General features: G+C 45.4%; 2 protein-coding genes across 4 annotated transcripts; one reads left to right on the top strand and one right to left on the bottom strand.

Annotated features, from left to right (window-relative positions):
* Nucleotides 1-31,322: 31,322 nt before the first annotated feature.
* LOC126538796 (uncharacterized) lies at nt 31,323-82,559 on the bottom strand. 3 transcript variants are annotated; one of them, XM_055074992.1, is made up of 12 exons: nt 82,440-82,559; nt 79,175-79,393; nt 73,922-74,154; nt 73,488-73,677; nt 65,141-65,248; nt 63,914-64,132; nt 56,059-56,291; nt 47,328-47,517; nt 44,310-44,426; nt 33,340-33,558; nt 31,958-32,190; nt 31,323-31,549 (listed from the first exon to the last, which is right to left on the bottom strand). In XM_055074992.1, exons 1-12 carry the CDS (start codon nt 82,498-82,500, stop codon nt 31,355-31,357), a joined length of 2,217 nt encoding a protein of 738 aa, XP_054930967.1. In that variant the 5' UTR covers nt 82,501-82,559; the 3' UTR covers nt 31,323-31,354. The 3 variants fall into 3 exon arrangements, with proteins under 3 accessions (XP_054930967.1, XP_054930968.1, XP_054930969.1); XM_055074993.1 differs by lacking the exon at nt 44,310-44,426; XM_055074994.1 differs by lacking the exon at nt 63,914-64,132.
* A 5,705-nt stretch (nt 82,560-88,264) lies between these two features.
* Nucleotides 88,265-115,119, top strand: LOC126538798 (pseudouridine-5'-phosphatase-like). The gene is made up of 4 exons (XM_055074995.2): nt 88,265-88,348; nt 93,314-93,532; nt 101,835-102,067; nt 114,644-115,119. The coding sequence occupies exons 1-4, from the start codon at nt 88,288-88,290 to the stop codon at nt 114,836-114,838; spliced, it is 708 nt and encodes a 235-aa protein (XP_054930970.1). The 5' UTR covers nt 88,265-88,287; the 3' UTR covers nt 114,839-115,119.
* The last annotated feature ends 29,060 nt before the right edge of the window (nt 115,120-144,179 follow it).

The following is a 144,179-nucleotide window of genomic DNA, read 5'->3' as shown; positions in this document are numbered from 1 at the left end:
TTCCTGCCTTGGTGCCGTACCTCCCACTTCCACTGCTGCGTCTGACATCAGCCAGGTTAAGCGTTCATTCATTAGCTCTATCCTATATCGTTATCTTCCAGTTATAAAGCTGCCTATTTATTTGCGAGCAATAGCCTAAATTCATCTGCTCTGACCTCGACTACGGCTAGGTTGCGTGGTATTCTATTGAATAGCCTTGCTCTTTCTCACTTTAAATTGAGAGCCGTCTCAAACGAAACTAATCATTGATCACTAATATTAACCCTTGCCTAACACTTCTACTTCCTGCATTCCTATATCTGCATTCGTTTGGTACAAAGTATTATTACGATATCATAGAGCGATGCTCAAGAGACGAGGCGCCGCGAGAACGACGAAGAAGTTGGTCGGTGCCCTTGGCACGAACGACTGTCAGCCTTTCTGCCTGGCTCGAGTTTAAATAGCGTGTAAATAGCATCTTTCGTCTGTGTCTTTCCACACGTAACATTTCTGGTGGAGGTCAGCGATCCCCGTCCTCACCACGGAACTCCGAAGTGGTCGGCACACCGAGCTTGTCACCATGCCTCCCGGTGACGAGCCCGCCTCTGCAACGGCTTCGGCTTGTCGGAATGCTCCAATCGTCACGGTTGCCCCACATCGTGACCCAGGTGTGTTCTCTGACCTGGGGGGACAGGATGTCGACGACTGGATCAAGCTCTATGAACACACCAGTGCTAATAACAGGTGGTACCCAACGATTATGCTCGCCAATGTCATCTTTTATCTCGGCGGCACCCCCAGCGTGTGGCACCAAACGCATGATGACGAATATATATCAGTTTTTCTTTCCCTGTTAAAGCTTCTCAAGGTACATTTCCTATTATTGCCCTTCAGAAGGAAAGTGTTCAATAGAAGCATTGAATGCTGGTTGAGTGGGTACTCTGTGTTATCGAAGAAAACCGATGAACAATGGACCAGAAAGCAACACGACACTGCTCATGGGTAGTGTTTGCATCACGTCCCATGTTTATCGTTGCGCTCATCGTCAAAAGGTATTCATTGTTCGGAGCCGATTTTATACCTGCTGTACAGACAACGATGGTGCTGACCTATTTTAGGATGGAGAAAAGAGTGAAAAATGGGCTACACTATCTGCATCGAAGATCAACACTTCCATCAGTAGCATTCAGAATTACTACGGGCCAGCGATAGAACCTACAACAAGCGTATTTTGCTGTCAATGCAAAGTAAATATATGGAAGAGGTAATAGATGATTCCCTAGTTTGAATGTGAAATAGTCTTACGTGTGTCCTACACTTTGTGGACCTTTGATGTGGATTGGCTCATGTGATTCGCATATAAAATGCCGTATTAGCCTGCGCAGGGGCCGTCCTCAAATCGCGGAAGTTCTAAGAGCTCGGGCTTGAAGTTCATCAACGTATTCATGCAAGTGGTTGCCTGGCGCTTGCTGTCTTCATCTATGCGTGGATCAGATACCTTGACGACCCGTATGCCGGCACCGAGGGCAGCTGTGGCGCCTGTGGTGGAGTCCTCGAGCACGAGGACGTACCTGCTCGTCCAATGCGTGCTTGTAAATGATACGTGTCATGTTCTTCAATATTATTAAAACACTGCATGTTTATGCAGTGCGAATGCTTCAGAAGAAGACAACTGGATAACCCAAATGTGGCCAAAACACTTTAAATTCACTCTTTCAAATTGTACAAAGTGTATTTTATAAATAACAAAATATTTGTTCTGCAGTAATTGTATTCTTACTTAAAGGACGAGAAAAGACTACAGCACGCAAATGAAGGAGGACAGGGCACCTTGACCGCGTGCAGCCTATTAGATCCCCGCTTTAGGTAGAATTGTACTGGCTAGCTCAACTAGCTTTGATTCATCAGAATTGTTGTATAGGTGCATATCTGATGCAACGTTCTTGTAAACACACATAAAACGTTGAGAATAAAGGGGAAGCGGAACATAGCTACATTGAAACAGATGAATATTAGGTCACAGTAAACGGAAGATAGTGCGATGCACTTCGAAAGCAGCAACAGTACTAATGTTAACGTTCGCAAGAGTTATTCTGCGCCTAAATCTAAAGAGGTTGCTTGGCTTTAAGGTTAACCAAACGTCGGTGGGCTGATTGGAATGGTGTCATTGCAAAGCCACGTTTAAGACATGCAGGGCAACAAGCTCTCTGCTTCTTATGAAGCCAGAAAAGCGCGGAATGAAACTATTTATTAGAATAGACATTGATAGAAAACAGTATAGAAGGAATGTGTGGCAGGAGTCTACAAATTCCTATTCGTTAAAACTTTTGACACGAAATGAAGGGAGATATCAAGAATGTGGTCCACCAAGTACACGGTAATTGCAAATATGAGTAGAAAACTCGCTGTTATAAAAAAGAAAGTTGATGGCCGTTTACCATAAAAATGGTATGTGCCACGAGAAAGGAGAAAAAAGCCAGCAGAGTTTTACAAATACGACAAGCAAAAAGATGGAATAAACTTTTTGAATTTTTCATGCAAACAGAAAGGAAGGGCGGCGCAATAATTATTTAAGCGTAAGCTGGTGCCCTGGGGAAAAGTCTCTCCTAATCAGTGCTTCTGGAGGGTGGATAACCGAAAAATAAAATATTGCGATATCTGAGCATAGATGCACAAGTTTCGCCATGTTTCAGCGCGTCTTATTGCACAAATAGCATGTATGCTGTGAACCTGTGAGAAAACCATGTTTTGACGATGCGCAATAAGGGGAACACACATGTTGTTCCGAATATAATAATACCACAAAAGGAAAGGAAAATCACGAAGCTATTCTCTCGCTACGAGTGTATCATATCCGGTGAGCACTACGTCATAAATTATACTTCCCAAATGATTATTCACAAGTTCTTCATATGCGTTACTATCGCTGGTTGCGAGAAATGTCAGTTGGTACTCCACATTGGGCTGTTGTGAGAGTAGCTAAGCGAATCCAGGAGCAAACTGCTAGTGACCTCGGTTCCCAGTGATTGAGTTATCATATAGTAAGCTGAAACAGGCTTTTCTTTCTCTTAACCTTTGAAGCCTGGAATTTCGCATTCTCGCATCAGCACAAATACAAGAGCAGATATGGCACTAATGTCGTTGATACACATGAAGTACTTCATGTACGAAAAAAAAAACAATTGGTTGCAAGGAAAATCAAGAACACCTCCCTTTTCCCGGTAGTCAGAATATTAGGCATGGAGTGAAGTTGTTACGACTTCAGTGAAGTAAAGTGGTTCCCAGAGGTGCGATCTCACCGGGCATGAGTTTGGCGGTGGGGAGAGTTTCCTCGCATATTGGTTCCATCGCTTCCATTAAGCCGTCTGGAGTGATCGGGAGACCGAGGTACTCGACGGTCCTGCGCGCCGTGTCAGTGTTAGGCGTGCCCAGCACCCACTGTTTAAGCTCCGACGTCAACTGCTTGCCATATTGGGAGGCCACTCTCTCCGCAGCTCCGGTGTACAGCCTTTCGGTGTCTTTGACGGAGAAAAGAGAGCTCGTGAAACAAATAGCAGCGGGTAACAGAAGCAGAGCACTATGGCAGTGCTCAGCTAAACTGCACAAGGCTCAAAATGTAGCAATAATTTCATATCTGGTAACACATGGCATGTGGGTAGCTTCTGCAGACCAAGACTTAATGAACGTGTACCCGTGTGCACAGCCATGTAGGCACCACAACACGTGTTCTTCGTTCAAGTTACGAGAAATTCCTTACGCCTGCTTCTTCATGAGAATGGGAAGGACAATCGGGCTTGATGTTTGAGGAGCTGCCAAAAGTGAAGCCGGAGAAAACATAGGCGACAATATTTTATCGATAAGAAAAGGTGAGGGCTGTAATTTACTGAAGCTTTGTTGAGGAATCCCCCCAAAAGGCACGACTGCTAGTGGCTGCCTTTGGCGTTTTGGCAAACGGCTCATTCATGTAATATAAGAAGTCCGTACATGATGGCGGTGTGAACGCTCCACTACCCAGAACAAAGGCCTTAAGCCACCACCGTCAGACTACAATATTTAAAGGCGATAGCAATATAGACGAAATTCAAATGCAGGCATTGCAGTCTAATGCAGCTCCTCTAAGCGTTAGCTGTCACTATAGAAGAACGCGAAAGAACTGGCACTTTACGGAGGCGCCAGTCATTTGAAAGAGTACGTTTGGCATGATAAAATCATCCGTGCCTAGGTAGCTCAAAATGGTTGCAGCACTGGGCTGCTCTGAAGGAAGATGGAGATTCTACCCAGCTACCGGTCACCAAATTGTTTACAGCATTAGAGGCAGAGTTGACCCATTTATTCGAAGTATGACGCTGAAAACTCACGATATGTGGAGTGTACCCCATCGTGTCACAGTAAGTACGTTATCGCACGTTTTATGGGTTGCGATGCATAAGAACGTCACTTTGATGGCCGAGACTGTGCAAGGTTGCTTCTCACACACGTATTTGCAGGTTTCAAGCTGCCGCAATTATCACAATCCGGGTATGCTATCGCATACATGAAGAGTTCGCGGTGCTCAATTGCAGCTTAGTTTTGTTTTAAAGCGAAGCCATGTGACTGAACCCTCCCGAAAATTGCCAACTCTATATGCGGCTGCCAGACTGTCGTTCCTGATAGCTCACATATATAGGACAACACTCATACGGCCAATGACACTTGCTGATTTCCCGGGCAGGGACGTAACCGTTATGCCGCAAAACAATTTGTAAAAGACGGACGAAGATTGAACATTTACTTCCGGTTTCACAATAGCTTTCCATCGCATAGATACGAAATATGTGTCGTATCTGCACGGTTATTGTTTTCTTTTTAGTTATGTATCGATTTAGAATTGTCAGCATCTCGCATGAATTACTGCGGAAAAAAAATTGAAAAAAAGGGCGCTAACACCACCCGCGAGGTTACACCGGGATGTATGTGTCACGGAGATGTATGTGTCACTGGGTATTACTCGTAACTGGGCCACCAGGCCTTATGTGTGACGGGGTTGTATTCGCAAACGGTCTGTGTGTGTTATTAAGGTTGCACGCGTCGCCGGGCTATCACTGGGCATAGAACAAATCGCGCGCAGCACTTCACAGACGACACACTAGCAGGCATGCACACTACGACATTTTTTTTTTTTTTAAACACACCACGCTTTTCGGGCTATCGTTCGAAATTGTGTGCCTCGCAGGGTGGTCCGCAGCTTTGGTTAGCCTCCCCCAGGCGTCGATACATCCCGCACTCTACCAGGCGCCGGGTAGGGGTAGCGCCTGTGCCCATTTAGTTACCGGTGGGTTTCCGGCAGTGGGTTTCGAACCACCCACCTGCCGCAGCCGTAGCGGACGCCTTATGCACTAGGCCACGGCTGCGGTGTAGGCGCTCGCTAGTAAAGCCTTTCTTCAGTGAATGTTATCTCGTTTCACCGTTGCGTTTGTTTTATTTTTCTGCGTAGAAAATTGTTTGGTTTCGATGTATGAAATGAGTGGTAGCGTAGCGCAGGCGCGTTGAGATACAAAGTCGGTGATGAATGCTGCGCACAGCATCACCTAACTTGTCAATGTAGCAAAGGGTGATAACACTCGGGTAGTTGTCAAAACCTAAGGCGTCGCACACGATCCTCACACTGGTGATGGTTTTGTGCGCTTGCGTTCATTGTCTGTTATTGCGGCTGCTGGTTTTGGTCTATATCGAAGCACTCGCCGCAGACAGTACGCAATAGCGTGTCTACGCTAGGCCAGCTTCACTCTGATATGCATTGTGAACTGACAGGTGCGTTCACAGATAAAAAAGAAAGCAGGAAATGTTTCTCTCAGTAGGCGTTAGTGGAATACTTCTTAGTTGCGCTGTTATTGGCACCTGTGCGACATTTTCATTAGGCTCGTTTTCAGTGAAAGCAAACATGTTCTAAAAACATGTTTTGTTTTGCTAACTGCGAACATGAAGGACCAACGCACACCTCTGCCAATGCGCTGAATGAATCTTGCGTGGAACGCTCAGTTACGATGTCAATAATAGAGTAAGGAATGACGGAATGGAAGATTTCGACATGCCAAAAAAAAAAAAGAAACGCTCACAGCGGCGGTTCTTACTCATGGCGCTGCGACTAATGCCATTGCTTGCGCGATGCAATAACCAATGCGCCACTGTGTAATTTTTATTCACTCATGGGAGTAAAGAAATCTGGACGAAGGAAAACACTAGAAAAAGGCTACACAAAAACTCCTCTGGAAGTTCTTTGAGTCTGTGTAGGGTGCGCTTATTCCGAGCCGAAAGTTATTTATCAAGGGGTACCGCAGGGCTCAATACTACGACCCTTGTTGTTTCGCATTTACGTGAACGACTTGCACAATGTTGTTGTCCTTTGTAATGCTATTTTGTATACTGATGACACCACTATTCCCACCTCTAATAACGTTTTAACAACCTTACTCGTGAAACTGAGCAATGAACTAGAGTGACAGTAGTTGAATGGTGCCAGTTAAATAATCTCAATTTAAACCCTTTCAAAGCTCAGTTCATGTTACTTAAAACAAATCAAAGGATCGTGCCTTCTATCCCCGAAGTTACTCTCTACAGTCACAATATTCCTGCAGCGGACTGTGTGTTGTTCCTCGGAATAAAATTAGATTCTGACTTGCAATTTGCTAATCATATTGTGTTTGTTAAGTCAGTCAGTCAGTCAAGAACTTTATTGAAGTCCCGAGGAGTTTCAATCCGTTGGAGATCCCACGCGGGGAACTCCTCCGGCAGAAACCGTAGGCGACGCCCAAGTCGGGACGGCAACGTGGTGACGCTCCGCCAGTTCTTGGGCCCTCTGGACGGCCTTGAGTTTGAGTTTGAGGTCCGGGCTTTTGAGGGCTCCTTCCCATTCGGGCTCACTGGAGAGAGGGCCCTTTGGCAACGCGGTACATTGCCATAGCATGTGCGAGAGTGAGCAATAATGTTCTGGGCAGTCTGGGCAATGCCGGGATTTCTGAGTTATAGTGACTTAGTAGGCCTCGTGACGGATACGAGTCCGTTTGTAGCATTCGGAACGCGGCCGCCTGCGCGCGTTCGAGTTTGGCGTGTGGGAGCGGGAATTTGGTTCTGCCTTTCCGATAGTGGGAGGTGATTTCGTGGTAAGTGAGCAGCGGGTCATTAAACTGAATGTCGAGCCCCTTGGAGGCCGTGGGACCGTCGCGGCGGGCAAGTTCTCGCGCACGGTCGTGGGCCGTTTCATTGAGGTTAGCTTTTTGCCGGTGAATGTCTTTCCCCGTGTGAGCGGGGAACCAGGAGAGGCACCGTTTGCTCTGTTTTGAGCTTGCTAGTAGTACACGCGCTGCTTCTGTAGATACGTTACCGCATTCGTAGGCCCGAATTGCGGCACGCGAGTACGTGAAGACATAAGTAAATGTGGGGTCTGCCATGGCGATGGCTACGGCTATTTGTTCTGCTTTAGCGCTGGTGCTCGTTTTAACCGATGCGGATGATCGTAGCGTTCCGTTGCCGTCCACGACCGCTATGAGGAAAGTGGTTGCGCTGCCGTACTGGGCCGCGTCCACAAATGCGGTGGCTTCACGATCCGCGTCGATGCGGTCGAGGATCACGCGGACGCGGGCCCGGCGCCTACCACGTTGTGTTGTGGGTGGACGTTTCTGGGAAACGGTGAGACTTTGTATTTGTCTCTAATTTTGCTCGGTAGGGTAACCGCGGGCTCGAGATAGAGAGAGGAGGAGACATTGGCTTCATTTAGGATTAGCCTACCGGCGTTGGACGAGGATAGGCGGAGTATTTGCGCCATAGTCTGAGCCTCGATCACTTCGTCGATATTGTTGTGCATGCCTAGCTGGTCAACCTTTGCTGTACTTGCTCTGTGTGGAATTCCCAAGACCTGTTTGATGCTCTTGCGCATGAGTGTGTTTAGCTTCGTCTTTTCTATTTTCGTCCAGTTGTGGGCAGAGGCGACGTAAATAATGTGACTCATAAGGAACGCGTGGTATACGCGAAGAAGGTTATCTTCGCAGAGACCCTTCCTGTGCCCCGAGACTCTGTGTATGAGTCTGATCATGTTTTCGGTTTTGGCGGTAAAGTGTTTGATCGTGTGTCCGTGGCATCCGGTGGATTCGATTAGGAGCCCAAGAATGCGTATGTGGTTGACTCGCGGAATCTGTTGTCCGTCTCTTGTGTGTAGTGCGAGTGGAAGTTCGTCTAGAGGTGTTAGGTAGCGGACTCCTTGGCAAGACTTGCGAAATAGTAATAGTTCCGGTTTCTTTGAGGATAGTTTCATTCCTGTGTTTAATAGGTACTCTTCCGTTCATCTAGGGCAGACTATAATGCCTGCTCCATGTCTCCCAAGGAGCCTCCCGGGCTCCAGATGGTAATGTCATCTGCGTATAGAGCGCAGTTTACGTTTGGGATGTCTTGTAGTTTGTCTGCGAGTCCCTTCATCACTATATTAAATAGTAATGGAGAGATGACTGAGCCTTGTGGTGTTCCGACGGAGCCCAGCGTGTACGGGTCCGACTTAAGTTGCGAGACTCGCAGTCGGGCTTCTCTGTCTTTTAGGAAGGAGCGTACGTACTCCTGAAATCTTTGGCCGAGGCCGAGGCTTGCCACAGACTCCAGTAGGAAGCGGTGCGAGACTGTATCGAATGCTTTCGTGAGATCGAGGGCGAGGATGCCTCGAACGCCTTTTGTTTTAACGTCGAAGATCTGTCTCTTTAGGAGTAACATTACGTCTTGGGTGGATATGTGGGGTCGAAACCCTATCATGTTGTGTGGGAGGAGTTCGTGTTTCTCAATGTAGCGTGACACTCGGTTTTCAATTACGTGCTCGGCTACTTTACCCACGAATGACGTAAGAGAGATGGGTCGTAAATTGTCGAGGTTAAGTGGTTTGCCGGGTTTTGGGATGAGGACCACCGTGGCAGTGCGCCATTGCGTTGGTACCTCTCCTGTTTCCCACACGTGGTTGATGTCTTCCGTGAGTAATGTAACGGCTTGCTCGTCTAAGTTACGCAACAGTCGCTTGGTTACACCGTCGGGTCCTGAAGCAGACCTGCAGTTTAGGTTGCGTAGCGCCTCTCGGACTTCTGCTTCCGTGAAGGCAGCGTCTAGTTCGGTAGTGGTTTCGCACTTTATGATCGGGTAATCGTTGGGGTGAGCGACGCCTAGCGGAAGGTACCGTTTGGCAATTTCTTCCAGGAAGGACTCTTCCGTTCCCCCTTTCCCTTTATGTGAGTGTAGAAGTCGGTCTAGCGCGTGGCTTTGATTATCCTTCGTTTGGCTGTCGTCTAACATGCGTTTCAGGAGGTTCCACTTACCTCCTGTCCGCATGCGGCCGTCGACTGCCGAACAGAGTTCGTGCCATTGGAGTCTTGTGAGCTCCGTACAGTATTCGTCTATGTCTCGGTTGAGGATCGCGATGCGTTTGCGCAGGCGTCTGTTGAGACGTTGCTTTCTCCATCGCGCAAGTATCGAAGCCTTGGCCTCGAGTAAGTGTGCGAGGTGAGGGTCAACCCTTGGGACTTCCAGTTCCGTCTGTATGGTTTTAATGGCTCTGGTTACGTCGCCCTTTATCGCAGAGAGGAGCTCCGCGAAGGAGTCATACGTATTCGTATCTTCCTTCCGTAACTTACGGAAGGTATCCCAGTCTGTGAGGGTGAAAGATCGGGGTGGGGCCATCGTGTTCGGTATTTCTGTGCATATGATGAAGTGATCGCTGCCCAGGTTATCTTGCGTGTTCGTCCATGTGTAGTTTGCAACATTTCGGAGTAACGTGAGGTCCGGCATAGTATCGCGCTGCGTCGATGTACCCAATCTGGTGGGGAACCTGTGGTCCGTCACCAGGGTGAGGGATAGGTCGTCTATTGCGCGCGAGAGGTTGTTGCCGCTAGGCTTGATTGTGGGGTAACCCCACGACATGTGGGGGGCGTTGAAGTCACCAGCGATAATGAGCGGTGAGTTTCGTGCCAATGACGTGGCTTTAGTGAGGATCGCGTGGAAGGATTGGTTGTAGTGCGCGGGGGAACTGTAGACGTTTACTACAAAAACACTTTGTTTTAAGAATCGGTTAGGTACGAGCTTGATTAGGATCGCCTCGATGCGACTGTTTTTTGGTAGGACGTCGTGAACGATGTGCGCGAATTTTCTACTAACGAGCGTGGCGATGCCTCTCCTGGCGTCCTCTCCTCTTTTTGAGGAGGTGCAGTACCCTGAGAGCGTAGGGGTTTCGCATAGGGTTTCCTGTAATAGTATTACGTGCGGCCTTTGGGGTTGAATATTGAGGTACTGTTGCAGCGAGGATTTACGTTTCGCGTAGCTAGCGCAATTTCACAGTCAAATTTCTAAAGTATCCGGTGCCGTGTTAGCCATGATGGTTTTGGGAGGAATTTATTGGCGCCGAAGGGTGCGTACTTGTGTCCATTTGTTGTGGCTGGTTAGCTTTGTTTTTAATTTTTATGGCGACTTTGTTTTCGACAACCTCGACACGATTTGCTAGGGTATGAATACTTTGTAGGTTCTCTCGCGTGAGGCGCAGAATTTCGTCTAGGGTGTCTTGCGGTACATTACACTCTTCTTCCGTCACTGGGAGGGGAGGTGGTTTGCGTTTCGCTGTGCTTACTTTTACATTTGTCTCCTGTGGTGGTGCTTGTTTGGGAGCTTTAAGGTTTTGAATCTCCTGTTTCGCGTCATTAAGCTGCGCTGTAAGCACTTGTATGGTCGCTCGGAGTCCCGCTAGTTCCTGTCGTAGGGCAGTAACTATCTCGCTTTCATGCTCGGGCAATGAAGACCGCGTTACCTGTTTGATAGATGAGGCGTCCTGTTGCTGCTGCTGGTGGTGTTTCCCTCGCACTCGGTCGGCCCACGTCAGTTCGGTGTGGCCGGATGTAGGGCGCCCCCTGGAGCGGGAGCGGGTGTTGCGTCGTCCCCTGGAGCGGGAGCGGCTGCTGCGGAGGGCGCTGCGGCGATCGGGTGTCGGCGTGACTGAGCAACAACTTGTTGTCGCTACGGGAATTCCCGAGGTAGCGCTCGAATCCCGGTGACTGGCGCCGCTCGGTCCTCGGGAGCGGTTGCGGCCGCGTTGGTTGCGTCTGCGGCGGCGTCTCTGTCGCACGATTTAAAGGACTTGAAACTTGGGTTTGCAGTCCTTGTCGGCGGTGGGGTGTGGTCCACCACACAGGGCGTAGTGAGGAGTACACTGGCGATCTTCTTGTGGTGTTTTGAGGCGACACTTACGGCACCACGTGGTGCTGGGGTTAGGACAGACATCCGCGCGGTGACCGATGTTGCCACAGTTGTAGCGAATTTCCGTGTGTCTGCGAAAGAGCGTGCATCGAACAATGCTTGCTCCACAGTAGATGTAACTTGGTACTTGCATTCCTTGGAAAAGGATTGTCACGGCTGTGGTGTTCTTGATCCTCTTCACCTCCAAGGCGTTCGGGTTGCGTTTCGTGACGATCAGTTCTCGGAGTTGGGAGTCGTTGAGCTCGAGGTCAATGCCTCGGACAACGCCTTTGCAGGTATTATCGGGTGGGGCCGGGTATACCGCCACCCGATGCGTAGTGTCTTTCATGCGAACCTGTTGCACCGTGGCGTATGCGCGTATGCACCGTGGCGTATACGTTCGCTGGGGGTGCAGATGACGAAGATATTCTGAGTAACGTTGGGGCATATGGAGTCTTAAGTAGAAAACTTACTTTGGCATAAGAGATCTCCTAAACTCACGTGCATTCTTTTCAAAACACGCATTATTGTCTTTATACTTTGCGGTCAATTATAGTCATATCACGTATGGCATTGATTCCTGGGGAAACACGCATAACTGCCACCTCTCGTCTATTCAACACACAAAGAACCTGGCTATTCACATAATCACCAACATTTCCTATTACTCAAACGCTCTCCCGCTACTGCAGGCAAACTTTATACCATCTGTATCTGTCTTGTTTAAGTGTCCTCTAAGTATGCTCTCTTTTAAGTTACTTAACAAACCAGTTTCTAACGAATTTGTGCGTTGCAAATTACTCACTAATACCAGTCACACTAGGTTTGCGTATAATTACAACTTTTATTACCTGAATGTAACACAAGCTACGGGAAAATGACATCGTCGTCATTGCGGCATGTGCTCAGAGATTTGTGAGGGCTGCGTTCTCGCCGCTTCGTTCGCGTGGAAGCGACTGGCAGCACGAAGATAAAGCCTGTTGCTGCTATGGGATATATCTGTATCTTATGCGTGATTCTGAAAAATGTATGCATTTTTCGCTTCACTTTGCTGAGTGCATGAAGCCTGCTTCATCTACTCCGCGGGCAGCACCGGCGTTGCGCTATTTCAGGGATCGGCCGAAACTTTTCGTCTTACGATACGGCTGGTTTTCTCGTTGGATAAGCATATCAATGCTACGCATTTAAAAGTAGTAAACGCAGTGAGCTAGTCACTTTAATATTATTTGAGTTTTACCAAGGGTTCCAGCAGTGCCGGCCATTCGTAAACGCGTTTGCGTTTTCAACACTATAATTCTACGCGACAGTACAGACGTGCGGGACGCTTGACGGGGTCGCAGATAACTCGGGCCATTCGAAGTCGCCGTGAACGGTGGGGACGATGTATCAATGAGTCCAAAAGTACAATAGAACGGACACTTCTTTTGAACACTTTTGTTCAATACCGATAAAACAACGTGTAGCGTGGAGAGGAGGTCAACATTTCGACGCTTCGAAATGGCTCACTCCAAGCATACTGCGTATGCGGCCCATATTATACGGCTCTTGCATATGCGGCCCGCATTTAAGCAGCACCATTTTTTGCCTAGAAGGGCCGCTCGGAAAACGGTACACATGACGCCATATCTTTATGCGGTATTTTACATCAAAGCTGACCGGATTACGAAACGGCTCAAGTATTATTCTGCTCAAGATTGTGCGTCCCAACGGGCATTTTTATGAAAAAAATAATTTATTAGACGGCGGTGACACCCAGACTTTCTTTTGCAAGCAGTTTCGTTCAGACAGCTTATTAGCATAGCAGACCCCCCCCCCCCCCCCCCTATCCCCTGTATAAGAACCCAACCTATATATACTGTGGCGAGGAAAGCATGTCGCCTTGAAGAAGAAAAGTCCACTTGTCGAAACGTTGGCTCCTGCTTAAAAGGCTCCTGCTTTCAGCATGTTCTCGTTTTGCTCATCACATAGCGTATGAGCCACATTTGAGGAGATCAACAAGTAGAAAGGGGGTTAACCGAGGGGCCACTACCGTTGCATGTGGCGACGCCTCTGCAGGGTAGCATAGATGCCACGGCCGCCGTGGTTCATGGAGCCCGTTTGCTGAGCTCGCTGCAGGTCGCTCAGAGCAGCATGCTCCCATGGTACACTGTAAAAAAAAACACACCCAGATGGGCGTTTTTTGCTTGTCCTCTAGCGCATTCCCTTTTGTACATCCTTTTGCTCCCATTGGATGGGCGTACGATAAAACTCTTATTAACGTGGGCATTATTTGGGCACACAACGGGAGTACCGCAATACGCCCACTTCACCCCCATTTGAATGGGAGGTACAATGGGAGTTTTGTGAAGGAATTAAAGGCATTTAGTTTAGGTGCGGCAAGCACGTAGCGAAATGCTTGGTGGCGCGGGTCACGCGCATACGCAGCACCAGACAGAACACCGCAGGCCATAATGTCGAACGCCGACGATCAAGGCTCAAGGGAACTCGGCCGTCCTTGAGCTGCCACCCGAGCAGGCATCGCACATGCTCGGAGCGAACGCCGGTGTCCGACACTGTGGCCTGCGGTATTCTGTCTGCTGCTGCATAGGCGCGGCGTACCATCACGAAGCATTTCGCCGCGGGCTCACCACACGTGGTCCAATCAACGGCACAGGGCCACCGCTCAATCGACAAAGTCACGCGCACACGTGGTCCAATGGCGAATGAACCCGTCACTGCACGTCTTCATTTTTTCTTTCTCTGATCACAGAGCCCCTCTTTACAAAGCTTTTATACAGACATCCTACCGAAAATGCTAGTTATCGGCAGTCCCTCCGAGGCCAGCAAACGCCTTCGAAAGCAGTTGTTACTTGCTGAAAGGAAAAATGCACGACACACACTGACAGTGAAGAAAATTTATTGGACACCAAATGTAAGAAATAGATGTTCACTTCTGGGCCCAAAATAAAGCACATTTCTGCCCCAGTAAGACAACTGTCTGGATTTTAAAAAGAACACTGTACATTGTAAGCATGCCAGCTACTAGTATTCTACATGTCCTAACACAATGAACTTAGTAAATGAAAGAAATGCTAAGAAATCTTATCTTGTTTCATACTGAAGTGTAACTACGTAGCCATATGTTTGAAATGTTACTTTGTACAGACACTCCACACTTTAGCACAGACTATATATTGAGCTTGCTTCACTAAGAGTAAAACTTCATTTGCGCCTAGTTGGTACATAATTCTGAACTTAAACTTACAGCGCAATCACCTAAGACGGACCACAAAAGGAAGATACGACACACACTGGCGCTAACTGACAACTTTTTCATTTCTTCGTTGTTAATGCATATATAAACCCTAGGCCACACAACCGCACAGGCCCACAGATTACATTACACAGATCTACCAAATTATCACATACGCAAACATAGGAAGTTAAATTCAGATGGGTGCAGGGATAAAGATGTGTCACTGATGCAATTATTGCCTTGCCTTTTTATGTGGTAGGCCTCTAAGGCAAGCCGCGCATGCTCATTCTTGCTTTTGCCAAGAATCGACGTCTCACCGAGTCGTGTCTCACAATTGTTGCAAGGGTTTATATGCGCAACAAGGTGCACTCCTCTACCTACATTCTTGTTTGCTTTTTGCACATGTTCCCTACGTGGTCCCTAAACACATGGACGTCAGACTCTAGAGTTTTGCAAGACGCGTAGCGCCACCTGCCGCAGAGAAGAGGCAGTAATTGAGTAGTGCGAAGCCCGACTCCCTTGCTAAGTTGCCTATGTAGCTAGCGACTGCGAAACAACGATTTAACTAGATTTTGGTCCGTATTGCGAGTGTTTTGCGCACTTAACACCCAGACAGAGGGCTATGAATTTCTACGCCAGTCGGACGCGCCGCTGAACTACCATAAAGCGCTTGCTGGCTCACTCTTCAGACTGATGGCGGAAACGACGGCAACCGCGATAGCTCCGCGCGCTACGAAGAAACGCCGCAATCGACGTTACTGTTGTGTTGTAAATTGCCATGAACGTGAAGGACGGAATAACAACGTTCAGTTTTACCGATTTCCATCGCGATCGTATGAAGGGGAATGGCGAGAGCGCTGGATACGGGCCGTTCAACCTGTTGGGTAATCGGATTACTTGCATTCCCCACAACACAGCGGCTCGCATGAGAAAGTGCGACAAAGTTGTTCTTCTGTAATTGTGTTGCGTAGCCCTGACGGAGGACAGTGGTAACCAAGCGAAAACTCAAGAATCTGCAGCCGCCACTTCGTTGGTAACAGAAAAAACAACGTTGCGAACCATCCTGCTTATGTGCCATCGATATCTCCACCTTTTAACAGACGTCCGCCTCCGCTTGACTCAACAAGTGGAACGGAGAGATTTGGCAGGTCAGCTTAACCAAACATTTTGGTTCGTTTATGAATTCAAAATCCTGTTCTAGAGCATCGTTGTATCGCGAGCTCATCTCTAGTTTCGGTATTGTGTATGTCCTGCGCCGATACAACAAGCACGTTTGGCAATTTGCTGAGACTGCTCGACTGCGTTTTTCAAATGTGAGCAATAAAGTTGCTGTAGGAGCACTAGATGAGTAATTGCGAAGTAACGCACGTGTGTAAACAAATGTCGCGTTTATTTACATTTATTTGTGCGCGCTTGTTGCTCGAAGCGTCTGCGAAAAGTTCAAATTAAGGTAGTGAGCGATGCTGTAGATCCTGCGAGAAAGAAAGATGCGGCGCGTAGTCACTGTAGGAAGCTTACTTTCGTTATGATCGCACGCTGTTTGCTGCCTTGGAAAACGTTTTCTCTTTGCTATCCTGGAAAAGGCTATGAAAGGATTTACTCTCTGTAAATAATTGCGAGTCAAAACATTACGATAAAATACATAAAAATATAGGAGATACTTAAGTCTTGTGTTCAGGGCATATTCAATATGAACCAATTTTGAAATGCTTAGATTTTTATGCTGATATGCCTATAGACAAACCTGATGCTCTCTGTACTTGCGAGTAGCAGCACGACGAAATAACACTTGAGACTTTATTTTATATTGTACACGTACTGCGCCCTGCTGAGCTTCCTTTCCGAAGCGTGGATGGGCAGAAGAAGCTTTCCAGTTCCTTGATTTTTAGGAAACCGTGCATCAACACAAACGAAAGAGAAGGGTCCATTGTGGCCTATGCACCTTCGCTTGCGGATAGCTCTCCTTGCACTACTCAGTTAGTGCCAAGGCTGCGATGGGGGCGCTGGTGACGAGTTTTTCCGCAGCGCCGCCTGGGCAGAGTCTGAGGTCTATAAGGTCATCTATCAACTCAAGAAAGTTGCTTGCAGGCATAGTGTTCCTTTGGCGTTTTCTGCGCCGAACAAGCTTTCAAAGCTATGCTCCCAGAGGAGGATGCCAAACTCGGCATAGTGCATCATACGTGTGGCACGCTCTCGGCGTGGTTTATGCCATTCCACTCTCATGTGGTAAGCCATAGCTTGGCTAGAGAGGGAATTGCGTCAATGAGCAACTCAGGGAACACGCGCAGAAAGTAAACAAAAATGTAGATAGAGGAGCGCATCTTGGTGCGCATATAAACTCTTGCGACAATATTGAGGCACAACTTGATGGGACGTAGATTCTTGGAAAAAGCAAGAATGACCATGCGCGGCTTGCCTTAGAGGCCTACCACATAAAAAGGCAAGGCAATAATTGCATCAGTGAGATATCTTTGTCCCTGCACCCATCTGAATTTGACTTCCTACGTTTCGGTATGTGATGATTTGGCAGATCTCTGTATTGTAATTTGAGTGCCTGCGCGGTTGTGTGGCCTAGGGTTTATATTGCATCGACGACGAAGAAATAAAGAAGTTGTTAGCACCCGTGTGTGTCGTATCTTCCTTTTGTAGTCCGTCTTAGGTGTTTGTGCTGTAAGTTTAAGTTGCTTAACTAAGCCATTACAAATTAATAGTGGCTTGTATAATGAGGCCGATCAGTGGTATTTTGCATGGTCTAGCACACAAATATGATAAATGTCTAAGTACTAAATTAGGAAATTGGGACTCATCACACAAACAACCTACATAATTTAGTGTAGTTATTGGGCTGTATTTCCAGGCAAGCTAATAAAAAACATCGTATTTTACAAACCAGAACCCACCTTCTGATTATGAGACATGCCATAGCGAGTAACCCCGGATTAATTTGGGCAACCTGGGGTTCTTTAACATGCACCTAAGTCTAAGTACACGGGTGCTTTTGCATTTCGTTCCCACTGAAATGCGGTTTTGTTTATTAGCTTTGCGAAAGTTCCAAACAGGATCCCCCCTATATTTTTACAGTGGGCGCTCTTTAAATGGAGCCTCAAGGGGCCAGGGAAATTGGTTCCATTTACCAGGCGTTCTATTTACTGAGAGACATTGCAGAGAGCCAACCAACAATCAGGATGGTGTCCTGTTTAAGCGACAGTTTCGCTTAAAAGCGATTTTGATTTATCGCGATTCCACTGTAGTCTATAATAGTGGATGAGTTGTGTTCTGCACGGACACTTTAGCATGGCTACCCCGTTTAGTTGAATATTGTGCAAGCAGCAACATTTCACTTTACCCAGTGCAATATATAAAGCCAGCAAAGTAGCATGTTGCAAATGCAACCACAAACAAGTACCTTCCCTGATCATATCCAATGGCAGCGCCTTTAGACGAAATTAGTCATGCTTTCTCACGTTGAAGTGCCTTGTAGTTTAAGTTTAAGTCGAACTCACTTGTAGATATGTGCGAACCGACCACATGTCCAACTTAGTTACCAATTGACGTTGTGAAAATCGAAAGTCGAGCCTGCTACCTTTGATATTTACCAAGCCGGACTTAATTAAGGCATGTATATTTAGGATATTGCGACGTAACAGAGAACAGGGCCTTAATTACGCCCCAGATACGTGGCGTACTGATCCCACTAAAGGGATAGGTCAAACTCAATATGAGTCCCCAGAACCGATGAAGCTGAAGAACCCGATGTGACGATAATCACCTGCAGACAATGAGGTGCATAAGAAATGCCCACAATATATTTTATTGAGGCACTTGAAGCTATGACCTTTATTGGGAGTAGAAGCCGGGAAATTTCATGGGTTAAAACATGAAATAGAAAATAACAATGCATTAGAATGAAAATGTCAAATAATGTAATGAATGTAACTTTAGCAGGCAGGCATTTTAATTCATCTACGTTAGCGTATGCTAAATTGACTGTGCATTGCTATTAAAATTTGCATTAACATTGCACTGCCGAGAAGCTGATGCGAGATGCGAGATGCGCTCTGTAACAATGTGCATATCTGTTTAGGTTGTCCTAGAAGAAGTAAACAATTTGACATGTTTTTATTAAGCTTCTTTTTTTCGTTTCTGGGCACTTTCGCGTAGGTAGCTCAATGTGTTGCACTTGTTCATTCAAAGGAAATGCATGACCAATGCTTAGATGAAGTCTCTTTATTCAAGCACAGGAGCTCAATTCTCTAAGCAATCGGACATAATTTTTTACTAATGTGTGTAATCAAGACAGCGTACCAGACTTCACAAACAAAGTGCCTAAAGCTCAAGTCACATTGATACTGATATTTTGCGTTTCGCATTGCCTAAAACTTAATAGTGGTGCCACCCTGGTCAGCTATCGCGAACAACAATGCTGACTGTGTATCGCCAGAAAACTAATAATTTTCCCACAAAAAATACACGGGCTAGTTTTTTATTGGTACCGCAACAGAACAGGGATATATGGGCGCGCCATGTACCCTAGACGCCCGTTAGCCCTATAGAGCGCTTAGGTGGTCTGGCTTCATTATTTATTGCTAACTGCTTAATGCCCCCGCAGATAAAAAACGAAACTATTTCGTTATTGCGTGTTGGAACATGGCACATATATCACGCCCTTCCCAGGAATAAAAAAACAGTTCTATAGTTTTAATTTGCTTACATGTAAAGCAGTGTGATCCTCATGGCATATAAAAAGACTATTCTAAACACGTTGCGACCGACAGTGTTTCAGGGTGTAATTTAAAAACGAAAGAATTCATTCTTTATGACACTTGCATTCTTTTGGAAAGTTTTTAACTTTCTAAGCCGGGCCTCTGCTGCACATAGAACTCTGAAGCATGATGCCGAATGCATTGCCCAACATTTTATTGTAGAGCTTTTTCTTCTTAACTACAAGCGCGTACTCGGGCGAGAATCATAGCCATGAAACATGCACTTCCATTAAGGAACCTTGATCACGTTCCGGTGTGTAGAGAATAAGTTCTGGCAAGGAACACCAGACTGAAGCAGATAAAGGGTACGTTAAGCGTGAGTTGCTCTACTTGCATAAAATGAAGTGTGTTTATGACGAATCCATGGGGAAAGTTGCGCGAGTCCTTTGAAAAAGCCGAGAGAAAGGCGCGTTGTTATCGTTACTTATCGTTAACCGCAGACCCTCCGAAACAAAACAGATGAATTTTTTAACTTGATTGACATGATTAAACCATCTGTGATTTTTGGCACTGAATCGTCGTTAAATGGTAACGACAGGGATTGGGGTGTCTTTCCTAGCAACTACGTTAGCTATAGAAACGATAGAGGCTTTCGCGTGGGCAGTGTGCTTATTCTCGTTGATCAAAACATACTATCGCAGATGTTACGCAAGTCAGATGATTATACTGAGGCTTCCCTGGAAAAATGGAAAATCGCTAGCGGTCTGTTCCTTTTACAGGCCTCATGGCAGAAAGGTACAGGCTTTAACTAAGCTAGTGGAAGAAGTAGAAGTGAGAAATTACAAATCCTTAGTGATCGGTGGTGATTTTAATTTACCCGAAATAATTGGTTGCAAAATGATAATATACCTAATGTGCCTAAGGCGTTGGCAAAGGAAATGATGAAATTATACAACCCATTTGTGCTATCGCAGTTGGTGTGCCAAGCTAAGCGTGGAAGTAATGTGTTAGACTTACTTTTTACTAATTTGCCTTGGGATACGCGACCTGTGCTCATCTTGCCAGGCATGAGTGACCATAACAGTGTTTTGTGCAAACAGAAATTGGTGTACATTAAAGTCGCTAATAACGCAGGTAGACGGATGCACAAATACCGAAAGGCACCAGTCGATGAAATTTCGTTGGCACTCGACTCGGATTTCGACGAATTTGAAACATTGTCAGAATCGCTGAACGTAGACGAATTGTGGCGTTTTCTTAAAAATAAAATTTTCGACTTGCGTGAAAAATTCGTGCAGTCATGGATAATGACGGCAACGTGGGGTACAAGTAAGCCGTGGTTCACGAGGGAAGTTCGTAGGGCACTGCGAAAAAAATTAAATTAAATAATGGGGTTTTAAGTGCCAAAACCACTTTCTGATTATGAGGCACACCGTAGTGGAGGACTTCAGAAATTCCGACCACCTGGGTCTTTAACGTGCACCTAAATCTAAGTACACGGGTGTTTTCGCACTTCGCCCCCATCGAAATGCAGCCGCCGTGGCCGGGATTCGATCCCGCATCCTTGTGCTCAGCAGCCTAACACCATAGACACTGAGAAACCACGGCGGGTTAGCATATCATCTTTCATCCGATAGTTTGCGGACGACTGCATCTTGTACCCTATTATGAAAGGTCCCGATGAATACAATGAACTACAGAAGGATTTAGACAGGGTTGCAGAGTGGTGTGTGAAATGGGGCATGAGTATAAATCTTGATAAAACTGTGCAGATGTGCTTTACGAGACAAAGGTCACCACATGTGTATACGTATAGCATTAACGGCACAAGTCGTGCATCCGCGTGTGAATATAGATATATTGGGGTTGACCCCTCAACTATGCTGGTAACGTCATGTTAACTATATAATTGCTAAGGCATGCAGAGTTCTTGCTATGCTACGTAGAAATGCGAAATCCTTTCCTTTAGAAACAAGGAACTTACTTTACAAGACTAAAATAATACCAATACTGGAATATGCTTGCACGATCTGAGACCCGTGGGCGGTGACAGACATAAGGAAACTAGAAAGAGTACAGAGCTTAGCAGCCCGTTTCGTGGTTCAATATTATACTCGGTATTATAGCGCATCCCAAACAAAAGAAACATTAGGCAGGAATACACTTCAAAATCGTAGAACAACATTCAGATTACAATCTTTGCACAATATATATCATTCTAAAAGTGGCCTCAATCGGGATAGCTACATAAAGCCACCGGAGTACACTTCTTCAGGCGCGATCACCCGCTTAAGATTAAAGAGTATGTATATAGAACGGAGCTTTTTAAGATGTCTTTTTTTCCTGAGACGGCCAGTGAGTGGAACAGGTTGCGTAGTGGTGTTGTATCGTGATCTTCAAATGATGCCTTTGCTTCAGCCATGTGAAGTGCAATCTTTCGTTCTGTACTTTCTGCTTGAGCAACGAGAACCACTTTGCGCATGTACGGTTATGCTCTGGTTATCAGCTTTTTTTTTTGTTGCGTTGGCGATTTGCCCTGAACTGCATTTTTTTTTCTCTTGGTGTATATTATTTAAACTGCTTTGATTTGTCAATGAAATATATGTGTCCCCCCCCCCCACCCGACTGTAATGCCAAACTGGCGCTGTGGGTACTGGGATAAATAAATAAATAAATAAAGAGCTCAATAAATAAATAAATAAACAGTCGTCAAACGCTTACTTGAAGAACTTTCCGTGACAAAGGTTCATTATTTTTGTTGGAGAAGAGGACGTATTTCGTCATTATCTCGCATACACATGCGCGTCCTAATCTGCCGTCCTTTACTCGCCAAACAAGTTGATGCGATTGCACCTGTTCAAGCATAAACCACGGAGAAAAACTGAAAAATCCTGTGCATTTATTCTATTGGAGTTAATACTTTGATTCTATTCCATAGTTTCGCAAACGAAAAATAAATTACTCAGGGTGACCCTTCTAAATATTGACAAGGGACTCGCTTTTCTTCCGTCTGCATTCTCGCACGCATTTAATTTGCTTTCGGAAGTAGCGGTCGCTTCATGTGTAGGCGTCGAACGGCTTCCTTACGCTGCAATAAATCGTTTGTTTGAGCGCGTCCTGCGTGCTTGGGCTTTGCTTTGTTCACGTGTTTTGGCGCGGCTTCTCAAGGCTTATGGTAGAGGTGAATGCATTGCCGGTGTTTTGCACCATTTCCCATTAACGAACGTGGCAGGAGTCAATGGATATTCACCGTGTCAGATGCCACTAATATTCCCGTCGCCTCCGCAATCCGTCGTCTGCAGAAATGTTTTAACCTTGTGCACAAATTCCAAAACGCTTTCCTTTTCGGGCCACGGCAACGCGACATGGTCGTCGTATGCTGAGGTTAAAAGCTCCGACAATTGCAAATGACACTCGCGATTACGTTTTCCGATGATTTAGAAATGCAGAGGTTCGGCGAAATAAGTAAACACAAGCGGCCTAGCAGTGTAGACCTTGGTCATGGTACGCTGAATGTTATTCAAAGGTCGTGACAAGTTGCTAATTACTTACCCTGTGAATGCTGCTTCATTAAGACCAGGCCAGGCTTTCAGTGATTATGCAACCATTAATCATCCACCCTAATATTGCAAATAAACTGACATACCACACAGTGGTTGCTCGAAATCGAGTTGGAAAATTTCAAAACGAGACTGCAAAGCATAATTCATTGCGTGGACGATTGCGGGTACTGTGCGGCCTTAACTGACATCAGGGCCTGCAGGTGGGGCCACGATTTCAAGCACATTTCTCGCTTGTCAAAATCAGCCAGCTGTTTGAGAAGTGTATCCCGTGCGTACAATGCCAGTTTCCCGTGTTCTTCCCTCGTGCTAGCTGACAATGTCAGAGACCGTGATAGACTGCACATACTTAGGCATAAGCCTAAAATTCACTGTCCCTTTTTAGGAGATGCTAACACTACGTAGAAGCTATGCGAATTTGTACCGGCTTCAAAATTGCTTTACGTCTAACAGATTATTAATGTTCCTTCGTCGTAGTAATAGCGGCATCGTCGTTTTATCACAGAGCACATGATTGATTGATTGATTCTTTATTGGTTTATCACATATACATGTGATGGGAGGCGAAGGGAAAAGCCATTCAAGGATGACACGGTGAGCCGCGTATGACACCACAATATATATATATATATATATATATTGCGCACATATGTCCAATACTTATGTAGAGCCTAACAATCGGCATGTCGTAGACTCGAGTCCAACTATCAGAGTACAAATTGCCCCCTGGCGTTGCCGTCCGTCACACAATTGTTATCAACGCTGTCGTGGTCCTTTTGCTGTTGTCACCTATGCTCGAGTTACACGCACAACTGCTCGCCTTCGAACATGTTCGTTGAAGTGCTTTGTGGAACTGCGAATACCCTGTTATAGCCAGGCACTTGTAAAATACTTCGCACAGCATAATTTCTCAAACGCCGTGGGTTGATCACATTATGACTTAGAAGAAGGTGGGGCCATGTTGTTTTGCAGGCAAAGTCTTTAATGTCTGCGTTTATGGTAGGATAAGCACATTTCTAATATTAGTTTTTCTTGTTTTTTAAAAGCGTGACATGCAAATCTTAGAATGATTGCCCACTAACATGGGAAATCCGTTCAGTGTTATGGTCGGCAGAGTTGAGAATAATTAAAGCTATAACAATAATTACGGTATATGCCGGTTTTTTCTTTGTGTTAATAAACTATGTATGACATCGCATAGCTACCATGGAAATACACCTGCGAAATTTCACCCGAGACCACTAACATGGTATCGTTCTATTTGCATTCGGCTATAGTGGAATTTGTTTGAATTTATCTTCAGTCAAATTTAAGCAGATATACACCAGTCATGGAGCCTGTAAATCTGGGGTGGTGTTCACGAGTTTGCCCGCGTGTCACAAAAAACTGTAAAGTCATTTCACAAGCAAGGAAGGAAAACGGTTATGCCACAGACCGAGAAAGCTTCAAAACCTATTCAATGGCTAGCTGCGGGTGGTGAAAAGCAATATCCTCCCTGGCGATTTGGGGGTGAGAAGTGGCTCTATAAAGCGTATGATTTATGATCGACATAAACTAGAGGTTCAATTTGCTTCCCAATTTGTTTTTATTGGTTAACATCACAGTCATGATCGTCATTGTCGTAATTATCATCATGACTATCACAATCATCATAATTGACATTAATAGCATCATCATCATCCTCGTCACTAGTATAATCACACTCAGGATCATCATCACAGTACTCACTGTGGCTCCAGTTACACATACTCCGCGGCACATACCCAGTGAAACCACCGGGCAAGTACCAGCGGTGCATACCCAGTGTCACCACATACTTGTTGGCTCCCGTTGGGCATTTACCCGCTACTATATGACGAGTAAGCCATGTGGCACAACTGGTACCTACATGTATACTTCACCACAACCTGTTGCTAGCCTCTTTCGGCCCCTCGAACGAGGCTAAGTACGGGTTAGAAGATTCAAATCACAAACATTTTGTAGCGACACGATTGTCGCCTCCAGAGCAGGAGGCGTCACCGTCCGTGCGTCACACAGACGGTGACGTGGCGGCTGTGCTTACTCTGCGTTTAGAATCGCGTTCCTCGGTTCTGGCTTCTGCTTTGGGGGCTTAGGTCAAGTATCGGGTGGTATTTTCTTTGGTCAGCTTGTATTTTCACATAACCTTTATATATGTATATATATATATATATATATATATATATATATATATATATATATATATATATATATATATATATATATATATATATATATATATTTTTTTTTTTTTTTTTTTCTGATGTGTTCTTGTGTTAGCCTTGCTTGATGTCTGTAGCATCACCTGGCTACGGGGCTTCCCCGTGGTCAGCCTCGGTAGCTCCTCAGGAGCTGCCGCTTGAGTTCTTTCTTCGCAGTGGAGCCGGCACTGTTCCTGTGGCCATGGTGCCGACCGACGGAGGCACGATCAATATGAAAAACCCAAAAGCGATTCAGGGCGAATTGCAGAAGGCCTCACCCCACTTCCGTCAAATCACAGAGGTCCGTCAGTTCGGCAGAGGTGGCATACTCTGCTGCTCGCCAGACCACACCTGTGTCAAAGTACTGCTGAATTGTTCCACATTTGCTTCCCATCCGGTGAGCTGTTTCGTACCACCACATCTCGCATACTCTAGAGGCATTGTACGAGGGGTGGACGTCACTTTAACCCCTGAGTAGATTTTAGAAATGTTCTCCGTGGCTGGCGCCATCTCCGTTTACCGGTGCAGTCGAGTGATTGACAATAAGAAAATACCAACAGAGTCAGCCATAGTTACATGTGCTGGAACGATGCGGCCAACAGAAATTAAGGTCTGGCCCCTAATTTACAAGGTAGAAGCTCCAGCTCCACGCATTCTGCAATGTAACAAGTGTTGGCGATTTGGCCACAGCGTCAGAGGCTGCAGATCTGCACCCCGCTGCCGTGCTTGTGGAGACAGCCACAGTTTTAGTGACTGTTCCTCCAAAGAAGAGAAATGTTGTCTCTGCGGTGGTGGTCATTCCGCCAACTACTCGAACTGTCCTGCAAGATCACAGGAAATGCAAATTGTAGATTGAATTGAAAGGAGACGTTGCTCACGCCGTGATGCTGTTGTTGAGGTCCAGGGCAGGTCTAAGGGATATGAAGGAGTGACAGCCCGTCCGCAAATGGTTGCAGACTCAGCCCTTTCCGATTCTATTGCGACAGCGGTCGAAAAGGCGTTGTCAAAAGTTATGGAACGACTAACATCAAACCTGTCGGAGACTCTAGCTCAAGTGTTGACATCACAAATGATTCAGCTTTTCTATCCTTTTGCGAATTCTAATGCTAGCTCGCAGATTATTACACAGACCCTAACATCAAATGCTGAACAACTAATGGATCCCTCATCAGTTATTGTAGAAGACGCAGACAATGCGGGGCCATCAACTTCAACTCAGCAGACCGACAACGGATGCTTCTCTGGATCAGTGTCGGAAAACAACCAGGATGTAAAAACGGACCTCCCGACTCTTAAACGCCCAAGATCTCCTGACGATAACTCATCAATCTCTGTCCCGCACTCAAAAACCAAAAAGTTTGTGAAAGATAGTCTTTCCAAGTCAGATTCTAATCCTAACTCTTCCACCTCTGACCCTCAATCAAAACCAACAAAGTACGGTAAAGGCAGTCTTTGGAAGAAAGATTTTTTAAAAGACTGTATTTTAGAGCAAGCGGTTTCTAAAGCAGGCATTCATTCATCATAGGTTATTTAAAGGTATTACAGTGGAACTGCCGTTCCATTATTTCTGCAGCTACTGATTTAATATATTGTTGCTCAACTTTCTCCCGACATTATTCTTTTGCAGGAAACTTGGCTCTCCAATGGCCAAGATTTTCATATAAAAAAGTATCGTTTATTTCTACTGGACCATCCATCGAGAGGCGGAGGACTTGTTTTCTTGATAGCAACTAAAATATGCCACAAAGTAAAAATTTCCTACCAGTATATGTCTACGGAGTGTGAGATACTAGCAATAGATGTAACTATTCCTGGTTGTTCCCCATTTTCCTTAGTTAATACACATTTTCCCACAGGCGTGCATGACACTCGTTTCCTCGATACCGTAGTCAACTCTTGTAGGAAAGAAATTGTGATAGCCGGAGACTTTAATTCGCACCATGTGTCTTGGGGTTTGAAGACGGACTCATGTGGAAAGCGATTATCCGACTGGGAAATTAATCAAAATTTTTATTGCTGAAACACGAAGTCAGCTACCTTTATTCAGGGTCTTTCTAAATCGGCATTGGATCTAACATTTGCCAGTTCAGGAATTTCCGTAACTTCCTGGTGTACTGTCGACTCAGCTTCAAATAGTGACCATCTACCGATTAGGTTTGACATTGTCTGCCCTGTTATTCCCCTGGAGTCTCCGACGCGTACTTTTGTGAATTACCAGAAATTTCAGAGTATCTTGAAAACGGCCCTCTATTCCCAGAAAACGCTACCCAATGACATGACAGCCATCAGGCTTCGCGCAGTAGTAAAAAGTTCCCTTAAAATGTCCCAATTTAATGTTAACACAAGCAAAACTACTACCACTCCTTGGTGGGATTCGGATTGCACGCGGGAATATAGAAGACGAAAAGCCGCGTGGAAGAAATTACTTTACAATCAGTGCCCGAGTAACTGGAGTGATTATAAATTCGCAGCTGCTGCGTTCAAGAAAACAGTATCGAATGCCAAACACAAGTATGACGAAAAACATAATGAATTCCTCTCTAAGCGCAGCAACAAAAAAGCTCTGTTCAGATTCCTTCGATACAGAAAATTCATACAAACACCACCGAATACTGAATCGATAGTACTTTTACTACGCGAGTTATCTGCTTCTTTAGAATTCATAGGAAAGGGCTTAGCGCAACGCTTAACATCACGTTTGCCGAATGGGTCACTAAGGCCTCCCATCGCTGATGACTTCGTGGAAGTCACAGTGTCAGAGCTCTCTAATGTCCTTAGATCTCTGCCTGCCTCAGCACCAGGTCCTGACGGCATTTCCAATGCCATGCTAAAAATGTTGTTTGAAATGTCTTCTGATGACATTCTTAACGCAGTTAATTCTTCTCTAAAAAATGCTTGGATTCCACCAGAATGGAGGACAGCCAAAGTTATTCCTCTGCTTAAAGAACAAGGAGCTGGCTACAACCTTGACAAAATTAGGCCTATCTCTCTTACGTCAAATATGGTAAAACTAATTGAAAGAGTTTTATATGATCGTATGATGGATCATATATCTGAAAATTTGTTACTGAGCCCAAGTCAAATAGGTTTCCGGCCCGGTCTCTCCATTTGGTGTGCGCATGTATATTTGGAAAGCCGCATCCAACTTGCTCAGCATAGAAAGGAAGTTAGCACTTTAGTGACACTTGACATAGCAAAAGCTTATGACAGCGTTGAGCACTCTCTACTGCTGGACACATTACAGTCCTACAATTTTCCGAAATATATAACGGCGTGGATTTTTTAATTTCTAAGAAACAGAAAAGTTCATTGTTTTCAAAACGGCTTTTCTTCAAGAATGTTCGATCAGACACGAGGGGTGACCCAGGGGGCTGTTCTGTCTCCTATACTATTTAGCCTGTTGACAAATTCAGTACCACTGCACCAGGATGTGAAACTGTATGTCTATGCAGATGACATTGCACTTTTCGCGACAGCTAGAGACATCCATTCCCTTCACCTGTTTTTGCAAACGTACCTCTGTACTCTACAGACGTGGCTTCGCAACCTGCACCTGTCACTAAACGTAAACAAAAGTGCAGTCCTCGTTTTTCCGCTTTCCGGGCCGTTACAGTTATCATTGGTATATGAACAGAGAACCATTCCTCAGGTAGAGTCGCTTAAATACTTGGGTATCACATATGACGGAAAACTGAACTGGTGTTCTCACATAGAAAATATCGGAACGAAGGCGACACGAGCCGTAGGTTTACTACGCAGAATCAGTAACCGACGTTCTGGTATGCGAAGTGACAAATTAATTATGATTTATCGTATGTATGTACGACCGATTCCAGAATTTGGTTGTGTTTTGTTCTCCGGAAGTGCAAAATATAAATTAAGGCCCCTTGTTCTGTTCGAAAGAGAAGCTCTTCGACTATGTTTAGGTCTTCCTAAACTCGTTGCTAATAATGTATTATACCAGGAAGCGCGCCTACCTACTCTTCACACACGATTCCGCATGCTTACGATTCAAACCTACTTAAGAGCTTATGATTCTTCGCTACGACGTGGACAATGTGCATTTATTAGTGAACGAAGTCCATTTTTTGAGACCACGTGGTCACGGTTCCATACCCCGCCAGTTGTATCTGAGCAAGCACAATTAGCACCTTTAATTGTTCGCCTTAGAGAAATAATTCCGCTCCATAGGTCTCCGGGGTCACTGAAAATTGAATTTGCAGACATTTTTCCACACAATGCGAAATTTCTGCCCACAACATATTTGAATGACCGTTTACAAGATTATTTGGCCCGTTTCAAAATAAACGTAATAGCGACCGATGCTTCTTCGTGTGAAGAGAAGGCAGATGTGGGTATCTACTCACCATCCCTCAATTGGTCTTTTTCACTTGGCCTACCAGATTACACATCAGTTTTTTATGCCGAACTTCTGGCAATAGTTCTTGCCTTGCGGAACTTACCCATTCATATTACAAGAGTTATTGTCGTCACAGATTCTCTATCTGTATGCAGGGCACTTACTGCGTCTACAAAGTCGACAACCGGAAACGCGTTTTATTCATTAGCTCCACCTCACTTAAGTTTAGTGCATGTAGTATGGGTCCCTGGCCACCGAGACATTCATATTAATGAAACAGCCGATTCCTTAGCACGAGCTTCTTTAGCAGGTCCTGTGCTATTTGTGCTGCCGGCAACTGCGCACATTACTGCAGCCAGATATCGGTAATTTTCTTTGAGCGAGGACAAAAAAGCTCTGTGATTAGCAAAATCTTCAGATTTTTTACACTTAAATTATTCTTGGAACCGGCAATGGTGTCCTAACCGGAAAATTGAAGTTTCATTTACCAGGCTGCGTGGCCGTTTTCCAACACTTAATTTTTACTTGCACAGATGTGGTCTGGCGGTATCCCCTCTATGCTACCTCTGCAATGAACCAGAAACTATAGACCATTTTTTATTATCATGCCGGCGGTTCTCTACTCATCGAAACCTATGTCTAGAAATTCTACTTCAAAATTTAGGATTACCTTTAAGTAGCACTGTTATACTCTCCCTTGGAGCAACTGTTTTGGGATATAGCCACAGGAACGTTTGCCTAGCCATTTATAATTTTCTATGTGGCTCAAAAAGAATGCCTTGTTAATAGTTTTTAGTTTCAAGAATTGATTTATTTCTACTGCACTTTAGAAAATTCAAAAAGTAAAAGCACGAATTCACAGTTTAAATCTTACTATTATTATTCATAATTTTCATTACTCAAGTTTAAGTATATCCTTTTCTTTAACATTCCTATCAACGCAAGGCTTACTATACTATTGATCGATACTTTATCTCATGTATTCATAGTTTATTTTGCATCTTGTATTATTTGTGTTCTTTTCTTTTTTCGGGTTATTTATTTATTAACCAATTTATTTTATTTTATTTATTGAATCATATTACCACCCGATTCGTGGCCTATCCCCCTCAGTGGGTTTGTGCCATTAACTGATGCTTCATCATTATCATCATCATCATCAGGCTAGCGTTCTTGACTCAGGACAACAACAACAACAACAACGACCTAAGCTATATGAGCTGCTCTCAAGATCCCGCGGCACCATGGCAGGCCAGCCTAAACGAACCGGCGCCACGGCCGCTACCTCTTCGCTCCACATCCCATACAATCATACCAGAAACAGAAAGCGAAGGTAACTAGCCAAGGAACTAATTGCCTTAAAAACACCATGAAATTACATTGTGATAGCCTACTTCGCCAGTAACACCCAACATATAAGCTCGCTTTGTATCTTTGCGGCACACAACATATGTGCGACGTATTTTTTGCATTGCCCCACGTGCAAGTACCACTATCGCACCGTGTCTCTATGAGCATCGACTTCGTACCAGGAAGAGATGGTTGCAAACTTAAAGAAAATACGCTGAAAGGAGATTACATTTTAATTATATAGGCACATACAGTTCGTGAAATTTGACTGTATGCAACTCACTGAGCAAGCATCATGTAGGCTGTTGATCGGCCACTCGCCCTCATAAGCCCTAGTCGCCTCTTCTATGCTTCAAGCAAGCAAATAAGGTGCAATGTGGCACGGCTACCACTTCGCACAAGTCCCGGCGGCCGCCGTGTCCCATTGTATGGCGCACGTTTAACTAACTTTGTTCTCTCTCTTTAGTGCCTGTTACTCTGAATTTTTTCCGGAAGACGGGGCCATTACCTGCTATGTCGCAGTTTGAACAAGACAAGTTATTTTTTATAGGTCGCACTTACCAGATCCGGGCGTTCAATAAGTTGTGTGGGTGAGGATAGATCACCGAACCTCAAAATGAAGAGGAAATGTGTTTTTATGCAACGTGCACTGAATAGACACAACTATTGCATCAGATAGGCTACAAAATATTTCTTCGACTGCGAATCTTTATTCCAGTGCTTCACTTCTTTTTCGGAGAATCGGGAAAAGAAGGGAGACCAAAGAGCTCTGGCTTGAATTCCAGTAGCGAGGTGAGGTGCACGGTGGCTTGGCGCGGGTTCTCTTCGTCGACACGAGGTGCTGAAACCATGACAACTTGCATGCCGGCGGCTAAGGCAGCTTCAACACCCATGGGAGAGTTTTCAAACACCAGCACCTGTGGCAAAGAGGTGCGAGGAATTGCAATTCCTTTTCTTATGTCATTATCATCATTATCATAATCATTCCTAGGCCATTTTTATGTCCAATTCAAGACGAAGGCCTCTCCCTGCGGACTCGAATATCAGGATATGTTAGGTTATCAAAAGGAAATGTTAGAACAGGTTGCAGCTGAGCCTGTTTAGTCAGCAAACTAAGTCTTACTACTGGTTTATATACTGCGTGTGCGGTATGAGATGTCTCTAAAACATGCATCGAAGAACATGTCTCGGAGTGAAATATTTGAAAAGGTAGCACCTGCGTAAGGGACAAACTAACATTGCCTGTTGAAAACACGAAGCACGGCACTGCGGTCGAACAAAAAGAACATATACAAGTTATCTTGATGAAATTATTCACGCGCTACCTTTTCGGGAAGTGCCTTCTTATCGAACCTGGACGCGGTAACGAGGAATATGTCTGGTTGTGGCTTGCCCCGATTTACATCCGGTTCTCCGCCCGAGCAGACCACGTGGTGAAAGAGTGTCAGAAGATCTTGATGCCGGGTCATCTTGAGGTCAAATGAAGGGCGTTTCGAGGTGGTCGTGACGGCCATGGGGATGCCGTTAGCGTGCAGGTGGCGCACGATGCGGTCAGCACCTGCATACACGCATGGTAGGGAGAACTTTGCTTGAAGGCCGTCGAGTGTTTGAGTATACTTAAAGAGTGCTACCAGTTTTGATCGAAAGAGGCGACCGCGATAGTTACAGAACGAACACAGTGGGGGCAACCCAAGGTTGGCATCACGTGACGTGCTTGTAGCGCATATTCTTGTATTGTAGCGCGAAGTGACACACACACACGCAGACTAGAAGAAGACAGTACGCGAGCTAACCGTACCGTCAACTAAATCTTTATGGAAACAGTCAAAATTAGGTGATTGCAAATACCGCAGCATACGAACATGACAAGGTCTAAAGACTATCAGTTTAATATATCGAGAGGTATGGAAGCCAAAAAGCCAAACAACCAAGGCTCTACTTGACATTGACCCACGTGCTGAGAAGATATTCAAATTCGCTTTCTTACAGAGATATTGATGCGTGGCCAGCACAAGTCTCTCCTAATCTGTGCTTGCAGAGGGCGGATTATGGAATAATAAGATATTGCGAAATGTGAGCATAGATGCACAAGTTTCGCCATGTTTCGGCGCGTTTTATTGCACAAATAGCATCTATGCTGTGAAACTGGGAGAAAACCACGTTTTGACGATGCGCAATAAGGGGAACACACATGTTGTTCGGAATATAACACTACCACAAAAGGAAAAGAAAATTACGAAGCTATACTCTCGCTACAAATAGGTCATATTCTGTGAGAACTACGTCATAAATTATGCTTCCCAAATGATTATTTTCAAGTTTTTCATATGCGTAACTACCATTGGCTGCGAGAAATGTCAGTTGTTACTCAGCATTGCGCTGTAGTAACAGTAGCTAAGCGAATCAATGAGCACACTGGTAGTGACCTCTGCTCCCAGTGATTAATTATCATATAGTCAGCTGAGACAGGCTTTTCTTCTTCGTAACCATCGAAACCTGGAATTTCGCATTCTGTCATCACCACAAACACAAGAGAACATATGGCACTAATGTGGTTGATACACATGAAGTACTTCATTAGCGAAACTAAAATTGGTTGCTAGGAAAATCAAGGACACCCCGTTTTCCCGGTAGTCAGAATATTAGGCATGGATTGATGTAGTTACGATTCAATGAAGTAAAGTGGTTCCCAGAGGTGCGATCTCACCGGGCATGAGTTCGGCGGTGGGGAGAACCTTCTGGCATATTGGTTCCATCGCTTCCATGAAGCCGTCTGGAGTGATCGGGAGACCGAGCTTCTCGACGATCCTGCGCGCCGTGTCGGTGTCTGGCGTGCCCAGCACCCACCGTTTAAGCTCCGACGTCAACTTCTTGCCATATTGGGAGGCCACTTTCTCCGCAGCTCCGGTGTACAGCTTTTCGGTGTCTTTGACAGAGAAAAGAGAGCTCGTGAAACAAATACCAGAGGGTAACAGAAGCGCAGTACGATGGGGCTGCTCAGCTAAACTGCACAAGGCTCAAAATGTAGCAGTAATTTCATATCTGGTAACGTATGGCATGTGGGCAGCTTGTGCAGATCAAGACGTAATGCACGTGTACCCGTGTGCACAGCCATGTAGGCACCACAACACGTGTTCTTCGTTCAAGTTACCAGAAAATCCTTACACCTGCTACTTTATGATAATGGGAAGGACAATGGGGCTCGATGTTTGAGGAGCTGGCAAAAGAGAAGCCGGACAAAACATTGGCGACAGTATTTTATCGATAAGGAAAGGTGAGCATTGTAATATACTGAAGCTTTATGACGAATCCACCCAAAAGGCATGACTGCTAGCGGCTGCCTTTGGCGTCTTCGCAAATGGATTATTGAGGTAATATAAGAAATCCGTACAAGATAGTGGTGTGAACGCTCAACTGCACCGAACAAATGCCTTAAGCCAGCACCATTAGACTACAATATTTAAAGGCGATAGCAATATAGACGAAATTCAAATGCAGGCATTGCAGTCTAATGCAGCTCCTCCAAGCGCTAGCTGTCACAATAGAACAACGCGAAAAAACTGGCACTTCACGGCGGTGGCAGTAGTTTGAAAGAGTGCGTTTGGCGTGATAGAATCATCCGTGCGTACGTAGGTCATAGTAGTTACAGCCCTGGGCTGCTCTGCTGGAAGATGGAGATTCCACCCTACTACCGGTCACCAATTTTTTAGAGCATTAGAAGCAGAGTTGACCCATTTATTTGAGGTATGACTCTGAAAACTCGAGATATGCGGAGTGCACGCGATTGCGTCACAGTGTGTACGTTATCTCACGTTTTAAAGGTTAAGATGTGTAGGAATGTCACTTTGATGATTGACACTGTATAAGGTTGCTGCTCGCGCACGTATTTGCAGCTTTCGAGCTGCCGCAATTATCACAATCCGGGTATGCTATCGCATACATGAAGAGTTCGCAGTGCTAAATTGCGGCTTAGTCTTGTTTTAAAGGCAAGCCATTTGACCGAACCCTCCTGAAAATGGCTACCTCTATATGTAGCTGCCAGATTGTCGTTCCTTATAGCTCACAGACAGGGGACAACACTCATACGGGCAATGACACTTGCTGATTTCCCAGGCAGGGACGTAACCGTTATGCCGCAAAAGAACTTGTTAAAGGCGGACAGAAGATAGAACATTTACTTCCCGTTTCACAATAGCTTTCCTTCACATAGATACGAAATATGCTTCGTATCTGCACGGTTTTCGTCTTGTCTTTAGTTATGTATCAATTTAGAATTGTCAACATCTCGGACAAATTAGTGCAGGAAAAAAAATTGAAAATATGGGCTAACACTACCCGCGAGGTGACACCTGGTTGTGCGTGTCACTGGGTATTACTCGTAACTGGGCCACCGGGCTTTATGTGTCACTTGGTTGTACTCGTAACGGGGCTGTGTGTGTTATTAGGTTGCATGCGTCACCGGGCTATCACTGGGTATAGAACAAATCGCGCGCAGCCCAGCGCAGACGCCACCCTAACAGCCATGCGTACCACGACTTTTTGAAACACACCACGCTTTTGGAGCTACCGTTCAAAATTGTGTGCCTCGCAGGGTAGTCCGCATCTTCGGTTAGCCTCCCCCAGGCGTCGATACATCCCGCACGCTACCGGACGCCGGGTAGGGGGAGCGCCTGTACCCTTTTAGTCACCGGTGGTTGTCCGGCAGTTAGTGTCGAACCACCCACCTGCCGTAGCCGTGGCGGATGCCCTATGCACGAGGCCACAGCTGCGGTGGAGGCACTCGCTAGACATGCCTTTCTTCAGTGAAATGTTATTTCGTTTCACCGTTGCGGTTGTTTTATTTTTCTGCGTAGAAAAATTTTTGGTTTCGGTGTATAAAATGAGTGGTAGCATAGCGTTGTCGCATTGAGCTACATAGTCGGTGACGAATGCTGCGCACAGCATCACCTAGCTTTTCAATGTATCGAAGGGAGATAACACTCGGGTAGTTGTCAAAATTAAGGCGTCGCACACGATCCTCATACTGGCGACGGTTTTGTGCGCTTGCGTTCATTGTCTGTTACTTCGGTTGCTGGTTATGGTCTATATCGAAGCACTCGCCACCCACAGTACGCAATAGCGTGTCTACGCTAGGCCAGGTTCACTTTGATATGCATTGTGAACTGACAGGTGCGTTCACAGTTAAAGAATAAAGCTTGAAAGTCGCTCTCAGTAAGCTTTACTGTAATCTCTGTTTGTTGCATGTTTATTCGCATCTGTGTGACATTTTCAGTAGGCTCGCTTTCGGTGAAAGCATGCATGTTCTAACAACGTATTTAGTTTTGACTAATTGCAAAGCTGAAAGACCAACCTACACTTCTGTCAATGCGCTGAATGAAACTAGTGTGTGTAACGCACAGTTCCGATGCCGATAATATAGCAAAAAAATCAAGCAACGAAAGGTTTCAGTTTTCGAAGAAAAGAACAACTTGCCCACAGCACCGGCTCTTGCTCAAGGCGGGGCGACTACTGCTATTACTTGCGCGATGCAAAAACAAATGCACTCCTGTGTAACTTGTATTGCCTCATGGGAGTAATAGAATCAAGAAGAAAGAAAGCGCTAGAAAAAAAAAAACCTCGAAGAAACTCCTCCGGTAGTTTTCTAAGTATGCGTAATTATTGTACCACTTGCTCACCTCCACGCAGGACGGTGCCATTATCCATATTATGAAACTTGGATATGGCCGGTATAAACGACAGCGCTGCGGCGACACGAACTGCTGCCGACGGCGGCCCAAGGTGAATTGATGAGGCAATAAACTACTGTAGGCACTTATGACGTTCTTATCATTACAAGCTGGTATCCCTCTTTAGCGCCTTATCCATTCGCGTCGCACCATATCTTGAACGCAATCTGCGATGCCGACAGTGTGCGCCGACGGCTGATAGCCTCGCGTCCTCTGTTATTGCAGCTTCGCGTTGAAGAGAGACGCATGGGCCCATATTTTGAAAGAGGTCTGCGATGGGGATAGGGTGAAAGGTGTTCACATGGCGCGATTTGGGCGGAAAAAGCTCGTTCTGCCGCGCACGTCGTAGAACGATTTTCCGTGACAACTTTCACATGCGTTTGCGGCAGCGCGATTTCCGTCGCAGCGGTGCCCAAGGTTGCCCCCTGCTCACGAAGTATCCATGCCTCCATCGTTAAATAAAACAACATGGAAACTAGTCAAATATTCGAATTTTCCTATTATTATTCGATGATAGAATGGGTGCACCATTCTTTAACGTTTAAAAGCGTGGACACTGCGATAGCTTCCAGATACGGTGAGTGAGGTGCTGCACAACACCGCATGTATGGGCCTGCGGCTTGTGCGGCGTCGGTGGGGTGGTTTCGTTTAGTAGACTCTAGTTTCCTTGTTACTACGGAAGACACGAGTTTTTTTTTCTGGCTGAGTATTTGCTTTTGCAGAAGCGCATGTATAAGCCGCTGGCGCAATTTGTAGCGATGAAGATGTTGACGACGGTGGCGATCAAGTGGCTACGTGCCTTATCTTGAAGCGGCATCCTTCTCCCGACCTGGATAGCGTGCAGCGTCTCCTTTTAAACGAATTGTGTGAGCGGAAGAAAATAAAAACGTTTATGAGGCTCCCTAGCGACAAACGCTGGTGGGTACGCCCTATTAAAACATAGCTAAAGCTGGCGCGTGACGTTGCTCCACAGAGTTACCAACGCGTGACAAAACAGGAAAGCGCCTATTTTGACGGCGCTTTGTTTCGTCACACGCATTGCCCCGCCCACATCGCGACGATCGCTGCGACTTAGCGACGGCGCAAGAAACTTGTTGGAATCCAGTCGCGGAGAGCGCACGACGTGGTGGCGGTCGCTGAGGGACGGAATTCGCTGTGTCGCTGACTGAAAATCGCGCCATGGGAAACAACCTTGAGGCGCGTGCTGAGAGATCTGTCAGCGCTCTGTTCTCGCTGCTTCGTTCGCTTGGAAGTGACAGGCAGCACGAAAGTAAAGCCGCTCGCTACTGAGGGATGTATCTATATCGTATGCGTAATTCTAAAGGGTGTACACTATTTTCGCTTCACTATGCTGAGTGCTTGAAGCCTGCGTAATCTCTGCCGCGGGTAGGCCTGGTATTGCGGTATCTCGGGGATCGGCCGACACTTTGTTCTTACGTGGCGGACGGTTTTCGCGTTGGGTAAGCCACATCAATGCTTATGCATTTAAAAGCCGTTAACGCTGTCAGGCCCTAACTTTATTATTCTTTGAAGTTTACCAGGGGTTCCAGCAACGGCTGCCAATCATAAATGTGTTTGTGTTTTGAACACTGCAATTCTACGCGAAACAACACACGTTCGGGATGCCTGACGGGTCACAGATACCTCCGGCCATTTGAACTCGCCATGAACAGCAGTGGCGAAGGAGCAATGGGTATTGAGGTGAACTCGAACGCACAATTATCTCGTATCAACGCAAAGGAGCGCTCTTATGGAATGTATACCTGCTCCACCCAATCAGATGGCCAGCTACCTTCTAAGAGCAATCGGAGCTATCGGAAACAGCGCCATCGGCTCAGAGAGGCCCGCGAAGCAAGGCAACGTTTGCTCCTTCCCTCTGATGCGATTTGTTGATGCGATTTGTGCAGATTGCGCTCTTATGCAATAGGTACAGAAGCTAACATTACCGAATGATGCCATCATTTGTCATCTCGAAAACGGAGCTTCTCGCAAAAGCACACGCGCGAGTAACGGTTTCGCCTTATTGCTGTTGCAAGTATATGGACACTCCACGCACATTTTTGCCGTCGCCGTGATGTTCCGTATCAAGTCCAAGCGCGAGAGCACCGCTGCCGCGCGCGGTGTGCTGTATGTGCGAGTGAAAGCACGCTAGGGGAGCCACGATCGCGGCTCAATCGAGGGAAGCAGGCGGAGAGGAAACGTGCCGTCTCCGTTGGGCGAAAGGCCGTGGATGGACAGGAGCGAGGTAGGGGGGCGGGGGTGGGGGGGTGCTGCGTAGTGCTCCGGCAGTAACTGCGTAATTCACGACCGGGCCCAAGGAGAGCTGAAGATCGAAGCTCAGCCTCACGCACGAAACGGAGGAAAGTGGGAAGGCAGCACGGGAGGGAGAGTAGGCGAGCTTCTACTGCGCCAGCAACTGCGTACTTTGAGTGGCGGTGGCTGGTCACGCGTGCCGTATGTTGAAAACGATCTGCAGGTATTCATACCCATGTGCGTTCTGCGTTCTCTCAGCTCAGTCCGCGTTAAAGCGATAGACAGCACGAATTTCACTTCAGTCGCTGCTCCGGTCGCGCTTGCTCACGCGAGCGTTATGACAGCGAGTGTTTGCGGTCATCCAGTGCGATATGCTCATGTTTCGCTTTGCGCGCTGACATTATTCTCTTTAATTCAGTTAGTACGCGAATGTTTACAAGTTAATGCGGTCTATACAACTGCTATCCTTACTTCGTATAACTGTCTACTAATTTTGCTGCCACTATTGGCTACCGTTAGAAACTGCGACTTTTGGCTACCGACACTTGCATGAAGCCGTGGACTAATATTGAGCTTTACTACTGCCTTTCGCGTCACACTTATGTCGACGTGCACCTCTTCCTAGCCCCTCGTCAAGGATTACCAACCTTACGGTGACCTCGTGACATCACTGCTTGCACTTGTCATAATGTGCATCCTCAGAAAATACAGTGGACATTTCGGCGTCGCTTGTGAACCTTCTAATGCATGCGATAACATAAGAAAAATTTTCTGACATCAAACATGTGTCAAATGCGGTGCTTAAAGGTGTCTTGAGCCACAGCTCGGGCTTGTTGACAAGCACTTTCTGTGGATAACTGTATGAAACAAATCAAAACCAATTCAAATCAAGTTTATTTTTTCATTAGGAAATGGAGGGAGGCCTCAACAAAAGCAGAAAACTTTTTCACTTCACGAAGCTTCACGTGGAAGAAAGCCATGTTGAGCAGGGAAAAAATAAAATTACTAATACTATTCAGTCCCAATTATAATACAAGTGTGATACAAACACAGGTACGAGTAACATAACGGGACGCAAAAGAGAATATAAAGCATATAACAATGTAAATCAGTGTAATTTGAGAGAATTATACAAAGTATAGACAATATAAATATAAGGTATCCTACAGTTGCACAAAAAAATCCGCTTAAAGTTTTTTAATTTAAATTTTCTATTTAAAACTCGCTTTCATGCAGATAATTCAGAAGAAGAGGGAGATTGTCTCGAAGCATCTGCGTGCCGTAACATGTACGGGAATACGGCAGGCTCCAAATAATTGTACGACGTGTAGGGTAGATGCGTGTCTTCAATGTTAAATGATCAATAGAATCTAGCATCTTTTTAGGGGTGAGAATATTTTGTTCGTATTTTATTGCCAGCGTATATGCGTAAAGACAGGGAACACCGACAAGGTTAAAGCACTTGAACATGGGTTTAGTATGGGCGTGGAGAGGCTCACTAGCCATGTGTCGAAGTGCTTTGTTCTTTTCTTTTTTGAAGTGTATGTGGACAGTTTGTGTTTTAAGGTTGTTCTACCCCAAACAAGCAATCAGTAATTCAAATGAGAGGCAAACAGTGCATAATAGATGGAGAGTTTAATACTAGATGGTAGAATAAAGTGGAAATTTGCCAATATGCCGACAGTTTTTTGACATTCGAGTAATTACTTAATTGACGTGGGTAACCCAGGACATATTTTTATGAAAGTATACTCTAGGTGTTTTAATTGAGTCAACCACCTCCACAGCAGAATTGTTAAGAATAATATTTCATGTTAGTGCGGCGGGCGATTGTCTTGGAATGAAAAAGATGACTTTGGTTTCATTAGCAGTTATCTCTAGGGAGTTTAATGTACTCCATGCGCTCATATCTTCAAGCCATTCATTTGTGTCACGTTGAAGCGATTTGCAATCAGTATGACGAAATAAAGGTGTTGTGTCATCTGCGCACATGACAAATGTTGGTTTTTGGTTTGTGCAAATAATATCATTGACATTAAAATTGAACAATAGTGGTCCAAGAATTCTCCCTTGGGGATACCCAGTGCTTATCGCCTTAAGTATCACCTATAGCAACACTTTGCACGCGGTATGACTGATAAGAAGTTATAAGTGTTAAAGGCAAGCCTCGCACTCCGTAAAGTTCAAGTTTATTTAGCAACGCTGTGTGGTTTAGATGGTCGAATGCATTCGAAAGATAGATGTACAAGCCAGCTACGAGCTCTTTTTCTTCAAAGGCTTTGAGTATAATTTCTTTTTGAGCTAAAAGCGCTTGTTCAGTGGACCTTCCCTCGCGAAAGCCGTATAGAGTGGTGTTTATAAGATTGAATTCTTCAGCAAAGTTTCAAATTCGGTCATGCATTATGCTTTCCAAGCCTTTGGAAGATACGGGCAAAATAGAAATTGGGCTGTAGTTCGACAAGTTGTGTTTGTCGCCCCTTTAAAAGCCATAATCACTTTCGATACTTAAATATTTTTAGGGAAGTCTCCCGTAGAAAGAGCCAAAATAAAGACAAGAATAACTGGTGCGGAGATTAAGTCAAGCGAATAGTTAATAGGTTCTATTTGTATACCATCTATGGCGCATGACGTGGTATTGCTTAGTGAAGCAAATATTGCACGAACCTCTACTTAACTTGTTAGTTTGAGAAACAAACGGTTTATGTTCCTGGGGACCATTCTTGTAGCATCAAGGTGGTAAGAAATATTGACCATGTTTACAAGGAAGCTATTAAAGGCTTCTGCAAGAATGTAGCCATAAACAGGTTTGTCATTTAAAATGATTTTCGCAATATTGTGATGTGCACAGGGCCGCCTTAAAAGTTCCTTAATTGTCCTCCATACAACACCTGCTTTGGTATTATGACCAGTCGGGAAGAAATTGAATAGATAATTGTGCTTTGCACTAAGTAGCAGAAATTCAGTTTTGTTCCTGTGTTGTGTAATTTTTTTCCAGTCTACAGGATTACGTGTGGTCATGAATTTTTAAAAAAGATTTTCTTTCTTTTTTACCATCTTGAGGCAGTGGTTTGTTGTCCAAGGTTATCGTTAACGGTTTGCTCTTTTGCTTGAAACAACAGGAAATGATTGATTATATGCTTAATTAAGTAAAGATAGAAATGCTTCGTATACCTCGTCACACGCCTTTGAGTTATATACAATATCCCAACCACTCGCTATTGTGAACACGTGAGCCAAATTTTGCACTCGAGTGCGACGCGGGAAGCTCGCAAGTAGAGCGCAATGTCACCTTTCTCTAAAAAGCTCTCTTTTACACGGAAGCGTTCTCCTCATTCTTTCTGGGGCTGCCATAATCCATCAAGAACCATATTCGCGTATGCTTCTGCTATTGGTGCTGACATCAATGAAAAAGGGTGCTTGGATCAGTGCGCTTCTTTCTACCTTTACTGTGTACATTCGCTGGTGCAGTTTAATAAACATGCTAGAGTAATGAAAACCTAAGTTTCGGATTCGGATAAGAAAAACCAACTTGAAAAAGTAAGTCGTACTATGGCCAACTGTCGTCTGCTAACACTCGGCCGTGCCCGTCCACGTAGGAATGAAACATTGGCCACGCTGCTTATAAGTGTCGTATCCGTCGCATCTCGCTAAGTTCAAACACTCAGGTAACACTCATGCTTTAAGCTAAACAATAAGCTAAACAGAAAGCTAATACTGAGGCTTCAAACGACCGGCTAGCCTCGAACCGTGCTAAGCTTAAGGCAAGACTACACGGAGGCTTGCCAGCGCACCGTCACTCCTGGCAGCTTCTCGATAGACGCCTTGCAGATTCCATTTCATTTAGAGTTATTAGGTAAAAATGCCGCAATATAGATCTTGCTACCATCCGTCGGCCAAGCTGGTTGCAGGACAAAGCTGGTCCGCACCACGTTGCCGGAATTGTATGAAGGACATGAAGGCGTGCCCGCACTTCATCCCTCTCGTGGGCCTAGTAGTTATCCACTACAGCTGCTTGTAGTGACGCGTCCGCAGGGTAGCGTAGATGTCATGGCTATCGCGGTTCATTGAGCCTATTTCCTGAGATCGCTGCAGCTAGCCAATTAAGAGCAGCGTCCTCTGATCGACATTCGTGGGTGACATTACTGGAGGCCCGAGCTGCAACATCTGACGAGCAGCTCGTGTAGGTTTACCAAGTTACACACCCACGAAGTGTGTTGCCATCATGGTCGAAGCTCGTTACGTTATGAATCCTTTAAAACCGAGTCCATAGTGTGGAAACCGTTGCTTAGGCTATGTGCACGCTGCCGACCTACTTGCAGGTGCAAACATTAGGATTAAGCGTGTTCAACTCTTTGCAATTTTGTTGTCGTCGAGGAGTTCAAGCGGAACGAAATGTGCTGGTGCTACTCTTGTCACTCGCTGTGAGAAAAACCACGCCTATACTCGCGGACAAATTGTAAAAGCGCTTCTAAACAGAGTCCCGTATGTTCATGCACGTTAGTTTAAGCGGCGGACGAGAAGACACAAACACCTGATCAGAAACAGTTAAATGATACAAAACACGCCAATGAATGTAAAATTTTACTTATTTGCGGCTTTGAAATTCAGCATCTGGGCAAACGCGAAACATTCGCACGTGCAAGCTGCATCGATTCAGCGTCTGTTCCGAGCAACCAAAAGCAAATTGAAATGCTGGTGGACTAATTGGCGCGGCAGCACATCTGCAGAACCTCCGCCCTTGTAGCTTTCCAATCACAGCCACAAAAAGCTGTCCGCGAGTATAGTTATCCAGCACAACGCAGCAAAACAAAGGGATGGCACGCCATGAACTCCGCCATGAACTCTGGAATAGCCTCTGAATGTGGCGCATCATAGGCGCCAAAATGGGTAGTGGCGTCTACGTGAACATACCAAATAAAATTTGAACATCGCACCACGGTGAAGACCGGAAGGCGGAGCCTTGCGGTCACCACCCCGATCCGCAACAACCTTTGCAGTGCAAGGCACTGAAGAAGGGTTGGAAACACCGTGAAGGGGAATAAAGGCGATATTTGACTGCCTATAATTCCGCTTCTGCTGAACGCATAGCGAAATGCTGTTTGCTGCGAAGTATTTATGAAATAATGTATTTTACCGTCAAATGAATTTCTAGATTTCTACATAAAGTGGTTCAATAGCTCTTTGAAAATAAACATTGCCCGAAATTGCGCGTTGCGTCGGGGGATGGTAATGACAAGACTACACGCCTCATTAGTTTCGAGCAGGATTATTAAGATGTGCGTATAAAATCGGTTATCATCGTACGTAACAAAAGCCCCCCTGTCGAAATTTTAGCAAGATTGAGCTTTTCATGCGGCCAACCTTTATCTAGCGATCGGAACGTCTTTTATGTAGATGTGCCAGCTCAGTGGAATAAATAGCGCCTGCGTAATAATCATACGAAGTGACAAAGAATTGAACCAGAGAAAGCATTCTAGTGCTCACACTTTATATTCGGTTTTCTGTGTTTCTGGCTACCTAAAATCGAGCCCTTCGGTTGCCGTTATTGTTGGCACTCGCCTGTGCAACGTGCTCATTTTGTGTTAAGGACGTCATTGCTACCACGGCGAAGGAAAACTCACGCTACGGTAATTCAGTGAGACTGCTACAAAGAGAAACGCTGAGTGTGTTTTTGAAAATCACGTTGTTTACCACTCACCTAAAAGCAGGCCGTCCACATTGAAAATCACGTGAGACACTGGCTTGAAGGACGTCACCGAGACCTTCCGATTCGTGGCAAATTTTTGAGCTTGCTTGATTTCCGAATGGCTTGGACCTGTGTTGGTATGATTCATTGAAGATCGCAGACCACGTTCTTAAATAATAAAGATGCTGATTGGGTGATGTGCGAACGTGACTTGCAAAAAAAAATGGAAGCTGTTAGTACTCTATTCGTCCGCCAAGTCCTGAAGCAGCACCAATGAGTACTCTTCTTAGGATACTTGCATCAACATTATCATCATCGGGCTATCTTTGTGTCCAATGCAGGACTAAGGCCTCTCCCAGCGACCACCAATTTCCCCTGCCTTCTTATACCTGATTACAAGTTGTGCCGGCTAATTTTCCACGTTGTTCGACTGCGCTTCTGATTCCATGGCGCCCATTCTATAAGTCTGAGGAAGCAGCGGTTATCTTCACAACGCACAGGAATGACTTACTGAACTTAACCTTTTTTCTATATCAACTATAATACATACTATTCCGTTTTGCACTCTGAAACATACTGCTCTCTGTGTGTATCCTAACCATACGCCTAACCTTCCACGTTCCCTAGCTCCTTCTCAAGCTTCTTTGTTGACCACCTAACGTTTACCCCTTATGCCGGTACCAGAAGAATGCGATGACTGTACCTTTTCCTTTCAGGGATAGCGGTAAGCTACTGGACGCAATTGTCCAATGCCTGCCGTATGCGCTCCAACCCATTTTTATTTTTCTGTAAAGTTGCTTTTCATGATCAGGATGTGCTGTGAGTAATAAACTTAGACAGATGTGCTCCCGCATAGATTCTGGAGGCTGAGTGACAATCACGAACTCTTGTTCTCTTGGCAAACTGTCAAACACTATTTTTTCTCTTCTGCATATTCTTCGTCAACCCTAATCTTACATTTTCACGGTAAAGGCCCTGAATAATTTGTTGCGATTCATGACCGGTATTCCAGAAGAGGACAGCGTCATCTGCAAACCCATGGTTGTTGAGACATCTGCGGCTGACAAAAACTCCTAACCCTTCCCAATCTAATAGCTTCACTATTTCTTCTTAGCATACTGTGATTAACATTGGATAGACTGTCTCCTTCCGTGACATCTTTGTTCGTAGGTGTTCTTTCACTTCTGTTGTGGAGGCTTAAAATACGGAGCCTATGTATATATGGCAAGATATTAACGCATACTTCCTGTACTACTTTATTACGCAATGCCTCCGGGATGGCTAGTACCTTCGCTGAATCAATTGCCTTTTCATAATATATGAAAGCCATTTAGATAACTTTGTTGCACTCCGCAGATTTCTTAATTACCTGAATGATCAAAGGGATGTGATCCATTGAAAATTGAGGTCGTTAAGCCATTCTGTTCTCTAGGTTGATTGAAGTCAATTGTTATCTTGATTCTATTGGAAATTGCCTTGGTGAATATTTCATACAATACTTCAAGAAAACATCTCATTTCCTTAATGTGCCTATAAATCTTTAAATTTCGGACGTCTTCCTTCGAATGGATTATTCCAATGTTGGTATTCTTCATCTTCTCTGGTACACTTGACGTCGTGAGGCATTGGAAATAAATGGCCGCGAGCAATTTAAAATTATGCCGCATGTCAACCCAAACAAATAAAAAACAGTATCTCCGCCATCTTTCATTAAAGTGCCTGTTATTCCATCATCCCCAACCCAATTCGCAAGACATGTCTTGCAAAGACCCTTCACGTCATCTCTTGTTACACAAGGGCCCTCTCTATCCTGTTTGTCACTACTTCTAATCAAGGTTGCGTGGCTGCTATGAGTGCTATACATTTAGTATAGGTGTAATCTGCTAGCTTTACTATACCATAGAAACTGCTGATGACATTGTCCTCCTCTTCTTTCACTGGATTCTTTTTGCTATTTCATATGCCAAGTCCGTGCTGTGTCCACTCTTTTACTGCATCCAAATTTTTTGTTGATGTTATAATTTTTTAATAGGAACTACTTTCTTCTTGTTTATCTACTTTCACAGTTATGCATGCTTTATCTGATCTCTTGAGTTAGACACTTTAACATTTTCTGGTTTCTTTATTGTAAATTACAGAGCTTCCTTCCATTCTGCTCGGTGCCGTACCTCCCACTTCAACTGCTTCTTCTGACATCTGTCAGGTTAAGCGTTCATTCATCAGCTCTATCTTATGTATTTATCTTCCTATTCTAAAGCTGTCTATTTATTTACGAGCAACATGCTAATTTCATCTGCTTTAACCTCGACTACGCCTAGCCTGGCCTGTTTTCTACTGAATCACTTTGCTCTTTCTAACTTCAAATTGAGAGCCATCTCGAACGAAACTAATCAGTAATCACTAACAATTACCCTTACCTAACGCTTCTACTTCCTGCACTCCTATATCTGCAGTCAGGTAGCACAAAGTATGACTATATATCTGTTCTTGTTTCCCCGTTAGGGCTTTTCTAGGTCCACTTCATACTATTGCGCTTCCGGAAGAAAGTGTTCGATAACAGTATTGAACGCTGTGTGAGTAATACTCCCTACTATCGAAGAAAAACGATGAACAAGGGGCCAGAAAGAAGCACGACACTGCGCTTGAGCAGTGTTTGTATCTCGTGCCATGTTTATCGTAGTGCTCGTCAAAACGTATTCATCGTTAGAAGCCTATTTATTTTATACGTGATGTACACAAAACCATAGTGGTGACCAAGTTTGTGATAGAGAAAAGAGTGAAAAATGTGCTGCACCGTGTGCATCAAGGATCAACACTTCAATCAGCAGCATTCAGAAGTACCACGTGATATCCTTACAAAACCTTCTGCAACCGTCCTTGGCTGTCAATCCAAAGTTAAAAGATGGAAGGCGTAATATAAGATTTCCTGGTGTCAATGTGAAATAGGCTTGCATGTCTCTTTGTATTTCTGGATTACTACCCTTGATGTGGATTGTTTCAAGTGATTCACATATAAAAGGCCGTACTGACCTGCACTGGGGCCGTCCTCAAATGGCGGAAGTCCGAAGAGCTCGGGCTTGAAGTCCATCAACGTGTTGATGCAAGTGGTTGCCCGACGCTTGCTGTCTTCATCCATGCGAGAGTCAGGTACCATGACGACCTGCATGCCGGCAGCGAGGGCAGCCGTGACACCCATGGTGGAGTCCTCGAACACGAGGACCTGCACGTACAAGTTGGGTTGCAAAATAACAGGTGTCAGGTTCTTCTAGATCATTAAAACACTACGTCTTTATGCAGTACGGATGCTCAAGAATAATACACTTTGGTAGTCCACAAGTAGCAGAGACACTATAAATTTAATATTCGAAATCGTATATAATACAACACCGCGCCGTTTAATGAAACGCGGACTTTTGTAAGGAAAGAATATTTGCTCTGGAGTGTTTTTATTCTTACTTACAGCACAAGAGCACCGCAAGCACGAGAAAAACCAAGTGCACACAAATGAAGAGCGGCACGACACCTTGACACGTTCGGTTCGCGCTGTAGGTAGAATCTAATTGTACAGGCTCGCCCAACTAGCTGTGAGAATACTTCTACAGGTATATAAGCTATGCAACATTCTACTTAAACAAATATGAAAAGTTGAGAATAAAGGAGAATCGCAACATGGCTACAATGAAACACAGATGAAACTTGAGGTCACAGTAAATACACGATAGTACGAGGAACTTCGAAAGCAGCAGTAGTACTAGCACTAGCGTTCACAAAAGCCATTCTGTGCCTGAATCTAGAGAGGTTGCTTGGCTTTAAAGTTAAGCAAATGCTGGTGGGCCGATTGGCATTGGCGTCATGGCAAAGCCACAAATAAGATAGGGCAGGATAAGAAGGTGTCCGCTTCTTATGAAGCAAGGAAAGCGCAGCCTCAAATTACTCTTTGAGAATTGAGATAGATAGAAAATTCTATTCAAGAAACGGGTGGCAGGAGTGCTCAAATGCCTGTTCGTTAAGTATGTTGACACGAACGTGGGCCAAGGTGCACACGATAATTGCAAGTACGAGTAGAGAACGTGTTGTTATGAAAAAAAAGTTTATGTGCCACTTACCGAACAAGACGGTAAGCACCATACAAAAGGTAAAGAAAGACCGCGGAGTTTGACAACGATGGCACGCAAAAATATTGGTTAAAACTTTAGATTTTTTATGCTAGCAGAAGGATGGCCTACCACTTTTGTATTGTGACCTGGTGGCCTGTGGAAATAAAAATATTGAACAAAACATTTAAAATAGTTTTCTGAAGTGAAGGCGCTAAAAAGACGGAGGACAAAGAAGAAACACACACACACAGAAATCATGCTTAACCAACACGCCCAACTATCCATCCTAACGTCGTATATTTCTTGTGCATCGGGCTCTTCACTATGTGTTTCTTCAGTGAGAAATCATGCTTAACCAACACGCCCAACTATCCATCCTAACGTCGTACATTTAAAATAGGGTAAAGCATGTGTCTATGCAAGAAAATAGGAGACCGCACAGCACAACATTAAGATGCGGCAAGTTATTATCCTGGCCAGTCGCAAGCGGGATTTTCGCCTTTCACCTTTGCCTTTGTATATGAGGTTCATATTGCTTTCACGCCAAACAACCAGTATTTTCTACGTTCTAATTACTTCCTCTGTGGCATTAGTTAGCAGTGTCTTGCTCTTTGGACCGAGGTTCTCGACTAGCTTTATTGGTATTTGATCATGTCCTGCTGCCCTGCTGCTGAGGACATTTTCTACTGCTTTCTTGCAGTAAATGTTTTATGTGCAAAACTTTGTTCTCTCGGCCTTTTCTGTTGTTGCTAGATCTGGCTGAGCTTGAACTACGCTTTCTTTCGTGCCCAAGTTATCCCTAATAACAGCTATGATGTACCACATCGCATCGTATTAGAAGATATTACTGTCTTTGAGCCTCATGGCCGTTTGTGCATTTTTAGTTGGAGCAGCGAGCGCTATTATACGTTTCCAGAATCTCGTTGGGTGCCTCTGCTTCTGATGAGAATGGCATCCGCGCAATGTTCACTGCGCATCTATTTTTTTTCTCGCAGGAGCTCACTCGCCACGTCTTTCCTTCTTGGTATGTGTTCCACCTAGGGAACACTTCTTTGTCTAATCCCAACTGTTTGGCTTCTCGATGATCCCCAGACGCCATCTTATGCTCTTCTATAGCCTGCGTTATTTTATTCTTCCGCCAATTACGTGGTTTCCTCTTTCCAATCGTACAATTTGTGGCCGCGTCTGAATTATCTCCTGCTGCATCACGTCTACGTGCATGGATGGATGCTATGAGCGTCCCCTTTGAAACGGGGTGGTGTGTTTCGCCACGAAGCTCTTGATCTTATTTTGCCTAATGTCCAGCCTATCCTTTGAAAAAGAAGCACGCACACACACACATACATACACATACACACATACACAGACACACACGCTCACAGAGACAGAATTTCCGCATAACACTTTCTGAACCCATACTGGAAACTTCGTTTTTCTACACCTTGGTTGTTTATGGCTTCCCTACTTTTCTTCCATCAATCTTCCAATCGCCTCTTACTAATTTCTATTGCGGACATGTTTACTTTCCCCTTGATATCCCTGAACGGAGAAGCTTCAACGAGGCCAGGGGAGCCTAAACCGACAGCTGGGTAAAAAATAAAACATGTTTCAGGGTTTACTTAGCTTTACCGCAGCAAGCAACCTGTTTTTCTTCTTTGGTGTACCTCACTTTATAGCTACGCTTTCTAAGGCATCCTGATCTCGCGTCGGATACTAAGGAACTTCCCTTTGAGTTATCAAAAATTGTTTCATTCCTGATTTCGTATTTTCCCCTTAGGTATATCAATACCAAGAAAGGGGCTGACAGATGGAGTAGCACACTGTGGTATAAAGTTTGTAAACTGGGATAAGGTGCCTCAGAAAGGCTGGCCAACGTTTCGATAGGAGGACCTATCTTCGTCAAAGGCGGCCTCGTCATCCTCGGCATGTTAGTTTTAAAGGGTTAGTGCGGTTACGTCACGTGCGGGTGTTGTCGCTGGCGGCCGTACGTGATGTTACTGTTCAGCAAGTTCTTTTTTCTTCTTTTGCCGCCGGCCATGAGATTGTATCTGCATTTCTGACTTTGCGCTTGACGTTCCTTGTTCCCGTGTTGTTTCCTACACCGGTCGCATACTTGCTGTTAAGCTTCCTAAATTCATTCCCCCAATGAGAGTAAATGTGTTTCCTGCACAAAGACCTGAACACTCATGCAACCCATTCACTTTTTCCATATTTGTCAATCGTTCTTCAACATCAATCTTGCGCTGAGCTTCCGTCCCTCCAAAACTAATACAGCCCAAATCACCCTCCGCAGCTTCATTTGTAGTCTTCCTGTGAGCGTACGATGCGAGATGTCCACTGAACTAATCTTGCCATCGAGTACTGATTGTACTCCTGACTGTAGGCAAACAGCCTTATTTCCAAATCTAAGTTCCGGAACCATTATACCTTTCCACATAACCCGGAGCCTATTTTATCCCCATAGCGCTCTGTCTTTCGTTATGGCCGCGTTTCTCTTCCCCTTCTCAGTTAGTGTTTCGCTTAAAGGCTTAGCAGCACACACACACGAGTACAGAGTGAAGAACAATCCATGTGTTTCCATATATATATTGCCTTCGTTTATTCATGCACCAAGGTACTTGTAATATTTTACTCGAGGTAATTCCTGGCTCTGTATCGACACGGTCTGATCACTGCTTTAATGTCATTAAGCGCGCTTTTTAACGCTAAATTTTTGTCCTATGTTCTTGCCTTCGTGTCCGCAGATATTAGCCAGATGTTGCACATCACTAGCAACACAATGTCGTCCGCATAAAACAAATTTGTAAGCTGCTGCTCTACATTTATGCCCGCCTGTTTGCAGATAGATTTAACCCGATATTCACACCTTCTAGCGTGTTTTCCATCCTTACGATGTACATCATAAAGAACAATGGGGACAGAGGGCGCACCTGTCTCAGTTACTTGGCGATATGAGCTCTCTCCTCGCTCCTCATTCCTTGCCAATCCAAGCAAATGATACTTTCTAGGTAAATGTACCTCAAAGCTGTATGCAATCGATGCTTATTCCTTCCCCTGCAAGTATGTCCCACAAAATTTGTCGTGCACGTTGTTATGCACCCCGGTAATGTCTAAAAAAGTTGCATATAACAGTCTCCTTTCTTCTCTAGATATCCGAAGAGTCTCAATGAGAACAAGACAAGTTATGTACAGTAGCGATATAGTGCCACCTGCTGGTCAGAAAGCTAAGTCCCTTGGCACAAAATGTTATTCTTCAACATATCTTATATCTTTGTACGCGCTTTTGTGAAACCTGTATTGTGTGTTACTGCCTAACCTTTGAATATTCTTTTTATTTATGTAATATTTGGTTATTTATATATTTATTTATTCAGGAACACCTCTAAAGACCCCGAGATCAGGGCATTACATTGGAAGAATGGCATAAGAAGGGCACTCAGAACCACAGTGATCCATTTAGTAGCATTAAATTACGTAGAGTAACTTAAGCAAAACACAAATGAAATAAAATTGCAAGGTATCCGGAATACTTTATAAGTAACAACCGAGAATCTAATTACACTCGCGAGACAGATTTGCGTACTAGACAATAGAAAGCACTGGTTACGGAATGACTGACTAAGAACTATTGAATAAAAAAGCACTGAGTGTCACAAACTGAGGCTTAAAACTTCGAAATAAACACATCCCTTATTACAGGATAAATGGTACGTTCAGTGGAGTTATCGCACACATGTAGACAACTATACATGCGTTGATATGACCAATTTAAACCTAAAGATCGATCACAAACATTTATTAGCCTTCGGTCAAAGTATGTATTAGTTCTCAAATTAGTGTGATGTCAGGCTGAGCGGCGATAGGTGGCAGTGTATTATTCCATTTAATGATAGTGCGAGAAATAACTCACATGACCATGTAGGACACTTTGTACCTCAGGCGTTTGCTATGGGCTTTGCGTGTAAACGTGGCTGTGGGTTTCTGGATGCAATCGTCAGGTCGAGTTGGATGGTCATAAAGCTTGCGAAGGAGTGAAAGGTGAGAAACTGTACGCCTTCACGACAGCTGAGACAATTCAAGGCGTGCTTTAAGAGCAGTGACACCAGTGGAACAAGAGTAGTCAGAGTAAATGAATTGTACGGCACGTTTTTTCTTTCAAGCATTCTATGTTAGTACCAATCTTAGCGTGCTTCAGGTCCCAGATGAGAGATGCATACTCTACTTTTAGGTGGATCAATAAAATGTAAGCAAGTTTACGAATGTGGGCCGGAAAAGGCTCGAGGCGGTGCTTGAGCTGTCTTAATCAGCTGTTGGCAGATGCAAGTACATGATCCACGTGGTAGTGACATGATAAGTTGCACCGGAAATCGAGTTCAAGCTAGGTATATCGAGTTCAAGGTAGTTGTATGTGTTAGTGAGTTCAACTGAATAGTTATTATAGTTTCAGTACTTCTCACCTCGAAATGTGCTTAGCGGAAGATAATGTTCTGGCATATGAAAAAAATTAAAAGCATTGGTTATTCAGTACGTCAAGGTCTTTTTGTAACGCTATGCAGTGAGCATCATGGCAATTGTTAGGGTAAATCACTCTGTCACTTGCGAATAATGTAATAAGGGAAAAAATACGAGAAGATGTCTTTTATAGAAAATGGGGGACAAATAATAAGGGACTGATAACCTGCCTTCAAGAACACCTTGAGTTACGTGGACGACAGAACAATCACGGTTATGAATGAATGTGAATAGTGTCCGAGAAAGAACAAAGCACTTTACCATGCAATTACATCATGGTATTACCTTTCAATAATTTTAAAGAAATTAATGGTGTGGAACATGGTCGAAAGCTTTCAAAGTCTCGGAAAAGTTTAACCGACTTGTAAGCCGGCGTCTAAGGAGATAACAATATCATGAAGAAATCCAGACAGGTATGTATCTCAAGAATATTCCTTTAGCAAAATGTGCTGATACTTATGACTCGGTGATGATTTATTACCTGAGAGTGCATTATAGGCTACATATTTTACAAATAGTGCTAGTTAAGGATATCGGTCGGTAGATTTGTAATGAACAACGATGTCCAGGCTAGAATGACTGCACATTTCTATTTCGCGACTTTCGCATCACATCGCATTTATTATAACATATGTTGTCTATCAAAATGAAAAGAAAGCTTTTTAAATATACGAGGAAGTTCGTGTGCATGGGGCCTATTTGTGGAAGAGAGTTAAGGGTAAGTATACCTCTCTGTACAAGCATCGCATGTTAAGCTACAAAATTGGATGTCTCATAGCTGTTCCGACCAAGCACGTTTAACATAAGCAAATCCTCATTATCACAAAAATGATCCAAATACTGAAAAACTATTTATTGAAATGCAAGAAGAAAAAGCGTTCCTTGCGCTCTTGGCAATAATATGGCGAATATTCCCATGCAAGAAATTCTGGCAACATCAAGAAAACAGCTTTGCACAGACCGTCCGCAAGTCTTTTTTAAGTACTGTTGACATCATTATATGAATAGCCGAGAAATGCATGCGAGCAATATCACTGAATTATACGAAATAGTTCGACAACCGATCAGTCGATCAATCGATCTACAGTTGAGCTCAGTGCGATAGAACAATAGCGTTAGTGTAATGGCACACGAGTGGCCTCTACAGTGAATTCATGAGGTCTGGAAATGTCGCGAGTGTCTTGGTGCCACACCTAACATTGTCCGCTTATCATAAATCAAGCCGCTCTTGGATTCGTTGCAGTATCAGTCCCACGGATCGCTGCAGAATGGCTTAGTGAATAATCGTGTTGTATAGGTCTTTCTATGATAACTCGTCGCGGTAGTTTTGTGGTTATTGCGTTGGGCGGCAAAGTTCCTGTTCAACGGTTCGATCGCGGCTGTGGCTGCCGCATTTCGGGGGGAGCAAAAAGAGTAAACACTTGTTTACACAGACATAGAGGCTTTGTAAAAGAGGCCAAGGGGGCGAAATTTGCCTCGAGTCTGGATGTGAGGCGTGCATTATCATAATGTCGTTTTGGCATGCAAAAGGCCAGATTTCTATTCAGTTCCACTTTTCTCTAGCACACTTGGCGAGAGAGCTGATGTATTTTGCTCGAACGTAATGCTCGGAAAAATTACAAAATTTCTTAACGACAAGGCGGCACGATGACACGACGACTTGTTTCCGAAGTCGAAAACGTTGGCCCAACGGTTACCACGCTGCTAAATGTTGTAAATATTGCTTGCGTTGTCGGAAATTTGTCTGCAATTGCCGGTACGGCTTGCTCTTGTCGAAGGAAGATGTATATTTACAAATTCCTCCCTAAATATTGCCACAATGTCTAAGAAAGAAAACTGAAAGATCAGAGAGATTCCTAAGGACTTCGGAGAGACGCTGTGTTGCAGAAATTAAAACGGACTCCACAAAATATGGCTTGAGAGCCATTGCTGAAGTGCTGATATATTTCCTAAAACAGTCATTTCTGTGCTTTAAGCTGCTTGCGAAATCCCGATGTTTCTATAGATATCCACAGCAGGAAGTTAACGCGCACTTCGAGAAACATTTTCGCCACAAGAAACTTCTTGCCACAGCACGCGTGAAACTCGAAATTGTTGTGCCTCGGGGCGTTCCGTTGTCTGTAGGATGAGACTCATCCAACCCGACGTTTTCTTGCACGAACCGCTATGTTACGATCAGTCAGTCCACTGGTGAAGTATACCTATGCCTTCGGAGATTCATAAAATAAGGCGAAATATGTTACTCCCGCACAGGCCGGGCAAAGATACTTTGCAATTGTATCGCGATAGGATGCAAGATTCTCGGGCAAAAATTATTTCAGACTCAGATACATGATACTAAGGCAAATATTGTATCAGATACGATACCTTCCATTTGTATCTTAAGATACTTCGATACATTCGCAGATATCTTTCTATAGGTCTATATAATGTACCAGCAAACACGTAAGCAGAAAAATGATTGCTTGGAAATTTGTAACACCGACCAACACTGTTTCATTCAAATGAAATGTGTGTTAGCATTTCGAAATTTCTGCCTTTCTTGATGAAAAGAATAATATTTTCATACCGACACAATTTACTGGGGTTGCTTTAGCTGCTTAATATGAAAGCTGTTTATGCGCTGCCCTGTCAGCGGTTTTTGCTCGTCGCTTTTGTAATTGATGGGAGTCGGTACTCTGCTTGCTGACCAGCTAGCGAGTCGCCATCTAACTACAAGAACGTCAAGAAGGAAGCTCTGCACGATATCCCAGATACCGCTTGCGGAGTGTTACCTTTGGGAGTTCTTCCGCGTGCTCTTGCTGGAGGACTCTCGGGGAAAGATAAATGAATGTCGGCGCCTTTGGTTGTATTTGCGTGGCTTAGTGGCAGCTGTATCATGTTGAGAGGTCGGGTGAAGCCAACCTTTATAGCTTCGCACAGCCATGTTGTGATAGCCCCCCCCCCCCCCCCCCCCCCATTAATATACACAATACATCCTTTCATGCATCCGAAATACAGACACTAATACCCGTCTTACCGGACGTATCATGACAGGGATACATAATACCCAAAGAGTATCAAAGATAGTGTCTAAGATACATGTATCGTCGATACTGCCCGTCACTGCTCCCGGAAGATTTCTGTTTCTTATATTCACATGCCTCTGTTACCTTTTGCGACGCTGGCTTTTTGTCGAATTTGGAAGCGGTGACAAGGAATATGTCTGGATGCGGCTTGCCCCGCTCAACTTCCGGGTCCCCGCCCGAGCAGACCACATGGTGGAAGAGGGCCAGGAATTCGCGGTGCCGCATCATTTTCAGGTCGAATGTGGCCGGCTTGGAGCTGGTCGCGATGGCCATGGGGATGCCGTGCGCGTAGAGGTGGCGCACAAGTCTGTCAGCACCTGCAAATAATCGGTAAAAGAGCGCTGCTTTGATCGCTGCGTTTCTCTTGTTAGCCTGGTAACGAGCTTTCAACAAGAATGAGAAAATTACAGACCAGCACGGCGTTCGTGTTGTCCACTTCTCTGCTCTTGTGTCCTGTCTGCACGCCTCACCTTTTTTCCATAATGAATCCTTACCAACTAGCTCAGCTTTCTGTCGTTCTAAGCACTTTAATGTTCACCTAAGTACAGGGACATCCGAAGGCATCGATACCCCTTCAATAATTAAAACACTATTGGAAGGTTGCCGACCTGCAATATGCCACTCATATTTCAAGAAAATGCTATCGGTTCATACCTTACACGTGCTTGTTTTACGCGCAGCACGAACAGCAGTGCTACGACTCGCAAAAGTAAATTGCTTCACGCAGTAACCTTTAGATTCCTGGGGACAAACTGTACCAGAGCACTCACTCAGTGTTTTGCATGCGCAAACGCGCGATTGAATGAGGTCAAGGAGCTTGAAAATGGGGACTACTAATCCAGAGGCGACTTGAATGTAGCACGTGGTTCTGGGGCGCATAAGTGACAGTTCTTCCATATGAGTCGCAGTACCTGGTGCCGGATGGAACGGCGTGTACCTCCACACCCTAACTACTGCACTTCAAACAGCCGCCATAAAATGCCACGATCACGCTCATGTCACCAGGCCCACCGACGGATGGGGAGCTACGTAGCGCGTGCACTCTCTCCCCCTTCTACCGATGCTTCTCTTCCAGTCCCGCGCCATAAGTGCATGGCGCCAGACTCTTTTGTTTCTTACTTTTGGTTCTTCGATGGATATAAGCTTTCCCTCTTGGCAACTCTGCCTCACGTCAAGGTGACAAAACTACGTCAAGCTTTGCTAAAGGCGTTATCGTCCAACCGATCTGGCAATGTTAATGGCAAAAGCAAAACCGCATGTTTGTTTCAGTGAATCTTATATCAGCTTTGTTACAAGAAATGTACTAATTGCCCACTGATACATGTCGCTTAGTGCGGGGTCATATCGTTTCTGTCGTTTAAAAATTGCAACGTTTTCCTGCACATGAAAGCAAGTTGCATCTTAATACGGTTGCCCTGCAGTCGCAGAGTGTTTTCTGTTTAAGAGTGCAGTTTATTTCGATCATCAATGTTTCACTCCTGACGAACCCCTTTGATGATGAGGGAAGTTTGACTTCGTTCAGAAATATGTAGAAACGTCGAGGTAAATGAAATATCAAGATTTTATTCTAATCCTTGCACGATAACCCCACTAAGGACACATGTGTCAGCATGTTGTACTTACCGTCGTGGCCTCCGCACAACTCGGGAACTAAATAATGCAGAACCACACCAGTGCTTATACTTTCTCTATTCTCATAATGCCTTAGCCAGCAGTGAAATTTTACGACTTCATAATATTTTAAAGTTCTGCTTAATGTGATCTCACAAACTGTAATACTTTCAGGAATAAACGCTACCACCGCATGAACAACATTGCTGAAAGTACATGTTATGTAAACACAAGCAGAAGAAAATGTGAATAACTTAACTATTTATTTATTTATTTATTTATTTCCTCAAAGGTCTATTGTAGAGGAAATACATGAGGGAGTGGGTGGTTAACGACAAACAAAGATACAAAATGATACAATGGGATATTTTCGATGAACCGCTAGAATAAGAGCGGGTCGATGATAGTGGCAACTTCGGTGGACAGGCCATTTTAGTCTCGTGTTGTGCGCAGAAAGAATCATTGCTGAAAAGTCATGTTATGGGCTTGTGGGGGATATACTGCGTTAGAGTGACTGGTGCGGGCAATGCGATATGCTCTTCTTATTTACGGGTTGTTAAAACGCAAACAATGGAAAAATTTATGATAAAGGTTAAGACGTGCTATTCTATGACGTGAGGCTAATAATGGTAAGCTTATTTGGGCTTGTAGTGCTGAGATGCTTGAATTGTACGAATAATTTGACAGGACAACTCGTGTCGCGCGGTTCGGAACCGACTTGAGGGCGTTAATAAGGTTATTGTAGTGGTGGTAAAAAATAACATGGGCATACTCCAGGTTGGGTCGCACAAAAGTCAGAAAAGCAAATTGTTTATTAGAGGGAGTAGCCAGGAAAAGGTTACGGGTGTCGATAACCTAAAGTACACACCAGGATATGTACACACCAGGACACACGCGAGATGTACACACCAGGATATTTGAATGAATAAGTTGTTGCAATCTACAAGTTATTTATGCTATTATTAGGCATATCGTAATAACGACGACGATGAATAGACATCACGGTTTTATATACATATAATGACATCAGCCAAGTCTTACGGCAGTTTTGTATGCGCGATAGGTCATTTTGTAAACGCGAAATGGTCGATGGGGTTCGTAATTGCTCGGTAAACCACACAATCATCTGTGAATAGTCGGATATAAGAAATATTACAAGGCACGTCATTGATGTACATTAAGCAGGGGACCAAGTACGGTACCTTGAGGTACGCCTGAAACACGAGTGTTAAGAATGAAGAGTGTGAGCTAGCGTGCACGAACTGCTGACGGTTAGTTAAAAGCCCTCGAACCCAGCTTAGAAGACACGGATAAATGTTAAGACGGCATAACTTTATTAAGAGACCATGGGGGACCTTATCGAACGCTTTTTCGAAATATAAAAATGAAATCTCACTTCGTGCAACATAGATTTGCTCACACCTGTGAATGCTTTGCGACACTCTATTAGATAATGATTGGTCCCCAATTCTGTATCTATCGAAAAGATTTACCTTGCCATCTTATAGGTACTTTCAGCGTGTCCGCAAAAGTACTAGCCTTGGTGGAATACAGGGTTACCATAGAAGCGTACTATAGAAACATCGCTGGCAGTGAGATGTCGTGACGCATAGTTGAAGCAAAGAGAACAAAATGTTAATAATGCACTGACCTGCGATAGTCTACGTAAGTGTAGGTGTAAAGCGGTTGAAACAACATTGTCTTTACTGTGCAGTCCTTTTATTCATTTCCGATGACAAGAGTACTCAGGCAAAACAAAAATACCTCATATGCGTTGCAGCTGCCCGGAGCGTCATAAGATATCGCTACCAGTTTTGCCATGCTAGAGTTACTGTATATCGCTCCCGCGGGGAGCCAGAGTTGGGCATAGGTCGGCCATTTTGCAATCTAAGTTTGTGCAATGAAGTCACCTCTCGTTCGTGCATGGACTATTTCCTTTATTATACATGTATTACACCATCAAGACCGCAAAAGTATTATAGAGGGGATCATCTCACAAGCTGGTTGCAGATGGTTGCACGCATCGCATGCGTAACGGGGAGACATGGAATCGTTCCCCACCTGAGGCAAGTTGTTTTTTCATCCACTTTCATTGCCATTAATTTATAATTTTCTTTAACTCAATCAGTAAGTACAGGTAATTTCCCCTATGTTATCCTTGGCGTCTCTGTCTGTTGGCTTCTCATGATACGATTAATAATAGTTGGACCCCTCGGTTAACTCCCTTTCGTCTCATTCTTACATAACGAGAGTCTCGAATCCAGCAACAATGATGCCTTGAGGTAGCATGTGTGGGTTTATTGACCAGTCGCCTTCCCCAAGAAAGATAACGTACTCGTGACGCCTGCGGCAGAAATGATGTTCCACATACGCCGCCAAGGTTTGTGAGTGGTGGCGCTGGCTAACATTCCCAAGGTTAGTTATAGTCATCATTATCATCAACATAAGCCTGTTTTAAGTCCACTGCAGGACGAAAGCCTCTCACAGTGATCTCCAATTACCCCTGTCCTGTGCCAACCGATCGCAACTAGCACCCGTGAATTTCCTGATATCATCGCTGCACCTAGTCTTCTGCCGTCCTTGACTGCGTTTCCCTTCTCTTTGTACCCATTTTGTAACCCTAATGGTCCAACGGTTATCCAACCGGCGCATTAAGTCACCTGCTCAGATCCATTTTTTTTTCTCTTGATGTCAATCAGAATATAGTCTAGACCCGTTTGCTTTCTGATCCAAACCGCTCTCTTTCTGCCTCCATAACGTTATACCTAGCAATCTTCGTTCCATCGCTCTTTTCGCGGTCCGTAACTTGTTCTCAAGCTTCTTTGTCAGCCTCCAAGTCTCTGCCCCATATGTCAGCAATGGTAAAATTCACGGACTGTACACCTTTAGTTTCAATGATAATGGTAAGCTTCCCGTGAGGAGCTGATAATGTCTGCGGTATGCGACCCAACCCATTTTTATTCTTCTATGAATGGCGTTTTCATGATCGGGGTTGTCTGTGATTAATTGACCTAGGAAAAAGCACTCTTTCACAGACTCTAGAGGCTGATGGTGATCCTGAACTCTTGTTATTTTGCCCGGCTATTCATTATTATCTTTATCTTCTTCATATCAATCTTCAACCCCACTCTTACACTCTTTCTGTTAAGGTCATCAATCATTTGTTGTAACTCATCTGCATTGTTGCTGAACAGAACATTGTCATCGGCAAACCGAACGTTGCAGAGATAATCGCCGTCGATCCTTACTCCTAAGCCTTCCCAGTTTAACAGCTTGAATACTTCTTCCAAGCAGGCAGTGGCATTGGAGAGACCGTGTCTCGCTGTCTGATCCCTTTCTTGATAGGTACCTTCCTGCTTTTATGTGTAAAATTAAGGTAGCTGTAGAACCAGTGTAGATATTTTCCAAGGCATTTGCGTAAGCGTTCTGTACTTCTTGATTACGTAATGTCTTATGACTGATGGTATCTCCACTAAATCAAATGCATTTTCGTAATCTATGAAAGCCATATAGAGAGGCTTATTGTACTCTGCGGATTTCTCGATAACCTGATTCATGACATGGATGTGATCCATTGCAGGGTATCCCTTCCTGAAGCCAGCCTGTTCCCTTGGTACACTAAAGTCCAGTGTTGTCCTTATTTTGTTGGAAAATTATTTTGGTATACATGTTATATAACACTGGGAGTAAGCTAATGCGCCTATAATTTTTCAATTCTTTAACGTCTCCTTTTTTGTGGATTAATATAATGTTTGCATTCTTCCACTTTTCTGGGATATTTGCAGTCAATAGACACTTCGTATGAAGAGCCGCCAGTTTTCCAAGCATTATGTCTTCTCCATCTTTGATTAAATGGAGTGTTATTCTATCTTCTCCTGCCGCTATTCCTCGTTTCATGTCTTGCAAGGCACTTCTGACCTCATCGCTAGTTATCGAGGAGTTTCTGTATCCTATTCATTACCGTTTCGAATCGAGGTATCCTGACTCCTCTGGGTATTGTACAGGTCAGTATAAAATTCTTCCGCTTCTTTTACTATATCTTCGAGATTGCTTAATGATATTACCCTGCTTATATTTCAGTATATTTGAGATCTAGTAGTAACACATATATACCCAAGACAGTTGTTGGTGGTAAAACGGCGCCGTGGTAGCTCAACTGGTTCGAGCATCGCACGCGTAATGCAAAAACGTGGGATCATTCCTCACCTGCGGCAAGTTGTTTTTTCATCCACTTTCATTGCCATTGTTTATTTTTTTTTAATTTCAATTACTAAGTACAAGTAATTTCCCCTACGATGTCCTTGGTGTCTTTGTTTGTTGGCTTCTCATGAGTAGCCTCACACTAGTTACCCATCTTAAACTTAGATCCGAATGCACAGCTCAGATATCCGCAAAGGAATAAGCAAACTAAGAATTGAAGCATTGTAGAGAAAAGGCGTTTCAGTTTTTCATTTTATATTCTTAATGTTTGATGTGCTGTTTAAAATTCTGGTAAAAAATGGTGCGCAAACGATCACTTTCCGCAGAAAGACGTTTCATTTGCGTTACTTTCTGCGATGAACAATAATAAAGATTGCTTGACCTCCTCGACATTATGAGCGTTTACCATCTAAAATTGCTCGATGTCAACAACGGCGAACTAGACGCATTAGTCGGCGCTTGGAGATTTTCCGAAGAATTTATATATTCAGAATTTATATATTCCAGTTACCAAACATCATCAGAATATTTTTCGCTCAAGGATTACTTGCCAGCTCTTCATATCGGCTGCGTTTGTGTGAGGCATTGAAGTATTCTATACGGCACTACAGCGCTCATATTTAGTCGGCGCTTGTAGATTTGCTGAAGAAATTCAGAATTTATATATTCCTGTTGCCAAACATCACCAGAATATTTTTCGATCAAGGATTACTTGCCAGCTCTTCATATCGGCTGCGTTTGTGTGAGGCTTTGAAGTATTCTATATGGCACTACAGCGCTCATATTTTGCTTGTTGGCTTCTCATGAGTAGCCTCACACTAGTTACCCATCTTAAAACTTATATCCGGCTTACATTCTTTAAAATTTATCCCTTGGAATTTTGAGAATGACAGCCCATGAGCAAATGTCACGAAACAAAACACCGACAGCGCATACCTTTCAAGTTAAATCTTGTCATAAATAAATATCCAAGCGTGAAACAATACGAAAAGATCGCCCCGTGCGAGATGTTGCGTTTCCACGAAAAAGCTCGCCTTCGTGCAAGGCGTTTTGCTCAGACGCCTCGGTGCTCGCTCTGCATGTTCGGGGCGTCTCTATTTTGATTGTGTACCAAATGCGCGTTCCTGTATCACACCAGTCGCTGCACCGTCGAGGTCAATGTGGCGAACGCGTTCGCGCACTTTCCGTTTGTGCTTCGACGTTAGTATGTTCGCTACGCATGCACTGCACGTAGCGTATCTTTGCATGTCTGGCACTAGCGCTTTCCCTGTGGTGCAGCAGGCGTCCCACCGTCGACATCAATGCAGCGTCCGCGACCGCGTTCGCGCCCGTGCTTCTACTTTGCGATGCTCGCTGTACGCGTTCGCGGCGGCCGTACGCTTGCGAATAACCTGCTTTGGCGAAGTGAAACATTCCTAATTTTGTACAACCATGCATATGATCACTTTGCTGAGCAGCGTGCGTCTATTTATTCTTTATTTGTGTTTGAGTGTTTCTTTGCAAGCAGTCTACTTGAACCTGGAGATAATTCTGGGTATTTTGCAATAAATATATTTGAATAAGAAGAGTGTGCGCCAGTTTAAGAGGAGGAAAGAAGGCTGCTTTGCTTGTGGTGCCGCTTCTCGTGCCATTTTATCGTTTCCTGACACTCCACCTTCACATTGCTAATTTAAGGCACAAGACAAACCTGTAGCTATACTCACGAATTAATCTGACGAAAACAAAGAGTTACAACTTCAATTTATTGGAAGGAGAACTTAGAGAATCGGTTAGTAATTATGCAACTCACGGCGATGCGCACGATTTATATTCACACTCCACAAAGTAATTCGATGCAGCGTGTACGCGCCGCGCAAGCCTCAACTTCACATTTATTAAACTGTGGGCATTCTGAGGCGCAGACTCACTGATGCTAACAAGAGGAGGGTGAAGTTTCCTATTTGCCGAGCTGATAAAATTACGGCAGAAGCAATTTACGGTGATTGATTAGGCTTTGCTTATGGCCTGATCACACCTGCACCACTGGTGTTCCGTAAACGGCAGTGGCTCGCGCACATGTCGCGCCTCCATAATAGTGACAACGTTGCGAGTACAACGTCGCTGCGTAAGTGCGCGCATCCGCACTCACCTGGCATGAGGTGCGCGTTGGGGAAGGTCTCTTTGTATATCTTGTCTACAGCCGCCATGTATTCGTCGGGCGTCAGGGGCAGGCCGAGCCCCTCGACAATCGTGCGCGCCGCATCGTCATCAGGCATACCCATCACCCGCTTCTTCAGGCCCCAGGTAAATTTTTTGCCGTACCGCGAGGCCACGGTCTCTGCAGCCCCCGTGTACAACTTCTCCGTGTCTTCAGGTGCCGAGAGCGGTGCGCGCAAATAGGAAAAGAAAACAACAACGTAATCTTGAATTAAAGTGGTCATCCCTGACAAGCCTTATCACTGCCGAATTTCGAGTCACGAACATGTTAAAGCAACGCCAAAGAAATCACTGAGCTCATCGAGAGGAAGATCACGCATGCACTTTACACATCGCGCAGAAGTCTGCAGCTAACTTCAAGTCAATGCGCAGTAGTTTTCAATGAAGTGCGCAGCAACACAACCACGTGCTGCTGTTAAATCACACATGCAGCTGGCGTGGTACTCCGAATGAACTATGCCTGTTGGCATACTGTATTGCGACTCTCCAGGTATCACTTGTAACTTGGCGATTTGGGTTGTTTGTTAGCGTCTGCAGTTCAATCGACGTCAGGGAAATCGCTTTTTTATTAGTGATCAATGTCAATCATTGTTTTTAGAATGGCGCAGGTTACTAATACTTAGACACCAAGTCACACATGAAATTCTGCCCTGCCTGCAATCTTCCCAAAGGTGCTGCTGACTTTTACTATCCAGCGGAATCTTGGATTGTGTCATATGTTTAACACTAAGAATTCGAAGGTTCAAGAACCAAAAATAGGGTAGAAAGTACGGCCTTAAATATGGGTACGAAGTGATAATTACAAACTCTACCGAATGACACGACTCGCAATAAAAAAAAAGTTTCCGCAGTTTTGCACGTACTGTAGCGTAGACAGGACGTTCTGACGCAGTGATCATTTTTCGTAGTGGAATGTGCCGTTGTGTCGTCACAACACGACAACATGGACAGTTCTTTTTTTTTTTTTTTGCAGTGACATAGTTTTCTCTGGTAAGTCGGATGTCTTCTTTATCCGACAGCTAAAGTCCTGCTGTGGCCACCATGAATAATGGCATCTTCAAAAGATGTATGTAAAGACTGCGGCATCAGCTTTTACCACGTTTTGTACGTACTGCCTAGTTGGTTTTATGTTTACGTCACTTCGCTGATCCTGACTTACCTAAAAGGAGCCCGTCCAAGTCGAAAATTACATGGGACACTGGCTTGAACGTAGATGTCGTGGACGTTGTCGTCTTCAGCCCAAAGGTGCTTCCCGAACGGCTCAGCTCTACATTTGGGAATAAAATGAGAAAAGGCAAAATATGCGCTTGCGCATTACATAAGTTGTGCTGATCGAATTGGCTAACATTGTGCAAACGGTCTGGAATAGCACTAGGTGCGAGTATACCAAAAGTATTGGCTGAAGTTGGTGTTTATTGAAGTTGACAAGGAAATTTATTCACCCGTAGGCACACATACAGCTGTGGTATGAACGTAAAGTACAATATAAGGTACAGCACATGTAATATATCGTACTTGATGTAAACAAAACAGATTAGCAAATGAAATAATAAATGGTGTCTGCTTGACACTGGCTTTGCCACACACAACAACATCAAAACATCATTACAGCGTCCACGCAAAACCATTATTGCCATCCTCGAATTTATGAAAGACACTTGGGGCACATACCAATACAAACTCTCAACTCAGGCAAACAGAATTGAGCATTATTCTAGCTGTACAAAGGCTTTGCCTCGGGAGACGGTCAGGTACCGCGTAGACCAGCGGCGAAGAAACTCGGCTTCACCGAGTTTCAACAACTGTTCTTCAAGATGACCCCATACCATCACCCGTGGTTTCCGCATTCTGGGGTGCATTGCTCTATTTGACTGCCGAGATCGTTCTGCAGTGTTGCGGAAGCACCACAGAACGTAGCTAGCGCTGTAGTAAACAAGAATGGCAAACCGATCTCGGTGGTGTGGTGACCGCACGATGGATATTTCAAACATTCTTGGAACTAGCTTCCAGAAGGTGCGGGCTACAACGCACTCCTTTACCACATGCCCGTTGGTCTCCGTTTGTGCGCAATATATGCATTTATCTTTCGCTACCATATGCCAGCGTTCAAGCTTGTCTCCTGTAGGTAGAATGCCCCACTGATATTGCCAATGAAAATCCTTCACTTGAGAGGGCAAATCAGGTGAAAGCACGGCTATCCATGTTTGTGTAGTAGCTGTCCGTGGAGGTACAGCTGTCTCACACAACATTTCACCAAGCCTGCAAACTGGTGTCACACGCCACTTTGTAATTCTTAGTTGTACAAGCTGGCTTTGCAAACGCGCAGCCGCCGCATACTGCGGCGCATATGCAATACAAAAAGCACAAAGAAGCATAACGGTAGTAATGTTTGGCCCTAAGGCATTAGTTTCGGGCTTTCACTTAGTACTGAGTTGTTTTGAAGATTGCAAATACATCATGCTTGATGTGCACCTCGTGAAAATTTGGAAACATGTTCATTATTACGAAAGTTGTCGCAATAAGTATGGCTTTTTATTGCGATAGTCGCACTGTATTGCGAGATTGTATCAACATGTACTTAACGTAGCTGAGAATAACCACACTTAAATTGGGGCTTCTGAGCGATTCACTTGCAGAATGAAAGAGGCACATTCGCGTGAAACTTTAGTGGCGCCTCTCTGTACTAGATGCCTGGAAGACCAGTCGTACTTAGTGACAAACTATAATTGCTTTAGGTGGTGTTCAGTTAATACGCAGATACCTGTAGCTGTGACCGCCGGGCACACTCTGGAACGTACGCCTCAAAAAGATATCCACAGCATGCCGAGTTAAGCCAAGAGTATACGAGCAGATTGTTGAACTGAAGTGCGTGAGTACCTTGGAGCGATTTTACGCAAACTGCGTACTCGGATCGCATTGCGACGTTAAAAAAAGTAAGGAAATGCGGTGCCAAATCCAAGTCCACATGCTGTAAGAGGGGACTGCTTGAATTAGAGAAATGTGCTCGCGTATTACTGTATGTCCCGTAATGTACGATGAAGTGAAAGTGGGTGTAATCGCTAGATGTCGCAGGGCACGGAAGGTGATGGAATGAGTTGATGTAGGTCATTCCAGTTTTAGAGAAAATGTTTTAAAAAGAAGCCGTCTTCCTGCCTCCTGCAAATTTCGCTGTCCTCGCTACTGTATCGTACGATGGAGCGGTCCGGGAGATTGCGTAAACCGGTACAAGCACCAAGCACACATGAACGTTTTCGATGCCTGAGGAAGCTTGGTGTATAACGGAATAGCTTGCTTGCAGAAGAGCGGCGTCGATGTATGGGCAGCGAAGAATGGCTTACAAGACCAGCGCACGCATGACGAGTGAGCAGTGTAATTAGATGGCGACTTTTACAACTGCAAAAAAGTACGTTAAAATGTTTTTGTTGCGATTATGTGCACACTCCGAGCTTATTTCTACAGTCGGCGTCGTCGTGATGTTCAGCATAAAGTGCAAGGGCGATAAATTTGGCGCCGCGCGCCGTATGCTGTATGTGCGAGTGGAAGCTTGCGAGGGTGAGCCGGAGATCGCGGGCGGCTCAATCTCGCGCACGAAAGGGAGGAAGCGAGCCGTCTTCCGTCACGCGCAAGACCCCGGAGGAAGGGTAGGTAGGGGGGGAGGGCGCGTTCTCCTCCGGGCGGCCCGTGCGCCCGCACCCGCCCGCCGGGGCCGCTGTGCTTTGAAAGTCATCTGGGATGTGTACAGAGTCCGCCGCGCACAGCGTTCTCGCCTATAGTTCTCGATGATGCGAGCGGCAGCGCAAAGGTCAGTTCGCTCGTTGCTGCTGCCGCGCTTACTCACCACGGGGTTTTGACAGCGAGTTTGCGTGGTCATCGAGTGAGATGTGTTCATGTTTGCTTCTGCGCGCGGGACACCACGCTCGTTAATTTAGTTCGTATGCCTATGTTTACATCTTTATACGGCCGATAAAGCTGCTATGCTTACTTAGTGTAGATGTCCACTAATTTGCTATCGCCATGAATGCTTCGCTTTTCGGTGGAACTACTACTTTTCTTTAGGACAAGCCCGGTTCTGTGCGCTGTCGGCGCGAGAGACACGGGTTAGTATTCCACTATATTGAAGTTTGACAAGGTCATGGTGAGCGAGGCGTTTCCCGGTGATAACACGCCCAACTTCGTTGTGTGCTCTACGGCTGCAAATTATTGATAAAGAAGACCGGCGTTCCCCGCAAACACGCCCATAGAAACACTTGGCTTAAACTTATTTCCGCTGCCCAAAGGATCTGCGTAACATTAGGCTCTCATTGTCTCTAGTGTTCACAACAATGACGCTTGTGAAGCCGAACGGTGACAGATTTTGTTGTTGCGACATTTTCAGAAACCCAGTTCACAGCGATAACTACTTGCTCTGTGAAACGACAATCAACACAACGCAGAACTCTGGGGGACCGTGACAACATTAAGGAACATTGTACGTTGCGATTCGTGGTTAAGAGAAATGAAAGAACGGTGAGTTAAAAATTTATGCTCTTATGGCGCCCCCTAAAAGCTCGGGAAGCCACCTTTCGGTAGTTTCTGCAGCCGTGTTTAATTGTTGTTTGAGAGTGCCTTGTTCAGTTACATGAAAGGACGCTAAAGGCAAATATTTAAGCTAAAGTAATAGAATAATGCTTCAGAACATCTAACGCGTCAATATGACCAAGAACAGAGATTTAGTAATCGTTAAATTGGAGTAAATGTAATACACAATTTGAGACTCCACCGAGACATCCTAGTACTATAGGCCATTTACGTAGCAACTCCTCATTCTAATTGTCTCAATTGCACTCCACTACTCGTAATAAAAAATATGGTGTCATTGCTTTAAAAAATACTCACGAATATGCTGCTTGTCTACTACTATTCAATTTCTAGAGAAAAGAAAGTCTGACCTTACACTTGACAACGACGCGGCTAGGAGTCAAAAGGTTGTTTTGGCTCGCCTCCAGACCACTCGTCCTCGCACGTCTCGGTAGTTTCCATGTTGCCTACTGCTGCGCTTGTTTTCCTAGCTCGTGGAACTTATAAGAGATATCTTGCGTAATGTCTACAACCATGTGCGCAAATTGCGCTTCCTCCACCCTGGTGAAAAGAAGACGTGCGGGTGAGTGCAACACGTTCCTAGAACGTTCCTAGGACCCGTGCGGGCTCTACCACAAGTTTCATTTATTTGCTGCGGCGTTCTGACATACACATAGCGTGCTTGCTTCATAACGTGTCCCTGCGAACGCAACCTCGGTTGCTCCGTGCGACAGGATAAGCAGAACAGACTTGGGCATATTGTTCCCTTACTTGAAGCCCCGAAGGCGTCGTTGACTGCAACAATGCAAAAGTGGCGACGGGAACAGGACTAGACTGCAGGAGCTACAACGTTTGCCAAGTCTTGCGTCATTCCTGATTCGAACAGCTAATTACCCTAGCAAGGAAGCGTGGCATGCTGCGATATCTTATGTACTGGTGTAGCATGTCAGCGCCGTCATCTATCACTGCCGAAGTGGCCTCGAAAGCGCTGGAATATTCAGCCACACGATAAGGTCAGCTTCTCGCAACCACCGCTGCCCGTCATTTGCTGCTTAGCTAAAGAAACGTCACTGCTGTCGCCTCTATGTAAATAAATGAAAAAAAAAATGAAAACTAATGTCTTTAGGTGAGTCACGTGCAGCTCATGGCGGCGCTGTAGCTTATGAGATATGAAAAACGTAAACTAGTCATGTGCGCGCCACGGGGTTAAGATAAACAGGGGTGTACCTACTCGCCTGACAAGGCGTTCTAGCTAGGGCTCCATTCTCGACACACATGGCGGCTTCACGGCTGCCATTACCTGCCATGTTGACTTTCTTATTGGCTGTCGAGAGGTCACGTGTTTTGAACTTTGTTCCGAGAAGCGGAAGTTTTGCAAGATGCAATCTTGCGTTCTCATCAAGATGACAAAACTTGATGTGGTGGTGCAGGCGTTTCGAAACAAAATACTTTTTTTTCTGGTCCTCGACAGTTATATTGTGATGTTAGTGCTTGAAAAATAACGTGAGCGATAGCGTGCAGAAGCCCGTTCAATGCATCTGCCATTTCCTAAATATGGGGCTACGGTACTAGATAGCCGCCGTATCACCTTGTTGATTGGCTCAAGGAATATCAAGTGAGAAGCGCACAGGAAAGGTCATTTCGTAAACGTCAATTAAAAAAAATTACATTAGGGGGTTTTACGTGTCGCAACCACGATCTGATTATGAGGCCCACCGTACTCGGCGACTTCGCAAAATTTGCACCAACTGGGGTTCTTTAACGTGCACCTAAAGCTAAGTACACGAGTGTTTTCGCATTTCACCCCCATAAAAACGCGGCTGCCATTGCGAGGATTAAACTTCAATTTGACCTTTTGTGTCATTGGGCTGGGCTGCCATTGCAAGGATCTTCTGCCAGAATTAGGGACGCAACGAGCCACACGAATTATGATACTGAGCAGCCATATGCAATGGCATCTCGAAGAGTTGATTGTTGGGCTAGTTGGTCTTCCGTAATTGAATTAGCGTAATTTGGCACAACAATCACCGCAGCGAGAAGAGAGGCGGTCAAAGACAACCGCTACTGACAACTTCTTAATGGAAGGATAGAATTGGACATGCATATCCTCTTGTAACGCATGCGCTTACCAAGCAAAAAGGACAGGCACTTGCACATCAAAGGTGGTTACGCAAGAAGTCAAATTCTATTCTATATCCTTCTATCTATTAGTTCTATCCCATTACTTGATGCTGAGTTTGACTTCACGATGTAACAAATTGCTCACAGAATCTCTCGTGGAAGTTATGTAAATGATGTGTATGCATTTGCTGCTTAATCACGTGCTGCTTCGTCATCGTGTGCTGCCGCGTTTGCTATAAGTGCGAGCAACACCGTGACAGAATCGTGTAACGGAGAAGCGCGGTTGCGACGCCGAAATGTTAACTGAAATCAGCATGAGACGACGAAGAAAGATGAATAGCAAGCAGCAATGTTCACTCATTTTATGTTATGGTGCGTTTAGATGATGCCGCTGAATCGTGGAAGATGGGCACTGGGCGATGCGTGATATCATTGGACAGTGCCACGTTTGGTACACCTCGTGCCAAGACGTGGTCGATAAGGCTGCCTACTCTCAATGCGAACCATTATCAACCGCCGTCATCAGCCATACTCCGGCGACGGCGGCTGCGTTTGGCGCTGCCGCGCGTGCCCTATCTTGGAAGCGATCCGCGATGGGTTTGAGTGCTCCAAGTGCTGATAGCTTCGTGTGCACTGGGCTCTCGTCGCTTAGTTCGCGTTGGAGATACAGGCAGCACGAATGTGATTCGCTCGCTGCTACGGGCCCTATCTCGAAAGCGATCGTCTTCCAAGATAGCAAACGGACGGACGGATGGCTTCCCTCGTTGGGTAGGCATACAAATGCTTACGCAGTTAAAAGGCGCCGCACTGTTATACCGTTCCAAGCAACGACTACAGCGAGAGTTCGCCATCCGGTCACTTCTCATTTTGATAGGTGATCGACACGTTGGTTTCTCGACTTAAGCGCGGCATGGCACGGCCATTTGGCGCCCACAGCTAGCGAAGGAGTAAAGGGAGGAGAGCACCTTGCAAACCCAGTGTGCGCGCAGGTTTGTTGGCAATAATGTACGCGACGAAGGGGCTAGAAACAGCGTGAAGGACAGGATGAAAACAGAGAAAACATGTTTAGCAGTGCGTACATCATCTCTACTTTATTCCTATCCTTTGCGCCGTTCTTAACGCCTTCAACGTGAACCAACTACCCTGATTCAGCACACTCGTAATGTACACGATAGACGGACCCTGTCTTACTGCTCGCGTTTAGCAGCGGAACAACTATATACATATGCGCGGCACCGAGGCCTACGTTTTAACCACGAGAGAGGACTAGATCTGGTTTATTGGTGCCGCCATCGCCAGTAAAAATGCAATCTATGCAGCCAGCGGTAAATAATATTGCGCCATCTGAGAGCTAGGAATGAAAACGCTTTCGTGGCTCTATAGTATCCGAGGATGTGGCCCATGCGCTACCTCGGATGCTTTGTATACTGCGTGAAGTGAGACGGAGCGACGGCTCATTTTACCACTTATTTCTTGCCGTCACTGAGAAGAACAAGTGTCGAAGGGCGCGCACTGGTCTGTGACGTCTGGTAATCATGTCAAAAGGGGTGGGCCACCGTGCGCTCCGCCCGGAATTCCGTGCGACCACTAAAATTTGTGCAAGCAGCCGAATATATTCTGCGTCCCCGTAATGTCGTGGCTACAAATAGCGAATAATGCTAGGCATAGCGTTAAGAGACACAAAGAGAGCGGTTTGGATCAGAGAGCAAACGGGTATAACCGATATTGTAATTGACATTACGAGAAAAAAATGGAGCTGGGCAGGCCATGTAATGCGCAGGCTAGACGACCGATGGACCATTATGGTTACATAATGGGTGCCAAGAGAAGGGAAACGCAGTCGAAGACGGCAGGAGACTAGGTAGAGCGATAAAATTAGGAAATTCACGGGCGCTTGTTCGAATCGGTTGGTGCAAGACAGGGCTGATAGGAGATCGCAGGGCGAGGCCTTCGCCCTGCAGTGGACATAAAATAGGCCGATAATGATGATGATGATGATGATGAATGTAGCGCGGTGCTGTCAGCTGTGCCCCGCTAGGTTTCTGGCCGTGCTTGTGCGTTTCACGCAAGAAAAAAATAAAATAAAGATGCAGTAGTGCGTCTAAGTCCCCTGAATTAACTAAAGATAGCGGCATTCCTCTTTTCCTGGCCTTTCCTTCTCCTAGTTTCCTCGACCCGTTCAATCGCAGCTTGCACTGCGATTTTGCCCTTGATCGCGGTGATCGCGCGTCTGATCGCGATGCCGCCCGGCTTGGTTTGCCAGATCGAAAGATGTCGCTACCATTTGTTTTATTCAGGGTAAATTCAAGAGGCTTAAGCGCTGCCGGCTGTCGGGTGTCGTTTTACTCACCGACGGTAGTAACGGGTGGTAATGGCTTATATGCAATGTCCCAATTGCTTGCTCGAAATCGGGCGATTGAGCATTGCATTAGAGGAATGAGGACCATTCAGACACGAGTCTCTCTTTAATTGCATGTTTTCATGGAACGAAACAACTACTTCATGCTTTCCGCAATGGTATGTAAACAGCGTAAGTTGACATAATATTTGCCTTTAGTGTCCCTTTTATGTACGTGGGAGTTCCACCTTGGTGTGTACATGCTAAATGTGCATAATATATGGTTGTTCCACGAGGCATATGAGACATTGCGGGCTCTCTTATGCAGTGACCGACAAGAAGCTTACTTGAGCCGCCGCGCTTGGTGGAACCCCTATTAGGCACGGCGCTTATTGTTTTTTTTTTTTTTAGTGAGTCACAAGAACACTAATCATTCGACTGTTACCAGACAATTATGGCTTAACGAACTCGCAGAAAAGGTTGTTCTTACTCCTCTTCGGCACTTCCTCGAAGGGTGGCAGTCCGAACAGCTCGGGCTTGAAGTCCAGCAGCGAGTCGATACACAGGGTTGCCCGACTCCGGTTCTCTTGGTCCATGCGAGCGTCCGGAACCATCACAACCTGCATGCCGGCTTCCAGGGCTGCCGTCACACCTGCTGGCGTGTCCTCGAACACCAGAACCTGGTCGCGGAAGACGGTGCGCGCACAAGGACATAAATTATTAACTAAATAATAATGTTGTGATCAGTAAGCGAGAAAATGCAGAGCTGTTCATGGCGCGAAAATTTAGAGGTTACTGTAGCATCTGCGTGCTTTCTAAATAAATTGAGGAAGGCATAGAAATGATACTGCGTTTTGGAAGCTAATGAATAGAACTTGGTAGTATTTATTGTTCACTTCAATTTAGAGTCCAATGCGCTTCTACCTTGCCGGGTGCTGGATCTTCCGCGAACTTGGATGCTGCAAGGCGGAAGATGTCCGGGTGTGGCTTGCCACGGCTGACCTCGGGGTCCCCACCCGAAACGAACACGTGATGGAACAGCGACAGAAGACTGCCGTGGCACGTCATCTTCATGCCGAATGAGACCGGCTTGGAGCTGGAGGTCAGTGCTATTGGAATGCCGTGCCCCTCCAAGTGTCGCACTAATCGCTCGGCCCCTGGAAACAAGTAATATAGAGAAATCTCGAGGACTGGTGCTGAAAGGCGAATTATCTTACAGTGTAAGATATTAATGCGTGACACCTGTTTAAGCTCCGAAGCGTAAAGAACATTCACCCACCTACCGCATCGGTCCGTGTATGAAAAAAACATGAAAGAAATGAAAGAAAAAAATGAGTGTCCAACTCAAGGGATAGGATAGAATTTGCGGAACTGTCAGAACTGATCAACAAGGCGAAAATAAGGAATATTCGAAACTATAACGTGAGAAAGACTGAAGAAGCCGTAAAAAATGAACGCAGCCTGAAATCGGTGAGAAAGAAACTTTACATAGGACAAACCAAGCGCTGAAATATAAGCAGGGTAATATCATCAGCAATCTCGAAGATATAGTCAAAGCAGCGGAAGAATTCTATACTAACCTGTACAGTACCCAGAGGAGTTAGGGTAAATCAATTACAAACAGTAATGAAGAGGATACAGGAACTCCTCCTATAACTAGCGATGAGGTCAGAAGGACCTTGCAAGACATGAAACCACGAAGAGTGGCAGGAGAAGGTGGAATAACAGTCGATTTAATCAAAGATGGAGGAGACACAATGCTTGAAAAACTGGCGGTTCTGTTATACGAAGTGTCTATCGACTGCAAGGGTCCCAGAAAACTGGAAAAATGCAAATATTATATTAATCCACAAAAACAAAGACTTTAGAGAATTGAAAAATTGTTGGCCCATTAGCTCACTCCCTGTATTATATAAAATATTTACCAAAATAATCTCAAATAGAATAAGGGCAACACTAGACATTAGTCAACCAAGGGAACAGGCTGGCTTAAGGAAGGGATACTGTACAATGCGTTACATCCGTGCCATCAATCAGGTTATCGAGAAATCCGCAGAGTACAATAAGCCTCTCTATATGGCTTTCATAGATTAGGAAAAGGCATTTGATTCAGTAGAGATACCAGCAGTCATAGAGGCATTACGTAATCAAGGAGTACAGAACGCTGACGTATATACCTTGGAAAATATCTACAGAGGTTCTACAGCAACCTCCATTATACACAAGAAAAGCAGGAAGACACCTATAAAGAAAGGGGTCTGACAGGGAGACACAATCTCTCCAATGCTACTCATTACGTGCTTAGAAGAAGTATTGAAGATATTAAATTGGCAAGGCTTAGGACTAAAGATCGACGGCGAATATCTCAGAAACTTTCGATTTGCCGATGACCTCGTTCTATCAGAAACAATGCAGACGAGTTACAACAAATGATTGAGAACCTTAACAAAGAAAGTGTAAGAGTGGGGTTGAAGATTAATGTGCCGAAGACAAAGATAATGATAAATAGCGGGGCAAAGGAACGAGAGTTTAGGATCGCCAGTCGGCCTCTAGAGTCTGTGCAGGAGTACGTTTACCTAGGTCAATTCATCGCAGGGAACCCTGATCATGAGTAGGAAATTTACAGAATCAAAATGGGTTGGATCGCATACAGCAGACATTGCCAGCTCCTGGCCGGAAGCTTACGATTATCATTGAAAAGGAAGGTGTACAATCAGTGCATTTTACCAGTGCTGACATATGGGGCAGAGACTTGGAGACTGACAAAGAAGCTTGAGAACAAGTTAAGGGCCGCGCAAAGAGCGATGGAACAAAGACTGCTAGGCATAACGTTATGAGACAGAAAGACAGCGGTTTGGATCAGCGAGCAAACGGGTATAGACGACATTATAATTGATATCAAGGGGAAAAAATGGAGCTGGGCAGGTAATGTAATGCGCCCGTTAGATAACCGTTGGGCCATTAGGGTTACAGAGTTGGTACCAAGAGAAGGAAAACGCAATTGAGGACGACAAAAGACTATGTTGAGCGATTAAATGAGGAAATTCGTGGGCGCTAGTTGGAATCGGCTGGCGCAGGACAGGGGTAGTTGGAGACCGCAGGGACAGGCCTTCGTCCTGCAGTGGACCTAAAACAGGCTGACGATGATGATGACCTAAATTTAATTTGTTCATTATACAGAAGTCATTCATTGTTTTATATATTCTTCCGTATTAAAAAAAAAAAGAGGTAGGCTAACTATCACAATATATGGCTGCGATCATATACCTTTATATACTCAATAGTGTTAGCAAATATTGTTAACCCTCTCCTGACGCACTCTATTAACCGTTGTCTTGAGTAAATGCAATCTTACAAGTCCGCTTCGTCATACATGTTAGTCTAGCCTTGAATTGCAGAGAACTGACAAACCGCGTCCATTGTAATTTAGCGCCCTGCACTTTGTACGTCGATGGCTCTACAGCTGGTTACCACATTGCGCAAATGCGTCATGTCCCAGGTACCATACAAAGTGTACTTGCTAAGTCAAAGATGAAAGAAAAGAAAGAACGAGAAAAATAAACAAAGAAAAGAATAAGAAATCGAAGCTTACGAGCCTCGTGGTAGAAAAAAAACCTTCGTGTTGTAAGTAACATGAACAAGCTTCCAGAATTTTAGGTATGTTTAAATTATGAAGATGTGAATAATTAGTTTTCAATAAGTAGACACAGGCCAGATGTGAGCGCTTTAGGTTTTCAAATACGTATGAAAACAACAATTTTAGTTGCTTTAAGCGCACTAGGTTCTGCGTTGCTCTTTTGTTTTACGCCTAAAAGAAAACACGCGACAAAAAGGTACAGTAACGCGATCCGGCTGTGTGGCTGCGAGCCTCAGCCGTGGTGTTCTAGAATAAACTGCATGTTAACTAAAGGCGCTGTCGGCTTAACAAAATGGTTGCACCCGTCTGTTAATACGGTTATCTTGGCATTATCATGTAATTCCTGCAAGATTGAAGCTCGCGTCTGAGCGCAAGACTCTTCACATTTACGTGCCAAGACCATGATAAAGTTATCAGGCACGCCTCAGTGGGGGACTCCGGATCAATTTCGATCTGCTGGGGTTTTGTAACGGGCACTCAACTCAAAGTCCACCAGTGTTTTTGCGTTAAGCTTATATTGAAGTGCGGCCGCTGCTGTTGGAATCGAACCTGCAACCTCTAGCTCAGAATGGCAACCGGACTACAAGGCGGGAACAACCTCGCGAGAGCAGCCAAAAGACAGCAAAGAGCGAAGTCGTCAAAACACACCACACAGAAAAATCACCACCAGGCATTCAGCGCTGCAGGCCAACCTAAATATTCGAATGAATTTAGCGATCATCTCGAATTAAGTACGATTTGCATAATTATGAACGCATAAAACCCATGGAGTCAGTTCGTTCAATACGTGTTTGAGGGCAGAATTCCTGCCGCGCGCAAGCAAAAAGCTGGGTCGATTTTTTTTTTTATGCTGCGGGCATTGTAATAATCTGGGAAAAAATAGCCAAGAAATATATAGACCGTAGCAAACACCCGAAATTTAGATTTACAACTATCTTCTGAAACGTGGCTTGAACATATCAGTCGTAAGCAGAATAATTAGAAAGGTAATCAATTAGTGATGACAAACTGATTTGCGTGAGATCAAGACAAACCTTAATCACAGCTTCGCTATAAGAGTGAAGCAGTGAATGCTACAGCAACCTGTTAGTTACACGAAGTGTAAGACTCGTAGCCGTAGTGGCAGTATGAACGGAAGTTTGAACTGAACAGCTTCATTTATGTTTATTAATGACAGCCAACGTAATTCTTAGCGACATAACACCACTTTTCCGTATCGTGTATGTTTCAAACCTCTTTCCTGGGGCTTATCCAGTAGGTACACACACTTGCGCCAATAAATATACATTATGTCCAGGTTTGAGCTCAGTTATTGTTTCGCACTTTAAATATTAAGTCTGAGAAGATTTAAGATAAAAGGCATGCGCTGTCGGTGCTTTGTTTGAGGGCTGCTATTCTCAGAATTCTGAGGAATAATTTTGTCAGGAATGTGAGACCCGGTATGACGTGTCAATATAACCCACATATGTTGCATGTCTTATAGTATAACATGGCATACAGCATACATATACCTAAATATATAGGGAACCTCACGGTGACTCCGATGGTGACGGCGACGGCAGAAATTTGTTTAGTCTGCGCATATAATTTCTATCCCACTAAAAACACTGGAGGCTTCATCAGGTTGCTCCTAGCAGCATACGTTTGGTATATTTCCGAAAGCAGGCTTTGCTTCCCTTTAAAGTTGATTCACGATAACAGGGACACCTTGTATGTTAACTTATGCCGGCATTTCTTACCGAAATATTAGTAGCCAAACGCAGCCTGCCGTCTATAGCATAGCGTTCTAAGCAAGTGAAGGGGTGCAGATAAAGCTGAACAACTAAAATGTCCCACTCGAGACGTACACTTCAAGAATACCTCTGATCAACAAAGTGCCCTGGAAATCTGCGTTCCGCGCTGGTGTCCTGCCAATGTACAAGAATGACGGAGTTCATTGCGGCCTACCTTTAATGTGGCTGGTTGACATGACATGACTGATGATTCTATTATAGCACGAATTTGCTGGAGTGCTCATAAGTCGTCCATGATTACAGAAAAAGGGTGCTAGAACACGTGACAAGGTATCACGCCTCTGGGTGCTACTTCCCATCTTGCACCGTCTTCTATACTCGCGGACAGCTTTCTGTGGCTGTGAAGGGAAATATACGGTGGCAAAGTGCGCACAAGTGGGAGTACTTTTGAAAAGTGCCCCGCGTTTTCATCCACGTTGGTTTAAGCTGAGGAAAAGCATAACATAAACACCTTATCAGCAACAGGTAAATATGACAAAACACAGCACTGAATGTAAAGGTGTACTCATTTAGCGGCTTTTCCCATCCGTCTCTGGGCAAACGCGAAACCGTCGCACCTGAAAGCTGCGTGGATTCACCGTCTGGTCCGAGTAACGAAAAGCACTGTTAAACGCAGGCGGACTACTAGGCGCAGTAACACATGTGCAGAAGCTCCACCCTCGTAGCTTTCCCTTCATAGCCACAGAAGGTTGTCCGCGAATATAGCCCCTCTTTTCTGTGGCGTCTAATCCGTGATAGATAACTCACCGGGCATGAGCTGTGCTTTGGGCAACGCAGCCATATAGAAGCGGTCCAGCTCCGCCAGGTACTGATCCACGCTGAGCGGCAGCTTCAGGGTGTCAATGACAACGCGGGCCGCGTCGATGTCCGGTATTCCCATCACTCGCATCTTCAGCTCCCACGTGTACTTCTTGCCGTGGCGCTCGGCCACCGCTTCCGCAGCCGCTGTGTACAGTCGGTCTGCGTCTGTTCGGCGACATTTCGCCAAAAGCAGTAAAACATGGAATAAGTTGTCCATGCCCTTTTCTTTGGGAGCCCTCGGACTCCGAATGACAAACGCGAATGACTTGCAACCATTCAATTTGGGCGAGTTCGTTCTCTTTCACTGTGGTTGGCGTGTCCCATAAAACATTTTCCAAGGCTTATAAAAATACTTACATAATGCGTGCACACAATGGAGGGCGCGACTGAAAGAATGTCGTTGCGTACACAAATAAAACAATTTCTTGCATTTAGTTTAGGTGCACCATTCACTCTGCCAGTGTTAAGATGTAGAACATAATTGAATGAGAATGGTGTGGAAAATTTTACAAACTATTCCATTCAGCAGCACGTTACTCCCTACACATTGTGCAATAATTTTCTCAGCATTATATAAAAGCGCGAAAAAAAAAGAGCGCGCGATCACGTACTTGCGAACTGCGCTGTTCACGTACTTGCGAACTGCGAAGTTATGTTAATGTGGCTGCGAGCAAGCAATCTTCAGCTAGTGCGCCAGTGTCAAGAGCAATCGAGGGACTCAATAAATTAGCTATATCGTTGAGATGAGAGAATTCAATGTTGCGTTTATGAGCGATGAATGATAACGTGCATGGATACGTCTGCGCGAGGCGTTTGCTCTGTAGTCGACCTAATTAGCACAAAGCGGAATTACTGAGTTGGAAATATGTAACTAGTTCTTGTATTGTACACAGTGGGACATAGTGTGTAGGTGCAACCAAGCAGTATTTTGGCGCAACGAGTACAAGAAGCGGCCCACGTCGGTTGCCTTAACTTAGAAACAGTAAAGGTATGGGCGAAATCACTAGCTCTCCTTCTAATTGACTACAGTTAATCAAGGCGATACCCTATTGTGGAATGATGAAAAAGTTACTAGACTAACGGACAACATTCTTTGTTTGTTTTGTGAGGTTTCGAGCGATTGGTGGTAGCGCCTTATGTGAGCGAAAGTTTTACAGCGGAGCTGTATATGTATACCCTCCCATTTATTTTTCAATGTCCGCGCCTCGAAACTTCCGCGCCCTCTATGAGGAGGCAAAGCAAACCAGTAAGGCTTGTGTTGACACCTGGCGTAGCAAGAGGAAAGCTAAGAGACCACCCATGAATACACAACGCCGCCCTCTATGAGGAGGCGGAGCAAACCAGTGAGGCATGTGATGGCAGTGAGGAAATGGACGGTGAATAGCAGCGAAGATCAAGCCAAAGAGGCTGGCGTGATCTTCACAGCGGCAGGCTCGACATGAAGACGAGCGCCGCCAAGCGGAAAATGCGGCCAAGCGACGCAGGTACCACGACAGTAAATTGGACGAGCACAAGGGTGCGTATGCGAAATTTCAAAAGGACTTTCTGCGTCGACATTTCGGATTCAGTTGTGCGATGTGTGAGACTGTGGATAGAGAACGACTTGGTGGTGATTGGTAACGTTCGAGATGTCTCGAAGCGTGAACGCGATGCGATTTTGAGAACTACCCCAGCTCCTTATTTAGCCAGCTGAGGGAGCGCTAACGGGCGTGACGCGCATCGACCATTTAGTGTGACAAGTGGTCGCTAACAAGCCATTTGGTGCATTTCTGCGCCTGCGCAAGGAACCGACTTGGCAGTTATTATGTTGCGTGCGCTGCTTTGGGGAGGCCGCGTGTAGGGAGTGCGTACTGCCGATGAACAAGCTGCTCACCAGGCCCGACTTCGGGACCGCAGACGTCAGCGTGAGTGAGAGCAGTGGGCAGCCCGAACACCAGCGAGGAGCGCGCCGAGGAGGCTGCCCGTTAGCGGCGGGCTTGAGCGGAATGCCCTCCAGATCGCGAAACGTCTAATGCCGCGCAACGACGGAGGTACTACGCTCCGAAGGCTGATACTTCCATTATTAGAAAAACACACAGGACGTAGTAAGTGCGTGTGGTGTGTGTTCCTTTTCTATTTTTCTCTAATGATGCATTACCAACTAGCCATCCTTCCGATGCTGACAGTGGTTCGGATGGGCGATTCCGCCGAGACTTAGTGGGATGGCTTCAGTTGTCATGTGCGTGACCGAGTGTACTTTGAAAACGACCTATCGGTGATTGCGAACAATTCTTACGACGATGTTTACAGCTCCGCTCGTACTCCACCTTCGCAGGGCGGAATGGCCTTCAATTTTTTCTTGGAATGCGCGTTTGCAAAATGGACGGCTTGTAAGTCATGCCATCGAGTTAGTTGTGTGTGTGTCAGTAATATTAAATGAAATGCTAACATTATTGTTAGGTGTGTAGCTGAAGAATATTTAGAGTATTTGCCCACTACTAATCTCTACAATATTAATTTCTCCAAAAGCAGCCGAGTAAGCAAATTGACATTTGATTGGAGTAAAGCCATTGCTGCCGTAGCTGACTTCAGCTTGGAAGCTGCGCGCAGAGAAAAAGACACGCCGCAATGCCTTCGAATAAGACAAATAATTTAATGCGGAAATAACATGTATAAAATTATTGCTTCGTAATTTCATTGGGAGGCTTCTTTACCAATGAAAACTCGCTTTTATTGAAATATATTTTTACGACACGCAAGTAAAAGTAGAGCCTGCGGCTTTTTCTGGGAAAAGAGCTTTGAGAATAATAATTATCCTTGCTAGAAGATTTCTTATTAGCAAACGGCTTCAGTGGCACCATCATTATGATCACCATAAAAGGCTCATGCCTGTTACTGCTCGCTGTTTGTGCGTACTTAAAGCTATGCAAATCTGGCCCTGGTTTCCACCTTTTCAATACTAAACAAAGCCGTCAGACAACCTTGTATCAGGACACTTCCACTTTACCCGAATATAGTGGGCACGCATAGAGATATGAAAGTCCCTTCCGCATGCTGGGCACACAAAGGTAGCTAGCCCCTTCTCAATATAGAAAAAAATGGTCGAATTGTCGATTAGCCCTACATATCGTCCACTGATGGAAGATGTAAAGCCCGCAAATTCTATCAAAGGAAACGGTTTGGGCCAAGTTCAAGCGCCGAAGCTGAACTACCAAAGAACGATGCGCCTCACCTAAAATTACGCCGTCCAGGTCGAAAAGGACGTGTGTCACTGGCTTGAAGGTTGTCCCCATGGTCCCAGTTCCGACTGCCCTCTTCTTGGTCTTCTTTACGTAGGACGAGGCTTCGCCGAGGGTTTGTTCTTCTTGTTACCAAAGAATGGATCGTACCCACTACGGAAGGTTGGCCAAGAAGCAGGGGGTTTACAAGCATTTTTAATACTTTTGTAACCAAGAACTAACTTGAATTATTACAGCGGGGGTGAGAAAGAAAGTAGAAATGACCAGAAATTTGCGTTTGACTTTGAGATAAAATAATTAGAATTCGCAAAGTACAACCAAGACGTTATTATGAAAATTGAATAGGGAGATCATCTTGTGTCTCTAGGAAAGAAGAAGTTTGCCCCAAAAGTCACATCTCTCACTCTATCCTAATGAAGACGCCCACACGGAGGAAACAGATGGTGAAACTAGCGATAACCAAGTCGACGAAATGAAACTTTACAAAAATTATCAGCTATGCAAATTTGCGGCAGGATAAAGCAACATTATTGCAGAAACCATCAAAGATAATGGTCAATGCCAGCCATAGCTTTTTGTGTAACCCGCTCCATATACCTATGCAACACGTGACTGAAGAGCCCTTATGAGCAGATCAGCATACAAAAGAAGTGGTAATCTCTCTCTCAACGACTATGCCAAATGATACCACGGCATGCCATGTATTGTTGTAATAAAAGCCTTTCAGTAAAAACTCCGTAGCAATCGCCACTATTCCTGCTGCACTATAGCTGCACTTTCGTTGCAATGACCATCTGTGAATTGGCGGCGCTCTGCGCGGACATGTTTAAGGCTACACACCACTTGTGTCACTTTGGCGCATCATTACGGCTGAATAACAAATAAGCACATACTAATTTCACGCAAGCAGTGCGCCGAAATTGCACCGCAGCGCCGATTGATTGATTGATTGATTGAAAACTTTATTATTCCACCGAGCTGGAGTGCCCGCCTCTTAACCTACACGCAGGTAGGGGGGAGGATGAAGCAGTCCCCGCGCGTTCAGGACGGTGAGTCTTCGCGGCCTTAACGGCCATGCGGATTTCTCGACGCTGGTCGTCTTCAGCCTCGCTCTGAAGCAAGGCTTCCCTGGCTACTCTACTGTCAATGTTTTCCTTGGCTCCTGAGGAGCCAGCACACTCCAATATTGCATGGCCTAGCGTACCTTTCTCCTTAAACATGTTGATGAGGGCGTCGTTATAGTCCTTCGCCTGAGTTAAGTAGATTCAATATGGTTTTGTGTAATTGTTTCCCTGGATGAGGCGCCGCCAAATGCGAGTGTCCTCCAGAGAGAGAGAGACGGATGCGGAGGCGGAAAGATTCTTCTTTCGGCTTTGTAATGATCTACAATTTCCCTGCACGTACATGATGATGTTATATTTGATCCCTGGAACTGGATGCTCTAGAGTTGCCGGGTGGTAGAGTGCTCGGGCGAGCTCGTAAATGGCTGCGTAACCAGGGACTTCTTCATGGGCCGGTACCCGAATAAAAGTTATGTCTCTCCTAGAGGGTTCTTGAGTACAATTTGGAGGGCTTCTTCCGAGATTCTCCCTGCACCGAAATACCCAGTGACGTAACTTATCTACTTGGCCAGTCAGCAGACAGGAGCGAGGTGTTTATTCGAGCCCGTACCCTGTGGCCCATGATCTTTGCTCGGTGGGCACGTATCTAGTGGTGCAAGTTAACTTTAATCTCATAAAGCGCCAGATACGTACAAACGGCAAAGTCAGTAGGGGGAAGGGGAGCAAAAGGAAGGTATGGCTTTAAAAATTCTGAAGGGACTCGGGCATATTGCAAAAGTGACAAAGAGGGGACAAAGTCAGACGATACCTGCGTAATGAACGTCTTAGCGTTAGAATACCGATTTGTTGGTGCTGACTTTTTTGAACATTGGTCTAAAGTAGCCCGCATGAAGAGTTTACCGTGACACAGCAGCGCGTCATAATAAACACAATACCATATGATTTGGAGCACAGTCGCATGCGAAATTGGTGAAATCATAATGTTTGAAATTAGTGATTTCCAGGAACCGGACAAGGAGCGTATTTCCTTGTTTGTTATCCCTTAGTCTAACAGCGTAACCAATTCTGGAGGAACGGCATAAATTGGGCTGTAGAAACAGTCAAGCAACAGAAAGAAATTTCTGAAGTACGCGTTGAAATGTAAATATTACTAAAATATTAGAAGGAAAGGGTAATCGAATACGGTCAGATTAGAGTAATAATAATAAAAGAAGTATTTCCCTAAAGAAAAATAATATTCAAAGAAAGTAGATAACTGCTGACCTATTTTCTCTTGTGGTGCTCAGGAGATCTAAAAGTGTTTAAAGAATATTCCTTTGGCTAAAGCGCAGAGCGAAAGGAAACGCCCATTGGATGAATATTTGACGTAGTTGTCGCTGTTGTTGCCATTTAAATAAAGCACTTACCATTTAATTATTACGCAATGTGATCCTGCTGCTGATGATGATAATCCTCTGTTATGGCTCGTACCCATTACAATAATGACCAGGGTTTTTTTTTTGTTCCTCTTTCTAATGCGAAATTTTTGTTGTAACAGCCATAAATATACAAAACGAAATGTACAGGATATGTACAACACCACATAGAAAAGCCTTATGTGCCACTACAACATCTCTAAGCTCATCCAACATCGACAAGAAATATGACGACATCACAGCGACAGCAGCAACAGCGGCAAGGACACGACTACGATTAATATTTCCAAGGTTCTACAACTACATGTACGGTGACAACGATTGTCACACCAGGGAGGATGCAACGACGAAGTTACAAAAATTGCTTTTACAAAAAGGAATTGAGGTGGCACATGAAACTTGCCCTTTGTTTGCCCGGGCTGTCATGTCGAGGCGTTCGAGTTGAATCCTTATTCGTCCTAAACTGCAAAAACTCTACCCCATCCCTGCCTTGCCACCCCTGGTATGACACCCTGTCATGTAACGATGCCATTCCGCGTTAATCTAAGTGTTATCCGCGAGCAATTCTATAAAAAAATTAAGGGACTCTTTGTAAATTCCAAAGTGTGTTCGGCGAAGGCCTGTGCCCATTCGACTTACTATGTGATGTCTTCCATTCCACTTCCCTGGCCTTGGTGCCCGGTGACATGGTGCCTGCCGCGTGCGCAATCGCTAATTCTTCTTCTGGCGTTTGGTATCGGGGGAATCCACATTCTTGGGGCGCTTCTCTGAACCGCTTACCGCGGAATCGTCACCGGGCCGCTTGGGAGCCATCCGACTAACTCGACTGCTGCGACGAGACGTCTGACGAAGGAGCGTTGCCGTGTGCACCGCTGTGCCATCACGCTATTGCTGAGATAGCGTAAGGGGGAGAGGCCACAGCTGGCACTGGTTCCAGGGCACGGACGGACGCACGGTCGGACGCGGCGAGTATGAGCCATTAAAAGCTTTCGCTTTAATATCAAAAGTGATAACATTGGCCCTGCACTGTGCTTGTTATTGCTGGAGGGGCGCCGTTACCAAAATGAATGAAAGGGGTTTATATGGTCGCGCACTCACTGAACAGTATAAAAGGTCTGTTGGTTTAGTTGTAGGCAAAATATGCGAGTATGACTCGTTTAGAAAGGGACGTTTGCAGTGCAAAGCAGCTGTGTGGGCAACAAAAGTAAATAAATGAACCACTTAATATTAACTGCTTTGAGAAATCAGCGTTCAATGTAGCAGACGATCGGTGACCGCCCATATAAGGCGGCGCAACGTGAAGAAATAGGTTTAGAAGAAAAGTAAAAAAAAGATTTAAGAAATAGGTTGTTACCATCTAGATTGTACTTAGTATGTTCTCAAGCACAACAATTTCGGCCGTTGTAGAGTCTTACCGGAAGGTATACGTTGCAACTTATCTTTTAAAACACCTAAAACTCAACACAGTTCTAAGCCATGTTGTCCGCATGTTCTACATGCAAAGAATAATGTAGTCGGCCAAGACTAAAAATAAACGGCTTTTAAGATGCTGCAGTCTCGTTCAGACTGAAGTGGTAAACTGTGAACGACTTCTTCTCTCATTAAGTTAGTAGGTAATTAGACGGTCTTCTTAATACATGCATTTCTTGGCCAATCCCCAAAATTGATACGACCCACTTGTTTACTGGAGAGCAAAAAAACAAGGAGTAGTACATACGGTTTGAAAATAGAATACGCAGTGACATAATCGGTTGGTTTTTACAATAATATGAAAATAACTTTTCACAAAACCGGGTTTGATCCCAGGCATATTGTCATAACGGCAACGAATCGTTAATGGGCGCTAAGCATTTTGTTGATTTGTGGTGGTAGAGCCGTAGGAACGCTTCTATTTAAGATTCTCCGATGTAGAAAAATACCACCATGCTACAATTTTGAAAGTATCCCTCACTGCCCAGAAAAATTATTACTGCTCAAAATTTTATTGATTCATAGAACGTGCGCAACGGCATTTAATATTCAGCGGTAACTAGATGTAAGCATATTTTGACATAATCCGTTGCTACTTGATTTTTGTTCATACAGACCAGCATACGATGGGGGGCGAAATACGAAAACACCCGCGTACTTACATTTAGGTGCCCGTTAAAGAGCCCCAGGTGGTCCAAATTTCCTGAGTCACCCACTATGGCGTTGCCTCATAATCAGATCGTGGTTTTCGCACGTGAAACACCATAATTGATTTTTTTTAACAGTCCAGCATATGCCGAAGCAGGATTTATAGATATTCATTTTGTTTTATTGCTTTGTGAATTTAATGATGGCAATATGGCTTCAGCTTTGCTGAAGTACGGCTGGAATTATAGACACATACACTTTACACCAGGCGGTCCACTACAGCAGAACGCGCAAACTCCCGTAATCAGACGAGCATCTCTTTTGCATGGGCATCATTTCTCGTTCAGACCCAGTCTCTGATAGCAGCTGGGTCAAACCAAGCTACAACTGCTGGGCTGTTTTGTGGGCATTAAATTGGCATCAGCCTAAGGCGCTCGATGCCACTATCTACACAACTCCTCCACTGAGTACTTCACCCCACTGGTTAAGTAAAGTGTTTATGGTGTTTTTTTGTGGTACACATAGACCAGTTCTGGTGTGTGCATGCGAATTAAAATTTGAATTCAAGCTTACTCAATGTCTCAGTGATCCGAGAATCACAGACAAAATGCTTTAGTAGAGGCTTCACTTGAGGTCTACGCATCCTATAGAAACTTGACATAACAAACACTGACATAAACCAAAGTACAGAAAAAGCAATAGCATAGCGGTAAGCAAGCTTTAAAAATAAATAAGATATGGACATGACAATTTCATCTTAACAGTATGTAAAAAAGTGCAGTATTAAACAATTCAGTTCAGTAATCCACAATACGAGTGCAAAGTGCAATTCAGTAATAACAGTAATAAAATGCACACTAATAAACAGTTCCCAGAGACAGATACCGCGCAAGACTGATAGACAACAACGATCTATAGCATAGATTATGTTATTACCGCACCCCACACGCGTGTCACTTTACCAACTGCTTGGAGATTCTCGTCGCCCTCCGAACATGCGTTAAATTTATCTGAAAACTGAGTATTCCGCCAACCGTGTATTGCTTCTGTACGCACCTTCAGACCTGCTAATGAAACTAGTTGAGTATGGTTACACCTCACTGGGCCAAGGTCCGTGTTGAGAAGACCTCCGACACGGAATAGTCATTGAAATTTAATTACGAAGAAGTTTTCCTCTCGGTCAATTGCCCGTAGTGGGTATGTGCCATGCGTTGAGAATAAGAACAAGGGATGCAGGGGTGCAGGCCATGGCAGCGACCTTCAAGCCGGTGACACACGTAATTTTTGACCTGGACGGCGTGATTTTGGGTAAGCCAGGAAGCGTGCTTACAGGCCTTGGCTTTTCACAGTAGTAGACTTGAGGCATTTACACCAATATGTTTCATGGCGTATTCACAATACATTTCTAGCTTAAGGGCATGTTGGAGGCGGCAGCAACTGTATGTGTCATCTTTATACCTCAAGATTATCACCTAGGAAAAACAGACTTGTATAACCTCGCTTATCAGCTTTCCGAGCCCTACATACTCGTGGGAGATCTTAAAGCTCGCAACACGATGTGGGGAGGTTCGCGATGCATGCCTGTTTGATGAAAAGGAACTGACTTATGATATCCCGTACAATTCTTACTCTTCTGCAGATATAGCAATTGGATCGACAGCGCTTCTTCCTTATATAAAGGGTAGCATTAGAAAAAAGAAGTCTTATGGAAGTCACCAGGTCCTTGAAATGTTAAACCTAATTCGGCAACACGAGTGTACTCCTCATGCCCCTCGGCGTAAACAAGCCTCATTTTAAAGAATCGACTTACGTGTCACGAGGTTTTATCACCGGTTTTTGTATAGACGACGCAATAGCGTAATTTACCGTTCTTCTCATCGACGCCGCAAACAAAGTCATTCCACCATCGAGGGGTAGATCATACGAAAGACGAGTACCACGGTGGAACGATGAGTGCAGGGAGGCGCGGAAGAAACAAAACAAAGCGTGGGGCATACTCCATCGATACGCAACTGCAGAAAATTTCATCAAACTCGCAAACAATAAATCACAGGGAAGGCATACGCGACGGCCAACTAGGAGGGTTCCTAGGTTCCTCTCCGGCATAATTCATGCCCGCAAGGGGCAAAAGCATGGAACTGTCTAAGTGGACAGAAGAAAACGGATTCAAACTTAACTCCCAGAAAAATTCCTGCGTACTTTTCTCAAGAAAGAAAGGCTGGTTCCAGATCCTAGTATCGAACTGTATGGGAAACAAGTACCCGCGGTGAACGAGCAAAAGTTTTTAGGTGTCGTCCTCTATTCAAAATTGCCTTAATTCAATGCAGCAAATATATGAAGGCGATATGCCTAAAACAAATAACTTATTCAAAATTCTGTTTGAAACAACATAATGAAGTGATAGTATGCGCCTATTGAACCTCTGCAAGAGCCTTGTTCGATTACGTTTGAAGTATGGTGCCGTGGTACGTCTCTTTACCGCGCGTAGCGCGCTAAAGATGCCGTATCCCGTCCACCACCTGGGTATCCGTCTGGCCACAGCCGCCTTCAGAGCAAGCCCTATTGAGGGTATACACACTGAATCGAATGCGTGGTCCCTTCACCAACAAAGAACATTCAGCGGTTTCACATATTTCCTCAAGGTATAGTCTAACGCTCGACACCTTTGCTACACATTCGTTAACGATACATCGGCTGCACTATGCCGTAAGCGTCCCTCAGTGAGGCAGCGTTTTTCAAAGCGGCTTAGGAAATTGACTGAAGAAATGGCTGTCTCAGTCTTCGAACATTGCCTAATTGCTCCAGTGAAGCTCCTGCCACCATGGCAATGGCAGAATCTTGAATGTGACACACCTTTTATTGAGATAACAAAACACGCTCGTTATGTGCACGTACAAGCGCACTTTCTGAAGCTTCAATCGGAGTACAGCTGCCCAGACTTTCGCACGGATTCTTCAAAGTCACAAGACGACGTCTCTTACGCGGCTGTCGGTCCATAATTTTCGGATTTCGACGTCGCTAAGAAAACAGAAAAATTTTGCAAACGACGACCTCATTTCAGTGCTCTGCAATACATATGCATCTTACCAACAAGTTGTAATATGTTTGCTGCCCGGACACAGGTTTATAGAGGGTAACGAGCTTGGAGGTAAAATGGCAACTTCCGTAGAAACAAAACCTAGCAATCCGTCAATGCCCATTCCTGCCACAAACGTGAAGCCATTTTTAGGCACAAAACTCAGGAGCTATTGGCAACTAGCGTGGGATACGGAAACATTGAATAAGCTTCATGTAATTGAGGCACCTTTAGGGACATGGTCATCATTGACCAATTCACGACGATTTGACATCCTCTTTGCCGCTTCAGAACAGGGCACACATATGGTACCCATTCTTACTTTTTGATTGGCCCGGAATCTACCCTCTTTGGCAGATGCGGTGAAAAACTTACCGTACTCCACGTCTTACTGGAATGCCGGGAAGCTGAAACAGAACAGAAAAAGCACTTTCGTCTAGCACACAAACTACATATTTCCTTACACCCTACATTATATTATGGCCCAGAACCTTTATTTTAGACCACATCACTTCTGAACTTTTTTAATGATGTTGTGCTAAATGTCATTAGCCCGGGAGATTCATAACCGTCCCTCTATACAGAGGGTATTGCTGCGAGCGTACTGTTTTGTAGACCACGTGCCTCCAGATCCTTGTGCGCAAAGGTCTCGGTAAGGCGGTAGTACTATTAGAACCGGCGCACTTTTTCATGTTGATTCTTTCTATAATATTGTTTAGGGTCATCACTCGCACCAATCGTTCTTGACATTATTTTACTACTTGTGTATATATATATATATATATATATATATATATATATATATTCTGAATATAACTTTTAATATATATAACTTTCTGAATGTCATGCACCAGCTTGTCAAATCAGTAGCCGCCGCTCAATCGCCTTAAAAATTGGCGAAACTGCATTCGCCTATGTGTGGTAACTAGCGCCCCGCCATAACAGTTGCTCTCCGTTAGGTCATGTGCAGCTGCTAAAGGTAACAAATGTAAACTATGATGCTCATGATGTAAACTGATGATGTAAACTGATGTAAACTATCATGATCATAGTTTACATTTGTTACCTTTAGCAGCTGCACATGAGTTAACGAAGAGCAACTGTTATGCCGGGGCGCTAGTGACCATACATAGGCGAATGAAGTTTCGCCAATTTTTAAGGCGATTGAGCGGCGGCTAGTGATTTGACAAGCTGTTGCATGACATTCAGAAAGTTAGGGTATTGTTGCGGTGCCATGTTTATTGCATTTGATATTTAGGGTACGTAAGAAAATGCTGTTGCATTTAATTGCGGGACTGTGAATTCAAGCTCAGCTCTTCTTCTACCGCGGAGTGCGAGGAGTTCGCTATTTCCATGGTTACGTGCCGCTGATTTGTCCATGTGAATGACGTGTCCTCGAAAGAACACGCACTCGATGTTCATTTATTTTTATAATTATTTATTCCTCACAGGCCCCTGAGAGCATTGGGTGAGGGGGCATATCAATAGAGATACAGCACAAAATAATGAACCAGAGTAACAGTACAAGAGATGCGGTACAAGGCAAATACACAAAAGAAACACAAAGTTGTTTCAGAAAGGCCGTAAGAATGCCATAATAATACGGAGATTAAAAAACAAAGCAAACGCGAAAATCACAAGAGCGGGTAACCAAGTACAAGTGAAACAGTAGTATAAAAATAAAACGACATTTAAAGCAACTGAAGAAGTACTACAGCAGACAACCGCAATTAGGGCAATACTAAAGCGATAAATGCTGGCAAAGGTGTTTATGAACTCTTCAGGGTGAGGAAAAGAGATTAAGTTTTCAGGAAGGTCATTCCAGAGCTTAATTGCTTTAGGCAATGCAGATAAATTGAATGATTGAGTTTTTCTGTATATGCGGTTGAAGCAGAGATGATTATGTAAGCGCCGTGAAGATCGAGGATACGATTCCAAAGGCAAAAATGAAGCGTGGGTGGGAACATATTATGAAATAAACATAGAAGTGAAATGGGACGACGATTTTCGAGTATCTGTATAGCATTAAGGTTCTTTAACTCGGAGACACTGGCGAGGGGACTATAATTGTTAGAAATGAACGGGGCAGCTCTGTTTTGAATGAAGTCAGGCATTTTAATGAGATATTTTTGATGGGGAGACCAAATAGATGAGGCGTATTCCAACTGTGGACGAATAAATGTTAGATATGCTAGTTTTCGAACGGAGCTAGGCGAGTTTCGTATGTTTCGGCGCATGAAACTGAATGTTTTCGGTGCTTTACTGCAGATAGTTGAAATGTGAGAAGACCATGAAAGATTTGGTGTGAACTGGATTCCGAGATAATTGTACGACGTAGCTTTGGCCAGGAAGGTGTTATTGATAGATTAGTGGAAATTAGAAATATCGTGCTTGCAGCTAAAAGTCGTATATTTACATTTAGTAAGGCTTAGAAACGCGTGCTACTTTTTACGCCAATCAACACTAGTGTTAAGATAGTTTTGAAAGGTCAGGTGGTCAGTATCTGCAGTGATCTTATGGTAAACAATCAAGTCGTCTGCGAAAAGACGTAAACGAGATGAAATGTTATTGGGAAGGTCGCTAATATAAATGAGAAAATGTAAGTGTCCAAGCACGCTCCCTTTGGTGCACCAGAGGTTACGTCAGATAGTAGAGAGAATAACCCGTTGACAACTTCGAATTGTTGACGGAATGAAAGAAGGTTACGAAGCCAAGCCATTGTGAGAGAATCAAGACAAAGGGTAGATAATTTAGTAAGAAGCTGGCCATGAGCAACTCTCGTAAATGCTTTTGACAAATTAAAAAAAGATTCAATCTGTTTGCTGGTTTTCATCCATGTTAAAATGCCGGTCAGTAGTAAATTCAGATAACTGGGTATCACGCGAGTCGCCTTTCCTAAAGCCATGCTTTAGGAAAGGTTACTCCTGTGATCGGTGTACGCTATTTTGTGTACACTTCGTGTTTACTGCGTTAAGAGCGTATGTACTCCTTTTATATGGGTGCTACTTATTTACTAGCGGCACTGCACTCTTATATTTATCCCATCTTAACCCGCAACAGTTGAGTCCTAATAGCCAATGTAACGTAGCGACTTTAGCATCAAAAGTACTGCTTACCCAGAATAAACGTTTGCAACCGCGGCATCTCTGAACATGCCATTTATTTGATGGTGATGAGCCCTTCCTTACCTTGCGCAGACACGGAGCCGATGCACGAGGAAGCGGTGCAGGCGATCGCCGACCGTTACGGCAAGAAGTACACGTGGGAACTGAAGCTGAAGCTGATGGGTACCACCGGCCCAGACTCTGCGCGAATAGTGATCGATGGCCTGAAGTTGCCGCTCACCGTGGACGACTACCTGGTAGAGTTGGGCCGCATCTACGCCGAGAAGTACCCCAAGGTTACCCTCATTCCAGGTAGTACCAGCCCGCATTTAGTAGTCATTATCCAATCTGTTCTGCCTCCTCTTGACCACGACATTTTCCCTAGCGCGTGCAATGAGTTAGCTGTAGGCGTCGTTATACAGTTTATAGACAGATGGAAGGTATTGAAAATGTATGCTGCAGGTTTGTCAATATTATGAAACAGGGACGCGATAGCTTGAGCAGTAGTGTTTCTAGAGAATGGCTCGCAGAACTTCGTGCGTTATTGATTGAAACAAATATTTGCAGCTGCGCGCGAGCAATCTCCGTTCGAAAACGACGTGGCCTTGGCCTAATTGGTGATCGTCAGAAAAAAAAGGCCAGTTAAGCACTTTGTTCGTCGTTGTGCTTCTTTCTTTTCTTTCGGGCTGCCGCTAATCATGAACCTTTACAAACTTGAACAGCCCGCAGCTCTTCTAAAAGCACTCTGTTGTGTCCGTCTCCCTGTTTGTCCAGTTCTGTACGCAAGCTTGTTCATTCCGAGAAGTCTTCGTCATCTTCGTTCGTCGAAGTGGAGCTTCGCGGGGATGGAGAGACACTGCTTTTTTCTCCTGCTTTCACATATTCTTCATTTCACTCCTTACTACAGGCTGTGCTTAAGTTTTTTCACGTTTTCGCTGGCTTGCTAGCACGAGTGGGCGCCGCATCCTAATGAAGTTTCAAATTTTCCGGTCACCTTCAACGCGACAAGAGAGAAAACAACTTTGAATCCTTCCTATAACGCGCATATGTGTGCGAGATCTTTGCGCACGACGTTGCCACGGAGCTGATGTTGGATCGGGACTAACTGAAAATGGTTACTGACACAACAATAGGCAGCTTAAATGGCCGCTGTGATTCCACACGAGGTCCCCGACACTACAGGCACCGGTGCAGTCATCGCCTGGCTCGCATCCACAGTCTGCTCGCCCGCTGCTGAAGTGCTTGGGAACTGACGTTCCTTAAAGCTGTTTCACATGCTGCGACTGCAACGACGAAAATCGGTGCTGTCGCACGCGTCGCAATGCGATTTTTTGAGGGCTCATTTCACATGATTGCGATTTCAACAATGCGACTGGTGCGACGCCCAGGGTTGCTTACTGCCAGGCTTCGTGGCACACGCTGCATAATTCTTTTATTGTAGTGAATAAAACGTTTACACTATAATATTATTGACTGCTCTTGATTAGAAGCAAATAATATGTACGTTTACTAATTTAAAAACGTTAGTTAAGATTTGTCTTGGGGTGCGCGACGGCGGTTTCTGTAGTTCAGTGCGACATCGCGCACGTAAACAGCTGTTCGCAGGTGGTTCAGCACTGTGTGTTGTCTTATCTACATTCTATGACCGTTTCGTTCTGCCTGCGCTACAACAATCTACAAGATGACCTATCGACAAGTTCATATAGCTACCCTCACCGTATATGCAGTATTCGGAATTCGGCTGCCACGAAGTTGTCGGGTCAGCCCAACAAGATCCTCGCGCTACCCGTGCTCGGCGTCAGCTTCTGGAGAAATGATGCGTGTATATTGCCCGTCATTGCGCATATGTGGTGCCTGCTCCTAGCCATATTCTTACGCCAAACGCAACAAGAAGCACCAACCTGAACGAAGCCTCAAACGATCTGTGTGATTACGACGTGGAATGAAAATCGTGTTGTGAAATTCAACCTTAGCGCTAGCCTGGTTCGTCCATCGCCGTGCTTGCGCTGCGAATATATATGTGGGAGCCCTCTCTAAATATTTCTAAAGGCGCAAAAGCCGACGCATCAAATGTTTCGAGCAGTTACCGTCACTTTTGTAGAAACCTGTACGTTGTAACATAGCATTCTAAAAGACACGCTTCTCGTCCACTTTGTTGTCCCGTGTCTCGCGCTGGTAGTATACTCGGAACTTCTAACAAGAAGACCATATCAATACGCGCTATTCGTAATGCAGGATCGTAGGCCCACGGCAGGCGCACTTGCCGTAGAATTTTTCAGCTTTCTGCTCAGCCTCGCACGCCTCTCACGGTTAGCCTGTTTTGTGGAAATAAATATTATTATTATATTATTAATGTTATTAGATATTATAGTTTCTTCACTGTAATATATAGCAATCATCCAGATTTCTTAAGCTAGTCATGCATTTAACCTGTATTAGATCAACATTGTTACGACATGCTTATGGGAGTCATTTCAAACTAGATTGCTCAGCCAGAGAAAGTACAAATGCAAGCCTCAATGGTTATTCCAATTTGGTATTCCTAAACAGATTATATTGGCAGAATTTTATGCCTGCTTGCATTTCCTGCAATTCAATGTTCAGAGCTGGAAAAACTGATTCCTTTTCTAGCTGTCGAAAGGCTGCTTCAATGTCGATAGCAAGCTATAATTATTCATTTCGAAAGTGTGAAGCAATGACTATATGTCTAAGCTTATCAATGCGTTTTTGTTCCACGCACAAAATGAATGCATGACGTGCTTATGTACTTATTTATTTATATACCTCGCAGGCTGCAAAGTTGGAGTATTATGCAAGGGGGAATAAAAAAGTTGTTACAAAAGGAAGAAGGGCACAACATTAAGAAAAAAACCAGCAAAAAAAGCAGTACCAATACATTGCACCAACTAGCCCAACGTGTTTTACTGGCACAACATTATACCATACTTAACAAACAATAACAGAAAAAGTTACTGCCCATGCACCCTGTAGAGACGGTGAACCAGCAAAGCTGAAATGTGCAGCCCCGGTGTTTATCACCGGGTTAATTCCAATGGTTTATTCAAGTCTTTCTATATTATTGGTTATGTCTGCGTTTCTTAATGAGGTTATGCACATGTTTGGCTTGGGTTTATCACATTCTTTATTTGGAATGCCACACATTGCACTTTGCAAGATCACCATCATAGAAAGTGCAATGAAGTGGTTCATTGTGTTAATCCAGCGGGTCCATCAAAGTCTTTCTGAATTATGTTACGCACTTGTGTTTTGTAATGCGTTAATCATAATGTTTATGACTCAGTTATACACTGTAGTTACGAAGTGACACACTGGGGCTGTACATTTCATTTAATTAAATACAGGGACACATTTTCGAACCTATTGGGAAGTCGGAGAGACTGCTGCACGCGCGCTCTGCTGCTAGAGAGAAACGACGTCACTATCTGTCTAGCCAATGGCCCACCACACCTTTGCTGTGATAATAATGACATCATGATCTTGTCTTAACCCCATCCCCCTCTGTGTCCCTTCCCTGCAATAATACGCAGATATAATGTATGTTTGAAATGCATAAGCATTTCTATGTCTACCCAACAAGAAATGTCTCCATCCATCATGCAAGACGAATGCAATGGCTCATACCCCTACACTAGGGTTTTCGGGATCGGACCATGAGTGTTTCGCCTAGGCATATACAGCTTCACTGTAAAAAGAATGAACGCCTTTCTGCTAGAGACCAAGACAATCATGAGGTGTATTAACGAATGAAAGTTTATTGAACATGCCGAGTAAATGCTGTTCGACAAGCAATAAATCGAATTTACACAAAAAGCAGAAGCAAGATCTGATGTGTGTCCATACAGATCCCAACAGGAAACGCATCCATCTCTGAAAGTGTAACAGCGGCCATGCTGACACAAGATTCTCCCAGTGTATTTGCATCTACAGCATCCATAATTTCTCTAGGCAGCCGATCTCCACAGAATGCTAGCTTCTTCCTCTACAATGCACTCTCCACATCTGAGCGTGCATTGTAGAGGAAGAAGCTAGCATTCTGTGCAGATCGGCTGCCTAGAGAAATTACGGAAGCTGTAAATCTAAAAATGCTGGGTTAATCTTGTCAGCACGGCCTCTGTTAGAAATGGATGCATTTCCTGTTAGGAAACGCACATGAATTTTTGCTTCTCCTTCTTGTGTATGTTCAGTCTATTGCTTGTTAGCGAGCATTTACTCGGTGTGTACATTAAACTTTTGGTTGTTAGATCATCTCGGTTTTCTTGTTTGTCCTATGTGTTCTCTGGTGCCATTTGCAGCCAGGCTATTCATTTTTTTTTTTAGACTGCAACAAGTCACTTTAATGGCCCTCATGATACCTTATAAAATCTTTTATTTGGCCAATGTAGCCAGAATGTACAGTGTGAAGCAGTAAGAACAGGGTATGCTAACTTCTAATTAAAAGGTTTATTGTGAAAATGCAGTGATCTATAAAGGTTACCACAAAGTAGTACAGCAATAAAACCTGATAAAGACTAGTGCTTGATGAAACCAAACATAAATGTGGGAAAAGGGGAAAATACATATAGATACACAAGTCCAGGGGAAAAAAACATTGTGATCACCAAGTGTGCATGGGGCTACCCTCCAGGAAACTCATTTTTTTCCCAATGGCATGGAACTGGAAGAATGTGCTTGCATATGCAAGCTGTCAGTCTGTCTATTGGAATAACAACAGTGTTTCTTGAAAGGTGCCGGCATGCAGGATTGGCAATTGTAATGATTTTTTCCTGCACTTGGAATTTTTCTCTATTTTCTTTCTGTAACATATTTATTTATGTTTGGCTGCATCAAGCACCAATTTTTATCTATCCTTCAAAGATGTCTTTCTTTTTCTGGGGAAAACTCGGGGAAGGCAGGAGATGGAAATTCAAGAGGATGAGCAACATGAGAACAAGGTGAAAGTAGGAGCCAACATTTCCACACGTGGACCTTGAAGAAGACAAGTCCACTTGTCGAAACGTTATATGGGGTTTAAGTTTATGTAGTGTCATACTACTGTTACACTGCTATTGCCAGATCAGTGTACTATATGTGCCTTATGTTTGCTTGCATCTTCATGATTAGCAACCTCCTCTGTGTGTTTGGCAGTTGCATACAGTCTCCTAGCCTAATTGTTTGCCCCCATATTCCACGGTATGGGCCTGTTATGTTTCAAGTTCAGGTACTCCCGAGGTTGTGTCTCTGAAGGGAGGGGTAGTAGTCTTTGCATCTCATATGCTAGCTGGCACGAAAGATGGTTGTTTTACAATTCTGCCCTTTGCTTTCTATTGGTGTTAGATTTTGCATAAGCATGCCCCCCTATGCAATAGCATTTTGAAGTGTAAGGGTTCAATAAAAGGTGAACCAAACCTAAGTGCAAGAGCTCTTTTTCTCACCTACGACTCCCATCGAAATGCGACTTCCATGGCTGGCAAATCAACCCCTCGCCTTGTGTTAGCAGCAGATTGCTATAGCCACAGTGGCAGGTGAACAAATTGAAGAACAATATTTCTGTCTATAATTTTTTTTCTTCCCTATATGTAAGTAAAGTTTGGAATAAGTTTGTCATTGCAAAAAAAAGCCCAGTTTGTGGTCTTTTATTGAATAAACAACATATTGTGTATAGTTGAAATGCAGAAATTTGTTCTAAAATCCTCGGGTGATGTATGTTCTTGCAAGTAGCATGGTATTTCATTACTTCTAAAGATAGTAATCGCAGCGGATATCGTTATATGGGTTTACACACTAATATATGTGATCACAAACTTATTAGAAACTTACTAGAAACATGTAAGGCATGAATGTTTCTGCACACTTGATCAGCTGTGAACATGCAAGAACTGCTTGTACTGGCTGACTTCGCTGCACAGTTTTGATTTACTTTTCTTCAGCGTGTCGTTTTATACTGGTTTATCCCCACAAGAACAGGCCGTTTGCCTGCTTTTCGCATTGTTGCACGAGTTCTACATAATTGTGCAGGAGGGTACGTCGTCACTTTAATTTAATTAATCTACTAGCTGTACAGTTAATTACCTTGCAGAGCAAGTGTTCATACAGATGCAGTAAGGATACAAAGTCCGCAACATAGTCCATGTTTATTGGTTTCTGTGCAAGAAAAAAAAATTCTCCAGAGAAGAGGTGCAACTTAACGTGCATGTAATATTTTATTCCAGCCACGGATTTAATGCTATCGTAGCAAATTCATTATGATAGCCTACACTTTTGCTCTGTCAAATTTAATAAGAGGCAAGATAAGCTTTCAAGATGCATCGGGAAATTCATGCTTGAAAACCGACAAGAAAATGCAACTGAACGGTACCGCGTTCAGCGCAACGTTGAAACTTCGGGTACTTTGCTGTCTTGTCATTTGCCCTTGCCGAGGTTGAAATAATTCAAGCTGCTCCGTAAGCGCGATTTTACAAAAGAACATTGTGACGACCTCGTCGTCTGCTGGGGATCGAACACCTCCTAGCACTGACAACTTGCAAAGGCGTACGAAGCAAACGTGAAAATGCACTTCATTTGCTGTGTAGCGTGTCAACAAACGCATAGCAATCGGAGAATGCAATCTGCGGTACAAGTTTTTTTATTCTCCCTTCGCGTACGTACCGAATTCGACGATCCACGTCTCCGCGCATTGCACTTGTCGTACGAGACGCCATTTTCCAAAACAAACCGGCGAAATAGCTCCGTTGACAGCTCTCCGCGCAATTTCGACGGAAAATCGCAGCGATCGGTGCGACGGTGCGACTGTGCGACCAACCGGTTGGTCGCAGCCGAAAATCGGGGGGTCGGCACTGCGACTGCGATTTTCATCGCAAACGACGGAAATCGCACTTCCGGTGCGACGAAAATCGCATCATGTGAAACAGGCTTAAGACGTGCCGCGGTGTGCGTGGCATCTCGTCTCAATCCCGAAGTGGCTGAACGCATTGGGACGTGCTGCTGTTGACGGCCAGTAGCCCTACTGGCCGTGTCGGCAGTCATACCTGGCACCAGTGGCACTGGTGACTGGCATGTGCAGATAGCCTTCCTCAGGCTGCATTTCTGAGCAAGCGCGAGAACCGTGACGTGCAGTTTGGTGACTGCTACCTGTTTCCTACAGGACTGCATGGACTAATGTCTAGGAGATTCGTGTTTGTCATCTCTCGACCACAATAAAGGTCGTCAGTAGGCCTTCGTTGACGGTGCTTAATTGGGCGTGAGTTCGCACGCAATGGTTCTTGCGAGCATGCTATAAAAAATATGAGATCAGACATTACAATACTGAGCGTGCTTTAGGAGAGTTATGTTAGAATGCCGAAAGTACGACCAGATATTTCATGGTAGCGTATCAACGTGTTTACTTGTAAATGAGTTCGCGTACAAGTCCTAATGTGATATGCACCAACAGGATGGAAATCAGACACTGAGAATAGGACAGGGCGTGGATAAGCCCATCTTGAGCAGTATCCAGACTTCCTATTGGATAAAAGGTCCTGCACAATGCACAGTGCTGCAAAGTGTTGGGAAGTAGTTATCGAACCTACTTATCGTGCAATCCTTTGAGTCTGCTAGGCCATAAAAATGTTGAGCTTCGCATATTTTCTATAAAGTGCCCGTAAACGTCACCTTATGCTTTTTCTTCCTTGCTCTCTTTTTAAAAGGCGGGGGGGGGGGCAGTCATTTTTTAGCATGATTCCGTAACCCAGCTTCAGCACATATTTATCATCGATACATAATGTGAAGGCAAAAATTTTCCTGTGTGATCACTTGTGCATCCCTTGTCAACCTGTAGCTCACGTTCACAGGGGCACTGCGAAGTTGACCGGGATAAATATGTGCAAGTCACGGTTGCGTGAGCTTTCACTTCCGTAGCCCAGTGACTATGACGCTGCACTGCTGATTTCAAGGTCGCACGTTTGATGCCGGCCGTGGCGGCTGCATTCTAATTGACGCCAGAATGCAAGAATACTCGTGTATCGTTGCAGGAGTGAGCGCAAGTTAAAAACGTCCAAGAGGAACCCATCACTGTGGCGTGCCTCGTAATCTTTGTTATCGCACGTAAAACATTCATTTTTTAAATTCTTAGGTCTAGTTTTGAGCGTGCTGAACTCGATCTAAAGCTTCAATGCAGACGGAATAAAAACAGAGGGTGGTAATCGTCACAGACTAAAGAACTCACTCGAGTAAAGTTCACTTGACGGTCATAAATAACCAATGCCGACTTTCGAGGCAGCAGTTGTCGCCAGAGTATTTCTATAAAAAATACTTAATTTCACTTAATCTATTTTTTCATGATATTCTGCTTTTAAGCACAAGGTCGAAGGTTCACCTTCCTGCTTTTGTAGCACCATTCAATGGGCGAAATACAACACCGCTCAAATTGTAGAGGCCTAAAAAACATGTGGTCCAAATGATTCTTAGCCCTCCAATAGAGCATCCTTCATTGCCTTACTGTTACTCTGCGAGGTTGGTTTATATTGGCCAACTGCTAAAGCAAACATACAATAATTCACTACTTCTCCATGAGTGCACGCCGTTAAGCATATGTGTGCTTATGCGTACTCAACTGCAAAACAATGGTGCTTCTGCGCAGGCGTCGAACGACTTGTGCGTCACTTGCACAAGCACGGCATCCCCTTGGCGATCGCTACCAGCTCGAAGCGCGTCTCATTCACGCTGAAGACGGCGCGCCACAAGGAACTGCTCGCGCTCTTCCATCACGTGGTCTGCTCAGGCGACGACCCCGAAGTGAAGCACGGAAAGCCGCAGCCGGACATCTTCCTGGTCGCGGCATCCAAGTTTGACGGGAAGCCACCCCCCGAAAAGGTACTTCATATTGTCACAGGAATTCACGAGTACACGGCGAAGAGACGAAATCGTATATATCAATATTTACGGGCTGCTGCTACCGCAGATTGGCTGACAGCATCTCACGTGGCATGACCCGTCTTTTTTTTTTTTTTTTTCGCGGAACCAAGCATTTCTTTAACGGCATGTTCATACGCGATGCCTCGTAACATCCCTCCCGGTGGACTGAGCGCCATCACGGCGCCTTCTAAAATCAGTCAGCACTGCTGGTGAAGTAGGGTTTTAGCCGCGACAAATGGACAACATTAGAGGTAGTCATAAAAGAAGACGACGGGTGATGTGGGTGCGGAGCCATGAAGTAGTCAAGGCGTGGAGCTTGGGGAGATCTTTGTAGGATCTGGTGTAGCGAGGGATGAGGTTCTCGCACAGGCCTTGGCGTTGAGACGGTGTCCAGAGTACGATCAGTAATTCAGGAGGGTAGTCGACTTCACGGTGCCCGTTGTCACATTTGTGGCGCTTTTTCGGCAGGCCTGCGGCGCACATAGCCTAGTATGACCAACCTGGCCAGCTATTCTGGCTCGAGAGATGACGTCCTGAGCATACTAGGTAAGTACTGGGTGACGGGGGGGTGGGGGTCAGCAAAAAGGAGCGTCCCGAGGGGCAACGCAAGGTTGCGCCCGTACAGGTGAAAAAACGGCGAATAGCCAGCGGTTTCCTGCCAGAACGAGTTGTAGGCAAAAGTAACGTAGGGTAGGGTGGCGTCTCAATCGCGGTGATCAGTAGACATGTACACAGAGAGCATGTCCGTAAGGGTTCGGTTGACGCGCTACATAAGACCGTTGGTATGTGGATGGTAGGCTGTCGTGGGGCGATGTTCAGTAGAGCAGCTACGAAAAATTTCTTCAATGGCCTTTGCTAGGAAACAGCGGCAACGATCCGTAAAAAGCTAGCGCGGGGCCCCGTGTCGAAGAATGACATCATTGACCACAAAGTCTGCAACGTCTGTAGCCTAGCCACTGGGCATGGCGCGTGTGAAGGAATATCTGGTTGCAAAGTCAAGTGCGACGGCAATCCCTTTGTTGCTGGATACGGACGTGGGAAACAGTCCGATCAAGTCGATGTCTGCACGAACGAAGGGCTCCAGTGGAATGTCGACAGATTGAAGCAGGCCAACCTGTGGAAGCAGCAGGTCTGCGCCGTTGACAGCGCTCCTAGGCAGTAACGTATCGGCGCAGAGAACGATGCGAGCCAGGCCAAAAGAACCGCTGTCGCCCGTGGTCCTACGTGCGTGAGGCGCGGATGTGCCCCGCAGTTGAAGCATCATGTAGATGTTGAAGAATGATGGTGCGCATGTGTCGAGTAATAACTAGCAAACGTTCCGGCCCATCAGGTTTAATCTCGTGAAGGTATAGAACTTCATCGCGTAGGACGTACTGACGTAGAGAAGGGTCGGGACGTGCGGAAGAGAGTTGCTGAATGCTGAGATTCAGGGATTCACCCCCACGCTTTTCGGTGCGGATGTCGCGTAAATCAGATATGGCGAACATACAGGAATCATTCTCATGGTCAGCGAGGCTAGAAGGGTCCACCGGATGGTGCGAAAGACAACCAGCATCGTGATGTAGCCTGGGAACTTTATAAATTACCTCAAATATATATTCTTTTAGTCTGAGAGCCGAGCGATCAAGGCGACCAGTTGGGCCTTTGAGCGATGATAGCCAACAAAGAATCTGGTGGTTGGTTAGAACCGAGATTGCGCGGCCGTACGAATACGGGCGAAATTTCGCGACAGCCCAAACCAACGTAAGGCACTCACGTTCTGTGATCGAATAGTTCCGTTCAGACGTGGAGAGAAGACTTCTCGCGTATGCAATACCAAGTGTTTGGCCATGTTGATGCTGAGAGACGACGGCGTCGATTCCATGCCCGCTAGCGTCTGTGCAAATTTCAGTAGTCGCGGATAGGTCGAAGTGAGCCAACATAGGCGGTGAAGTCGTGGTCAGCGCCAAGAAAGCAGCCGCTTGGTAGTGACCCCACGAAAAGTGAACGTCCTTCTTTACAAGGTTGGTTAAGGGTCCGACTATGACGGCTAAATTGCGTATAAAATGGCATAAGTACGAACATAATCCCACAATACTCCGAACATCTTTAGTAGACGAGGGCACCGGGAAATTCTTGACAGGAGTAATCTTGTCAGGGTCAGGGATGAACACCTGTAGCACTTACAAGATGACCAAGCACAGTCATTTGTTGTCTGCCGAAATTACTCTTCTTGGAGTTTAGCTGGAGTCTTGCCCGACGAAAGACAGCTACAACAGTCGCCAAACGAGTAAGGTGACTTTCAAACGTTGGGGAAAACAATGATGTCGTCTAGGTAGCAGAGACCAATGGACCATTTGTAACCACCAAGGAGAGAGTCCAGCATGTGTGCGAAGATTGCAGGTACGCTGCACAGTCAAAATGACATAATTTTGAACTAATAGAGGCTGTCCGGTGTGACAAAGGCGGTTTTTTTTTTCGATTCAAGTCGTCAACAGAAATCCGCCAGTAACCCGAGCGCAGGTTTATGAATGTGAATTATCTCGCATCGTGAAGACAGTCAAGTGCGTCATTGATTCGTGGCAGCGGATATACGTCCTTGCGCGTTATTGTATTTAAGGCACGATTGTCGACGCAAAATCTTTAGCTGACATATTTTTTTTAACCAAGATGACAGGTGCCACCCACGGACTCAAAGAAGCCTCTATTGACTCCTTTGGGGAGCATCTTATCGAACTCGCCTTGTATCACAGGGCGTTCGGAATGGGACACGGGATACGCTCGCCATCTCTTAGGAATCGCATCTGCCGCATGTATTTGATAACTTAAGAGAGACGTATGACCCAGAGGGCCGTCATCGAAGTCGACGATATCCCTGTAGGTCGCTAGGAGGTGGTGGAGCTCCGCGGCTTGACAGGTCTGAAGGTGAAGGGCAATCATCACGGTAGTTGCGTTGGGCAATGAACTCGCAGGGCTGGTTGCGAGAAAGGACGAACAAATTTCAGAACTAATGCCATGATGTCGCATGCATCAAGCGCTGATACGTTGACAACTGAGATGCCTTGCGGGGGAGCTCGGGTCGAGTTGCTCAGGTTGAGGGGCGAGAACTGGGCGTGGTTGTCGACAACAGCCACCAGGGTTTGTGGCACAGCAATAGTTCGGGTCAACAGCATGTCAACTAGCGAAGATGGTACGTAGTCGCCGTCGTGGACTAGCGATACCGTCGTCAAGACAACCCCCCTGGCGACTTGCGCTGGCAACCGAACGTAATCAACAGAGCATGAACGGTATGATGGTGAAGGTGGAACATCGGCAAGTTGAGGAAGGTCAAGTTGGAGGGCGCCGGTTGCACATTCAAGGAGAGCGGCATGCGCCGACAAGAAATCGAGACCGAGAATGACGTCGTTGGGGCAGTCCTCGATGACAGTAAACAAAACAGATATATGGTGACCGGCGACGGTGATAAGAGCTGTGCACATTCCGATGACCGTGAGACTTCGTCCGTCAGCGACCCGAATTATACCGGTAGCGGCGGGGGTTAATGCTTTCTTGAGACGGCGACGAAGTTGATTACTCATCACGGACATTTGTGCCATATTATCGACGACGCCGGGAGTAGTGAAGCCGTCAACATCAACGTCGATCAAGTTTTGTCGTGTTGGCAATACGAGGAGAGGATTTGAGGTGGAAGTCGAACATGCAACGTCATCTCTAAGAGCTGCATCCCTTAGTTTCGCTGGCGGAGGTTCAGCGGCACTGTCGGGCGTCGTAGTAGAGGCGAAGGACACGACGGACGACGCGCTGGCGGCAAACAAGACTGGTTACCTCGAAGCGACAGGGGGCGGCTATGCGGCGTAGGGGTGGCATCGACGTTGTACGGCTCAAAACGCTTGGAAGCGGCGATAGCTATCCCTGTTGTGTGGCTGAGTGGGCTGAAAACGGCGGTAGTTGTCGCTGCGGCTAGAATTGTCATCCCGGGTGAACGGTGACAAACAACGCTTGTGGCAATGGTGCACGACGTGACTGATACGGCGGCAGCTAAAACAAATCGGCCGACCATCTGCCGTCCACCACTAAGCCGGATTCCGATGGCGAGGTGAAAACCGTTGTTCCTGAGCTGGTGATATTAGGCCAGGTGGCGATCTTGGCCGAGGCGGCGATGTGGGGCGAAAGCCAGGTGTCCTAGAATGAAAAACGGTGCAGACGGTGAAACTAAAGTTGCCGAGCTTCTCCCGCACAGTGGACTGGACCAGGGGAAAGGTCGGCATGTGAAAATCACCGTGGCCGCTGTTGGGAAGACCAGGAGCAATTTCTTCGATTTCCAGATGGACGATTCGGGTAAGTTCGGACGGAGGCGACGACTGCAGACGAGAGACCTATCCGTCTTCGCATGATGATGTCGAAGCGGTTTTCGGTAGCCGAGCGAATGTCCTTGCAATACGCCGGCTTTTGGCCTGCTCAAAATTCCAGCATTCTTCAATAATCTTGTCGACGGTCGCACAATTTTGGCACACTAATAGGTTGAACTGTGCCGAAAGTAGTCTGCGATTCCCTTAAGCACGTGGCCATTGTTGTCCGACTCCGTCATGTCACTGTCGACTTTACGGCAAAGAGCCCAGACGTCCTGAATGCAGAATATGTATGGTTCAGCGCACATCAGAGCGCGCATGGATAGCTCTTTTGTTGTGACTGCCGTTCGACCCATGGGTTTCCCAAACAAGGCCTTAAGTTTTTTAAAGCGAACATTGCTTTGCCTCTTCCTCCGACTTTCCCACTGCTGCTGCTGCTGTTGTTATGTGCTGCTGTGCCTGCTGCTGTCACGTACACCGCGTCGTGAGGTTGTCCAGAGCGTGTATATATATGACAGACGTGAGTAAGAGAGGGAAGGCGACGGGAGAAATTCGTTTTCACCCCACCGCGTCGAATGTGCACAATTCCCTTTGGAGCTCCCTGGCCATCGCCACATTAGCCGCTTGACTGCTGTAATTATCCGTGACTCCCCACAGAAGCATTGCAGAAACTGCAGCGCTTCCCTTTCTACTAACGTGCGAGGCCGGAGGGGACGCAGATAGAGCTGTAGAGAAAAGAGGAGAAGAATAAAAGAGAGGGGAAGAGGCAGTTCTCATATAAGAGAGGTTGTGGAGGTGACGTGAGAGCACAAGGGATCCCCAGTACTATACGACAGCGGTTGCGGGGAAACAGGATAACCTTAAGTTCAAGGTACGGTATAGTACGTTGCTGCTATTTTTGAAAAATAAACGCCATGCCAATATGTCAAGTAGAAAACTTACGTAGAGCGTGCAGAAGCAGAGCCGCATTAATTAAAGCGCACCGCAAGGTCGAGGAGACCATACAGAAGCGGCCGATTGTCAAATCAACACTTCCGTGCCCGCCGCGTTAGCATTGCGGCTATGGCATTCGTAGAGGTCGTGGGTTTGATCCCGATTGTGGCTGCCGCATTTTGACGGGTGCGAAATAGAAAATGAACGTTCACTTAGATTTTGGGGCGCGTTAAAGAACAACACGGTGACGAAATTAATCCGGAGTACGCCACTATGGCTTTCCGCATAATCCGAGTGTGGGTTTGGCACGTACAGCCCCATAATCCAAGTTTAATACTTCTGCCACAATGCGATGTGCCTTGTGAGGAAATGACAACGCTAAACCCTCTCAGAGGTTATAAAATACGGTGCACAACAACGCTTCAAGCAAACAGCTCTCCCTGTGTTTTCTGTGTACTACGCAGACAAAGAGCAGTGGTGCACGCAAGGTAAGGCTTAACATCAGCTCACAACTCTCGTGTTAGACTAAACATTGAAAAAATTAAGCGTTAGCCGTCAACATCACCGCTAATTATCGTCAATCAAAGCATCCAGCACGGAAAGCTTCGCTTACATCGATTCCCACTGCGTGGAATTTACATAATGTCGTTGAAAGTGTCCCAACTTCCTATCTCCGCCTCGTTGTTCTCGAACCATAGCTTTGTTGTTCCGTTAAGATAAAACAGCACGTTCGTCAGCATCAGCAGTGGATCCTAACTATTGATCTCGCTGATGCGTCGACGTAAAGTTCATCAGTACCACAGAACGTCCCTGGGTCTTTCGGCTGTGTAAGGACGATCGCTGACGTGGTTGTCGTGACTGGCGCAGGCGCCGTCCTGGCCGGCGTAGGCATGGTCGTGGTCTCGTGTATCATCATGATGGGCCCGACTCGGTAACCACTGCGGAGCTCCGTTGTACAACGTTTTCGGTACCCCGCAGCTCCACCAAATTGTCACGGGGATTCACGAGTACACGATGAAGAGACGAAATGGTATATTACAATATTTACAGGCTGTTGCTACCGCAGAATGGCTGACAGAATCTCACGCGTCCATGTCCCGTCTTCTTTCTCTTCGCGGAGCGAAGCGGAAGTTTAACGGTATACTCATACGCGATGCCTCGTAACAATATCTATACTTTCAACTTAATGTTTTAACGAACTGGTATGTGTTGTGCTTTCCAAGACAAGGAGAGAGCAAGGCCTTGTTTGGTGGCTTTGACCCTTCGAACGGACAGGGTACCATGGTTCGCAAGTTACTCCGGCCAAAATGGTAAAGGCAAGCAAGGCCTTCAACTACAACCGGAGCGTCACATCGAGTTCAAGAAGAAAAGTGGCGCGTCTACACAGCACGCATTCATCACATCGAGGACCAGTTGTGGAAAGATGAACCACGCAGGCTTTGGTCACAAATTCCACAACTCCGAGTAGTGCAGTAGGTGTTTATACGTGTCGTGACATTCGCCTTTCAGATTTCGCTCCAGAGAACTATAAACCCGGGGCCTAAGTTTTCCGAAGAGGCGTACTTCGATATAGCTACTGGCAACCGTATGAACGTCACGCTGACCGCGACAAGTGCATTTCGGAAGGTGTGGACGTGCTGTTAGATGGTAAGCCGGCCAACTAGGGTGTGCCAGTAGAAAAAGCAGCTGCTTACCTCAGAGACAATGAATGGTGTATTGTACTTTCAAATAAAGAGGGAGGGTTTGCCGTTTTACAGCAAGGAGTATACGTCGGGAAGGCTCATAGATATTTCATCCGTGTTTCATGTTTGCGCAGGTGCGAACTTGGCTAAAGTAAAATCAAAGATCAACGATGTGGTACTCATCTAGATTTGAAGGTGTTTTCGCGAAAATACGAAAAGGTGGAAAACTGACCTTAAATATGTCTTCTTTTTTCATCAAAGACGCACGAAGACGTCATACCGTTCACTTTAATTGTCTTAATTCACTTTAATTGCAAAATGATTCGGGGTGGTTCTTGCAAGGAAAGTTAATGCTTTTAACAGTAGAGGACGTTTTCATGATTCAAACTTCAGGAAATGTCAATGAGTATTTGAGGCAGCAGACAGACTGCTACATGAGAGCTTCCGCGGTTCACATAAACGACGTATTATTCCCTGCTTCGCAAAAATTTACTGAAGTACATTGAAGATGTTATTGATTATTTTGAAGTCTTGCGATTCCAGAACACGGCTGGTATGAGCTGTCGTGGGTTTCAAGACGTCTTTGTACCTCACGTGCACTTTTGTGGACTGGAATGGCACTATTTACATTCATAAAGAAGGGGTTTCAATCGCGTCTTCCATATCTGTTGCTCTAAGAGACTTGTTTTCAGCGAAATGTTATAGACTATTAAAGGAAGGGTTGAGGGACTTGTCCGTCATGACGACATTTAAGTACGTCAATAATTTTTCCATCGGCGCTGTCTTAGGCTAGTTTCCTGCGTTTCCCTATGTGCGGGTGAAAACACGATGGCGATGTCTATAGAGCTAAGAGACCTTATGCATAAGGCAAAATCGCATCGATGTATGCGTCCCAGTTGCTTTGAGGTCAAACGTGTCAAAACCGGGCATGGATGATGGATGATGGTTTGATGCGTTGCGATATACGAAAAGAACGACAGGGCTGCTGTTGGCGCCCTATGCCTTACCGACGATGGGCGAGAACCTTGCCGTGGAATGTGCCGACGCGTGCGGTGTACAGACTGGGGACGAAATTGTTGTCGATGTCGCCACCGTGTACGTTCATCCCGGAACGTTAAAGAGGAAGCTTGACGACTTTATGATCTACACACTTGGTTGGACCCTCCCGGCGGATCCCATTCGGATCGTCATTGCGGGTGACTAACGTCGATGTGTCTCGTCCCGACGGGAAGTGGTTCTTGGCGTTTCTCTTGGAAAGGTTCGGCCTTCAATGTTGCACCATGACCAATGTCTCCACCACGCGCCATGGGTCGTGCATAGACCTAACGTTCGATGATAATATCTCCAATGTCGTCAAAGAGCCCACGGTCGTCTATCATAGCGACGATTAATCCATAATTATTGTGGTCACGAGATATACGTAAATACAAATAAACACAACAAAGTGCATATTTCCGTTATATTCTGTTGTTATTTTATTTTATTTATAGTTATATACAGCTCCACTGGTCATACACCTTCAAACAGTGAAATGGCTCAAAATTTACAGAAATGTTGCAGCCGTAAGCCGCGCTGGTACTAGACATATTTGCGGAATTCTTCAGTTCACTGATTCCCACACAAGATGCCAGAAATTGATTGCATTCCGCGTTTAAACATTAGGATTGTGTTCTCAGTGGGCCAAACCTGCTGTCTGTGTGAGCGTCGCTCGCAGAAGCTACTCCTTCCATTCACATCTGCTCAGAGTAAAATAGTGAAGAGGGCAATTGTGCCCTCGTGTTTTTCAGGTGTTTTGCCCCCATGCCATGGAAAGCAGTTTCTTAGCGTAGGTCAAAGATGTAAAAGGAGCAGGCTATCCAGAACCGTCGCTTATCAATGTAGCTGAGGCAATGCATACATAAGAAAATAGCGAGGAAGTGTCGGTGACGGAGGAGAACAAATATCAGCCGAGAAGCGCGACAATGTCGCCGTCGTACAATGCACACACTACGTGTCCCATCGTCTTAAGTTAATAGAACAACGCTTGAGCCTTAAAGTAGTTTTCAGCGCTGCTAGCGAAGTTGGCAAGAGCCTCCTATGTTAGGAAAAGCGGGAGACAATGTTCCCTTATATGCAGAACACAGTACGTGAACTGCGTATACAGAGTGCCGTTTACAGAATGCCTTTGTCTTGTGGCGCATGCTGTGTGGGCCAGACGGGCAGACGCCTCAATTGGCGCCTACAGGAGCACGCTAATAATGTCCGAAGTGGAAAGCAAGGCTGTTTTGCTTTGCATGCTAGCACGTGTGAATGTACCCCAGAAAACCAGTCAGCAAAGCACAGTGATGTGTCGATGTAAGCTTGAGCAAACGCGTGTAATCAGCGAGGCAGCTCAGATGCCTGGGGAGATCTGCGTGAGCAAACTGTCGGTTGCCTTATCCTGTAAATAACTCGTTCTTGGAACGTGCAAACATGTGCAGCGGGTGTCTGTGATTGTCTAAGCTATAACTTTTTCGCTTTTTGCTTTTTATGGCTCTTTTTCTTTCCGGTTGCAAATTGGTTTCATCTAAATCTTTCCCCGCATGCGTAGATGTGCGCATTCCTGTCATTAAACTTCGTCAGGTGGAAGTTAGCGCTTGTGCCGTCTGGTTCCCTTTTGTGCCAGTATTTTTTCCCCTGTTTACTGTAAGTATAAATCACCAACTGGCCCAGGTAGCCACATTGCTAAGTTACACAGTAAGGCACACAAGTAAACGAACGGGAGTGCTCCCGTTTCTTTTTTTTTTCATCGTGTGTCTTACAGTGTAATTTTCTTAGACGCGCAACCGATACCAGTATACAATTCCAACACACGCCAGAAAAAACAGTTTTAACGTTTCAACAAACTCATTCCTTTTAAAGGCGAATTCACCACATAATTTTGACTATTTTGCCATTCACAAGAGACACTACACAGGTACCATGAAAAATGATTGCTTTTTAGTTTTTTTTTAGTACCCCTCTTGAGGACGGTTTGCTAAGATTTGCTCGAGTTCCGTTTCGTTTCATAGGGTACAAACACGAACATGTAGGCAGTGTATCCTTCTGTCATTGTGCGGGCGATCGGCACTGCCTCGTGCCGTTGTCCAAATCGCCTGCTGTACCAGCGTACACGTAGTCGATGCGATGGCTAGGTAAACACATTCTTTTATTCATTGTTTTCTTCGTTATTATAATTCTTATATGGCAGCTATATACCGGGTGTCTCAAGTAAATTCTGTCCTAATTTAAAAACTCGCGAGTGCCACGTAGATGTGCAGAACAATAGTATTGATGTTTCCTGTCGCTTAGAGGAGGTCGCACAAAATTTTGTATGTCACCTAATTGCATATTGCAATTGCAATAGCCTTTAGCTTGGAAAAAGCCTATGGAAAACGTATAGAGGAACAGAAAGATCGACCAGAATTTTTTCATGAAGCCTACAATTTTTAAATTGACAATTTCGCTCTGAATATATTAGGGAATTTATTCAACTATTAATTACTATTTATGCAATTAGACGACATACAAAAACAAGCAGATGTGCTCTGAGCGGTGGCATTCAGCGTTACCTTGGTTTTCTCTATCTATGTGGCGCTGGCATTTTTATTTAATTTTGGCACAAGTCACGTGGGCCACCCTGCATATGCACTGCTTATAGGTTGCGCCCACTCCCACTCCGCCCACTCCGCCATTGCGCCCACTCCGATTGTGGGCGCAATTTACTGACATTTAATATGAATTAAATTATGGGGTTTTACGTGCCAAAACCACTTCCTGATTATGAGGCACGCCGCAGTGGAGGACTCCGGAAATTTCGACCACCTGGGGTTCTTTACCGTGCACCTACATCTAAGTACACGGGTGTTTTCGCATTTCGCCCCGCCATCGAAATGCGGCCGCCGTGGCCGGTATTCGATCCCGCGACCTTGTGCTCAGCAGCCTAACACCATAACCACTGAGCAACCACGGCGGGTCACTGAAATTTCAGCACAAATGCTGCAATCAAGCTACTTAAGTGGCAAAGTGACAGACCCGCACACCTCTCTAAGAATGTTTCCAACATACATTGCAGAGAAGAAAAAAATCGGTGATCTTCAGTAAAACAACTTGTCTCTTTTCACCAGTACTGACCTATTTGTCCTCGTTGTAGTACACGTATCTGCTCATGTGTTCAAAGATATCGATTTCCTGCACCCGAAGGTTTATTATGTGTAGTAAATTTATTTCTACACCCGCGCAAGGTTCTACTTAAAACATATCAGACACACACAAAAAAGAAGAATGCGTACATTCGGTTGTATTTGTCTTGTTCTTACCCTACTCAAGGTGAAGTTAGTATAAAAGAGGTAACAAAAGCTCAAGTTGTATGGAACCAAGTTTAATGCACACGCCGCAAAGTATGAAAACAAAACATTGTGATGTTTACAGAACAAAAGATCAATTCCGATCATGTGTCTGCAAAGAGAGAAATGTTTGTACTATCTTGTGTGCCCGACATGGTTTCGAACATCTGCTTCAAGATTTAACAAACATATCTACAGTAGAAATGGGCATGGCATGATTGACGTTTGCATACGCTCGTGCTGAGAAACTAGTATTTATCCTCCGTTTTAGTTTGTCTCAGTATACGAATGTTATCTGACCATTTGATTTCCATATGCATAGGCGTAGCAAGAAAGCGTGCGTTGTCTGCTTCCGGAGCTATATGTCTGAATTAAAAATTATTTATATTACCAAGCAAACATAAATGAACAATAATTGTATAAAAAGACGTAGCGGTACATATTCAATCAAGTATGTTTTACTGAGCTGCTCTACTGAAGCATGTACATAGTTTTAAGACTTAAGAATGCTTACTTTTATTTTCCTCTTTGATAACAGTGACTGCAAAAGTAAAAATAAAAAGGAGGTTGAAAATATTTGACGCCTTCACCAGGTTGCCTCGTGCATTTTGCATGCGCAATAACCCTTATATTGCGCCGAGTTAGAAAGGAAATACATCGACAAAACTAGACGAAGTCACTAAAAATCAGTGATGGTAATTCATCATGGGTGCTTCACGCCCTTTTTTTGCTATTGCTTGATCTTTGAGGAGCTCTATATATGTTGTTTTGGTTGTGAATATCAATAAAACAGCTGTTTGCGTATCACCTTGTGTGCGCTGTCGTCTTTTATTCAGGTATATTCTGTTAGAGAAGCGCGCAGCACTCCAACGTTCTATTTATTTGCCATAATTTGCTGTAAACACTTTACATTCTTGCTGGTTCGTTTGAAAAAAAAAACTTATATATCATCGTAAGTAGACGTCATCATTGGGCAAGCGAGCTGCTGCAAAGATCTGAATTTATATCTCGACCTCTCGAATACCATACTACCGGAATAACTATTGTATGCGTTTTATTGAACGATGCCATCAAAATATGTAAGCTTTTTGCAAATTTTGGCTCAACAAATGCAATGAAAGAGTGTAAATATAATTATATTGTCACAACAAAACCAGTAGTAACTTTTTGTAATAGAGCTCGCAGAGAGTGCGCAGTTGGCTTTGTATTTTTTTTAAATAACACTGTTGTTTGGTTGCTTTGTAAAAGGTTCTGGTGTTCGAGGACGCCCCCCACGGTGTCACTGCCGCTCTCGACGCTGGAATGCAAGTTGTCATGCTACCGGACCCCCGGATGGATGAACAAAACAAGCGTCGGGCCACCCTCTTCATCGACTCACTGATGAACTTCAAGCCCGAGGTCTTCGGCCTACCACCATTCGAAGACACCGCAAAGAAGAGTTAGCTCGGCGATGCTGAGAAGGACGCTGCGGATGGCTGTTCGCACTTGTTAATATTCTCATTTTGCTTAGCGAAGGCATGCCACAACTCGTATTCCACGCAGAAACGCTGGTTAGGGGCGGTTGATTGTGTACTGCCGCATTCAGGGCTCTGGAAGCATGTAGATTATTAGTGGCATGGGTACGAGTTTGTGGGCAATCAGCACGGACGCTTACGTGGTGTCGTGAAAGAAAATTCGTTTATTGAACGTGAAAATATGCAGTCGCAATACAAAAGTGTAGGAAATATTTGCGTCTTTCTTATAATACCCAAGAATCCTAGGTCTTTGGCTGAGATCACAATGCCTGAATTTCATTTAAACTCGCACCACTTTCTTCCCAGGAAAGCTATTGTCCATGCTAATGTGGTCAAGAAGAAATTTTACTCACCACATCACCAGGTTCTGAGCAACGTATATTAATTTAATTTCGCAATCATATTTGACTTCCAGGTGATACAACAGCAGCGTGCGTCTTGGCAGTTACTTGAAATAATCTTCCAAACACCGCCGTGCGAAATGTAGTCCGAATTCCCTATGATGAATCTATACTTGCCTGTCTTAAATGAATATGCTTGATGACGCCGAAATTTTGTCCTGAATTGTTGCGCTGACTGGAGGGCACCAAATAGCATAACTTTATTACACGTCATCAATCTGCTCATAGAATCTTGGTCATTGCAATGACGCATATGATTCTATGGGTTCACTTCATTTAAATCCCCGTCATTTCTCTCTGTGAACAGCCGGTAGTTTTTGGCGTTCATAAAGGAATGCGCTAACCATATATTCCGTGCTTTACTGTGAAAAACATTGGCCTCATTTTCTAAATAGAACGCTGCGTGACACAACCCGCTGACATCACAGAAACAAGGATTACAGAGAAGACCTTTAGTATTTTCATAGATCTAGGAGAGCGCGCGCTCCTACTTGTGTACAACGTGCAACCGCAGCCTTTCCATGACAGTCTTGGGGCCTGTTATATTCTAGAAGCACTACCTAAATAATCTTTATTTGTTCCTTTTTTTGTCGTCCATATTTCTCTATATATTAAGCACAATGAAAAATGTTCTCCTTTCTTAGAGCTTGAAATTGCAAATATTTTCGGCTGTCAGTCATAGTTGACGTTCAACTCTTCTGATACAGACGGTCCTACATTTTGCTATTTTGTTTACATTGTCGTACTAAAGATACGACCTAACTGAATCCACACTGAGAACAACTTGACTGTCTAAAACACAGTTTTCTATTAGGATAAATAAAGGGACCAAATTAGAGGTCAATAGTCGTAACCACTGTGCAAGCAAGCGTCTTTTTTACTCAAAGGCTATTTCCTCGCCAGCCTTGTACTCAGCTTATTTACGTGACTGATGTCTCTTGCTAGTGAGCTAAACAAGTTTGTTATGTCAATGTCTTGTGCCCATTGGGCACAGAGCAGTTTATTTATTCTATTGCGTTCGGTTCGTAGCAGCCTTGTCAGCTGTCAGCTGTTCGTCCTTTGCTGGTTCTTGAGGCGCAGGCGGTCGAGTTCTTCGGCGCGCTGCAAACAGGCGGCGACGTCGACGTTCTCTTAGTCGCTGATGCTCGTTTCCATGGCATCGAGCGTCGTCGTAGGTTTCTTCTCGTAAACCACCTTGAACTGCGGCATCTCTCTGGTTTCTCGCAGTGCCGTGTTGTTAGCGGAGGTTGTGTACGGAAGCTACGGCATCCCACGTTTTGTACTCGACGTCGGCGCGCATTTCTAACTTCTCGGTGACGGTATTATTTAGGATCTTATTTAGGGTAGCGTATTCTTGTGTTTTCTCATGGCGCGCTCACTTCGGCGCCCAATAATTTATTGATGCAATATTATTGATGTGTTCTGTACAGTTAGGTCAACGTGTAGAATACTTCGAACTTTCGCGCCTTTCAACCAACTGGCATGGCGCTTTACAAGTAGAAAATAGTTACGAAACGTAGAACCAATTTTATTTTTAGAGATACTGGTTAACTACGCCACGGTAAGATGCGCAAAGTTAATAACTACGCAATTTACGCACACGGTGACATAATGCTTTACTTGGTCATAAGGTGTACTAAAGTATAATAATGTGTATCTCTGAAATGAAACAAAACAGGTAAGATGTGAGCAGCACATGTAGGAGTCAGCGGCAATAGGAGTAGGAGTCAGTAGGCAATAAATTCATTCATGGACGCGCGAAAGTGGAAATACGACCGTCGTGTTGTTCTATGTTTACAGTAATATGTGGTTCTATCTCGACAGCCAGAGTCTGCCGAGACGGCCGTCGGCGGACTGTCTGCTCACTGGTGGTGTCGGCGTGTTGTGACATGGGCGCCGGTAAGAGGTACACCACTGTCACCGGATGTACGCCGACAAAAATCTGCGGGTTTTCATTTTTCTGTGACCACATGCAAAGTGTTTGCAGAGAAACGCATACAGGCGATTACCGTAGCTGCTGGAATAAAGCCTTCATTATTTTGCCCGACTGCGTCAAAGTAGCCCTCAACCGTCGTCGCCTGGCTACGTCAGAACTGTCTCACCCTAACCCTCACAGACTTTCTCACTATGATCCCGCCCTCACCGTCACTCTGTGAGGGCTAGGAAAGATTCGGGGAGGACACCTTCGTTAGTGCGCGCACTCATGAGGGTACGCACGGTGGGCATCTCGATTTGTTGAACATGAGGAAGCCTAGCAAGAAGACTTGATAAAAAAATGCCAAGAAGCATGAATAGACTATAAGATAAAACACGAGGTGACTGCGAATTTCAACTGAACTTGAATCATTTTGGAAAGTAGTAAATATGTCCGGGGGAATATAGCGATTATTCTATGTAAAAGTCATTCCACAGACCGTAGATATACACGCAGGTAACAGCGCCTCAAGCAGGCAATTCACGAGTTTAGTGGACCCGCGTCGAATACTCCTTGTCGCAACAAGATAGGAAAAGTTGCACATACCACATACACTATCCACATCAGTGTTGTGCGAAAACTTTCGAAGTAAATGACAATAAAGCCTCGTCTGAAAGGAACTGTTATCAATTGGAGCAAAGTGTCTGCGTAAGGAATCAAAGGGTGGGAAACAAAACGCCCACAGAAATTTACAAAGACGGCAAGTCACAGATAAGCAGAGCAAGAAAATGCATACTAACACAAAAAGTAATGCCTTGCCATTTCAGACAATTGCTGCCTGCCTGAGGAGCGAATCGTGAATGCAGGGACAAATATTCTAAAATAGAGGAGGAAGCGCGTGCGTGCCACAGCAATATTCCGCGTACAACTCTGCTCGTTGTAATCGCATACTATGGCGACCACCCAGCAAGTCCTGTGGAACGTCCACCTTCCAGAAGCGCTGATGGTCAATGGTCGAGACAAGCAAGAGAAGCTTAGACTGTTGGAGGAAACAAGGCAAGGAAATAAAATGAGTTCGCACTGTTGTAGGCAGAGGTAATTGTATACAGGTTTAGGGCTCTACAATTGATGTAAAACTTGATATAGCTCAAGTAGACTAAGATACAATTCGCCGCCGTCACATTTCAAATGGAATGCCTACAAAAATTGTCATCGTCAGGAGAGGAATTGTCTGTGACGCGGCAGCGGCACGAACAAGACCACATGACGGTGGTGACACTAAGACTACCTGCAATTACGGAGACTACGAATACCATTATGGCTTCTTTCTGACGATGATGCTGTGGTAAGAATGACAACCCGCCGACAACGATGACGACAGGGGCATGTTGGTGACGAAAAAAACATGAGGACGGCAACTATACTACGTCGCGTCTTCGGCAGCATGAATACCAGTAATTTGACGGGATGTAGTGTGAATCGAGTTGAGACAGGTAGCCACCCGCAGAGCGCAAGAGTCAAGTAAAAGCTGCGTTGCTCCGTAGATGCAGAGTGTAGAGCTCATACATGGCAGCTCAAAGGTGCTGTGTATGACCGCGTAGTTGATCGCGATGAGCGGCTACATGCGGTTGCGTTTGTACTCGTTTTCGTCAACACGAGTCAGAGTTAGAATATTCACAACTGGGCACGGAGGCCGTAAAGGCTTGGATGGATGCTGCGTCAGAACACTACACTCGTTCGTGCTTCAGTGACACAATTCTCCTGGTTTCTTGTGTAAAAGTACTTGTGAGGTTCATTTCGCTGACAAGCGCATAATATGCAGCTTAGTCGAAGTCTCAGCGCACTGAATGAGAACAAGACCATTTGCTAAGAAATAAATAATGGTGAGATAACATATAGAAAAAATAGTATTGGTGAAGAACAATTATCAAAGGAAAGCGGTAGAGTCCCCTTAAGGAAAGGAATTGCTGCACATACTACTCTAATGAAAAAAAAAATATGTTCGCACAAAACCTGAAATTTCGCTACTGAAATCCATGTAGTAATGCAGTAGCTGCGTAGTCAATAAAGAAGGAACGGCGAGGACGGATCACCCAACGTACTTGGCATGCCTGTGGCATGAGCACTGTATAGACGGCGGCGGCGAATGTTCCAGGTCGCTCCTGCAACAAACACCGGGAAGACTTGAAGTAACTGGGAGACTTTTGTGAGCCACGGAGTAGAGTTATCCATGGCCCGGTTGGGTAACGAAGCTCCAGCCGAAAGTCCTACGGCTCTCCCCAGCTACCGGTGGACGTCGACGATGTGCGCTTTGCGCTCCTCACTGACATTGTGACTAACCAAGGAAGTTTGAATGATTAAATAACTGTCGCGAGGGACGAAAGGGACGCAAAAGTGTTTACTGGTGCGGAAAGTGAGTTAACACCGTGAAATGCCACTTCACAATTGATTGGCTGAGCAGCGTCTGCGAGGGAAGATTAGTGTGCTCACGGCTTTGTTTTTTCTTTAGGTCCTGTCGCCGCCTGCGTATGTTTTGAGATAGTCGACGTCAAATAACAACTTGTTTATACACCAAGGTTTCTTTCAAACCTTCAGGAATGTACTTATACCAGTAAGCGTCAATTTAAACTTCTATTGCAAGATTAGAGAGCTAAACAGCATTTTCAAGTTTAATTGCCCCAGATGTTGAGTGATGCTGTTCGTACAAAAACCCTTCTCGTGAAGAGCTCAAAAATGGCTTGTGCCCTTTGCCGCCCTAGTCCTAACATCACTGACCATGTTGAGCTTCCTGAGAAAAATGAGACAACTATCCCACCTCATTTTCCCTATACTACTCATATCTACCTCCTTGCAATCTACAAAAGTGGAACAAAACCTTAAAGAAAAGCAGTTTCAAGACGAATAGAAGACGAAAAATAAAATAAAAGGACGCAGATATTAAGGATAACCAGTTTGCATGAGTCGTTGAACCCACGATATATAAATGTTAAAAATGTGCAAATGCCGCCTATCTGCAAAGAACCAAGGTAATGTTTGCGGCTGCTTTGGTATATTCAGAGTATTTACATGAAAAGTGTCAATGAGAAAATTGTAGAACAACATGAAAAACTCCGATAGAGGTTTCTATGGCTCAAAGCGTGCTACATAAAGGGTATTTCCACGCATGAAAGAAGCCCGCGAATACATGAAAAGCTACCACTCGACTGGCTGCTGAAGGCCCTTTGCGTGTATTCGTGGACTTCTATGCTTAGAAAGGCACTTTTTTGTAGCACGTGTTGAACAACTTAAAGCTGTATGGGGATTTTTTCATGTAGCTCTACGATTTTCTCATTGACATCTTCCATTTATATACAATATTATGAAGCAAATAAATAATTGAGAATTATTGTGTAGTTCGACGGAATGTAAAAAACAATCTGAGTATTCCCAATCTACAGCAAAGAACGTTACCTTAGGTTCGTCCAGGTACGTGGTATTTACATCTTTTTAATGTTTCAAGTTACGTGGGACACCCCGTATAAAGCGGCGAACCATTTCATTGCGTTTCAAGGAGAGCACTAGGAGGCATTAAGAGTTTTGGAATGTTTCAAGAAACATGAGATTTATAGACCGTTTTATCGGCAAGGAGAAATGTGGCCTCGAACCAGTGCGTCGCGCCACTCTCATCCTCCCACTGGTATTTGCGGATCGACGTTTCTCCCAGCGGCCGCTTGGAACGGTATCAGTATCACTGCGGATTGGTGGTATTCTAATGTGTTCTGACTGCGACTGCTGCTACGTCAGATCACTCAAGGTCAATGGCCTACTACTGTGCTGAACATGGCTACAAAAATAACTTTCTGAAGCGAGCGCGAATGCATATTCATCCGCGGTGACTGCGTAGACTCAGGAAACCATCCGCTATGGATTGCCAGCTTAAACTGAAAGGACTTGACGCTATCAGCTTCATCGCACCAGTGAGTGCAAGGCGACGAATTGTGCACCCATGATAAATCTAGGATATGAACCAGAGGTGAGTATATTCGAGTGGGTCAACCATTGCAACTGGAGAAGTCAAATATTTGTACGTGCGAGCACATAAAAGTAATGCTGTTTCACTTTGTTAACAATTATTCCTAGCAACCAACGTTCTGGTGGAAGTTGACCGAGGGCGTATTATCAACACAGTACGCGCTGACTAAGGAAATGAAGGTGTCGCTTTTGTTTTCTAACCAAAGCCATGCCTACCGTGTGCCGGCTACCCGAAGTTCACACGGGATTCCGAATCTCGCCGGTAAGCTGCTGGCCGACTTCGTGTATCGCGCGCTGGATTACTCTAAATTAAAGTTGGTGTCACAAAGAGTGATTCTTCGTTTTGCAGCTCTCTCCTGTTGGCGAGGTGGCTTTGCACAGGCACCACTCGAGGTCTAAGAGCGCGCATATTTTTTCAACGCGTCGCGCGCGTCCGGTTGACCGCGACATACTCGCGGCCACTTTCATCCGGTACTTTTATCGAGTAGTCTATGTTCACGGCACTTGCGGTCGAGTTATCTTACAGTTCTTTATTTTGTAAAGTTTGATATTCGAGGGCTATGTAAAACAATGCCTGGAAAATCGTACTGCTAAAATTTTAGGAGCACGAAACCTAGCAAAACGATCTTCCATTGAGATTAGCTGGTTAGCTCGATTGATGTGCACGTTAGTGTGGCACTGCGTGGCACGCGGAGACACCTCTGGTTGTTGTCACCTGGGTGATACCAAAACAGAATTCAAGCCTAGACATACAGTATTACCATTTTGCTCGGGTGTTAAAAATCGGCAATATTCAGATGTGGCTCACCTCCTATTGCGGTCGGAAACACAGGTGTGGAAGCGCCTCTGGGCCCATCAGTGTTCTATATTGGGGCTACATCGGAGTTAAAAGCTCAGTAACTACAAGCTAAGACGTCTCCAAATTGCAGAAACTTGTTTACACCTATCAGGAAAACGCGAAAACTTCCCACTCATCGTCAACAAGATGCTCGCCGTGTAGCGTCCATGTTCGATCCCACATGCCTGCTTGCGCCGGACGATAGACGGCGCTGTAACAGAAGAATGGCTTTACCCTCAGTAAACGGTCTATACGAAAGCAATTATTTTTAATTTTGGCCGCCTCTCCCTTATTTTCTCCTCTTTGCTCAGGCGCTGTTAATTCGGTGATTACTTTCACAACTATGAGATATCTTGATATCTTCATGCATATCTTGATAATATTGATGCATGTCTATCTTGATAATATTTTGATGCATATCAACTCGTTGATATTGAAGCAAGATCGGTATTCTCTTTCACTGCTTAAGTACGGAATGCCTACTCGTGACCTCACACCAACTCAATGAATAAGGCATTCATGCAGGACCTTACAAAGGCATACGGAGAGACCACGCTAAGAACATCCACAGACGCCTAGATATTGAAACGTGTACTTGTTCATCGAGTGACCGAGTCTTATTGTCTAACAAATGTTATTGCTAAGCGCCGGACGCGCCTGCCTGTATCGGACGTTTCTGGAATGTTATTGATGGTTCTATGCGCTGTCTATTGTTACCGAACATTGTGTAATCCGATTGCATTCATGCGCGACGCGAATGGTTTAGTACTTTCTTGAGGACACTCGGACACCAGCGATTACTCTGGAACATTTGATGACTCAAGTATAAAAGCCAACGCGCTTGACCCTCTGATCAGATATTCGACGATTGCCGACTGTGTTCGCCGCTATAGCCTGCTTTTGAGGGCGCAGGTTCGCCTAATAAAACACTAGTTTGGCCACTCACAGTTTTGCTGCTTTCTTCATGGTCACTACCACGTGATCGACCCAAAAGATAAATTCTCTTTGCCCCCGACACACGGAGCAAAGCGATATTGCTAATCAGGATTTGGATGAACGTTGCTTTGCGATAAGGCCGCAACGCACACCTCATCAGCCAATCGAACAGCCTTGATTGCGAATGCTGTCAGATGCTTGAAACGCTGGAACACATATAGGGGGAGGGGGGGCACGATTTTCCAGCATGCGATAGATGTTGGCAGAAGGAGCCATCGTTGGCCCGCGACCACTATTGGAGGAAGCTATACTAGGTCCGTGGCCATGCACTGCAACTCCAATGCGGTCAACTCAAGCGCTGTTGAAGTTTCCACATGGCACGAAATTACACAAGCGGATCTAGTAGGGCCACCGCCTAATGTGCATATGCACTCCCCCCTCCTATTATCATCACCATTCATCCCAGTACTCTCACTCCCCTTCCCACTTTCCGAGCACAGTGTAGCAGGCTAGAGCGTACTAGTTCAGGTCAACCTCTCTGCCTTTCCTATCAATGAAGTCTATTTTAATGCATCAACGGGCATAGATGAATAGCAACGTTAACTAGAGCGCTACCGATGGAGGAGGGACTGCAAATATTATTATTATTATTAATATTATTGCTATTATAATTATTATTATTTGTTTTGAACTGGAAAGGAAATGCGGAGAGCAGGCTGGCAACTGACACCGGAAGTGGCACAACGCCTGCCTACTCTTCACAAAGGAGTCAGGAATATAGAAATGTAAGATAGGAAGCAGGGCAAGAAAGAGGAAATCAAGAAAGCTAAAAAATCACCGCCCAAGCACTCCGTACGGATCGTTAACCAGCGAAGCAGAAGCACGCGGTCCCGTTGTTTATCACAAGGCTAATCCCGGGCTTAATCACAACGGCCAGGTAGGCTGGTGGATCCTCGGTACGCAGTTGCTGCTTGCGCTCGGCTGCACGAGCCTGTTATTGTGCCCGGGCGGCACTATCGACATGGCGTAGATAAGCTCGTTCGCGGTTCTGTTTGTGGTGTTGCTCATCGAAAGCTGCCTGCTCCTCAGGAGTACGTATGACTCGTGGCTACCCATTTCGCAGCCGGTGAGAAACTGCTGCGCGCGCCCTCTGCTGCTACGGAGAACAAAGACGTCACCACTGGCGCAGCCAATAGCGCGCGCCTCTCTCTCTTTTCGCGCATGCGCATGGTGTTGCGCCGTAGGAGTTTTCGGCGTTCAGGTGACAGATGGACGGACGAATCGGCTAGTCATATACAGCTTCTCTGTAATAACAAACTTGTTATAATTCCGTGTACCAATGTGCACTCTATCTTTTGCAATATTTCCCAGAGGACTTTCTGTGCAGTACAGTTTCCTCTAATAAATGAGGGTGGCGGTGAGTTATCCTTCTACACATTGTTACATAGCAGCTTGTGGCGCTATGAAAAGACGTTGTGAGGGGAATAGGACGATGATGTGACGTGGGTATCGATCACTGATATCGCTCTACCCTGTGTTATAGAGCTATGCATTCTGCCTGTATGTATATTTCCTGCGAATGCTCATCCATGTAATATTTGGTACAGGTGCGGGATAAACTCGCAATAATGCGGATCTGCACCTTCGCTGCAGACGTCCCGTCGTTTCTGCTATCAAGCCTAAGGCGCTGTCCTCTCCGCTCAGACAGAACTGCGAACCTTCTCTTAGTTGATGCGGGACCGTTCACAGGCATCGACGATGTCGAACTTGAAGTATGGTTGGCATGGTACAAACACGTCAGCAACCATAACAGATGGGATGCTAAGCATGTTTTCCGACGAAGACTACCTACTTTGTTCGGCGTCGAAAAGACAACGTTGGTGTCCACTGGCTGTGCTAACACAGTAATGAACTGAAAAACAACCACGCCAGATGGCTTTGTAATGCGATATCAATTATATGAACATTCCAGGCGTATTTTTGCCGTCACTGTGATATGCCTTATGAAGTTCAAGTACGATAGCATCGTCGTCGCACGTCGTATGCTGTATGTGCGAGTGAAAATTTCAGGAGTCACTGAACGGTCGCGGCTCGACCTCGCGCGCACAAGAGAAGAAAGCGAGGAGGAATCGCGCCGTCTTTCGTCGCGCGCGATGTATCGGGGTAGGGGATGGACGGTGGGCGGGTTCTACTCCGGCGGCTGCGGAGTGTGGCGCTGCCACGCAGGCGCCCTATCTTGCTAGCGACCTGCGCCGTAGAGAAACTGCGCAGACTGCTGGTAGTTTAGTACGCACTGTACTTTCGACGCTTAGCTCGAGTGGAAGCGAGAGGCAGCACGAAGGTCAATTCGCTCGCTGCTGCCGCCGTGCTTCCACACTCCAGCGTTTTCACAATGAATTTCCGCTGTTATGGAGTGAGATGTGTACACCATTACTTGTGCACGCGTGACGGCGTGCTTGTTAATTTCGGGGGAACGTGCATGCTTAGAAGTTTATACGGCCCGTAAAACTACTATCCTTAGTTCGTATTGCGGTCTACTCAATTGCTATCGCAATCAATGCTTCGCATTTCACGTGAAAATGCGACTTTTTTTATCACTTCATTGCCTCTGACATAGCTGCCATCGCCGTTTTCAAGATAGCGTGAGCGCAACACATGCCTGACTTTCAACTTCATCATCTCTACATATCATCATTCATTGTACATCGTCTTCATCTGTATATACCATCACCAGCTGCAGTGCTTGATTCTCGTGGTGGCATCACGACGAGCTTGGCTCGAAAAAACCGGTTCCTTATGAGTATTAGAAACGAGAGGTGGGAACGAGTGCCAGTTTCCTCGCATTATTATGGAATCAGAGTGTAGCGCTAAGGTTGGGGATGCATGTTCTAGCAAACCTTGTATCGCACTTTCAAAGAAAAGATTAGAATTTCTACTTATAAGCTGAAATTCTCCGGGTGCACGTATTCTATTTTTCTGCAGTTGGTGTTGGTATGTTGTACAAGTAATTACGCTAATGCACGTTGTCGTTTGGCGTGAAGCGGATGGTATAAGAAAGGCGTGGTACCCAGAGATAAAACCTGTCGTTGTAACTTAGCGCTGTGTCTGTATGGTCATTTGTCATCTTGTGTCCTTGCATGCATGCGCTAAATTAGTATTCCAAGTTGTCGCACCAACACGCTCGCATTGCAACGCTAGTTTTTTTTTTCCTGTATGAGAAACTACCCGCAATTATTGTTAAAGCGCAAGAACACATAGGCAGCACGATAGACAGCCCCTGGGACCCTGGTCACGGGGAACTGCCGGGAATTGAACGAGCTAACTAGCTCCCCTGTGAGAAGTTATTATAGGTTACTGACATCTCTAGGCCAGGCCCCGTCGGTCATGTACAGAACCTTCCCCAGAGCTATGCACCTACCGGGATGAATGAAGATAATTCTTAGGATTTACCCACGCCTCAACCGCGCAAAAGGGCGCCGTCATTCGGCATGCAGGAAAAATAGACTGAACACTGCTTACCCTTGCACGTAAGAACCTCTCGCCCTGCCGACATTGTGGGGACAGCCCGAACGTTAATCATGTCCACTGTGTGGCGGCCATTTTAAACCAACTTCCTTCTTGCTTCCGGTGCACTCCCAACAATCCCGATTAGTGAGTGGCGGGCTCAAGCAGCCAGTCTAAAAGAGCTACGGTATCTGACGGGCTTTGTCGGCACTGAGAAAAAAAAGTACGCCAATAGCGAGGTCTTAGATCGAAGATTTTGACTGATTTGCCGCCATGCAATATCAATAAGTGCTCTGTATCTCCGTATCAAGGATCTATATCCCCACATTGAATGACAAACACTCAAGGCACCCGCAGAAATTTGTGGACGTAGAAAGCAAGTGCTCAAATGTACTCAAGATGTTTCAGTGTGTGCATATTTGGCAGGCTCATATAAATTAATTATGAAAAGGAATTTGATTCAGTAGAGATACCAGCATTCATAGAGGCATTGCGTAATCAAGGAGTACAGAATGCATGCGTTAAATCTTGGCAAATACTTAGAAATATTGCACAGCTACCTTGCTTCTCCACAAAAAAACTAGGAAGTTACCGATCAAGAAAAGTTATGCACCATAGCATGCTTAGAGGAAGTATTCAGGCCATTAGGCTGCAAAGGCTTAGCAGTGAGGATCAGCGGCGAATATCTCGGCAATCTTAGGTTTGCAAATGACTTTGTCCTGTTCAGCAACACTGAGGACGGATTACAACAAACGATTGAGGACCGAGAAAGTTTAAAATTGGGGTTGAAGAATAATATGCAGAAGACAAAGATAATGTTCAACAGGCTGGCAAGAGAACAAGAATTCAGGATCGACAGTGAGCCTCTAGAGCCTGTAAAGGAGTACGTTTATCTAGGTTAATTACTTACAGGGGACCCTGACCTTGAGAAGGAAATTTACAGAAAAATAAAAATGTGTTGCAATGCATACGGAAGGCATTGCCAAATCCTGACTGAGAGCTTACCACTGTCATTGAGAAGAAAGGTCTCCAATCATTGCATTCTACCGGTGCTGACATATGGGGCAGAAACTTGGAGGTTAACACAGAAGCTTGGTAAGAACTGAAATACCCCACAAAGAGCGATAGAACGAAAAATGCTGGGCGTAACGTGAAAAGACAGGAAGAGAGCGCGGTTAGGTTAGAGGAAGATAGCAAACGTCGCCAGCCGAGATTATAATGGACAGGCCATATAGTCCGTAAGGTGGATAACCGGTGGATCATTAGAGCAGAATGGGTGCCGAGAGAAGAGAAGCGCAGTCGAGGATCGCAGAAATATGAGTGGGGTGATAAAATTAAGATGTTTGCAGCTGAAAGCAGGAATTAGGTAGCGCAGGACAGGGGTAATTGGAGACCGCTGGGAGAGGCCTTCGTCGTGCAGTGGACATAAAAATAGGTTGAGGATGATATAAACTCGTAGGTCTCTGCTGCCCGTCTGATGTGTGCAGCGAGGACTAGGAAGAGCGATGTGTAAAAATCCCATATAAGGGAGGAATTTCATGTGCCACAATCAACATGATATTTCAAGAAGGAACAAAGCAATATTCTGCTTCTCCTATGCAGCCTAGCTCAATATATAACATCCTTTTGGTAGGACAGCATCAGGATGACATAATTCGCATAGTAATGTCGCGAACAAACAACTGAAGCTCTGCATCATGGACAATAAAACCGGTACAGTTCAGTTGCCCTATCGGTGTCCATTTTTGCCGACCGATTGAATCAAGCGGTTGTTAAAATGCATGTTAGCCCAAACTTAATGATTCAGTCGCGCAAAGTATCCATACACAAGTTTGTAACATGTTCTTCGTTAAGTGATTCGACATCATTGCGACGGGACATCGCAATGCCACGAAAGGGCATGCTGTACTACACAAGCCCCATCCTGAATATTCGTAACTTGTAAATGGCTTAACGACGAATCATCTGGTCGCTTTCCATTTTTACTAGATTAATTATCATGCAGATTTGTGGCACTTATTGCTGCATATAAGAACGCTTACATCGTCGTTTACTGGTTGTAATAAGCTACGTCTCATTTATAACGCAGATATAAGTCATAGCAGTTGCTCTGCAAGCTCCTTGAAACCTCTTAAAGAAAGTGAGAGCTTTGAAGTTAACAAGCACCGGATATTGCTCATGCCTTACGTGTTTAGTGGCTCGGCCTTGCCAGATACAATTTTGATCCTTGCACGTGCGATGAATGTTTTCATGCGCCACAGGGCTTCATATCAGCTAGGGGACTTATCGTCATTGGCTGGATGGTCACCACTGCTGTTGGCACACTGAAAGCGTTGCTTTATATCGTAGGACTTGAACTCATGCAGCCCAGCGCAATGTTTCCAACGGTTTTCTCCTCGGCCTCAAGTCCAAACCGCTGACAACTTTGTAGCGTGCGTGCGGTAGTAGGGCTGTGCAAAGCGCATGGACCGGAGCTACAGCTGATTGCTAAAAGCAAGTGAGGTCGAAGTCAGTGAGCCGTGCAACGCGCAACTAGCTTTTCTGGTGGACGGAAATGATCGTCGCGCTCTGGTCAAGGCTTTGGCAGTCACCATGTAGAGCTGTAGTAATAGCTGCAGGCATGGCACATGAAAGTGATTATGCTTGTCATGCCTGTTTCCATAGCATGAGGAGTGTTGGCCTGTTTGCTGCTTTGTACCGTGCTCAGGAGCGTTTTCCGCGGCGCAAGTGGATGCATCCTATGGGAACATCAAAGGATCACACAGGCGCGTTCATGGGCGTGTTCGGTAAATTGAGTGCGAGTGAATCGCCCTTCAATTGATTACGGGTGAAGCTCTGGGTTCGCACGTATGGCACCCTCGTCGTTTCCCGACCTCTGCTACACGCCGAAGTTCCGAACTTCAAGTGAGGATTGATTCAACGTCACTCCACTTGTGGAAGCGTAAGGTGGAGTTCGTAGTGCTAAAGACAGCGTGACTGTGTTGTTTTTGTCTCCGGGGCACTCGAGTTGATTTGGCCACTCATGCTTTAAACTGTATGTCAACATCCACATCTATTAAAGGCCTATGTAAGGCGAGTGCGGAGGCCGGACCCATCATGTGACCCTCGGAACAAGGAACATTATCTCGCGCTTTTATCATTGCCTTCTTCGGGCGGACGCACTGCTGCAGGCGGCAGCGCCACGAAACCACATTCAGACTGGGAGAACGTGCTGCAGCAAAAACGTTTATGGTCGCCATAGCCGAAGCTCCCGTTACTCAAAAGGGTGGCATTGGCGCAAGTATATTATAGTCATAAGTATGAATGGCGCAATCCAAAAGTGAATCCAGCTAAGTGAATTACCAGCTGCAGAAAACATCTGAAGTTGGTAAGATGCGGCACGTGACAGGATACAGTGGAGGGAAGCTATGCAATTTGCGGCTTGTGCAAGAGTCACGTATTCATGCTTTACCATGCGTACAGGGACAACCTGTGAGTCTATGAAGTTGTGCTGTGAAGTGCTTGGAGAAATTAGCTCATTGACACTTCATCTAAATATAATATTTGAGAAGTTGCTTAAAAAATTAGGACTCGTTATCTGATTTGTCGGAAGAAAAACAGTAGTTCGAGTATCTCCAAGCGACGGCAAACAGCATTACTTTCGTTCTGTCCAGCTGCGCGACATATGTATATTTTTTAACTCTTACTAAAATTAGCGGGGACACCATGTAGACGAAGCTAATGGATTTTCTTTAGATACTTTCTAGCTTGAGCTTTAGCTGTCTTTCAAGAATCCGAAGCTGCCGCTGCCTACTCTAGCATTGGGGTAATAAACGTCTTGTACGCCAACAGATTTATTTCAAATGTCGACTGCCCCAGCGCGCGCCGTAGGTATCCCACTTGTTGGATCAGTTTTCGTAGACAGCAGCTCTTAGCAGCCCGTTCCCCCGACGAACGTCGGCGTCGTACTTTGTAACCGAGAAAACGAGTGCAGGGAAAGGTGAGAGCGAACGCGGAGTACAGCGGGCGCGAAGAGAGCGCGAGGAGGAAAGCGGAGGAGAAGTGTATGGCGAAAGCGTGAGAAGAATGCGTATAGTGCTGCGCAAGGCGGACCGTGATGACCACGGTAACGAAATGGCGCCAGAGTAGTGCTCATCGTGAATGATGGGTGTAACGTTAAGAGATAAGAAAGCAGATTGGATGAGGGAACAAACGCGAGTTAATGATATCTTAGTTGAAATAAAAAAAGGAAATGGGCATGCGCAGGACATATAATGAGGAGGGAAGATAACCGATGGTCATTAAGGGTTACGGACTGGATTCCAAGGGAAGGGAATCGTAGCAGGGGGCGGCAGAAAGTTAGGTGGGCGGATGAGATTAAGAAGTTTGCAGGGACAACATGGCCACAATTAGTACATGACCGGGGCAGTTGGAGAAGTATGGGAGAGGCCTTTGCCCTGCAGTGGTTGTAACGAGGATGATTATGATGATGATGATGATGATGATTACGATGATGATGATGATGAGTGCGCATTGTTAGGGTGCCGAGATGCGCGCGTTCGGCTTCGCGGGGGCGCGCTCATCGAGGCACTCTACGCGTCGTGTGTTCATCGAAGCGCTGCGTGAGCGGAGGTCCGTCTGAGGTGGTTGCTGTGAATGGCGCCAACGTGTCAGTCACACGCTGCCTCTCACAATCTCCCGATTATCGAGGTAGTCGCGCCGCACTTCGCTCCTTTTGGAATGTGCCGTACGAGGCAGATTGTCCAGAAAGTGGTATACCTTAAATTTTCCATAGTTGGATCTGATTTTAGGTAAGAGAAGGTTATTTCGTTCTGAAAACCTAGCAGTATTTTTGTTGATGGCGTTATCAAAAGGAAGGTTGTCTAATGATATTTCACGATGAAAGAAACAAAATGTAATGACAGACAACTTATGGTAGAATAGCTGTTGAATGGGTAAAATGTGAAGATATTGATAGGCAAAGAATGGCAAAGGCATGAGCTAAAAGTCATAAATTTTATTGCCCCGTTTTCAAGACGTTCGAGTGGTTTGAAATGAATTGGATGTGTGTTACCCCATGAAGATAAACAGTGTGATAAATGACTAATAATATTAGCATGATACAACGAGCTAATACCATGAGGTTGGAAAAATGCACGTGTTTTAATGATAATGCGGATACCCAATGAAAGCTTTTCTATTAGCCAGTTGGTATGGGTATTGAGTTGTTTATTGAGGGAAAGGGGAAACAAAGGTGGGAAAGCGAGTAAGTGAAGGAGGGAGAGGGGTGTCAAGCCATACTTCAGGGGCCTTAGGGGCCAATGGCAATACAAGTGGCGCATAACCTCGCGCTTCGGTGCTCACAGCTGGCAGACCACCAGTGGAGAAGAGCGGATCACGCTGTGGCACACTGCACTGGACTTGGGAGATTACTTGTGGCGTTTGACAGGTTGATACCTCTCTTGGGAAGATCAGTAAAGCTGCGTTTTGGGCATGTTGGTATGACATGAGGATACTTACGTGATACACATGACATGAGGCGCAGAATTACGTGATACACACAGCCGCTTCCTGTGTCCTCGTCCGTTCGTGCGCTATTAGCCTCATCTTGGGAAGGCCCGCGTCTTTGAAAACAGTCTCAGATGTCATAGGTTAGGCGTCGTTAAGAAGCATTATGGTGTCGTCCTTCAGGAGTTTGGTTACGCAATGCTTACGAAGGGTGATTACTAGCTGATTTCCGGCGGATCAACAAATTGATCGACCATTACGTCTTTTTGTTCATACTGTGTTTGTCGTGCTTGATTATTTTGTTTTCATTTTTCCGGCGCATTTGCGACTCTGCTGAATACCTCGGATAATACCATGTTCATAGCTCGCCTCACTGCACTTTGGCAGACGTGACGAATGTCTGAAAGCTACAACGAATAACCCAACAAACAAAGCTTTGGGTAAACGTTGTTATTGCGATTTTATCATCAGCAACTTAGACACTTTGTTGTCTAAAATGCACATTTCGTGTGGCACATAAAATACTACTTTTATTCACAAGCATCACGTGTATTTCTAGAGAAAAGGAGTGATTTGCAAATCAGCCACGCAAGAAGGTTTTTCTGTATACTCAAGGTGCTACGAGGCTGGACGTGTGCAAGTGTAATGTGGGCAACAATGAGCAAGCATGGTTCGTCTTCCTCTTCCAGGTGAAGGAAATTCCAGTTGACACTCCATACCAGGAGTTATCGGTGGAGGGGTGCAACTGAAAGAAAAAAAAAGTTCAAGGCGCTGGGTATCTGCTGAGTATAAACACACAAAGGCCCTGCACTGTTAAACATTGCGACGTACATTCATGCCTACGACTGATACAGGAGAGCTAGAGCTTATGCTAAATGTTTTTTCGAGGTGGTTTGGAATTTTTCCTCTGAATATATTTTATTGCTACAGCCGTGGCGCAAGAAGCTTACATACCTTTATTTTGTCTGTAGTGATGAGATTGCCTTGTGGCCATGCAATCAGTTTTGAGAAAGCGTGAGAAACAGTCCTATTATCTGGTGCCATCATTCGGCAGGACAACGCCCGAACACTCATCTGCCTAACGTGTTGAAAATGTCGCGTTTGAGATTACCTTTATTATAAATTTTACTTGCCCAATTTTTAAAATTCTGTGCTTGTGTGAGCCGTTGTTTAAGTCGCCGGTGATGAAAAATTTGCTGTATTAAACGTTTCTTGCTTTTCAGGCTCTGTGAGGCGTTTTGAAAGTCACAATGAGGGATGAACTACTCTGAGAGGAAAACGTGGTGCAACTATAACAGGCATTTGGCTGCTGTGATTCCTTTGAGCTACTGTGTAAAATAAAAAAATTGCGGCGATCATGTTTCCAAGGTGATCAGTGAGATTATGTGATTAGCATCATTTATAATTATCTATGTGGTATTGATCATGATACTGTTGTCAGTCACCTATCCTGCAGATGAAGAAGACGTTGTGTTGCATAGCAGACGAGAAAGAGGATGAGTGGTGCCCCGGCCCGCCATCTTTGTCATTGTGGTGCCACTTGCTGTCACGGTGTATATCGTGTATATACCCTTGCTGTCATCTCCCCGTAGCATCTTTGGTGGAGGCGTGGAGTATATCCGAAAGACTCCACGGAACTTCGCAGCGGACATCTTGCGAGCCATACAGCCATGTCGACAGAGAGGCCCACTAGCTCAGCATCGGCTACCTCAACATCGATTGTCCGGGCCAAACTCTGAGGCCCTGGTACCTTCTCCGGGGCTGACGCCATGAACTTCGAAGAGGTTAAGCGAATAAGAGCGAGCCAGCCATAATAAACGGTGAGAGCGACTTATGTTAGCTAACGTTATCTGCTACCTTAAGAGAACGGCCCGTTTTTTTATTTAAAACTCACGAAGGGGAACTGACTAATTAGGATGCCTGCAAGCAAAAGCTACAAGAGCTCTTCCGAAAGAAAGTCCGGCTTCAGCGAGCCGCCAGGAAGGCACTTTCGTGCCGGGCCCAAACATCAACTGAACCATATGTCGTGTACAACCAGGAGGTGTTAGGTTTGTGTCGGCGAGTTGATGGCAAAATACCAGAAGCTGTCAAGGCAAGCCACATAGTTAACGGCATCGTCGATGGCGCCAATAATTTACCGATATAGAAGGACTGCTCGACCATCGACAACATAATAAAAGAGCGCTGACGCTTTGTAAAAGCGAGGAGCGATCGTGTCACGCACCCTTTTGTGCGACTCTCTAATGCCGCCATTATCTCAACGTGTACGGTCGTCCAGCTTCGTGGTACCAAAAGCTTGCTGTGTCTTGTGCGGCATCACATTGACGTCACGTTTCCATTGGTTCTTTAGGCCCGTTCATCAGACGAGTGCCGCCATACAGGGAGGTCGCCACTCAGAGGTTGAGGGAAGCGGGCGCCCAGTTCATAGCACATCTTGGCCAATGACATTTCGCGACTCAGCAAGTTTCACTTCACCGATCGAGACAACTCCGGACCAGCAGAACTGATAGTTGGGCGAGTTGGTACGAAACCATAGTGAAATATTTAGCTAAATATTTTACTATGAACTCCGGACCACGTAAGTGTCTTTTGGCCGACCAATGAAGCATCGAATCTCCGAAGTGAATTGGCGGGCCTAACCGCGTACGCTATCTGGTCTTTGCCTACACGCTAAGCCTAGGCGTGATAGAGATTCTGGATACGTCCGCCGACTCACTGGCCGACTAGAGGCTTCACATCGCTGATGCCCTCCACTACTGATATCTCCAAGCAACGACATTGCAGATCCCCTGTTTTTTCCGTGCTCTGTTCTCCGCTTTCGGTACAGCAGCGGTAATGAGGGTCGACGGCTCACTAGCTGCATCACACTCACTCAACATGGCAACGCCAACGGCAAGACAGACCTGGAGGCGTCCCTGGCTTAACTGTCTCAACCGAAAGACAGCTCATGGGTTACGGTGCGCTATCGGTGGCGCCCACATGAGTCGACTTTCCCGAACATGGCCCTTTCTCCTCGACCAGTCCTCGCACACCACTGATCCAGACGCCACGAAGAGCTGCCCTTTCACCGTCACCACCAGGCCCCATAGACGACCATAAAGTAATCCTCCAACCCAATCCAGTCTCCGCCTAGGATAATAGCCACGGCCTTCCCTTACTAGGGCTATCAGCCTGTCCGCTGGACTGCTCTCGACCGAGACGGACCAACTAACTTTACGCCTCAATTGAGACCAGAAAATCAGGGTGGTTAGTACACCCAACGAACCCATTGCCATCTCCATTCAGAACATCGTTCACCTCCGCCTTAGTCCGAAGGATTTCGCTGTCTCTACCTATATAACCGCGCCCCATGACTACCGCAAAGGCATCGTAACTACGCTGCATCAGGGCACCACCTGTATTTTGCTGCTCGACTACCTCGTGACCCCGGACTACAAAATCCTCCTGGCGCAAAGGATGGGGAGGACGAGTATAGCCCTGAATACTTTTGACGGACTACGGGTCCCTCACTACGTCCGATGCTGCGCAGCGGAATATCGCTGCTACATTCACCGGTCTAGGCAGCAGGTGTGCATCGTCTGCCTACAACTGGGCCATCGATCCGACGAATTTGCGACACCGCAAAAGCACATCTGTGAGACCTGTGGCACTGGAACTCAACATTGGAACACGTCTGCACGACACAGTATCAATATTGGGGGGAGACCATCCAACTACGGACGCCAACTGGCCGTCCCGCGTGAAGCCTCTGCCGAAGGACTAGGTGCACCTCGCAATTCAGCAAAGCGAAGCAACCAAGAATACCACATCAAAGTCTGCCCCACAGCTTACGTCAAAGAGGCGCTCACGGCCCTGATCTCGATCACGAGCCAGCAGCGCCACCGGACTCGGTCCCACTCCGGTTCCCGGCCGCCGGCGCGGCCTTCCAGTGCCGAGGTGCCACGCTCTGCTAACACAAAGACACCGCCAGCCTTCAAGGCACAGACAACACAAGGAAAGCCTCAAACCAGCAAGCAAGGATCTGCCGACCCTTGAAACTAAGTCGGGCTGCAGGGCCCCCACAACTCTTAGTTTCACCCATTTTAACCCCCCCCTCCCCCCCCCACACACTACACAACTAGCTACATCACAGCCACTTGATCCCACCAGCATGTCAGGCGCCGTCCGCGCTTACATGCGCCCCGACATACATTAGGCCATTGCCGCGGCACGAGAACAGCTCCTACAAGAAATGAAAACAAAGGTTACAGAAGCTGTCACCACCATCCGCGACACGCTGATCTTGTAAATAATTATACGCATCATGAATGAGCTGTATAAAAAGTATAGCTCATGTTCCAGCAGTTAAAAGAAAAATATTTCTATGCCCCTTCCCCAGCAACATGCAGCAAACAAACCTATCTTTACGCACGTACCCCTTCACCCAAAAGCGATAATGGCTACAAGTAACTCTGATGAACTTGCGATATGGCACGGGTAGTGCAGGGAGTTCTGGCGTAAGTAATGCTCTTTGCAGCAGTTCGTCGTCATATTTCAAAATGCACCTGACACAATCCTTCTCCACTTAACATTGCCCACCCATTCTCACCAGTTATGACGTGTATAGCGACGACACCAACACAGTCGGGGCGCTCGTCTCCAAACGCCTCACGACCCGGACGCACTAGATCAACACAGACATTCCTCATCACATACTAGAAATGCTCCCCCAAAGGGCCAAAGAAGCTAGTCTTTTTTAAAAAAATGATCTGGTTTTAAGTGCCAAAACCACGATCTCATTGAGGCGCGCCGTAGTGGGGGACTGGAAATTTGGGCCACCTGGGGTTCTTTAACGCGCACCTAAATCGGTGTACATGAGTGCTTTCGCATTTAGAACGCATCGAACTGCGGCCGCCGTGAAGGGGATTTCATCCCGCGACCTGATGCTTAGTAGCCGAACACCATAGCCACTCAGCAACCACGGCGGGCCTAGTATTTCTATCCTTAACTTGTTGCTTACTGTGCTCACGCTACCACACTTTCTACTGCCTTTCCGTCCGGATTCAACAAACTAGGCTCGCAGCAACTCATATGTGGAGATTTCGATGCCCCCATGTCACTTGGGGCGAACGGAGGGCCACCCCCAAGGGCAAAAAGCTGTGGGATGCCATGCAACCTCCACTACCCTCTTCTAACAAATGCCACACAAACACGCATTGGCAATAGTCTCACGCGCGACACTTGCGTGGGCCTCACTGACATATAAAGGGTCGGGCCACGCAGCAAGTGGCACACAATGAACGAGCGCTTCAGCAGCGACCATTAATTCGTCGACATCACTCTCCCACTTAAGAATATCCGCAGGCCAGAGCGAAACGAAAAATTCCATTCACAGACTGGCATCAGTTCCAAATGCGCCGCGCACACCCCTCCCCAGTTGTGGATGGACACGTTGCTCACAGGCCTAACACAGGATCTGAACATGGTCACGGAAACCCTCGACATGTCCGCGGAGGTACCGCACATTGACACACATCTTCTTTATCTTTAGCAGGCCCGGCGACGTCTTACCGAACGATGGAGGATAAAGCGACTCAAGCGACGTTTACAACTGCGTAATGCCCCCGGAACAAGAGGCAGAAAACTACGCGCACTGCCTAGCAACCACTGGACAGGATTCTGCGACCGTATCTCGGGCATTCTTGGCAGGGTGAAGACGTGGGCCATTTTTCGATAGCTTATAGATCGCAGATTGTCTAAAACACACACCAACAAGCAACTCCACACCCTCATACACCAACAGCAGGATGATATCGAGCACTTTTTCCGGAACTCGAGCGGCGAATCATCTCTTCAGGCCCTTGTTTATATTACGCAGACTAACTACATAATCTAGATTCCTCTTTGCCATTGGACGCGGACATCATCATTCATCATCGCACATCATCAAACATCGCACACGACATCCGCTAGAATTCGGCACCTGGTGCCGACCGCATACAACCCCATCCCAGGCAATCTCAGCGATACGGACTTTGACCGTTAGTAACTATATGCAGGGTGTTTCATCGAACAGTTTCAAATTTTTTTAAAGATTGCCTGTGGCAGATAGCTCAATTCTAGTAATTCCGGTCTACTCGAAGCGGCGGGCACTACTTGCACAAAAAATTGAAATGCAAAGTCGACTAATTAACAAGAATTCACTAATTAAACTTATAGCTAATTATCTTGTGACCCATATTGGAATTTACAAATTCTAGCGGTGGACTTCGCAAGGCGAATCCACTTAGAACGAATTCTGAGGACGACACCAGTTTCGAGATATAAATTCCCAAACTTTGCGGGGAGATGATTTGGCGTTCCAGTTACTTGTGTGCTTCAGTGCATGAAAGGACGTTTTGTTAACAAATTGCGAACCCAACGGCTAGAATTTGTAAATTGCAATGTGGGCTATAATGTATTTAGTTAGAAACTTAATTAGTGAATTTCTATTAGTTAGTCGATCTTGCATCTCAATTTTTTGTGCAAATATTGTCCGCCAGTTCGAGTAGACCATCTCATGAACTAGAAGTGTGATATTTAACACAGGCAACTTTTAAAGATTTTAAAGGTGTTCGCTGAAACATCCTGTATAATGATCACTGGAGAGCGGGTGCATTTCCTCAGGCGTGGCGCCATGCAGATATCTCGCCTATCCCTAAGCCCAGCAAACCTTTTTTAGGCTTATAGCGCAGCTCAGAACGAGCGAAAAGGAAGGTGCAAAGGGAAATGAAAAGGAACGGAGAACTGGGTGAGTGCTAACTTTCAACTGAAGGTTTATTTCGTGGATCAGAACGCTACTTATACTCTCAGCGAACAATGTGACATGAAAAGACAACACAAAACCAAGCAACAAAACCAATAGTAACGATTTGAAAGAACATATCCAGACAGCCTGTGGCGGCAGTCCGAGATAGGCCAATTCATTGCTTGATAACGATAATGAAGGTGAGCTTACACATGCATGGCCAAGACTATGGCTACTTTTGGCTTTGTTGCTTGGCTTCTTATTGATGTCGTCTCACGTCACATGGTTCGCGCAGTGTATAAGTAGCCTTCTGAGTCACGAAATGAACCTTCAGTTGGAAGTTAGCGCTCGCCGTGTTCGCAGTTCCTTTTCATTACCCCTATCACTTTCCTTTTTGCTCCTTCTGAACTGCGCTACAACCTTAAAAAAATCATGCTATGCCAACTCGCCCAAATCGCTACGCTTTTGGGCCGGCAAACCAAAATCAGCTGACAATCTTTGACCCATCGCGCTCACCCCATCTCTTGGCAAAGTGATGGAACATGTTGTTCTTAAACGCCTTCAGTTCTACCTCGAAGGCAAACTCTTCTTCCCGCACACATAAACGGCTTTTGCCCCCATCTTAAAGACCCAAAATGGTCTACTCCAGTTCAAGGAGGATATCCTAGACACAGCGGCGGTGCGCCTCTTGGGGCGATACTAACACTAGACCCCTAGTCAGCTTTTGATAACGTTGCACACGATCTTATCTTATTCCAAACATTCTTGCCGGTCCTTATTGCGGAACGCGAGTTTACAACTACGTTCAGATCTTCCTACCCGAGCGCACAGCCCCTAGACATTGTTTCGTGGGCGCAACCATATTGATACGCAGTGGCGCCATCTATGGGCTGTCGGCATGCTGGCTTGGGCGAGCGCTTCGTCTCGCATGACAGGTGTACGCTCGGCTGTAGTTTCTGGCGTGTGTTTTCGCGCTCGTGTGGTCTATGAAGAAACTGCCAACTTTAACCTCATTCTTTTCGTCAATGGGCAACCATGCACTCCTCCGAATGCGCTCAGCAACGGGCATCACTCTCGAAATAAAGTTTCGTTGTTTGGTTCAGCTCAAACGAAGCAGTCGGTCCTTTTTTGACCTGGCATAGTTCCCTCAAAATTTGGTGCCGAAACCCAGAAGAAACGATCGAACTTACCATTGAGGCAACGAGGTCAGCAAACGTCGACAGCACAATAAGCTCGTGGAAAAGCAGCAATGATCCTCGGGCAGAAAACAGTCGACGAGGCACGCCTTCAACAACAAGGCCTAGGTATGCCACACGCAACCGAAACCGACACCACAACTCAAGCGCCATCGCAGAGCGAATTGTAAACATTGATGCCATGATGGAATGGCTCAAACTGAAAATACGTGCACTGAGAACTGAAGCGACTAAACTGATTTCTGAAGCTGACTTATTCTTGAAGAGTCACGCAGACGAAGGAGCTCTCAATGTGTTGTCTGCGAGGCTTAGAGCCCTCCAAATGCAGCTAAACGAGGTAGACGCAGCCATCGATCCTTTAGTGCAAGACCAAGAAGCAGAGCAGGATACAACGACCGTATCGTCGCCCACACGGCAAAACTCCTCCAAAAAGCAGAAAAAGACCTGTGAACAAAACAAGCAGAAATGGCGGCGACGTGGGCGCAGACCGACGGCCCTCCGGCCGGGGCAAAGTCCAAAGTGAACTGCCGAAGCTCGAGTTGCAACAATTTATCGGCGCCGCTACGGAGTGGCAGTCCTCCTGGGAGCAGTTCGAGCAAGCAGTGCATGGAAACGATGGCCTCTCCAACGTTCAGAAGTTTCTGTACTTGCGATCGGTGCTTTCGGGAAAAGCCGCAGCGGCCATTGCCGGCATTCAAGTGGCTGGGGTAAATTACACCACTGTCATCGAACTTCTAAAGGAGCGCTTCGGTCGACGAGATTGCTCACTCAAGAACACCTGACATAGTTGCTCGACTTGCCACCGGTACAGAATTAAAAGGAGCACATCGGCCTACGCCGACTCTATGACCACCTGCAACGCTATATCGCTGGTCTCACGGCGCTCGGAGTCGAAACGGATTGATACGGCGCCCTGTTCTCCTCCTACTCCTGCGAATGCTGCCAACTCATCTTGTTGTAAGATACGATAAATGACTTTCCGCTGCAAGCAAAGATGACGGGATCAGCATCAAGAGTTTGCAAGCTTTCCTTAAAACAGAAGTAGAGAGCCGAGAAAAGGCACTCAACCTGGTAATCTCGCAGAAAAAGAATCAAACTTCGAGACAAAGAAAAAAGCAAACCTCAGATGGGTCAGCAGCTTCTTTGTTTTCTGCGGGTGCTTCGAAGCAATCCGATGCGTGTGCATTTTGCGCTGCGAAAAATCATGCGACTCACAGTCGTCAGGCGCAGATCTCATTGGATGAAAAGAAGAAAAGGCTCACTACAGGTGGCCGTTGCTTCCGCTGCTGCTTAAAAGGGCAAACTTAAGGGAATGCCGCAACAAAAGCATAAAATGAAAGGAATGTGGCAGAAGACGTCCGACTCAGATGTGTGACATGGCATGGAATCCAGCTGAGAACAAAGCCACAGAGTTGCACTCTTGGACAGAAAAGAAATCTGAATAGGTACCAATGGTGCTGCGCCAAACCGCTCAAGTATGGTTAGGCGGACTAAGAAGAGTACTTACAAGATCTCCTCTTTGGCGGAGGTAGCCAACGAAGTTTTGTCACTAAAACCCTTTCACGTGAACTGCAACTATAGGTCGTAGGTGAAGAGGAAATCGCAATCTACCCATTCGGACGAGCAGTAAACACAATCAAAGAGAAGCGCAGAAGAGTAAGAATTTGCCTTAGTAGTCAATACGACCATAAAGAGCATTCTATCGAAGTTCTGGAAATACCGGAGATCTCTGATCGGCTTCATGTTCCTGAGGACATCCTAAAGAAGGTGCAAGCGGGCATGGATGAACTGCAGAACTGACTGTTGCACCAGCGCATTTGATGGGTAGCGGGATTGACATTCTTATCGTTGCTGGCTATTACTGGACTTTGGTGTGTGGTGAAGCCAAGAATCTGCAAAGCGCACTAGTATCGGTAAAGACCAACTTTTTCTGGAGTATGCAAGGAGTGATTCCCAGCAGCAGCTCAGCTGCCTGCTGCTCAACCGTGGCAGTGCTTCGCGCCGGAGTGTTCGTCGACACAACCAGCTTGTCCAAGGAGCTTGAATCGTTTTGGGAACATGAGAGCATTGGAATTATCGACTCTTGTTCTCAAACAAATGAAGAAGGCAAACAAGTCATGAACGCCCTTTTCGAGCATCGATAGAGAAAATGGACAGGTGCTATGAGGTAGCACTGACCTGGAAACCCCTGAACATGCAACTCGCCGACACAAAGCTGTTGCAAACAAGCGCTTCATTAACCTCACGAACAAGTTAATGAAATATGAGACGATAGTGATCAAGTATGACGAGGCTATTCGTCAGTACCTCGAACAAGGGTTCGCAGAACGACTTCCATCGCAAGAAACCAACAACGATGTAAGCAGATTATACTACATGCCTCATAGTGCAGTTTTTAGACCTTACAGCCTTTCGACCAAGATTAGAGTCGTATTTGACGCATCTTCTCACGATGCAGGTTGTATATCTCTGAACGAAGCCCTAGAACCAGGACCGAACTTGAATCCAGATTTGCCTAAGGTGTTGCTGAACTTCAGAATTTATCGTATTGGATTAAGCGCAGACATTGAAAAGGCATTTCTACAAATTTCGGTGCAAGCGGCGGATCGCGATGCCCGCCGATTTCTCTGGTATGAACATCTTCCAACGCATGAAAACTCAGAGCATCCTATTGTGGTATCGAGAATGACAGGTGTCCCTTTTGGCGTGACAAGTGTACATTCCTTCTCGCAGCCGTCGCGCGCCACCATCTGTCCGTGACAGGAGATTACCCAGAAATAAGAAAAACCATCATCGAGAGCCTTTACCTGGACGAACTCATAGCAGGAGCGAACACAGTGGAGGAGGCTAGAGATTTCTACCGAGAGGCACTAGATGTCATGAATCGAGAAAGCATGATACTGCGCAAGTGGAACTCAAATGCCAAGAAGCTGCAACATCTGTTCAAGGACGAAGGAACCGGATGCGTCCTTGGCAACGTGAAGTGTCGAACAAGTGTCTCACGGGTCCTCGGACTTGTATCGGATGACAGAAATCACCTAGCAATTTAAATGGAGGCCATCTTACATTCTCTAGACCAAAACAGCAATACAAAACGATTCATCCTTCAGGCATCGGCTCGTATATATGATCCACTTGGTCTCATTTCTCCGACCACACTGACAACCAAGTTGAGATTCCAAACACTATGGGAATTGGGTATTGAGTGGGACTCCCCTCTGCCTGAACAAGTCAAAGTAGGTTGGACGCAGTGGCACACCAAGCTACACCATTTAACGGACGTAACAGTGCCAAGACAATATGGTAGCTTACCCAACAATAGCTGGAGGGAAGTACACGTCTTCACAGATGGCAGCCCCAAAGCTGACGACGCAGTTGTATATTTGCGCATCTCCGGGGCCAAGGAAGCAAAGGTTACTCTGGTCCTCTCAAAGTCCCGACTAGCACCAATTAAGAGGCTTTCTCTTCCAAGACTGGAATTGATGGGCATGGTGATAGGTGCTCGGCTGAGGGAATATTTGGAGCGGTCATTGAGCCTCCCAATAGCCAAATGGTATCTGTCGACTGATTCATCTATTGCGCTGCATTGGATGCGAGGGGCCGCACAACGATTGTAACCCTTTGTCGCCAACAGAATGTTGGAAATTAAATGGCGAACGGATCCAGACATCTGGCATCACTGTTCTAGGATCGAAGATCCCGCCGACCTTTTGACAAGGGGAGTCACACCTCTGGCACTCAAGCCGAGCTCACTTTGGTGGAATGGACCTGCTTGGCTGTCGTCACGGCGACCAGTTGTCGTCCATGCCGGCGACCTTAACCTCAATGTTTCTTCCTTTTGGTTTTTTTCACTTGGAGGTCTTTGAACTCTGGGCCTTCTTGGATAGTTCTCGCTAAAATAAATCTCTAGTGCCTCTTTGTAGTGCTGGTGACTACCATGCCATCTCTCCCAGGTCGAACTTGCGGATCTGTGAACCCAAGCGTCTTTGGATCAAACTTGTTTTTCAATATGATTTCAATTTCTTTGTTCTTCATTTTAGTCGATGTGACGATAAATGCCGAACTTGTTGGCATTTCAGACATGAACATTCTTTTCTGGCCATTCCTTGACAATGTCAACGTAGCTTCAGTCTCCTCATTAGATTTTTTCAAGCTCTTGAATTCTTCCTTTCTTAAACTCCACTTTGTAGCTTAGCTCTAGGGCCATTGTTTTCAT

This window comes from Dermacentor andersoni, chromosome 8 (assembly GCF_023375885.2).
Source record: "Dermacentor andersoni chromosome 8, qqDerAnde1_hic_scaffold, whole genome shotgun sequence".
Lineage (NCBI taxonomy): Eukaryota > Metazoa > Arthropoda > Arachnida > Ixodida > Ixodidae > Dermacentor > Dermacentor andersoni.
Note: the sequence above shows the minus strand (reverse complement) of the source record. Positions and strands in the feature narration are given on the sequence as shown.

What these genes read in the sequence shown, in the direction of transcription:
- LOC126538796 (XM_055074992.1), bottom strand. Translation starts at nt 82,500, where the DNA reads ATGGGGACAACCTTCAAGCCAGTGACACACGTCCTTTTCGACCTGGAC. An exon ending in CAACGCGCACCTCATGCCAG is followed by an intron (nt 56,292 to 63,913) that starts GTGAGTGCGGAT and finishes GATTATTTGCAG; the next exon opens with GTGCTGACAGACTTGTGCGC. An exon ending in TGAGGACGGCCCCAGTGCAG is followed by an intron (nt 44,427 to 47,327) that starts GTCAGTACGGCC and finishes ATACCAACACAG; the next exon opens with GTCCAAGCCATTCGGAAATC.
- LOC126538798 (XM_055074995.2), top strand. Translation starts at nt 88,288, where the DNA reads ATGGCAGCGACCTTCAAGCCGGTGACACACGTAATTTTTGACCTGGAC. An exon ending in CAAGGTTACCCTCATTCCAG is followed by an intron (nt 93,533 to 101,834) that starts GTAGTACCAGCC and finishes GCTTCTGCGCAG; the next exon opens with GCGTCGAACGACTTGTGCGT. An exon ending in GGAAGCCACCCCCCGAAAAG is followed by an intron (nt 102,068 to 114,643) that starts GTACTTCATATT and finishes GCTTTGTAAAAG; the next exon opens with GTTCTGGTGTTCGAGGACGC.